This window comes from Crinia signifera, chromosome 6 (assembly GCF_055691185.1).
Source record: "Crinia signifera chromosome 6, ASM5569118v1, whole genome shotgun sequence".
Classification (NCBI taxonomy): domain Eukaryota; kingdom Metazoa; phylum Chordata; class Amphibia; order Anura; family Myobatrachidae; genus Crinia; species Crinia signifera.
In genome coordinates, this window is record NC_139222.1 from 252,883,442 (window position 1) to 252,988,860 (window position 105,419).

At 46.0% G+C, this 105,419-nt stretch overlaps 1 protein-coding gene across 3 annotated transcripts; it reads right to left on the reverse strand.

The window, feature by feature from the left end:
• Window positions 1-2,362: 2,362 nt before the first annotated feature.
• On the reverse strand, window positions 2,363-89,349 carry IDE (insulin degrading enzyme). 3 transcript variants are annotated; one of them, XM_083149339.1, is made up of 25 exons: window positions 89,192-89,349; window positions 72,876-73,060; window positions 70,733-70,940; window positions 69,386-69,555; window positions 66,829-66,951; window positions 64,345-64,457; window positions 61,044-61,206; window positions 58,981-59,073; window positions 54,766-54,857; window positions 53,485-53,565; window positions 53,175-53,278; window positions 34,804-34,906; window positions 33,842-33,964; window positions 33,641-33,723; window positions 26,687-26,831; window positions 23,645-23,755; window positions 22,486-22,606; window positions 17,297-17,388; window positions 16,936-17,047; window positions 16,683-16,850; window positions 14,055-14,327; window positions 12,430-12,491; window positions 9,443-9,515; window positions 8,621-8,688; window positions 2,363-6,014 (listed from the first exon to the last, which is right to left on the reverse strand). In XM_083149339.1, the coding sequence occupies exons 2-25, from the start codon at window positions 73,033-73,035 to the stop codon at window positions 5,919-5,921; spliced, it is 2,937 nt and encodes a 978-aa protein (XP_083005465.1). In that variant the 5' UTR covers window positions 73,036-73,060; window positions 89,192-89,349; the 3' UTR covers window positions 2,363-5,918. The 3 variants fall into 3 exon arrangements, with proteins under 3 accessions (XP_083005465.1, XP_083005464.1, XP_083005463.1); XM_083149338.1 differs by lacking the exons at window positions 26,687-26,831; window positions 89,192-89,349 and adding exons at window positions 26,177-26,321; window positions 88,839-89,079; XM_083149337.1 differs by lacking the exon at window positions 89,192-89,349 and adding an exon at window positions 88,839-89,068.
• Window positions 89,350-105,419: the final 16,070 nt, after the last annotated feature.

The window sequence follows — 105,419 nt, forward strand, 5'->3', positions numbered from 1 at the left end:
CATGCTGGGAGGTATGGATAATGTATGATTGCCAGCACCTGTGGGGAGCTAGTTAACTGATAAGAAAGGTGTCACCACAGGTGCTGGCAATCCTACATTACCAGGGAAGTCCAGGAACAGAGCATTTTGTCCCTAATGGAGAGGGTCAGGTAGGCAAGTATGCTATGCACATATATGAACTTGACTGGTATTATAAAGTTTTCTCTTAGCAGCTGGGAAATCAGGCTGACCGTTCTAATAGGGTACACCTTGTATATAAAATGTTTCCGTCTTTCACCAGATGTAGGAACTGGCTACATTCGGCTTAATAACCCGAATTATAAGATGGATGTAGAAAAGCTAAATAGTCTCTGTGAAATCCACTATGTTTAATTCCGACAAAGGAAGGTGCACATAATGAATCAATGCTGAAGAAAGTGCAGAAGGCACATCTTTGTTGTAATTACCATTGTAACAATGTAATACATAATGTTGCCAGACTGTTCCTGCTGATTAAAATAAGGTTACTCCAATTGCTAGGGGATGATAATTGAATGGGTTATTTGAGCTATTTGCATGAAATGGCTGCGGTGCCCTTTCCAAGGCTGCAGATGTTACTGACTTAATTATGCATTGGGAGCTTTCAAATACTGACCATTCATTTTCTAATGGTTACGGTATAGATGATAGGCAGTGCTAATACCAATCATGGTCGACAGTGACTAGGTAGACACCTAAAAAGGGTAGGCATACCTTTGGTCGGCACTGCCAAAAGGTCGACACGCGCTTATAGTCGACATAGGCAGTTTTTCGGTGTCTATGTAATCGTACATCGGCATGGACACCGTAAATATATATCAGTGATGGCTAACCTTGACACTCCAGCTGTTGTTGAACTACACCTCCCAGCATGCCCTGCATCAGTTTTGGCATGGCCAAATAGCAGAACTGTAGCAGGGCATGCTGGGAGGTGTAGTCCAACAGCAGCTGGAGTGTCAAGGTTAACCATCACTGGTACTGTATATACGTTCCGCTTTGCTCGCCATGCTTCGGGCGCAGTGCCTCGCTGCGCTTGGCACACTATTATATTCCCACTCTATGCCCACTTGGATAGTAAAGTATGAAAAACCACATTTAAAAAAAAAAAAAAATCATAAAAACTCATGTCGATCTTGAGCTTGTGTCTACCTTTGGTATGCGGACACTTTTTGGGTGTCGACCATTAGTGGTCAACCTAGAAATTGTCTATCCAATGACTGCATACCTTTCAGACACGAAGAGTTCCACCTGCAGAATGGAACACACTTCATTCTAGTCATTTAACCATGTATTCCATTTACACATACAGAAACGTAAGAGAACGTGACCACTCTTTATAATTCATATCTCAATACATTGTTATAGTAAAACAAAAATAATTCCTAGTTACATGACCAATAGTAACTGCTGCCTGAAAAGGTATACAGTATTATAATGAATAGGAAAGGGGAGAAGTCTTCCCGGCGGGTTTAAAATTATAGAATGGGTGATTTTTTCCGCCCCCCCCCCCAAAAAAAAATAAATAATCAGATTTGACAGCAGTTTGGATGGTTCAGCAATGATGTACCTTAATCTAAAACGCATACAGTATATGGTAAACGTCCTTCATTTTTGGTGTAGGGCCTCGCACCTCAGTGTTACAGACCAATGTCAAGTAGAATTAGGCCCACTTCTGGCACCAGGGATAAATTACATTTTTTGTTTTATAAAATAAATACACATATACACAAATAAAGAAGTGAACAAATATTAACATTGGCCTGGGCCCTTCCTAGAGAACCTTGACCGATGCCAAGTAGCATGGTCCATTCAGTAAGTGGAAAGAATTTCCTCTCACAGCCCATAAAGATAAAGCCCCTATGTACTAGACAACTAGGAGCACCATCGATATATCGAACTATATCAGCGGTGCAGCTGCGTACACGCTATATTTGTTAGGGACCCCTAAGACGCTCATGACGACATTCTAACATTTCATCTCTATCTACACAACCAATCAGAAAATGTTTTTATTTTGTATCATAAACATCAGCATGGATAATGTAATGCTTCACATTATTGCCTAAACACTGAGGTCATGGGTTCAATTCCCATCATGACCCTAACGGTGTGGAGTTTGTATATTCTCCCCATGCTTGTGTGTGTTTCCTCCCACAATTCTGGGTGGTTAATACTTCCCAACAAAAACAAACCCTAGTGTGTAAGGGTACGCATGTACATGGGCAGACTAGATGCACCAGTCCTCATTTCTTAAATCGTTCTAAAAAACGTTGATAGTTTTTGAGATTTCATTTCATACATGCATAAACCCTCGATCTTTCCCAGAAATCACACAGGAAGTACCGGCATTACGTACCAATTTATTTATTGTAAACAGCGGTCACTCAAATGACGTACAATGCAAGACTTGTGTACAATGCAATCAATTCAGAAGACAAAAAATGCATGAAGATCTAATAGGCGACGGTAAAACCAGCGGCAGTGCTGTATGTACACTAGGTAGTCTGGTATTGCTTTTGGAACACTGCAGCTACGGAGGATTTTATCCACAAAATCCATTCATTTGTCTGAGATATCTCCGTGTTAAAAATGGTAAATAAAGTGACGCAAAATACAGAAAAAAATTGCATATAATCTAGAGTCAAAACCCTAAAACGATACAAATAAAGTACATTTCCAGCATAAGGCCATATTAATTGCATTCAGAAGAAACGTTACTAATTCTAGCACCCCTTGTTTTTGTATTGTTAAGTAATAACTTGCTTTAGAAAGCCGTCAATGATCCATATGAGACCTCTCATTAGTAGTGGTCTCTGTATCAAAGCAGCTGTCAGATAGTCCACAAGTGTAGAGAACGCTAGCCTGTCCGTGAGTAATAACCACTACAAGTCCCAGCATGCCCTGTCGAGTTTGTGGCCAGCAGATCAAACAGGGACAGGCATTTTATACAGAAAGCCACAGGTCAGATATTTTAAAAATACAGTATATAGAGATGTTATCTGCTCACCAACTGACATTTAAGTATATGCTATCCCCCTCCCAATGTAACTTTTCTAAAGCAGAAAGGTTTCTAAATCAAAAATGAATTGTAGCATTCTTGGTTGGTCTCTGATCATGCTACAACGGCTTCTAAATAAATATTGGTTACAAGGAATAATATTTATCATGGGAAATAATACAAATTGCATATACATGTGGAAGTAAGACCTTTTAAAATCTTCATTATTTAAAGGAAAGTACTTCCAGTATTGTGGGTGCGATTTAAGATCAACACCACACAAAACACACACAAACAACACTGAGTAGACAGCACAATCCCAACTACATGGGCTGCAGCTGCCACATGAGGCTAAATGTGTCATATATTAAGGCAAATATCAATATACTGTTTTTGTTTTTTTTTAATGACATTTATCTTGGTTCCTCCACACCTTGCAGATCAATTACCAAAAAGTCACCAATTAGTTTTAGGATGCTAAGTTTACATAGAACTTTGCCAGTCTCATTTAGCAGCCAGATGAATACGGTAAATATATATTTTTATCGACTTTCCACAAAAAAATTATCAATGCTGTATCAAAACCCATTAAGGCTTCTTTCATAGCCTTCATCAAATTAAGTCCGTGTGGAACATAGTGTTCATTCTAGCACCCTGCATCTTTGAGATCCCAGGTCTGGTCTGCATATCAGTGCTGAAACACAGCCCATACTGCGCTAGGAACACTACAGCACAGAGCTCAGACAGGGAAGAGGAACTCTGCGGGTGGTGAAAGATGCAGGGTGCTACAATGAACACTAGAACAGTGTGTCGCATTCCGAGCTTTATGGGAATTTCATGTGAAGAACGTGTGAGGCAGTAGTACAGATTTTACCAGGAAAACTTCAGTTATAAGAACACTATAATATTGAGGTATCTGAGGTAATGGGACATATACGGTTGGCGACTGTAACAGTGAGTGTTTCTATGGAAACCTTTATAACCAGGATGTTGCAGATATGTGGTGTCGGCGTATATGAAAACATATACAGTAATAAAAGAAGTGGATTAGAGGAAGCCATTCTGTCTACAGTTCTTGGCACCTCTAGTATGGTGCATGGGAGTCTCCAACATGCACTTACAAGCTTTGATAATTACCAGGATGAACTACAAAAGGATACTCGTACAAAATGTAAGAGGGGGGCAGATTTTATGACGTCAACAAATATTTACTATAACTGGAACACTGTTTAAGTCCACAAAATGGCTGTTTCCATTGATGGTAGGTGGACCATTTGGATCAATCACTTATACACAGCCATTCTGTAGTGAATGTGAAGAATAATAAAGCCTAGACAAGCAGCACATAAATATATTGGTTCAAGCTACAAAATGGCTGCCTTTATTCACACAGTCTTGGTGATGCATCCATTATACGGCGACATTGCTAGAACCAAAAGTGGAGGTTCTACTCAACTTATATCAATGTGATGTGGTTAGAAGACTGTAGATATCACAAAAGAAAGAAAACTGGGTAAAAAAAAAATATAAACAAAATATATTTTTGAAATAAGACCGTTTTATTTATAAAGTCTAAAGGGGCAAGAAATCAGAGGAACCCTGAGATGCGAGATCAAAAGTCAGAAATAATAAATACAACATCTGTTTGGTAGATATTCTCAGCATGTCACCGGTTGGCTTATAAAACCTCCCTCTGGTCGTAAAAACATGGGACGATTCCGAAGGTATCCGCAGGCAATGAGCGCTACGAAACCTACGCCACTTATATGCTGACAACCTAGTAATGGTAACCCCCAAAACAAATAAAAAATAAATTAAACCATTTCCTTCACAATATAAATATTGGAAGCTATTTTACAGGGACGTGTTTATTAGGTGCAATTATTTATTGTTCTATAAAATTGTAACATTTTAAGACAGGAATTACATTACAATAAATTAGGCTATTTTTAAAGTCCTTAATTAACATGACTCTAAAATATGGGCTTACCCATAAGCAAAGCAAATCGTTCCTTTCACTGTCAATTTTATACTGCACGGTAAAAAGGACAGTGTGAGTGGTTGCTATGCACCACCTTCTTTAGCTTATCAGTCCCCCGCTGACACGGACGCACAGGGCATGGCGTTGTAACCCGTAGCAACCCTCCGATATGTTGCTATAAATTACAGCCTAGGCAGTGTTCGTTATGCAGCATAATAAATGTCAAACCATTGTGTATTACAATAAATATAGTTTAGGCGATTAAAAAAGGTGTGGAGGCTTTAATGTCCCAGCTATGATATGTGTATTATTCCGATGGATGTGCGATTATCGGACAGACGGGCACCTAACTTGCCACACGAGCTGTTCAAACAGCATAAAACGTCCTTTTTGATGGAAAAATCTACAAAGTAATCCTGCTGTATCGTAATAAGGCTAAAACATACACAACTTAAGGGGCGTTAAGATGCTGTCACACTGTTTAACATGTTAAACTGATAGTGGAAACGATGCGGCATATTTATCAAAGCATAGAGAGATAAACTACCAACCAATCAGCTTCTGTCAATTTTCCAACACATCCTATAAACAGACAGTTAGGAGCTAATTGGTCGGTACTTATTCTTTGATAAATCTGCCCCCACGTGTTATTTCTCTACTATTCAGCATCTCTTAATGCGTCTAGTCGCACCGCCCTAAAGCAGGGAGTCTTAGGGTAATACTAATCCTTACAGCATTCTGCCTTAGGCACAGCTACAATGAAACACACACCTATCAACCCCCTTTTTAGCTAGATTCATTTTTTTTATCCTACTGAAGGTCAATTCACAAAATACTACTATTGTTCTTGTGATTTTCACTCATTCCCAAACCAGAACTTCTATTTCCTGACGAGATCGCTTTGTGTTCCTGTTGCTTGGATCATAGTTTCGCCGCCATGAAATTGACATGTGGCTTGGCGAGAGGAAAGAGAGGTAGACGTCTCTTAAACTCAGTCATGTCCGTAATGACATCAGGCTGTGTGAATAAGAAAGGACAGTAATTAGCATTTCTACCAGCCACCCCCACCCATTGTAGTAGAATGTAGAATTTTGTAAGCCTAGAAGATGGGAAAGCATACGAAAAACCTGCGGTTGGCATTCAGTAAACTGGCGCCGACATCCCTGTGAAGTTATCAGACTCACTGTAAGACTGTAATTATTATATTTTATTAGGTGTAGTGATTAATGTACTTTTTAGTCCGTCTGTACCCTCTTGTTCTATTCCCCAAATCTGTGTGTATTTCCAGAACCATAGTATTAGACTATTGCCCAAATATGGTCGGACAGGAAATACCCAGGAAAGAGCAGTGTATGATTTCACCAAAATGTTATGTCTAATTACCATACTATTGTTCCTGCTATTTACAGGAGAGTGATAGCTGAGGGACAATCTTCACAGGGGGTGATCAGCACATAACACAATCAGCTGGTTATTGTTCCTTGTATTGACACTCCCTTGCATATCTCTTGTCACTAGCAGACTTACTGGAACCGGACCCAGCAGGGGGGGGGGCAGCAGCAGATGGACAGCTGTAGATTACCTGGGGGGGGATATACCTGACTCTTAAATCCACCGATCGAGAACCAGTGCAAGCCCACTTTTGGTATGTGCACCGTGGGAATTTAGAAGGTTTTAAAATGACTTGTACACATGCCGGCTCCTCATGTTAGTCGCAATCCTGGCTCAGGGGTCATACCCTCCACTGGATCTTGTGGAACACATCGTTTGCCCGGGGTGGGCATCCTACTACGCTATTGTGTGGAACATCTGCTATCACGGCTGTGTGGAGAGTGATAGCTTTGTGATTTGGAACTGTGATGCTACAAGGACTTGAACTGCTACCTGGATGTTTCTATGCTACATTTTGCCTCTTGTTCCTGTCTTTATCTACTTGTGTGTGCTGTGAAAAAATAAACCGTATTTTGGTTTGATCTGCTCGGAGTCTGAGTGATTCTCGATCCCGTATCCTCACAGTCCCAAAGGAGGGAATCCCCACAGGAGTCAGGTAAGTATACTAAACCTCCCTGGAGCCTTACCCTCACTGCTAGCATCTACTTGTAACCCTCAGACTTCACCACCTAAACCTAACCTCCCTGCCACATGGCTTAACCGTAATCCCAGACAAATAAAAACATAAAAATCGGGTGCAGACAATGAAAATTATGTCAAGAATTTTTAAGTCGATATTAGTCACAATCATAATAGTAAATATATTTGTAGTGAATATTCATGCCAAATTTTCTATGTACTGATATGCTGAGTTAGAGAGTTAATTAACACACCTGTTAGATTATACATACAGCAGCTCCCATTTAGTTTACTGGAACACTATACATAAAACAATATATCAAACAGAGAGCACTTGGAGTATAAAATGTACAAATAATGTTATTTCACATAAAAAGCAAACAAACAATCTAAACAGCAGCTATTCAATCTGTCTATTTAATATCAATATATTAATTCAGTCTAATGACCTGATTCACTCATTTATTAAGTGTTCAATCCTCGGCTCTGATGAGTGCGCAATTAAAATCTATAGCGCACTGACCGCCGGGATCCATTATACTGCCAGAGAGTCTCCACTGGGTTGCCACACTCGGACTGGCTGCTGCGGCGCTGTGCAAACGGCACAGCCACAGTGACATTATAAGGTGGCCATACATCAGAAAGATATTGTACCCAATCATACAATCTCAATTGATTGTATGCAGATTGTGTGCACATCTTATGTACACAATCATACAATCCATCAGCAGATGGATTGTATGACTAATTGTATGATGGATTGTATACAGATTGTGTGCACATCTTGTGTACACAATCATGCAGCAGATGGATTGTATGACTGATTGTATGATGGATTGTGAGTAGATTGGACCAAGGACTGCCGGGGATTTCAAGGGAAATTGTACACAATCATGAGCGCAATCGATCTTAAGATCGATCTTTCTGATGTATGGCCAGCTTTGACACAACAGAGTGAGCACAGGTGCCATACGATTCTCTTGAGGATACAATGAGCTGTGCTAAATGCGGGTGAGATTACACAACATTTACTTACCTTGGAGCATATCAATATCATTGGGTGTTTGTCTCCAGTACCGACACACTCATTTGGATACACTATACCTTTAATGAGAAGGAGTCCCATACCAAATGGATCTAACTCTATTTGAGGATTGAACTTAAGAACACTTAATGAGTGAGTGAATCAGGTCAATAGACTGTATTAATATATTAATATTATATAGACAGATTGAATAGCTGCTTTTTAGATTGTTTTCTTTTTATGTGAATAACATTATTTCTACATTTTATACTCCAAGTGCTCTCTTTGTTTGATATATTGTTTTATTTAACCATAAGCCCCCCACTCCGGTACACTAACAGTTGGCATCCCGGTCACATGGCTGTAGCCAGGATGCTGGCATCAGTAACGTGAACTCCGGCATTGCCGCTGATGGGATGCTGAACGCATCCCAGAAGATACAGTGACAGCACACAACAGGAGGAAGTCTACAGGGATCTCTAAGCAGAACACTGATGGCGGATAGAAGCTTGTCTATACCATATCATACCTGAGGAAGAGCTGGTGCTGGAGCGAGATCAACATCATTCTGACTAGGAAACTCCCCCACGGCAGGAGCTAAGTATAAGAAATGGAAAATAAAACATGTTAGACAAAAGCTATTTATTTTTGCAAAGAGTAAAAATCAGACCAGTTTTACTAATACTGGAAACACTGAGTTAATAGGCAAATATTGTAGAGGATAAAGAAGACCAATAAGAACGATCCTTTCATTCTTGAGGACTATTGTCCTCCTCTTCCAGGATATAAAGGGAACAATAAATGAGGAGTCCAAAAATATATTCCACAAGAACCAATCATTGTCTGTGCATCAGATCTCTATAAGTGGTCATAGAAGAGTCCAGTCCCGTCCTCAGAGTCCAGCCCCGTCCTCAGAGTCCAGCCCCCTCCTCAGAGTCCAGCCCCGTCCTCAGAGTCCAGCCCCGTCCTCAGAGTCCTACCTCTTCTCTTGGTGTAGATTAACGGGATCAACAATATTATGGTTCAAAGTCAATAGGTCAACACCAAATGGTCTTCATAAATCAGGTCAACAGGTACAAAATGTTGACAGATGAATGGTCAACGCAAGTTTCATGCTAGGTGACCCACTATCAGTACAAATGTGTATCTTCACTCACTACAGGTTACTATTCCGAATACATGTCCACGTGGAAAGTTAATAAAGTATTAGGGAAAACCTTAAACCCCCCCCCAGTGTATTTTTTACCAGTCAACCAATACAATGTGTACATACCCCGGTACTTCTGACCAATGCAGCACATGAAGTACATGACAGAACGTTTCCCTACATAGAACAATACAAAGTACTCACACAGCTCCATCTCTCTAGACAGTACGTGCACAGACACTTTGTGCCTTCTCGGAGCTTCCACTGCCAGCAGATCCTGAGATAGAAATAGTGATTAGTGTTCTCACATGTCCATAATCAACAAGTAATCTATCAAATCAAACAAAAAAACTTTATACCCGAGGACAGTGGCTCCCAAACTGGGTGCTGGAGCACTTGCGGGGGTGCTCTGGGTTGGTGGTCCAGGACATATTCAAATTATTTATGGTCAATGTAATAGGCAAAACCAGTGCTTGTGGCTGGCAATCCTAAAATGTGGATAAACAGAAATATAACCCTGCCACTCACCACATATACTGGGATGGACTGTGGATGATGTGCAGCCCTGGGATGTCCATGTGCACGACAAGAGGAGGGGGTTGGAAGGCAGCCAGGGCTCAAGAGGGCTTGCCACAATGGAGGGGTGTCAGGCCTTGTGGCATGCCCTAATTTACCCCTATGCCGGCCATGGACAAAGAGAAGGGTAGGCCAGAGTGGCCCAACAGGCCATCATCCCTTTTGGCATTTGCCAGAAGTGCCAGATGGACAGCTGGGTCCTACACACGACTGAATTTAAGGATGACATGTAAAACACATGTCCCGGGGTTTGCACATGTGAATAAACGCGCCCCCTTCTGATCGGGTCTGAATTAGGCCCTTTGGCCCATGCTGATACTCTAGGGCAGGTTTGGCCAACCTGTGGCTCTCCAGATGTTGTCAAACTACAAATCCCATCATGCCTTGCCACAGTTTTGCTATAAGGGAGTGTTAAAACTGTGGTAAGGCATGCTGGGATTTGTAGTTTGACAACATCTGGAGAGCCACAGGTTGGCCTGTCCTGCTCTAGAGTTCCGTGATTAGATACAGTTTGGGAACCACTGAGCTAGCAGACGTCTGGAAAGTTTAGGTAAACCTGTTGAATTTGGTTACTTCTTCAGCCTTGAAAAGATTTTTGCAAGACAAGGACGCATTTTGCTGGTAGCGGAGATTAGTCGTAACAATAAATACACATGCACATCAGGTTTCCGGAAAGACAGCCATTATCAGAACCTGGATAACCAGTGTATAAAATAACATTCACCAAATGTGGTGATACGTATTTGCCATCATTGACCGTCTAGGAAAAGGATTTAATCGAAACATAAAAATCAATATATAACTAGTCCAGCTGTTGGGTGCCGGATGACTATCCCGACTGTCAGTATACCGACATAGGAATCCCGACAGTTGCAATTCCAACCAATAGGGGGTATTCTCCCTCGTCGGGGCCCATGACCCCCACAGAGGGAGAATAGAATATGTGACATGCTAAGCAAGCCACCGAGCCCGCAAGGGGTTATTTTTGTGCTCACCCCCACTGTCAAAATACCAGTGCCCAGGATTCTCATCCTGGGCTCATCGTTATAGTGACCAATGGGATCCAGAACGTCGAGGAGTCATACCACACCTTAGCTAGCACGGGCAAAGTTTTTTTTTGTTTTTCCTCACCACACTTAATTTGCAAAGGTCCTTCCACAAGGAGGAAGTAGTAGTAGTCCTGGAAAAATGTGGTATATTTGGTCAGATGATTGAGAATGGCGAGCAATGCTTGAGCTATGGAGATTGAGTGGGAGATTTTTTTGTTTTAGGCGACTGATCCAAGAACTAAAAGGAGTGTGAGGGCGTGGCCATGAATTTTCCGATTTATCATCGAAACTCAAAAACTTGAGTATTCCAAGCTAATCAAAGCAAACCTCACCAAAAACAGGTCTTAATACAAACCTTCCCCTTCCGTGTTTTTCGGGCAGTGTGAGAATCTCCTGCGCAGTGAGTGGCGAGGCTCATGGCCTCTTGCTTTACCACTTGTGCAGGATGTGCCAGCTGTGGATCTCTGAGAAGATTGGCGCGGTGCAACGCCTGATCCCGTGAGAGGAGCTGACAAACTCCACTATCAATGGGTGGGCAGAACATGCAGAACCAATAGTACACTACTATATGTGTTGTCGGCATGTGTATAGAAGAGAATAAAGAAATTGCTTGCTAAGACGCAAGCCAAAAAAGCAAATGTGCTTTTTGGGCGCACTCTTTGATAAATTTATTTTTTAATGAGGTGAAATGATGATTATTTTAAAACGTAACTTTTATTAGACTTATAATATTAAAAGGAAAATGACTCTCTCACTTTATTGGTGTATTTCTTAAATAGAAAATAGTATGTAAGAGAGAAAAAAATATATAAAGATGTCCGCACGTGCAAGTTTAGCTCTGCTATAATTTAGTCGGAGTACATACAGGTCAGACATGCGGTAATTTTTTTTAAAAACTTGGCATAGATCAGTATCGTCACTCCCTCTGATTATTTTTCAGGGCAAGTGAAAAATTACAGTCTTCAATTCTATTTCTTATTTATGCAGGACATTCGTCCTTCCCTTACTGTTATTGTGACTGTCAAATTTGCCCCTTATGCTCACATACACTTGTATCTGATGTTTTCCATTTATCGGATAATACCTGTTATCAAATCGGCTGTGCACTTTATTATTTATTGAAACCGATGGAGTATTCGCATATAAATTTAATCAAAGATTGACAGACAAAGATGGAATAACTCCCACAGTAGGTTGCTCCTCGGCGTCTACCATTAGTTGGACCAACCCGACGTGTGCCATACCAGATATTCACCTGGGATCATCTCTCAGGTTACTGGTCTGGCCCCCTATCAATCTTTGGGGTTGGATCCTCAGTGGGGTATACAGGTACACTCAATGTTGGTATCCAAATCTATGGCTGCCTGGTTAACTGTTTTGGGAGAAAGAACACTTCTGCTGTCGGGTCGGGCGCGTGACAGCCCCTGATGCATATAGCAGTGCAGGGGTAATGTCACAGGGTCCAGCCGGATGAGAGAGTGTTCGAAAAGTATAGATAGTTGGAAGGATATCTATTGATTCCAGATTTCTCTGCTGGAATCAATAGAGTGTGCAGGCTGAGATTACCTTGAAGAACTTTAGTATATCGTCCTTGACCAGAGTTTTCAGATACGCCACCTCCACATTGTCTGCAAGGAAACAAAAGCAAAACAACATCTAAGCCCATTCACAGCATGTAACACGCATACAAAAAATAAATGTGGATAAATAAAATATTGTTATTCAATTATTCTTTATTTCACAAAAATGGTCAAGGCTGCGATTTATTCCTGATAAAGCCCATTCTGTACCAGAAGATTCTAACTGCACATTATAACTGTACAACTTAAAATAACATTTATATATGGTATACGGTTGTTAGGTCGACATAGGCCTAGGTTGACACCTGAAAAGGTTGACAGGGTCATTAAGCTGACACAAGCATTAGGTCGACATCGGGACGGTTGACAGGTATTTTTGCTTTCTTTTTGTGCCGACAGGCGGTATTTCATGCCCTACCATCCACTATTGTGGAGGGAGAAGAGAATAGTGTGCCGAGCGTAGTGAGGCACCGCGCCTGGAGCATGGTGAGCGCAGCGGTGCAACGATACAGTGTCCATGTTGACATTCAGGACCAAAAAAAACTGTGAAAAACCCATGTCGACCTTTTCACTATAGACCTTCGCCATGTCGACCTAATGTCCCTGTCAACCTAAGCCCATGTCGACCTGGGCCCATACAACCTTCAGTGGTCAACCAAATGTATGTCGACCCAATAACCCATACACTTTATGTGTCACCTTTTAAGCAAACAGTTGCGAACCATTGTGGGGCCACAGAGAACACAGCCAACATGGAGTATATCTGAAGTGTAAATGACAGAGGGTAGGGAGGGTCCTGCTCGTGAGCGCTTACAGGCTACAGGAAGAGAGCAATGGGGAGATTATAGGAAAGCTAGTACGCAGTAGCAAGAGAGGAAGATCAATATCAATGCAACATATTAGGGGGATTGTACGTAGGGGGATTGTACAGCTGCCTGGCTTTATTGTAGTTTTGCATCTTTGAGCACCCCTGTAACAATTCGTTATTTCCAGATTCTAAAGGTGCCCACACACTAGAAAGATCTGCGATCATAAGATGTGCGCATAAATTAGCTTTCAAATCTTGTGCGTTCCTATGGATCTTTTGTTAAATCTTCTGATCTTTCAAGCAGCATGTAAAGGCCCCCATACATCGAGGCGATTTGGTCCGATTGCGACCAATCGGCCCGGTAAATCGGACCAAATCGCCTCTCCCTGACATGCCGTCAGGTCCGATGCGCGTCGGGTCCGACCAGGTGGTCGGACCAGCAGGCCTTCCAACCACCCGTTCCTCCTGGTGACGAGGCAGGGACGCATGCGATCCATCACAATGGATCGCATGCGTCCCTGCGGCTCGCAGGCTATCGGGTGTCCGTAGACTGCTGCGAGACGTCGTAGGCAGTGTATGGGCACCTTAAGATCAGAAGATTTAGCAAAAGATCCACGGGAGCCCGCATCGGACCGAAATCGGCCGATTTCCGACCGATTATCGGTAAACATTGGACGATATATCGGCCGAATTATCGGAAATCGGCCAAAAAAATCGTTCTAGTGTGTGAGCACCTTTAGGAAGGGGCAGATCACATAGGTCTGTGCACACCAGCAGTCGCATGCCCAGAGCTCTGCTCTTACCTCTGTCATAGTGGTACTGCTGCGAGATGATTTCCCCCCAGTATTTAGCGCACTCCGCAGATAGCTTCTTCGGCTTGTCCAAGCGTCGGAGCGCCAGTGCCTGGATGTGCTTCTGAAAGGCCTCGTCCGACATTTCTTCCAGCGACTTCTCTGTAGTCTTCAGGAAAGCTTCCACGCGGCTCTCCAAGTAATGCGGAGGCTTCTCTGACTGGATGATGAAGCGAAGGCCTTGGATCCCGTTCGCCCTGCGGGGGCCACTGAACACAATGTAACCTTCAAAAGATAAAGCAGTAAGCTCACTGTGTGAAATCTCTCTCCCAGCCGGAGCCAGACTCACCTGTGGAGACTTAGCACAACACCATTTATATGACCACGAAATCTACAGGGAGATTTTAGTACATAGTGTTGAGAGTTTATCAAGCAAATCTCTGCTTAAGTATTAGACAATAAAACTGCCAGTACTTGTAGCAAGCTGCCTGTCCCTCCACTGTTACTAAAGAAACAGGGAACAATGAGGCAGATGTATTAAGCCTGTATTAAAGTGGAAGGAGATAACGCATCAGCTGTGTCTGAAATATGACAGTTGGGAGCTGATTGGCTGGTGCGTTATCTCCTTCCACTTTAGCTCTTCTCCAGGCTTAATACATCTGCTCCAATGGATCTTGTAGTTTTACTGGTTTCCTAAAATTGATTCTGGCCATGATATATATCCCAATTGTATATTATTAAGCAGTACACTGTTGAGCCTATAGGGGAATATTTAATTATCCGCTTAAAAATCTTTGGGATGGAAAAAAATAAAATCTGACATCACAATTTTTTTCCCCAGTGGTCATTATTGGACAAGTCAAGTGTAGTCTTTTTTTTCTGTTTGAAAAATGCCGAAAACATAGGACCTGGGATAAGTTCCCGGAGCCAAGAGTATATGTGGCCGCATTCACGAAAAATGGGTCCAATGCATTTGTATAAAATCCACTATATTTGCAACGTTAGGGGGCTAATTGATAAATTACCGGGGCTAATTACCGCCCTTAAAGTTAAAGCGGTGTTTGACTGAACAATCTTTATAAAGCTACACTCGGGGGGTTATTCTGGTTCACTCGCAAATGGAAATTCCTTCTCAAATGGACAAATCCAAGTGCACTGCAGGTGGGGCAGATGTAACATGTGTAGAGAGAATTAGATTTGGGTGAGTTATTTTGTTTCTGTGCAGGGTAAATACTGGCTGCTTTATTTTTACACTTCAATATAGATCTCACTTTGAAGTAAAACCCCACCCAAATCTAATTCTCTCTGCACAAGTTACATCTGCCCCACCTGCAGTGCACATGGTTTTGTCCATTTGAGAAGGAATTTGCCTTTGCGAGTGAACTAAAATAAGGGCCTCAGTGCATGCAATATGGTACAATACATGTCTAATGATCAGAGTCCCAAATTCTGAACACAAAACGGTGATGTCCCTGCTAGACATCTAAATGTTGTATAATCAGGGAGATCTCATTTCCACAGAATCAAAAGCTTCACATGAATATTATCCGTGTGTAATTCTAGCATTCTATAAATGGTGTATATGTTGCAATACTACATTAGTGACTTCCTGGTGATTTTATCATGTCCCCGTAGGTAAAGCAGATTACAAATAACTTTCAAAACGTACCTTAGCTTCTGTAACAAAGGTGCATTATCAATCCTCAATAGGTCACATAATGGTGGGATGGTTTCTTTATACTAGGGTCTAATACTATAATCTCTCAGCATTCTTTCTAGCTGGAGCAAATGAACCTCCTCATCTCCTCCCGTTCCCTAGAGCCAGCAACTCTGCATAATAGTCTAATGCCTGCTGTAGAACTTCATGTTAGGACTAATGTTCTGCCATTCAGAGCACTCATTTCCTAGGTAGGGGGAACCAGCCTAATTAAGCACTAGCCAGGTCTTTGCTTAGGTAACATGGCAAGGTTCACTTTAAATGTCCCGAACTGTGGCCATCCCAATGCGACATACAGTATGTGAGGTTATGCAGACAGGAGAAGTCATGTCCTCCCACCTTCCTCCTAACAGTCTTACAATCCAACACGTGCAATCAGGACAGTAACCAGTGCACCATCGGTGCTACCTGCCGAGGGGTGGCGCCGCTGTAATTGGTTTGCATACACTACAATGATTGTGAATGATTTCATGAGATTCCAACAATTTGGGCCGATTTATTGTTTGTAAAGTGAAAAACAAATGTGCTATCCATGAAACGCTGTCCCGTGAGTGTTGGTTTCAAGCCCCTAGATAACTAGGGCTGCACTATTGATTTATCGGAAACGCATGGAAATCACATGATAGTTTGTCTGGCATTTCCAGCCCATCAGATATATCTATGGTACAATTGTACACCATAAGATACATCGCATTCATGGCGACTTCAGGGTCAGACAAATGGTTGCAGTGTATGGGGCCCTTTAGACAGTAGCCAGCAGCCTAGAGTCCCTTCAGTGGCTCAGATTCCTTTTCCCAGCACTCTCTTCCATGACATCATGAAGTCAAATGCGGGAGGGCAGCTGGCCATGCCAGGATGTACTAGTGTTCTACCACAGCACTACAGGCGGTGTACTCATTACGTTAGCATCGGCCGCTGCTCACCTAGCTGTTCCTTGGTGCGCAGAGTGTTGAAGCAGGGCTCCGCAATGATCTGGCATAACAGCTCCAGGAGCATGTTCTCCGATGTGTTCTGCATGTCCGTCTGATAATAGATCTCGATGCCGCAGTTATTGTGCACCTCATTGCGCTGCTGATACACAAACCAGCCTTCTGTAGAGCACAAGAAAAGCAATGCGTCACATACAGAACAAACTAGTGGCTGCTCAGCATGGCGTAGGGAAGCGTTGGATCTTACTGTCAGGCAGCTGCACTTCTCTGTATCTGACCAGCTGACTCGGGAGAAGCGGTTTGGTATGAGCGTGCTCAATAAGTGTATCCTCCACCATCTGCATGACACCCATTGCAGCCTGCAATATAAGAGGCGATTGTCAATGAATAGGTACCCAGTGGGTCACAAGTACATGATGCATGCCGTACCACTGGAAGCAGGGAATAGCTTAAAGAAGAGCCTGAGGAGTCTCAGTGATGGGATCACCAACAATAAATAATATTTGTATCATCACCCAGCAGTTACCATAACGTATTGGGAGACGCACCTCCTCATCGTACGCAGTAAGGAAGCCCAACAAGTACTACAAGTTCTCTGCAGTAAATACCTGTCTTGTTATGTTGCCATGGAGAAGGGCCTCGACGTGCAACCGGGACAGCAGCTGAGGAATGAAGGCTTTCAGGCGGGGAAGAGTAACATCTGGAACAGACAGGGAGATCCACTGAATGGTCGTCATCACTAATCTCCGTTATGGAGTGAAAACATTTACTGTGATGATAATCTCAGGTTTTATAATAAAGGATCACTCGGGAATAAAGCTATGGAGTGTTAACACTATTATAAATAGCCGACGGCCACTGTAATAATCACCAGCAATAATGCACAAAGCGATACGTGATTCTGCATCTAAAGCATCAGAATTATGGAACATTAGAAAGATATAAATCCAGCTAATAGCCAAGATACTAAAACACATGACATTTTGTCGGCAGGTCAATATTCCATTTAAAGCAGGTTTTCCCAGAGATATAGAATCTGTACTTGTTTCCTAGCACGGCGCCCGCTACGCCATTTGCGTAGTGGGCTATTCAGGGTATTGAAATCGCATCACATCGCATGCCATTATTGTATGGCATGCGATGCATTTTTTTTTTTTAACATCCTATCTTTTTAATGGGCTAAGTTAATACATGGAAAAGATAGGATGCGATAAAAAAATCTCAACGCATGCCATTAGGATGCAATAAAAAAACTGTATGCCATACATTATTGTATGGCATGCAATGCGATCAGATGCGGGTTTTTTATCGCATCCTATCTTTTTCATTTATTCACTGACTTTGACCATATAGTAGGGCGAGCGCAGCGTGCCACGAGCCCGAACCGTGGCGAGCGCGAGGGGACGCGGTATCCATGTAAAGTAATCCACGTCCGCTTGCCACGCTTCGGGCTCGGTGGCTCGCTACACTATATAAAGTCAACTCCACGCCGACGTGGATAGTGGGGTAATGAAAAAGTCAGAGGACGCGTACCGCTGCGCTCGCCACGCTTCTGGTTGGCGTGGATAGTGTGGGGGGGGGTGCATTAAACCTATTTTTGGGACATACAATCATATTATTGTATACCTTATGTCATGGCATCGCACACCCTATAAAATCGCATGCGATTTTGCGGGACATGATGCGATGCCATGCGATATACTGAGGTACAATGGTTAAAGAAAAAAAAAAAGACACTAAAAAAAAAAATATAAATCGCATGCGATGAGATTTCCTTCCGGTGCCGTACGCAGAAAATCTGGGCGCCGTGCTAGGAAACAAGTACCGTCGAATCCTTTAATAACATTATGCAAATAGAATGCGTACGCTGTAACTGGGTGTTAGCTTTTATTAGTCTGACTGCGAACGTTTGACAGCCGATCCGTTGCTATTGGTTAGCACAGACCATGTCTTCCTGTACCACTACATTAAGGGGATTATTCTGGTTGATTGCATTCACCCGGCGAATTCGCAGCCTTGCGAGTCTACCAAACCCCAGCCGACGAGTGCCGGGTCGCCGCCCCCCCCCCCCCCCCTACAGCGTGTGTTCCCACGCACAGTCAGCGACCATTGAATGATGTGGAAGACCCACACATATTTACATACATTTACAAACCTTACATATGCGTGTACCCTCGGGAGGAAATGGACGGGCAGTCGACATCTGGGTATGTCAGCTGCCTGCCCCCTCTAGGGGCATGAAATGCTGGGCATTCCCATATGGTAATGGGGCTGCCCACCACCCCATGCCCTTCACCATCCCCTGCCTGCTGTCCTGGGTGCATGCACCCAGCGATCCCACTAATCACAGTGGGTGCATGCACAATAAATCCAATGAAGGAATGTATTAATCCATCAGCCTGTATTTGAGGCGCAGGCTGGTATTAAATAAAATTGCTGTTTGTGATCACAAGGAGATTCCGAGAGACACATTCTGTCGTCTTAATGAAATATAGATGAAGGGCCTGATTCTGCATTTGCAGATGCGATATCACATGATATATGCTTGGACGTCCGTTGCCGGTATCTCACTCTCCACATTTACATAAAAAAGCGGGATCATAGGACACACCCTACGCCGTCTCAGACAGGACTGCTCTCCTTAGATGCCGAGGGCTCCCCAGCAGCAGCAGCGTCTGACTTTGGAACGCCCTGAAAACTTTCCCAGCACGCCTGTTTTTCCAGCCATCCTCCGTTTCAGGCCTACAAATGCTGACTACCCGTCACTCACTTTGGGAATAAATCTTCTGCATGTGTGCGCCAAGTCAATCATTCAATGCAAACGTTAACACACACACATATATATATATATTTTTTTTTTATAACTCGCTCCACCCTGCCCTATGAAACCACCCAATGCAGAAGTCATAGACATAGCTGTAGGGTAAGAAGGCCGCCGCCACCGCCACCAGTGCAACAGTTGTCCGTAACCTGACCATGGCTGTAGAGCACAGGAAGACTGAACCAACAAAGTAAATGAAAGAGTGTGATGTTCCCATTTTGCATTGATTGACAGCAGCAGAGTCTCTGCTTATAATCCACTCGCTGCCTGACCCAGATTCTCCGTTTGTGCTTTGCAATCTTCCAGCACATGTGTTCACGCTCCAGAGCAAATCGCTCTGCTTGTTCAGGTGGTATATGGAGATAAAGCTGTGCTTTCTGCAGAGCACAGAACATGATTTATAGGGGAGCGGGGAAGGCAAATGAAGTATTATAGAACTGGAAAACGGTCTATTAGACCAGCGGCGAATATCACCCCTGGCATAAACAAAGGTTTCCAAGCAGAGGAAATACATAAAGATAGAAATGCGATGTTCTAGGGAAAGTAATAACTAGTGTGAACGTGCTCCTGTCTGCAGAGAAAGTCTATACACATCCGCAAACAGGAGCGCCGGGGGTCCGGCTAACAAATACATAGCGACAGTATGGGATTGTCTCCAACACAATAGATGAAAACTATTCATCTGTAGACACAGTAGTCTGTAGCCCAAACGATGGGGAATGGGATGGAGAAGCAGACGTCATGCAAAGTCCAACTTCATCTATTCATTTGTCTGGCTCTAAACTGTAGAACACTAGACAACCTCAAACCCATAATGCATCTGTGCTCTCGGGTTATTTGGCAGCTCTTCCTATGGAACATTCTGTACCTAGGGGCAACAATTCTAGCATGAATCTCAGGTGCTGCCATTATATTGCAGCTTCTAGTGGACCTAGCATATCTGTACAATCTAGTCTAAATCAATTGAGTACAGGCGCAGTATGATTCGATTCGGGATTGAATTGAGAGTACATTGCACCGTGTGTACACCCCTTATATGTTAAAGGTGTAGGCTCAATGTAATCGCAAAAGGGAGATAGACACCAACTAGAGCAGGCCTGGCGAATATGGTACTCCCCAGTTGTTGTGCAACTACAAGTTCCAGCATGCTTTTACCAGCTGCTCAGAGGGAGCTATGCTGGAACTGGAGAGCCACAGGTTGAAAAAAATCATTAAAATTTCATTTTAGGTTTTTTAATTTGGTACTTGTGTATTATCACGGCGCCTAAGTTTCTTACGTAAGGCACCGTAGGAAAAATCGCATCGCATGGGCCATTGTAACGGCCGTGCGATGTGATGTAATTTATTCACTGCTCTCTTAGCCCCGGGGGATCGCATGGCACCTCCCGCATATATACGGTGTATGATGGCATTACATTACCTATACAATTATATCATTGTATGCCGAAGCGTGGCGAGCGCAGCGAGTTCCGCGAGGGGCGGCAGAACGCGTCCTCCGACCTTTTCATACCCCTACTATCTACGTCGGCGTGGAGTTGATTTTATATAGCGTGGTGAGCGCAGCGAGCCCCGCGAGGGGACACGGATTACTTTACATGTATTCCACATCCGCTCGTCACGCTTCGGGCTCACTACGCTATATAAAATCAACTCCACACCGACGTGGATAGTGGGGGGTATGAAAAGGTCGGAGGACGCGTTCCGCTGCGCTCACCACTCTTGGGTGGCATGTATAGTGGTGGGTGCCTAAAACCTCATTGTATGTCATTATTGTATACCTAATGTCATTGTACACCCTTATACAATATAAATAAAAGAGCACTGAATACATTACATAGGAAAATCGGATCGCATCACACTTACAATGGCCCATGCGATGCTATGTGTTTCCCTACGCAGAGTACTCCATTAAGCAAATAGCTTAGTGGGCGCCGTGATAATACACAAGTACCTTTAATTTTTTTTATTCATTCCTTGGCACATTCCCATGCTCTCTAGAATACAGATGAGGGAATCCCGACGGGTCAGGTAAGCATGCTAACCCTCCATGTGCCCACCCTAACCTTCCCGTGGACCAGTGGTGGACAAACCGGTCCTCGAGATCTATCAACGGCCCGTGTTTTCTAAATCCCCTAGCTGGTGTCACATTTTAAAACCTGCTGCATTCATTCCTGCTATAGATCCACAGGTTGCCTGATGTACAGGAGAGGTTTGGCCACCCCTGCCATAGACTAACCCCAAGTCCTCTCCCCCCCCCCCAATCCCTGGCCACCCGCACCCTGCATACTCACCGATAGGGATATCGGCTGTCAGCATCCTGACCTGTGCAATGTTCTAGGGCCAGTCTTCTGAAGGCAGACAGGATGCCGGGAATTGGTATACTGAAGGCATCCCCCATGTTTTATATATGGAATTGTCCAGTGAAAGTGTGTGAAAGAGGATGGTGTATGCAGAAAATAAAAACGATGAGCTATGTACGAAAACTATTACTTTGTCTACTTGAAAAAAAAATGTTTGCTTTAAAAATCGAATAAGAAAGATGCAGAATTGACCAGTGATGGAATACGCAGAGCCAGCAAATGCAGACACATAGGTCCAGTGATTGGACAATGTCACATACTTAAATACTTTCAGAAAACATGATGATACGCTTGATTGGCTGAGAAGTGTAAAGGGCGTTTTAATGTATTAAATCAGGTTACCACCTAGTGCGGACGTGCTGCTCATTAGAATATCCTACAGACACCCGCAGAAGACAAAGCTTCAGTGACGCCCAGCAGGAGCACCCCATGATGCTTCAAGTTAGGAGTGGACCCCCCTTCTGAGGCATGTTCTAGCTGGAGAAGATGGAGTTTACGTGGACAGAACTTTCAGCCAGAAACATTTGCATATTAAATAAATTCAACGAACCTCTGGTGGCTTAGCGAATGATGTATAGAGGACGGCTGTAACCGCTGTCATCTCTGTATAACTTACCTTCTAGTGCATCTCGCAGTTCATCTTTCGTCCAGGCCACTTCTGTCATCAGCAATCTCAGGTAATACATTGCGTGCTTGTGAGGCTGTTCGGCCCGGAAGTTGTTTAGAGACCTCATGTACTAAGAAAGAAAATTTCAACCACAAAATTGACATTAGCGTTTCAATCAACCGCGTGCTATAGGCACTCTAAGGGCTATTTCACACGCTCCGGTTCCTGCTGGGCGGCGAAACCCCGCACGGCCAAAAGCTGTGCCGCACACAGTAGTTGTTAATGGACACTATTGTGTCCATTCACACGGGACGGCCACGGCCCGGCCGCAGCCGGATCCCACACTGGAAGGGACAGCTACCGGGCTGTAGCTACTGGGCTGTAGCCATCCCTACCATTGTAAACTACTGCATGCGGCACGGCTTCCTGGCCGTGCAGAGTTTCACCGCCCGGCAGGAGCATGTAAAATAGCCCTAACTGTTCTGAGGCTGTTGCTAAAAGTGCAGTGTCTGGTACCAATGCTCTAAACTCTGACACTCCAGCTGTTAAACTACACAACCCAGCATGCCTTGCATCATTTTTAGCATGGCCAAATAGCAAAACTGTAGCAGGGCATTCTGGGATGTGTAGTTCAACAACATATGGAGTGTCAAGGTTAGCCAGCACTGCTCTAGCTCCTGTACTTGTTATACACAATGGGAGCAGCCTTTTCAGCAATTCTCCAAGAACATAACAGCTAAAGGCTTAGTAAAATGATATAAGCTTAGCGTTCCTTCTAGCACCCTGAACCTTTCAAAACCTGTGCAGTTCCTCTTTCCTGCCTGGGGTGTCGCTCTCTGCTATGGTTCTACAAGCACAGTCTGGTCTGTATCTCAGTGCTGAAATACTAACCAGACTGTGCTCGAAGAACCAAAGCAGAGAGCGACACCCCAGGCAGGAAAGAGGAACTGCACAGGTTTTGAAAGATGCCGCATTGTAGTATGAACACTAGATGCTTCCCAATTACAGCAAATCTAAAACCACACTTCTTTCACCGAGCCCAGTGACCAGAGGACCCCATCAGTTACTGGGCGGCTCTAGACTGTTGGTCTCGCCAATAAAGCTGTAGACTCGTCCCTGCAGTCACGTTCTAGATTTACATAAACAATATGGCTGGGAGGAAACTTACCGCTTCCTTATTTATCTCAAATCGCTTCTCATCTATTTCAAATGTGGTCATTTTCTCAATGATCTTCTTGAGCAGGATATGCTGCTTGTCATTGTAGCCTTTCACGGAGAGCTGAAAAACAATCCACTGGTGTCAGTGCGTCACCCACAGAGGACTCCGTATTACTAGGTAACAGACAATCACTTCACCCGCCACCGCTGTAGTAATGAGCAGTAAAGAGTCATTCTGTTACGAACCTTCTAAAAAGACGTAGGTGGAGGTTCTACCCTTAACAGCCAATCAGATTTCAGATATCATTTATCCAGTACAGTTTATAAAATGATAGCTAGCATCTGATTGGCTGCAATAGGCAACACCTCCACTGGTCCTCTTTAGAAGGTTTGATAGGACACTTTATGGTCTGGACCAATAATTGGCCAACAAATCCGATGGGAACAGTTGACATAATGAGGCACATGTACGCCATGCCTCAGTGATGTCATTTGTTCCTAGTTACCTGAAAAGGGCGGCATTATAACGAATATTGCGTTGTTGCCCGCATTTAGGTAACGGGTACAAGGAGGGTCCCACATTCCGAAGATCACACATGCAACAGATAAAGCGACATTAGTCTAGTAACTGGTGTTAAGAGTAAGTGCACACAATCCCTAGACGAGAATGTGACTAAAAAGCGCACCCCTGTATAAAACACAACTAAATGCTGCTACAGTAAAAGCAGAAGATATAATCTACAGTAATTCTACTAGAGGATATATAGGTGTGCTTATGCCAAAAAGCCCAATGTATTTTGCATTCAAAACTTGCAAACGGCACTGTAGTTCCTAATATACTATTATGTCTGCCACCTAAAACCGAGGACGGACGAGAAGATTAAAATTCCTTCCTAGAGGAACGACCAAAATGTATTTTCTGCCAAAACTTTGTATGATTATTGCTTACAGGTGTAATCCCTAAAAACAAAAAAAGTATAATAATGAAAATTAAATGATATAGTGCCGCTATCTGATTCTAGGTCTGGTCTGCATATCAGTGCTGAAATACAGACTGCAATGTGCTAGAAGCACAAAAACAAAGAGTAACACCCCAGGCGGGAAAGAGGAACTGCATGGGTTTCGAAAGATGCCGGTGTCTAGAACGAACGATAAGATTAACTACTCTGCTTCAGGTGTACTTCTACTGCTGTCACTTTTTATTAGGAGAATAAATCATTTTATTTCAAACCCTCTCAGTGTAAATTACCTTGCTCACTGAGGGCCGGATGTATCAAGCTTCAAAAAGTGATACAATGGAGAGTAATAAACAACCAGCCAATCCGCTTCTACCTGTAATTTTTCAAACCCAGCCTGTAACATGACAAGTAGGAGCTGATTGGCTGGTCTCCATTTTATCATTTTATTTTTGAAGCTTGGTACATCTGACCCTGACACTGTACATGAGCATGCAGGTCATAGCAAGTATAAGGGCATATGAGCAGTGACCAGCAGGGGTTGTCTACACTACCAAGTCTCCCGTGGGCCAGGTGACGTGGGAGAATCAGCAGCAGTGAGGCAGACTATTGCGCCCCCCAGAGGTAGCCATGTAATTAGTACTCACACAGCGCAGGATGTGGTTAGTTCGGACAGAAGAACAGCAGAGTTCCTAGCAGAGTACCTAGTGGGGTTGGTTAATGAAGTGATGCTGTAAGCAGGAATGTGCTGAACCCACGGCAACCAACACAATTATTTTCATTTCTAAAGGGAAGGAGTGCCGGGTTTCCCAGCTCCAGTCCCCAGGGATCCCTAACAGTGCAAGTTTTCCAGATCTCCTCATTAACACGTTATTCTAGTTTAAGAATTTACTTGGTATCTTTCAAAAAGTGCGTCAACCTGTACTGAATACACCTTTGCATTAACAACGGTATCTGGAAAACATGCACGGTTAGGGGTCCTTGAGGACTGCGGCTGGGAAACACTAGTGAAATGGGATATGGTCATTAGGTCTACAGCAATATGGTTGACAAGCATTGGGTTGACAGTCAAAAGGTTGACATAGGGTTGGTCACTGTTTTTTGAGCCGACAGGCAGTATTTCATGCCCTACCATCCACTAGAGCGTGGTGGGAGAATAAAATAGTGAACCGAGCGCAGCGAGCCATGTGAGGGGACGCGGTGCTCTTTAACCTGCATCCATGTCTACGGTGTTGACATTCGGCTAAAAAAAAAAAAGAAGTGAAAAACCCTATGTCGACCTAAACCCATGTTGACCTAATTGTGTCAACCTTCTTGCTGTAGACCCAACGATCCATACCCTGTGAAATGACGGAGTATCTCATTGGTTGCTTTTGGTTACAGCACATTTGTGGCTAATGCGCCATATGTGTCAAATACACAAGTACAAAATAAGCAAACGAGGAAAACAATAACAAAAAAACAAAAAGCCTGGTTGCCCAGCTGGGTACGTGTGCAGAGAAAAGCCCAATAAGCACCCCACTCGGTTCCATACGCCTTCTCATGCCACAACAGGAAGTCTCCGCTTCCTTTCAAGGTCTACTTACAAGAATTGCATTCATTGCTGATGCAATGCCATAGGTGACACCTGCGAGGCGCGCTGCATATGTATACTCTTTTAAATCATCCTTCAGTAACCTTAGAAATAGGTAAGTCATGTTGCAATGGAGGGGGTCAGCATAAAGGTAGCGACTAACAAGGACAAAAAAAAATAATAATAAAATGATATAGAAAAGAAAAAAAGATAAAACTAAAACTCTATACCACAAAGCAGTGACATGAACATGGATGGAGGACCGTGACAAAAAGAGTATGAATATGCAGCTTCACAATCACATGGTCTTGTGACGGGGTTAGTCTGAATGAGGTCGGACACAATTGGGTTTTCCAAATTTCCCCATATATATCAGATGTGATCCAAATTCAGCGGAGCACTGAGCGGCCTGGCAAATACTAGAATGATGAACCAGTATAGAGATGGGGGGAAATCAAAGGCCCCCCCGTTGCCAAACAGGAAGCAGCTTTCAGAGGGAGTACATGGTCTTGTATCTACTTACATACATCCCATAGATGGTATTTTGGAGGTCATAGTTCAGGTCGGCTAGTTCTGCTGCATATGCATACTCGTTGAGAGAATCTTTAAGCAGTTCAAGGTACAAATAGGCCATGTTACAATGCAAAGGATCCACATAAGCAAATGGGCTGAAAGAGAATATTGAAATTAAAGTCTCGCTGAATTGTTTTCTTGTTCCAACAGTTTATCCTTTCTTACACCAGAAGAGGGCGACCTCTGGCTCCACAGAAAGTACGGAACTATGGTTGTGCTGGCTTATCTGTAAGTGCGCCGTACAGCCTCAGGGCGCCGGACATCCGGGCAAACATAGAACAAGGTAATACAAAATAAATGCCGACATAAATACAAGGACAAGACATAACTTGATAGCTCAAGTAAAATACGACCAGCTGTAAAAAGCAGGACAGTAACATGTATACTCTGGTTATATGCAGTAGGTATTTAGTAGACAGGTCATTTGATAGGAGTAGTTATGGTTATTGCTGAACTACACAATTCAGCCAGACTGCAGTCAGTGTTATAGTAGCCAATCAGATTCCTGGACAATGATTGGATGGCCACTACCTTGTATGGATACTGCCTGTTCTCGGACAACGGAGGTGACACCCGCTGGTGCCATACTTCAACGTACATCCCAGACCAAGAGATAATTCTAGACAAGATTTACTACTGAGAGATGAGGGCAAGCTACGGCATGTTCCAACTTTGTAAGTCTCCTCTCCAGGAGAATCCCGGAGAGAAGACACTGCAGGTCACTTCGGGGAGTGGTGCTAAATGGTCTCATTGTTAGGCCCTGCCTGCAACATAGGGAAGCGCCCAGAGGGCGGAGCAATATGACAATCTGGTCATTTAGCCCCACCTCTTTCCCTGCAGCTCCCGCCATTGCAGGTGAGTTAAACTGGGTACACCTCTAAAGATTAATCTACCCAATCTGTGTGGTAATCTGGCAATGTATTGGAGACAATAACAATCCCAAACACTGGAAAACAGACAATGGTCGTTCAGACAAGTTGGTTAAATCCATTTGATCTAACAGATTTGTCCCAATGATAATATTTCCTGTCCATTATCCAGAGTTTAGGAGCAAATTATTTATTGTTTGGATAGATAAATGTATAGGTGTATACCCAGTTTAACATACAATTCTGCCCGCTTCAGTGGGAAGCTAGCAGGATGCGGAGAGTGGTCTCTCCCAAATTTCTGGAGCCATCGGCAGCTTTAAGTTTGTTCCAATCTGGACCTCTTTCCTTATAAACCACTCTTATTCTTTTGAGGGTTGTAGTACAAGATCTGCAGTGAGTACTACAATGGTAATGTGCACCTGCCCAGCAGCCCATCTACTCAGAGTCTAAAGCCCCCCATACACGGTCCGTTTAACGGATCCGTTCTGTGCTGAAACAGCACACATCGTATCGGATCGCATCCCTAGTGCATGCACTGCGATCCGGTACGATACGATGTTTTCCTAGTACAAAAAGTATGTGCGGCACGTACTTTTTGTACCGTACTATGTGATGCGCGGGAGCGCGCATCGCATAGTACAAAACGGAGCCGCAGAAAACGGAGCGTGTATGGGCTCCTTAAGGGGGATATGTAATCTTCCGCCGCATTGAATCCCGCCTGCCAATTTGCTGTTGGGCAAACCGCAAATGGGCCAGGATCACGGCTATCGGGAGGGACAGACAGTCGTGATCTGGGATTGCATACCCCGTCACCAGCTTTGTGCTTCCTATAAGTCAGCTCTACCCTAGTGTAAAGTATAGCATCGTTTCAGCAGTATCCCACGATCCAAATCACTTCTCAAATACCAGACAACAGTGTCCCAGTTCTGACAGGATGCATACTATTTTTCACATGGAGTGATTGTATTGCAAAAAAAAAAAAAAAAGACCAATTTTTTTTTTTGATACTTGTGCAGCTACCCTCCCAGAGACTTCCAAATCAGGATTAGAGACCAATTAAAAATATGGAGTGGTATGGGACTAGGTTGCAGTTGGTAGATTCCCTATAATACTCAATGAGAAGGCTCTTAGGGGCACTGCGGCCCCCTCGTATTCTGTGATCCTACTATTCCGGTTAGTCGGAAACTCTTATTGGCTGGATCAAATATTGGTTTACTTATAAATGAAAACAGTCAAATAACAGCTATGCTGCCTAGAGGAAGATAATGTGTAGGCTGTCTGTGAGGACACTGCAATGACTGCAGCCTGTACATGCAATACGGGCACCACTGCACTATACAAGAAAGCCAGCAGAGATGGCAGTGCTAAAAATCACCAAGTAAACACCATATATACATATTATGGGGGAATTCAAATGCCTGCTGCAATTTACTGCTTGTTAATTGATCCCCGCAGCTATACAATTTGCTCAGCAGGAAGACCAATGTCGGCAATTATCTGGGTTTTCTTTCGGGACCCTCTAAGGCCCCCCTAAAAATACCCAATACACGCCCTGTTTGCAGGTACAAAAACACAACGTTTGTGAACATATAGGTCTGCAAACTTTGTGGTAAACGTTTTATTACGACCCTGCAGGATGCTTAAAATAAATAGAACAAGTTTCTGGGGGGAAAGTTTCTGGGGAGAGAAGCTACAAGTATTAGGCAGGGTGCAAACTAGGAGATAAAGTTGCGATTTGGATAAACGTTCGGATCGGACAAAGTGATTATCGGATCGGTGTGCACCCGTACACACTCCGGTCCTTTAAATTTTAAAATGACTAGTGCTGATGACTCTTCCAGGGAGAAATGCATTGATATCTATGGGCTAAATCACAGATTTCATACCAACCCCAAATGGCGGCACTCCCCATATTGTATTAAAATACATTTGGGCTGATCACCACCAAAAGAAGAAAAGGGAAGGGGGACCACACCACACAATAAAAAGATTATAGCCATGATTAAATGCTCAATACGAGTCACAGGATTTGGGCTTTTTATCCTGTAAATATAAAACTGCCATCATTTCAAAAGGCACCAAGATCCTTGTATTGCCTTTGAAGTGATTGTCCGTTTGAATCTACTTCCTGTATCACCGGAACGGCACAGGTTCCGCTAACTTACAGGCCATTACATATGGGCACTGGTGCAGCAACATAATTACCTTTGCCATGTTACACATTTTGGTACTCTTTACCTAGAAGGGCGGCTATCGTGGGCATCGCATGTACCAAAAAAATCGCATGCGATGCGACCGACGAGATTACCCATAGGGAACAATGTTAAATGTCCCAATTGACCCGATTTTCCATAGGGAACAATGTTAAAAGGCCCACAGAGGCCAAATAGCCACCCTGAAGTGTGAAATGCCCCCCCCCCCCCCAATTGTTAATGCCACCCCACGATCAACGTCAACCCGAAGCGTGGCGAGCGCAGCGAGCCCACGAGGGGCGGCGTTACGCGTCCTACAACCTTTTCATACCCCCACTATCCACGTCGGCGTGGAGTTGAGAATAGAAAGTGGCGCCCGAAGCGAGCCCCGCGGACACCTGTGAAGCCCGCAAGGGGACGCGTATACCTGTGAAGGTGACCGCGTCTCCTCGCCACGCTTCGGGCTCGGTGGCTCGCTGCGCTCGCCACAATTTCTATTCTCAACTCCAGCCGACGTGGATAGTGGGGGTATGAAAAGGTCGTAGGATGCGTACCGCTGCGCTCGCCACGCTTCGGGTTGACGTTGATCAAGGGGTGGCTTTAACAATTGGGGGGGGGCCATTTCACACTTCAGGGTGCCTATTTGCCCTCTGTGGGCCATTTAACATTGTTCCCTATGGGAAATCGCAGTAATCGCGTCGGTCGCATCGCATGCGATTTATTGGTCGCATGCGATGCGACCGACGTGATTTTTTTACCTTACGATGCCCAAGATCAAAATCGTGGGCACCCTTCTAGGTAAAGAGTACCCACATTTTTAAAGGGACCATAACACCACTAGTGCCATAGTCAGTGTTAGCAAAGTTAAGACTGATAAAGGGTGGGGGCGTGGCTTGGTCGGACGCGTGAGTGGTGGGGTGAGTGAGCTCAGCAAAAATATGGACTATCTATCCTGTTTTCAGGGGCTCAAGCACCCCCTGCCCTAACATTACTCACCCCATATCTCCTCGTGCAGTCAGTGCGCGATTCGGTGTCGCGAGGGAGAACTGCTGTGTCGGTGGGGGGACTCCTGGCCCGCTCCAGCTCCGACGGCCTGCTGCCCGGGCGCCATCTTGGAGTGTGCTGCTTGGTGGCGCACTTCTCCAGCTGTACCCGCTACAGTATATCTCCTGCCCTGCCTCAGCAGCTGACGGCCTGCTGCTGGGACACTGAGTGAGCGCTTCGGCGGATCGTGTCCGGGTACCCTGTGGCGCATTTCTTCGGCAGCTGTCCGGCTGCAACCTCCGTCGTCTCCAATTGTGATGAGACCTCTGGCTGGCTCCTGCTAATACTAGTGAGTGCCTAGACGCCTCGGCTGTGAGCGATTTTTTTGTGGGGACTGTTCTGTTGTGCCCCCTGGTCATATCCTGCTGGTTGGGTGGCCTCCCTGGGAATAGAGGTGCTGGTCTGCCTATATCTTTCTATCCTGGAGATAGTGCGCTCTGAGTCCAGTGCTGCTGCTCTGTGAGGCTTGGATCCTCTCCCCTGCGGACATTTCCCCTGCTCCACGGCTCTGCCCAGCTGCTTGCTGCTGACCCTGGTCCCCGCTGTCTGTGGGAGCTGGGGGCCAGTTTTCCACCCCGTGATAACACTTTGGTGCCTCTTCCTGAATATTTGCTGCATGTTACTTCGTCTCCTGCAGCCCCCATTGCTCTTTTCTAGTGGATTACCTGCAGCCACCTGTCTGTGCTGCTCCCTTTTACATAGGGCTACATAGTCTACATTAGTGGCTGACTACAATGCTAATGGCTTGCTCCATACAGCAAATAATTCAAGCTATTACTGCCTCCACAGAGAGACTCCTCATTAAATTGGATACCGTAATACCGGCTTCTAAAAGCGATTTGGATCTTACAAATGTGCTACCATTAGACCAATCCAGAATACAGAATGGGTATTTTCCTGAACTAGAAACTCTTTTTTCGCCTACGAGGTCTGCTCCTGTTCCTATATCCACTAGGTGCGTGGTGGGAATTGCAACTACTACCCCTCTCTGCTCTGCTATGGCAACTTCTTTATCTCCTGAAACTCAGCAGCTGGATACATGTTTCCCCTTTTATAGCCCTGGGGTGTATGCAGTGGGAGCGAAGTACGTTATGCATCTTTATTATGATCCTGACTTTACTACAGATCCTACTGCCATATGCACTGTCATAGCTCCCAAATTGACTCCATCTATGTGGGTCTCAGCTGTTTTGAGGTTCCGACTCTTGCTGTATATGGCTGCTGGTTGTCCTTACACACATTCTGGACTGCTATGGAGGAGGCTCGCCACCCTGCTTCTATACTCTCGGGATATGGAACCTTGGCCGGACTAATGTTTTTTTTTATGTTCATAGATACACTCCACTCACTATATCCTGTCAGTTATTGTAATACTATATCTGCAATGGTTGCTAACGTATATGTTTGTTTGTTTTTGTGGGAGAGCTGGATTGAGCTAATTGTATATTGCTCTTGTCCACTCACGTGTACTAGTATCCTTTTGGTTGCCCCTATCAGTCCATACTGTTATCCTTCAATTGGGTGGGTGGGATGGCAGGATTTAGATAGTTTGGTGCAGTTTTTTCTTAAATTTCTCCTCTTTGGGACGCAGGGTGGAGGTATAACTGACTTGTTTAAATTACTCTTCTGCAATAAACTGCTCATTATATTATGTTACTATACTGTCCATTGCCCCAGGCTGTCCATGTGGCTGATATCCTATATTTGGGTGGGAGGGTGTGTGTGTGTGTGTGTGTGTGTGTGTGTGTGTGTGTGTGTGTGTGTGTGGGGGGGGGGGGTAGGAGAGGTAAATCAGATTTTTTTGGTAAGGCTAGCTAAAACACTGATGTTAATATCCGATGGTTGGGGCGGTTTTGGATTAGTTTTAGCTAGAAACCACTAATTTACTGCATCCTAAAGTTTACTGGGAAGGTGAGGGTAATTAGAATCTTAGTGTAGTTAGTGGGATAGGGTTAGTTGTTCCAGGGGCTCCAGGTATGCCTAAGTTGGGGGTAGGTTATACAGGGTGGGGGGGTTTTGAGGTAGATTTGTTTTGGGTTTAGTTTTATGTTTGACACGTTGGTACTTGTGTAGTTTCATGGCGCCAGTATGGCGCCGTGCGTCTGAGTCCCCTTGCAGGGCTCGCTTCGCTCGCCCAGGCTGCGGGCTCGGTGGCTCGCTACGCTATTTAAAATCAACTCCATGCCAACATGGATAGTGCGGGTATGAACTATCCATGTTGGCTTGGAGTTAAGTGACTTTTTTTGACTAATTTTGAGGCGAGCGTAGAACACGGAAATCAATAAAAACGACTCAATAAAAAAAAAAAAAAAAAAGACTGATAAAGGATTATGTCACACATGAGACATCGGAAAAACTGCAAACATATTAAATAAATAGCAAAAAACACCATCCTTATAAATCGGCTTATGATAAACAATTCAATTCATATTTGACGTTTCAAGCTATTTTTCCCTGCGATAATACAATAAACTGTGACCCATCCGATCACACAAATTGAGCAATTGCAGCAATAACTACCAGGATTTTGCTACATGGAGAAATTTACCATTAGCAATAAATACAACACGGCATCATGGCTAGACAAAGGACAGTTTTATAGTATGGCTCAGGCAATGAAAAAATAAATAAAAGTAAAAAATAATGAAGATAAAAGGGTTTCGTGTCAGCACAACAATTTCATTGTTTATAGTTCGTTCCTGCATAAACATTAACGAGAGATTATGATGTGCGCTGGGAGATTCGCTAACAATTATGTGGGCATTAATAGGACAGAACCCGCAGTGGCTGCGCACTAACCTGAAGAACTCAAAGTTGAGACAGGCTTTGGGCAGGAAGAATTTATCATCTTGCTTAAACCATAGTTTGCTCATTGCCGTGTCCTATGAAACAAGATAATGAACAATGCATTACAGTGGGTGACAGAATGCAGGACATTGATGCTTACAAGAGCTTCACTGGCTGAAAATGATCTGTGTAATGCAATCTGTAATTTCTTACCTTTATTAGAGCAGGATAGGGTGTTGCATCCTTTTCCAAAGGAACAATCTCAAAATTCGTGGGGATAAATTCGTTTTTCATTGGGAGACGGAATTTCCCATTTAAATCTGCATTTTGCCATTTCTATATAAAATAAAATGATAACAGAAATAGGACGGGGGACAATAATAATATTTTTTTTTAAATGTAAATAATGATTGTTATTGCATTCATAATATTTCTGGACATTTATATTCAATGTCAGTAAGTGTCATATTCCTAATAGCAGGGGTTCTCAAACTCGGTCCACCCCACACAGTTCGCGTTTTCCAGGTCACCCAGCAGGTGCGCAGGTGCACTCATTCTTCATTGACACATTTTAAAAGATCCACACGTGGAGCTAATTATCTCACTTGTGATTCTGTGAGGAGACCTGCAAAACATGCACTGTGTGGGGTCCTGGGGACCGAGTTTGAGAACCTGTGCTTGATATGCCTTCCCTGCTGTCTGTTGTATGGTCACTCATCACTGCAGAGTATCTGATGATACAGAATACAAGAGGCAACAGAAGACAAATATTGGTGAAACCTGCAGCAATCTCTTACCTATTGGCCAATATGACCTGCATAGTGTATGTGCATGTTTGATGTATAAAAATGATCAAATCAAAACTCTGAATTACTATTTGAGCAAGCCAGCTGGGAGATGACCACAGGTCAATCCATAGCTGTGATCATCTTTCAACCACTCTAACGAGGTTCAAGTGACAAGAGCGTAAAAGCAATATTTGTGCAATTTTGCCTACTATGTGTGGATATTTCATAAGATGACAACAGACATGCTTTCTATCTGGACCAACTCCCTGCCCATCTGCTCTACAGGACTTTAATTAGAAGACCCACCCCCTACATTCCACTGCAGCTCCCCTACTTATCCCGGTGATCAGTCCATGGTGCTGACTGACATTGGTGTCCTCTACTGACCGCAATAACATCAGCTGGGATGTCCTCTTCCTTGTACAGAGTTCCGTACCACTCTTCTTTCTGGTCTGTTTCTCCCTCAAAAGACTTGGAAACGATAGCCACCCTGACAGAAACATCGATTACACCGAAAATTAATTTAAGATCCAAAAAGCATTAGCGATTGTACGCTTCACATAAACTAGACTTTTCCTTAGTACATTGCACTCACAGCCCAGAAGTCCACTCCATGTACTGATGAAGCACCAGGGTGGTGGCAGAGTATATTACCCAGCATCTACTGTATCTGGTCAACGTCGTCTAGATCCACAATCACATGGTTGACCACTATTGGTCAAAATGTGTATAGTTAAGATGCCTAAAGAGTCAACAGCGTCTAGATTGACAGTAACCAAAGTTTAGACGCAAACGGTAAAATCAACGGAAACAAAGTTAATGCAAGTTTTTTTTTTTTTTTTTTTTGCTTTGGACCGACTTGATTCATACATTACCATCCAAGTTGGCATGGAGTTAAGGTGCCCATACACTAGTAAGATTTATCTTCAGATCTGGCTGGCTGGAACAAAAACATAGTTATGGATGAGTGACACTTTGGCAGTTTTCCAGCATATCCAAACAAATGGTCAACTGTCATTTGCGCTCATCCATAATCATGTTTTTGTTCCAACCAGCCAGATCTGAAGATAAATCTGCGTGTGTATGGCCACCTTTAGATTATAATAGTGTGCCTAAAGCATGGAGAGTGTAGCGAGCCATGTGAGGGGACAAGCTGCACTTATTTGGTGCCCATGTTGACCTATGTCGACAGACACCATAAAAAAAACGTGAAAACCGTGAAAAACTTGCATCAAGCTTGTGTCTAACTTTCGTTGCGGTCGAGTATCTTTAGGCATCTAACTAGATGCAGTCGAACAAGAATGGTCGACCGCGTGATTGTTGATCCGCATCTATACGAGTTCAGTAACAGCGGGCACAGATGGTAAGCAAACCCCAACACAATTGTAACAGTAGAAGCTGACCAGATAGACAAAGAGCCCGGATTGTCACGGGTATTTGGGTTCTAAACATAAAACACTACAACTGCAGGATATTTCTGAAAATATATTTACACTAAAAAAAAAAGTAATACACAAGGTCATTAAAAATCATCTCCTGTATTTATTGCTCATCCCTCCCCCTCCCCAATGTTGCTCTCTTTCCTCCCTCAAAGCCGTTACACATAAAACTGGAATATGAGCGAGCCATAAAGCCGGCTGCTGATAATGAGAAGCCTAACGCGGTATTACGATCTAGAAAGGTCACGCCATTAATTTTAACAAACTTCACAATTCACACGGGCATTTTTATAGCAAAATAGTCATTAACGCAAAATGTCAGAACTCGCGGAAAGTAATAAAAACTAAAATGGAAAAAAAAAAGAAATGGCTAGCCTCCACATTGTCATTCTTCACCTAAAGCGCAATGCTCACATCCACGGTGGCTGGAGGGGATACAGAATGACATTCATGTATACACGAACACTACATGTCCACCTAAACATCACACCTAGATGTGCTTGATGAAAACAATGGGGCAGATTTATCAAAGATCGGAGAGCGAGAGAGAGGTGGGGGATAGAGAGGGATAGGAGAGGGAGACTAACTAATCAGCTCCTGTCATTTTTTCAAACACAGCCTACTTGATTGGTTGGTACTTTATCTAGATCCTGACGTCTTTGATAAATACCTCCCGTACCCCAAAACCATATGCAATACATATAGAAATGCTCCCTCCTTTTCTACTAGAACAGCTCCCTCTCTTCTGAAGGTATCTGACTGATCTACAGTAAAAAGATATACAGTCCATAGGTCAGCACAAACAAAGACAAAGTTCAAAAAAGTTTGGAAAAACTTTGTGTTGACCATTATCATTTAAAATCAAGGTTGACCACAAATCAGGAATAGTAATATGTACCAAGCATATCAGTAACCGTGCCACCGTGCTGGAAGCGTAGTGAGAGAAGAGAGCCTGCTGGTTTCCACTCATTTGGCTCAGATCTGTTGAAACATATAAAATGACCCTAGGGGTCTCCCTGCGCTTACTAAGCTGCGGGCAGTGGTTCGCCACAGGTTCTACTCTCCCTCTATGGGGGACCCCCATGAGGGAGAAAAGCCCCTGGCAGTTGAGATCAGAATCCCGACTGTTCAACTGCCTGACAGTCGGGATTCTGATGTTGGTATACTGACCAACTGGATCATGACTGTCGGGCATTCTTTCGGCACCCCAAAATGACATATCATGTTTGTGGAGACCTTTAGACCTGGTCGACCTTTACATTGTGCCGTTTTGTGGACTTGTGCGGCCCAACGATGTCTATGTCCACCATAAACTTGTGTCAACATTTTGTTAATGTCAACCTTTAGTATGTTGACCATTTCAAGGTGTCGACTTAGTCACTGTCGACCATTAGTGGTTGACCTAGACCAGGAGTAGCCAACTCCAGTCCTCGAGAGTTACCAACAGTTCACGTTTGCAGGCTCACCTCGCAGGTACACAGGTGCACTCATTACTCACTGACACATTTTAATAGATTCACAGGTGGAGCTAAATACTTCACTTGATATTCTGTAAGGAGACATGGAAAACGTGCACTGTTGGTAGCTCTCGAGGACTGGAGTTGGCTACCCCTGACCTAGACATTGTCTTTTAGCCAATTAATTTCTTTATTCCATGATGCCAGCTGGCTATCACCGTGACAGTATGGAGTCACCGGAATATGTGCCTGGCAGGATCAATCCTCTGTTATCGAGAGATGTTCTCAAGATCAAAAATACAATAAAAATGCACTACATAGAGACAGGGGAATGATTTCATCCTGTGGCCTACACACGGGGAGCTTTTGCTGAGCGATCTGAGCCATGTAGATCGCTCAGCACACAGCGCTGCACAGCAATGTGTGCTGAGCGATCTGTCAAGGCCACTGTTCTCCGGTGAGAACATTGGCCCTGACTGGCAATTAGAGTGGCAAATCCCGGGATTCATGGATTTGGCCTCAAAATGTCCAGGATTCCAATCCCGCGATTTCGGGATTGTGCAGTCTATTGCCGGGCAGAATCTAAGGAACCCGCTCAGATGCTGCCTGGCTGTTCCCGACCTGACGTGTGGCCGGGAGAGTTCGAGCAACGAGCGGGTTCTGGCCTCATTGGGCGGCAAGCGGGTTCCGGCCTCTGTGACTACCGTGACTGCACCTCCGGTGCCGGAACCCTGCTCGCGGCACCCAACCTATCCCAGCCGCACACAGCAATCACCTCCATCCGGTGTCACAGCCACCGCCTGCCTATATTCTGCTGCCGCCTGCCCTGCTAAACCACAGTGAGGCTCCACTAAAATAAGGGGCACAAGGGCGGTTTTCCTTTAGGGATGCCAAAAAAAATGCCCCGGGATTGGCATCCTTACTGGCAATGTAACAAAATGTATCCAGCATGCTGGATATTAATCGCTGGGCATTGGTGACGCGCATCACTATGGCCCCTGCACATGGAGCAATGTAGTGGCATTTTCTACGCAATCTAGTGCCCTGAAATTGCCCCATGTGTAGGTCCCATTACTTACAGTACATTCATTAGTCCTGTCCTTGACGTACGAAATAAACCTGTACCTAGATATACAAGTAACCTGCTGCACGCTTGACTTGTGTGCACAATCATTTGAACTTTTACAAACAATATAAAGCCTTCATGTGGTCTCCGGTCTAGTGACAGGTGTACAAGGCTGTAGCGTTTTGAAAATCCTAGCTCCTCCTAATATTGATCACATCAATGTGTCATCTGCAGCAAAACAGAGTGACTACACCAAGTTTATTTATCATCCCGACATGTGTCCTCTGATTCTGCGCTGTCAGGAAAGTGCTGCAAACACTGATGCCTCATCAGCACAAAGCTCAGATGCTACATGTCAGTCCATCAAACCGCAAAGAGCAGCGAAGTTAAGGATGCCGGAGAAGACGGGAAATAGAAAGCACGCAAGGAGACAATCTGCAGTGCGTCTCATCAGCATGCAGGCTGTGCCAGTACAGATGGCAAGGAGCGCCCAATCCAAAATGACTTCACAGATAATCGTGCGTCTTCTGTCTCTGGGGCTGCTTTTCTGCAATGGTAAACAAGCTTCGGCTTGCACATAAAACTCTATTTTATGGTACAGGCTGGAAATAATACAGCATATGGGCACTTAGTGCTGTCTTTCCAGCCGGTGCTCACTGCTTACTAAACACAAATCGGCAGAAAGTTGTGCAGTGCCGGAAGAGCACACATTCAAAGCTAATCTCCATGCATGCCTTCTGTTTGATGGGGGTAAAAAATTAGAACAGAAGAAAAAAGTAGTCGTTCTCTACTAACTTCTAAAAGGCGATGGGAACAAGTGGCAGAATATAAAAAAACTGCCACTGGAAAGAAACTAAATAAATGCGGGGTAATGTAAAGTGAAATAAACTTGGACTGAGTCCATAATAAAGTGAGCGGCTGACGGAGTAGCAGTCAGTGGTGGAGCAGGACAGAACTGCGTTCCATAAGGAACATCCCCACTATCTCTGGCTGTCTGCACAAACACACCGAGCCGGTCTATTTGTGTTGGTGGGACTACTGTGATAGACACAGAGAGGTGGATATTCTGCAGGTTTGTCATCTGTTTATGCTCCCAGGTTTGCCACTCTCACGTGGTGGTAATAGCACATTACACAAGCACATTTTCCAGGAAAACCACAATTATACAATATGTGCAGATGATCCCAAGTCATGGGGGAAGGGATGATTCCCTAACATCAACTGATGTGAATTGTCAATATTATAATATTGGGGCAGATGTATTAAGGCTGGTGAAGAGATAAAGTAGAAATAAAATGGAAGGAGATAAAGCACCAGCCAATCAGCTGTGTTTGAAAAAAAAAAACCCAGAGATTTCGTACTTACACTGGAGTTACAGTGGGAAATAGAAGGGCGACTACAGGGACCATGGGCACTTTAAAGTTAAAGAAGTGTGGCCACTTCTACTTCCCCCTCCCAGTCAAAGATTGTGCCCGGAGGGAGCTGGAAGAGAAAAACACACTTCCAAAGAGGAGGTTAAACAAAAAACACCTATAACAATCATGCTAATACAGATTGGAAAGTGAAGAATCAGTGAGAAACTCCTCTGTGAAAGCAAGGGCTTCTACATCCCGCTGTGATTCTGCATCTGCCTGCCACTGGCGGAGCCACAAGGCCTTGCGTGCAGATATAGAGCAGTGCCGAAATATGGGCCGCTATGATACAAATATCAGAGGAGGCCTCCACCAAATATGCTGAGGCTTCACGTATGTGTTCCGCCAACAGAGAAAGGGTTTCAGCATCAGAATTTTCCTGTAAATCCTGTGCAATCTGGCCAGCCAAGACCCCCATGAATCAGATATAACATAGTGGCCCTGTTAACCCAGCATCCTACCTGATCAGGGCGCTGTAAAACCCCAGCAGCCGTATATATGGACTTAAGGGTAAGTTAAATTTTCCGGTCTGAGGAGTCCTGAAGAGTGGAGGATCTCGGGAATCTCCTTTTTGACAGACGCGAGACCGATGGGGTCAACCACAGGAGGAATTTCAACCTTTTTCCTACCTTCAGCAGGTAAAGGGTAAGTAGCCAAAAACCTACAAGGCTTGGAATTTCTTATCTGGGTGAAGCCAAGCCTGCAATAAATGATCGTCCAATTCCTCAGACGGAAGAATGGAGGATGTCCGTTTTGTTTTTACCAAAAAGTGAAGTACGAGCAGGAGGACTTGTATTCCGCCTGTCAAGTATCTGTCGAGCAAAACGAAAACAGGCCGGGATTCCGACTGTTGGGACGTTCTGACAGTCAGAATCCTGGATTGAATACCGCCCCTAATCGGCTAATAATGTGCTAAGGGCCTAATTCATTATGGATAGCTAGTTAGAGAAAAAGCCGTTGCCTGCAATCAGTCGCAGCCAAACAGAAAGAAAAAACACAATGTGCAAAATTGCGAAGAAAAATCTGCCGATAGCTGAAAAAGATCTGTAGTGTATGAGCGAGTCAGATGGATTGGTAAAACCATTTGTGATTGCTGATGTATGGGGACCTTCGGTCATAAGGTCTGTGGAGAACCGAATTGTACTATTTGGAGCGATTTGAGGATATTTGTATGTAGAGACATCTGAATGTCACCTTGGGGCCAAATTCAGTCCTGCTTGCTAGGCTGCATGTGTTTGGAGCCTAGCAAACAGGTTAACGCCCCCTTCCGTGTGAGCCCCTGTGCAGGGCTGTGAACGGACGTGTAGGAGTACACACCCATTTGCTAGCGCCTGCACAGTGAATAAATCATTTGATGCTTACTTACCAACGCGCATGCGCTGATCCAAACAGCAACAGATTGTACGAATTCTGCTTCTACCCCCTTGTGTAGCACCGTATGCAGCCCTACAGAAACTGTTCCTTTCATATATTGGTTACATTTTATCAATCTAATGCTGGGTACACCTTACGTGATGTGTATTAACCTGATCTGTTGGATCCTGGGTACACTTCAGAACAATCTAACGAGGGATGGCAAGATCACAGTTCCATCCTTCATTAGCATACACCAGGTTGGCAGTGCAGCATGGTCAACCGCATATTGGGCATACACACTAAGCGATATTATGACTACATGCTTATATAAAATCGACTTTTGAAAAGCAGCAAATAACCAGAACAGTAAGGGAAAGGAACAGCTGGCAAAGATGTGAATGTTCAATAAAGGAACAAATTCCAAGCTTATCAAGTAGCAGCAGCGGATCAAAGATCCACGTACACAGCAGCCGGGCCCCCACCACAGCTGTACAGCATCCCTTATTTGTATATAAAAGGAAATAAGATCAATGACAAAGGCACAAAATGCAGAGATGCCTTTATCTCCCCCTCACACGTCTTATGCACCAGCTGGTGGGGCACGGAACACGCACACACACTGCATGAGCACTCAGCCAAAGCGGCTGCAGGAGCTATTGCCAGGGGAGGCTGGAGGCTAGAACTTCTCCTTCTCTCTATGCATTTTTTATCAGCATATGTCCCAAACTGCGGTCTCTCTCCTTTTGTCCTTAGCCTATATTTAATGGAAGCTAATTTAATGAATTATGGGGAAGATGTACTAAGCCTTTGAGAATAATATAATGGAGAGTGATAAATGGCCAACCAACAAGCTCCTTTTATTTTTCAAAGTCATCCTCTAACATGGCAGTGAGGAGCCGCAAAAACCCCCTGTAGGAATGTGCGGACATCCCACAAAAGTGCTAATCTTCGGCGAAACAAGATGGACAAAGCCGAGACTTGAACCTTCAAGGTAGATAAGCGCAATCCAGTCTCCAGGCCCTTCTGTAAGAAAGATAAAATCTGAGCCAGGCGGTAAGACTTAGGATTGAAGTGGCGAGTCCTACACCAAATAAAGTAGGCCCTCTGACCCTGAGAGAGAAGGTCCGGGCGCAATGGCAGACGAATCGAGGGGGCCACCGACAGAGCCTGAAGATCTGAGAACCAGACTCGTCTGGGCCAATGCGGGGCCACCAGGATCAATGTGTCCCCCTCTGCCTTCAGCTTGCGAATCAGTCGCAATAGAAGGGAGAATGGTGGGAAGGCGTACATCAGCCTGAACGGCCACGGAGCGGACAGGGCGGCCGGGTCGAGAGCCCTGGATCCGTAAAGGGGAACCTTGTGGTTGTGTTGAGAGGCCATCAGGTCCACTTCGGGTAAGCCCCACCGACGTACCAGCATCTGGAACACCTCCTGATGGAGGGACCATTCGCCGGTATTCAGTGTTTGACGGCTTAGGAAGTCTGCTTCCCAATTCTGGACTCCTGGGATAAAGACCGCTGATAGAGCAGGAATCTTCTTCTCCGCCCACTGAAAGATGCGGGATGTTTCCACCATTGCTGCTCGGCTGCGGGTGCCACCCTGGTGGTTGATATAAGCCACCGTGGTCGCATTGTCCGACTGGACCTGCACCGGAAGACCCCTCAGCCAGGGTTCTGCCAGGCAAAGAGCTCGGAAGACCGCCCTCAGTTCGAGGACATTGATTTGAAGCTTGGCCTCCGATGTAGACCAAAGGCCTTGGAATGACCTCTGGCAAGTGACCGCTCCCCAACCGCGGAGACTGGCATCCGTGGTGAGAAGGGTCCATTGGTGGATCCAAAATGGCCGTCCCATCGTGAGGTTCTGGTCCAGGAGCCACCACGAGAGAGAGACGGGTTGCCGGCGATAAGGTTATCACCTGAGATCAGAGAGAAAGATAGGATCCTGACCACTTGGAGAGGATCTCCTTCTGAAGTGTGCGGGAGTGGAACTGGGCATATTCCGCCATGTCGAAGGCCGACACCATTGAACCCAGTACCTTCATGCAAGCATAGAGGGGATAGAGGAGCCAACGAATTCGGGACTGCAGAGTCCGCCGACGGTCCTCCGGCAGGTAGATCCTCTGATGGATGGTGTCCAACCTGGCCCCCAGGTGAACCATCGACTGTGCCGGAATCAGTGAGGACTTGTCCCAATTGATGATCCAGCCGTGTCGTTCCAGGAGCTGTATCACCACAGTAAGGTGGTCCCGGAGAAGGTCTGCAGAAGGTGCGAGAATCAACAGGTCGTCCAGATATGGGAGTATCCGGATACCCTGGCTGCGCAGACTGCTGCCCATCACTGCCATCACCTTTGTGAACACACGGGGGGCAGTGGATAGACCAAATGGTAGTGCCCTGAACTGGAAATGTTGGTCCAGTATGGCAAAGCGCAGGAACCGCTGATGTTCCGGACGGATGGGGATGTGTAAGTACGCATCCTGTATGTCCAAGGATGCCATGAAGTCCCCTGGCTGAAGGGTCAGGACAATGGAGCGCAGAGTCTCCATCCTGAACTTTGGAACATGTACAAACTTGTTCAGCTTCTTTAAGTTGAGTATGGGCCTGTAGGAACCGTTTGGTTTCCTGACCAGGAAGAGGCTGGCGTAAAACCCCGAACCCCTTTGGGCCCAGGGGACGGGTATGATGACTCCTGCTTGAAGCAAACGTTGAACTGCTTGTTCTAACGCTTTGCGCTTTTCCAGGTCTGATGGAAGACTCGTGGAAAAGAACGATGTCGGTGGGCGATGCCTAAAAGTTAAGGAGTAGCCCCAAGAGACCACCTCCTGAACCCACGTGTCTGTGGTGGATTCCAACCAGATGGGAGAAAACAGACGACCGCCCACCTTGGGATCCCCCAGGTGGGGGCCCACCCCGTCATGCGGCGGGCTTGTCCGCAGGCTTGGGGTCAGGGTGTCTGGTGGCCCAGGGACGCTTGCCTCTAGGGCGGGAGGATCTGCCCCCCTGGGAAGATCTGGAGGAGAAGGCCTGTCCCCTACCACGACCCTGGAACCGAAAAGACTGAAAGGCCGGCCGGGGCCGTGTAGTCAGGGTGGATGGTAGAAAAGCAGTTTTTGAAGCTGCCACCGTAGCGACCATCCTATCCAGCTCGGGACCGAATAAGAGGGAACCGTCGAATGGAAGAGCTTCCAAGGCCTTCTTAGAGTCCGTGTCAGCCTTCCAGGAACGCAGCCAAAGTGATCTGCGAGCGGCCACTGCTGAAGCTGACACCCTGGAGGAGAGCGTAGCGGAATCAAGAGCTGCCTCGCCTAAGTAGAGGGCAGCCTGATGTATCAACTCTATAGTCGGTAGTAGAGTTTCTGCTGGGGCCCCCTCAGACACCCCTGCTGTGAGGACAGTAGTCCATTTAGTTAGGGCCATAGCCACCTAGGCTGACGCCAAGGCAGGCCTTCCGGCTGCTCCAGCCGTGGTGTAGATAAGCTTCAGGAAGTTTTCCAACTTCCTATCCGCCTAAAACTTAAGAGACGCTGTAGGGATTGGCAACAGAGAGGCTTTCACCAGTTTTGCCACATGAGCATCTACCCTGGGGGCTGTCTCCCAGGGGGTCCTGTCCTCCTGGGGGAGAGGATAGAGGGAGGAGAAACGTTTGTGAATGACAAACCTCCTATTAGGGACCTCCCAAGCTTCCTTAATGACCATGTCAAGATTATCCGACTTGGGAAATAGACTTAAGGAGCGTTTAGGGCGCTTAAATATAGGGCCCGACTCCGCAGGCGGATCAGCGTGGTCGTCTATTAGAAGGACCTTCTTAACCGCTGTAATCAGGCCTGGTACATCAAGGCGAGACGGGGGATCCTCTCTATGAAACGGGGGGTCCTCTCTAACACAGGCATCCCCTATGTCAGCGGCGACGTCAATGGCGTCATCGACGGCCTCCTCCACATAGTCATCATCATCATCATCATCTTGCTCATCATCATCATCTGAATCATGCATGAGGAGGGTCCGGAGTGCCGCCGGTCTTTTAACTAAAGACCTGCGTCTATCTGCGGGCAATGAACCCTCCCCCTGGGCATCCAATGCTGGGGGGGGGGGGGTTGCACCCGCCGCCGATGAGGACGGCACAGGCCGCTGGGACAGCGCAGATGAGACTTTATCAACTAGCTGCGCCATCATCTGCACAAGGGATGAGGCCCAAGCAGGCTCCTGAGAAGAGGCCGTAGGCGTGGGCAGCGCCTGCGCATTGTAGCAGCTTGCGCATAGGCCGTCCTGTACATAGTCCAGGGGAGATAGGCCCGCAGTGCTGGGGCGTCCCCCTTCTTGGACTTGCCCTTGTTGGGCATAACTACTGTAAGTACAGGAGGGCTAAGTACAAAATGACACCAAATACACTGCAGCAGCTATTGGGTTAATATGTACACATATACAGCAAGCATACATAGGCATACAATGCAAATAGAAGGCAAATGGCACTAGGCTCTTGCAGCAGCTATGGCTGACTTGAGCACTCCGTAACTGTGACCTGTGTCCCGCAGGAGAGGTACAGAGGGGACTTTCCCAAGCCTCCTGGCAGTGAGAGTGTGGAACTGGAGCTTCTCCGTGTCCCTCCTCACGTGCAGCCAGGCAGACAGGAAGGGATGTCAGTGGCGGGAACTCTCTGTGCGCCAAGCACAGTTCCCTGCCTACTGTCCCCGGGGGAGGGGCTGATGTGGGGGGAGCCACCTCCCCCTGCTAGCAAATGACCCCAGGGAAGGTGTCCTCATGCAGCGCTGGTAAAATGGTGGGGATCCGGAGCGCGCCGGGTGGCCCCGCATACCAGCGCTGCTGGCCACAAACTAATCTCCCTGGTGGTCCAGCGGGACGGGCGGCGAGCCGGCCGACCGCTTGCTTGCACAGCCGGCGGTCACCCCTCGCCGGCTGTAGCAGCCACTCAGTGCGCCTCGCTGCGCTATCGCACACGCTCCCGGCGGGGAGAGTGTATTACTCACAGTGCGTCCCGGTTCTTCTGAAGGGGGCGCCTGTGGTTCCCGGCGTCCGGCTGCAGGCTTCCCAGTGCCCGGGGGCCGCTGCAGGTCCCTACCCGCGGGTGGCAATGCAGCGCCGGACCCAGGTGTTGGAGCCAGCAGTGCAGGGGTCTATTCAGACCCCCAGCGCTGCTGCTCTGACACTTATAGTGTAAAAAAAAAAAAAAAAAAATTTAAAAAGTTATGGCTGGGACTTCCGGTTCCGGCGGGCATGTAGAGAACCGCAAGTCGCAGCAGCTCCGTGGACGGTGATCGGGGCGGCACCCCAGGATCACCGCTGAGCGGTCGCACACGAGGGGCAACGTCCCTACACCCTCCGGAACAGTCCCCGCTGCATGGAGAAGTATTTATCTCCAATGCCAGGACGCCAGCAACAACGCAGCACGAATCACCCAAAAATCAAGATGGCGGCCGCAGCATCTAAGACGCCCAGAGCGACACGCGCTGATCCATCCAGCCCTCAGATGCCTGCACTTCACTCACAGCAGCCTGATCCCCGCAGCAGCAGCCCTCTCACCCCCACACCAACCCAGGATAGCGTGGAAGGCACAGGACAGCAGTCTGCAGCCTCATACCAGGAGATGGTAAGAGCAATAAGAGACACTATCACTCCCATGTTTAAGCAGCAGGCAGACACATTTAAGACCTCTATAGAGGAACTAAAAGGGCACCTATCCCAGCTCACTCACCGTGTCTCCCACAATGAATCACAAATAGGGGCTGTATTCCACGAAGTGCAAGAATTAAAAGCACATAATGAAGCATTACAAAAATCCTGTCATATAATGACTAATAAATTGGACGACCTCGAAAACAGGTCAAGGAGGAACAATTTAAGGCTGGTGGGGCTCCCAGAGTCAGTTAGGGGACAGGCACTGCAACACTTTATAAGGAACACTTTGCCTGATTTGCTAGATGTGGCCACTGACTGCAGTGACATGGTTATAGAGAGAGCACATCGCTTGGGCCCAGAGAAGGAAGGAGCTGGTAATAGACCCAGAGTGGTAATCTTCAGGACACTGAATTATTTACACAAGGAATTGCTGTGGGCAGCTTCCCGCAAGGTGAAAGGCCTGATGTGGGAAACACATAAGTTGCACCTATTTCAGGACTACTCAGCTGAGGTCACCAGAGCCAGGTGGGAGTTCTCGGTGATCTGTACCCAGTTGATACGAGACAACAGGAAATTTGCGCTAATGTACCCGGCCAGATTACGGCTGTTGAGGACGGCAACTTTAAAGACTTTTCAACACCGATGCACAAGCGTACTTAAGAGCGGGAGAGAGATGCAGCCCAACAAGAGAGTAAACAGAGCTATTGGTAGAAGTAATGGGACTATGTATAACCACTGAGTAGTGGAGGACTGGCAATTTGGGTCAAGAAACACAAATAATTGAAGTGACTTATGCAGCAGGAACAATCTTCAAGATATGTGAAAAGACAGATGCTGCACTTTTGCTTTGCGAGACCCACATAACCAAACCTAAAGGAGGGATTCATAGTCTCAGGTGTAGAGATTTATCTTCATCTTTTGATTGAATATTGGGGTGCCGGCCCTTGTCGTTTGTCCGGGACGTTTACAGCAGAACTAATGTGCTCCGAAAGGAGCCCTCTTTCCCGGAAGTCCGAAGACAGGCAAGATATTGCCGAGGAGAAAAGTCTTCTCCTAATTTTCAAGTTTTGTTATGACCCTAGATATAGGGTTGGGGTTACCAGTTTATGTTTTACTGTGTTTTGTAGGGGTTGGGGACGTTTGGGGAGGGAGGGAAGGGCGGGCAGAAGGGAGGGGAAGCAGGTCTTGGGGCAATTTTGCAGAGATATACTAGAAATAGGATAAGATGACAGCTATGAGAGTGTGCTCATGGAATGTCGGTGGGGTGAACTCTCCTATAAAGCGTAAAAAGATACTGTTGTATCTCAAAAAACAGAAGGCAGATGTCGCCTTACTGCAGGAGACTCACCTCACTGACATGGAACACGCAAAATTGGGATCAATGGGCTATGTTGTGGCAGCTTCTGCCTCCTACGGATCTAAAGCCAGAGGAGTTGTTATATTAATCAAAGCCACATTAAATGCACAGATTTCTACGGTTTTCGTGGACCCAGAGGGCAGGGTAATCATAGTGAAAATGCAAGTAAATAAGGACCACTATGTCATTTGCAACATATGCGCCCCCAATTCCTCCTCAAAGCAGTTCTACCGCAAACTTATGTCTAAACTTTATACACACTCTGATTCGAGACTGATTCTGGGAGGCGACTTTAACATGGTGGCTAACCCATTTATAGATAGGTCGTCCTGCCCGAGAAGGCCCCCTTCACAACCAACAATAAATATCAAATTCATTACAGAACAATTACATTTAATGGATTGCTGGAGATTACTATACCCTACAGATAGAGATTATACGTGTCTCTCAGCTGCACACGGTACATTATCACGTATAGACTACTTGTTGGCCTCCTCTTCCATGATGTCGGACATTCTGGATGCTGGTATAGAATCAATATGTCTGTCAGACCACTCTTTGATCTGGTGTGACATAGCCACATCGGTTGATACAGGGACACACCGCCAATGGCGTTTCCCAGCGTACCTATCCTCATCCATCAAGTTCCGCAACATGTTAGAGGCAAAATGGGAGGAATATATACATAACAATGCAAATCAGGATTCAGACCCATTGATATTATGGCAGACTGCAAAAGCAATTTTAAGGGGGGAGATTATGTCCTTTGTTGGCAAATATCGTAGAGACAGAACAACTCTCATTCAAAAAGCACAGGAGGAACTAACTATGACCTTCGCACAATACAAAACACAGGCCTCTGAGGAACATAAACAGAACTATGTTAGGGCTAAATCTCATTATGACTCACTATTAGCAGTGGAGGCCACGAAGTGCATGTCTAACTCCACTTTCCAGTTCTACACGCATGGTAACAAAACAGGGAGATACCGGTCTAACTTATTTAGGGGAACTAGAACCTCGGCTGCTGTGGCCTCTTTTAAGACCCCTGAGGGACGCACAACACATAAGGGAACAGAAATTTTGGATGTCTTTAACAAGTTTTATACCCAATTATATAGTCAAGATCAAATAGATCAGGCCAAAAAGGAAGAGTTCTGGGAAAAGGTAAAGCTACCTGGGATCTCGGACTTGCAAAAGGAGAACATAATTGCCCCTATCACTGACGAAGAGGTCAAACAAGCCATAGGCATGTTGAAGCCTTTAAAAGCCCCAGGGCCGGATGGCTTCTCGGGTGAATTTTATAAGATCCTGGCCCCAAGAATTGGGGAAACATTGAGGAATGTATTTAACACAATAGTGAAGGGTACGCAGGTGCCATTATATTTCAATTCTGCTATTGTCAAGGTGATACCTAAACCGGGAAAAGATAGGGAAGATCCGGGAGCCTACAGACCGATCTCCCTATTAAATGTTGACTACAAGTTATTAACTAAAATTATAGCGGAAATTCATCCTGCCACGGGTAGTAGACCCGGACCAAACAGGATTCATCTGTGGCAGGCACTCAGTAGTAAACGTTCGTAAAGTGTTAGCGGTGATTCAACATGTGAGAGGGGTAGGAAGCCCAGGTGGCCAGGCAATTGTGTCTATGGATGCGGAGAAGGCTTTTGACCTGGTCACCTGGGATCACTTATTTGAATGCTTAGCTAGATATGGATTTCCGGCTCCTTTTGTAGACCTGATTAGGGGTTTGTACTGGCACCCGCGGACCCAAGTAGCCTGTAACGGGTATGTCTCTGAACCATTTGAGATACAGAGGGGCACCAGACAGGGATGCCCCCTGTCCCCCCTACTGTTTGCTCTGGCCCTGGAGCCACTGGCGGTTGCATTGTGTGACAGTCAGGGTTACAGGGGAATAGACGTGGGAACCACGACAATGAAGATATGTCTTTTTGCCAACGACATGCTTTTGTTTGCCTCAGACCTGAGAAATTCGTTGCCAGCCATTTTGGATTTGATCACAGCGTTTAGCTCGTTTGCGGGCTATAGGGTCAATGTGAGCAAGTCCGAGATCCTGAGAGTGGGGGGACTAGACGAGATGTGGGAGGGAACCCCGACGGTAGATAGATTCAAAGTCACAAGGGACTCAATTAAATATTTGGGCATTAACATACCAGGAGACCTAACTAAATTATACCAACTGAACTTCACCCCTACAGTAGACAAGGTTGTCGCCATGCTGGAGAACTGGAATAATTTACCACTATCTATGATGGGGAGGGCAGCGGCCTTACAATCTATAATATTCCCGAAGCTGTCATACTGCATCCAAATGTTACCCATAAAACTAACAAAAAAAGATATAGCTAAATTAAATACAAGTTTTTTCAAGTTTCTATGGCAGGGAAAGAAACCAAGAATGGCTAGACATAAAACATTCATAAAAAAGGCAGAGGGAGGGTTGGGAGTCCCAAATATTGTGGCATTTACTCAGGCGGTATTCTTAAGATATGCTCTAGACTGGCTACACAACGGTCAATCTTATACACATAAGGCTTCAGAGGAGGAATTGGTAGAGCCGTATACGTTGGCGGCACTGCTGCACTTACAGCGAAAGGATATCCCTACGGCGGTTCTGCAAAATATATTATTTACCGACACATTCTGGATGTGGGTCCATGTAAATAAAAAACTGGGTAGAAGGCATACTGTTACCAAGTTTATACCATTAATGGGCAATCCAGCATTCCCCGCGGGAATGACCACGGCAGGATATCGCAGATGGAAGGAAAAGGGAATATTGACTATAAAAGATGTGTTTGATCCGGGAGGCAGAGTAATGTCATTTCAGGATATTAAGGATAAATATTCAATTCCAAATAGGGATATGGTCTTATATTTTCAGGTTAGGCACTACATACAATCGCTGCCACCCCCCATGGTAAACCCTGAACAACCAGATGCTTTGAAATCGATATTTGTACTAAGTTTAACTGGGCCTTTCAGACTCAGATATATATATACAGACCTTCTCCCGGTACAACCGGAGAAGATCTGGACTGACGCCATTGTGCCCTGGCAACGAGACATACCAGGGGTGACGGAGACTGAGATCTTTCTAAAACCTATGGAAAAAACGTTGAAATTACTCCGATCAGCCCAGATGCAAGAAGTCCATATTAAGACTTTACACAGGGCATATATATCTCAAGCCCAGAGGAGGCATTATGCCCCCGGGGAATCGGGGAGATGCCTGAAATGCAAGGGCTCAGGAGCTGATTTTTACCACTGTATGTGGGATTGTGGCCGCATAAGAAAATTCTGGGACAAAGTGATGGGATTCATAAATGAAATATGCCACTTAAAATTGACCAAAGACCCCATGGCCATGTTATGCGTAAACTTTGCTAACTGGAATCTACAAGGCCGCAAAACGGCCATTGTTCCTTTTCTAACAATAGTAGTGACAGTGGCTAGGAAGACCATACTAAGGAGTTGGACTGTGTCTTCTCCCCCATTCCTTCACTCGGTCAAAACGTCCCTACTACACCTTTTACATTTAGATAGACGAGCCACAGTCCCACATGTGGAACAAGGGGTCAAGAAGTTCATGCACAAATGGGGAGTGTACATAGACTCACTGGATTGTGAATCCCAACAGCGCATTTACTCTCTGTATGAAGGTACCACTTGGTACCTCACCAGATCGTTAAGCAACACATAGTTTGCACCCAAGGCCTGCCTGGAGGGGGAAGGGGGGGAGGGTTAGTGGGGGGTAGAGTTGGGTTTATGGTTTGTTGTATATGTAATGATAATGCAAGAAAGGAAACAATAATACTTCAAGTTATTTAAGGCATAACGCTTTATTGACATGTTTAGATAGAGGTGGCATGGTGTGTGAAAGTATGCTATACACACAAATTTCTTGTTGTTACTTGATTATTGTTGGAAAATAAAGAAAAAATGTTTTTGAAAAAAAAAAAAAAAGTTATGGCTGCTATATAGCAGGCCCTTTTTTGGGTGCATCTGGCTCCTGCCAGCACCCTAGAAAAAAGCGGAGGTCCTTGGCCTGGAGGCGGGGTATAGGAGGGGAGGAGCCTGGCTGCCTGGGAGGCAGTTAAAGTTATCCTCTAGGGTGCTGGAGCTCTCTCCCACTCCTATTACCCACTGTAAAGCTGTGGCCCCTGATGTCTCCTGAAGGAGAAAATTCTGGGGAACTCTCAGAAGCACATACTAAAAGCGGCCATTTTGGGATAGACCGATACAACTGGTGTCACAGATTCCTAGTGAATGGATAGGTTGTATGCTCATGTTAGTACAGCTGACAAATGGCTGCCTCATGGTGGAGGGCATACTTCGGTACTTATGTAGTATCTGGGCTGCCGATTTCTAAATCGGGTACATCGCATCGCATGCGACCATCGGATTACCCGATTTTTCCATAGGAATCAATGTTAACATGGAATTCAATGGGAAAAAGGGGTCCTTTTCAAACCCCTACTATCCAAGTGGGCATGGAGTTGGATATAAACCTGTGGCGAGCGTAGCGAGCCACCGAGCCCGAAGCGTGGCGAGCGAAGCGAGCCCCGCGAGGGGACACAGAATACCTTCCTCTCGCGGGGCTCGTTCGCTCTCCACGCTTCGGGCTCGGTGGCTCGCTACAGGTTTATATCCAACTCCATGCCCACTTGGATAGTAGGGGTTTGAAAAGGACCCCTTTTTCCCATTGAATTCCATGTTAAAATGGACTCAGTCCATTTTAACATTGATTCCTATGGAAAAATCGGGTCATCGCATCCGATGGTCGCATGCGATGCGATGCGATATCGCATCGCATCTGATTGTATGCCTTAACTTAAGGCATACAATCAAAAAATCGGCAGCCCAGATACTACATAAGTACCCATACTTCTATCTAGTCCTTACAAAACCTTGTACAGCAACCACAGATTGTGATTTATCAGCTGGTAGTAAATATAAACAAGAAGGAGCCGATGATAACAGCAGCCGCTCGACACCTCAGATAGGTACTTACCGCACATTCTCTGGTCGGAGTTTATCCAGCACCATTTGTATCAAGTCTGGCCTGAATTCCTCTAGTAAGTACTCGGCCGACAGGACTTCTTCCAGGGGGTAATACTGAAAAACAACATGTTTCCATTTAAAGGAATTACAAAGTTCAAAATGATTTATGTATACACTACATTGCCAAACACCCCTATGTGCTGGTTAAGCAGCTCATCCCAAAACAATAATCACTAATACAGACTTGTCTTTAAGTGGAACATACAACTGCGTAACAACTAAACATATGTGGGCTTAGTTGGATATTTTTGAACACTTACATGTAACAATCCAGCAACTTTTGAGGTGTACCCGCGTGGGTGCTCTTTGTCTTTAAATCGGAAGGAAACTGCATTCAAGTCCTAAAATAAGAAGGAGGTGGCAAGCATTAGCACAAGAATTCTGGAATCCCATCACTCATGAGTGAGATAAAACTAAAGACTCCACAGTGTTCTAACAAACACAAGATTTCAAATGAGTAGAATTCCATACAAAGTAATAATTGAGACGTTTGCCTGCACTTTGGTGCGGAACTACCTAGATCCTGCGGTTTGTATGAAGGCTTCAAGGAAAGGTTCAATTTTTCTCTCTGTTCTTCCCATTCATTTTAGCTGAAAGACATCCTGGTCTATGAATGTCTCATTCCTATGAATTGGATGTTTGTGGCATCAAAGACGTGGTGCGATTGGTAAAACCCTGCACCCTGCCTGAAAGGGCAAAATGTGCTGTGCCCCTTAAACACAGGGGCCTGCTAAACCAGCCTACACTCCCCCTGCCAGATGTCATTGCGAACAGATGCCATGCACGTGGCATTGATTTGCATTAAAATGTAAACTTGGGGGAGGTGTGCTGGGCATGCCCCATTACTGTCACCAATGGCTAAGGCATGTCCCAGTAGTGACGCCGATGTCTGGGGCACACACCAGCAGTGACAGAGGGACACCACATCAGGGCCCCGCCCCCTTACCTCTGCATAATGCAGTGCCCCTGCCTGCTGTGCATACGAGTGCAAACACTATCTACGTGTGAAGGAGTCAGACACGGTCTATGTGCTGTGATGCTTCATCTGCGTCTTTCTACACATAGAAGCTGAAGGTCAACATGGGTAAGATCAACATGGGTTAGGTCGATAGGGACATTAGGTCGACACAAGCATTAGGTTGACATGGGGAAGTCGACAGTCAAAAGGTCAACATGGGTTTTTTAACTTTTTTTTAGCTGACAGGTGGTATTTCATGCCCTACCATCCAATAGGGCTTGGTGGAAGAGTAAAATAGCGCGCCGAGCGCAGCAAGGTGAGCCATGCGAGGGGATACGGTGCACTTTTTTAGTGTCCATGTCAACTGTGTCGACATTTGGGACAAAACAAGTGAAAAACCCCATAGAAATGATCATCTGGTCCGGGATCTATATAATGGTGAGTAAATGAGCATATTAACAAACAAGGCGTGGCCAATGTGGTATACTGGAACTACAAATTAATAATGATCACCATAACTTTGTGGAAGATGCACTCCACGAGATGCACTAGCTAACAGATTACACTGGAGATCTGCGCGTACCTTGCACTCCTGGAACACCCACTCCTGAGGACCCTCACTTCTGAGCTTCTGGATGTACTGAAACATGTGGAAAATGATGTCATCCACGTGCACTACAAGAGACAGGAGCACAGATTACACAACAGGAGGAGAGGAGGAAACATTACCCACACAATGACATACAGAAATGGCTGCTCTGTTCCTTCATATAAAGCAGTGGTTCCCAACCCTGGTCCTCAAGTACCCCCAACAGTGAACATTTTCCAGGTCACCCAACAGGTGCACTCATTATTTAAACACATTTTAAAAGATCCACAGGTGGAGCTAATTATGTCACTTGTGATTCTGTGTGGAGACCTGGAAAACGTGCACTGTTGGGGGAACTTGAGGACCAGGGTTGGAAACCACTGATATAAAGAAAGGGGGTATTCCACTATGGAGTCCTCTGATCAGATAACAAGAAGAGTCCAAAGGTTAGCATGCTTTTCTATGGGCATGGATATCAGTGGGTGCCGTAAGGGCCATATACACTGGGTGATTTTGCCCAGCGTGTACGGACAACGGTTATGGAGTAAAATGCTCAGGACATAGCGATTTTCTCGGAAGTGGATGACTAACCATAGCCGGAGATGAGCGGCTGTGGCCGGCAATGAGGCGTAAGTGCACATCAGAGCTCACTGCTGCCCCATACACACTGGGAGGCTTTTGGGTACTCTTTACCTAGCACGGCGCCCATGATTTTGATCGTGGGCATCGCAGGTAAAAAAAATCACGGGCATCGCAGGCATTGAATGCACTAAAAATCGGGTGCGACGCGACCGACGCGATGCCCGCGATTTCCCATAGGGATCAATGTTAAATTTCTCAATTGACCCGATTTTTCTGGCCCACATAGGCCAAATAGCCACCCTGAAGTGTGAAATGGCCCCCACAATTGTTAACGCCACCCCACGATCAACGTGAACCCGAAGCGTGGCGAGCGCAGCGAGCCCACGAGGGGCGGCGGTACGCGTCCTACGACCTTTTCATACCCCCACTATCCACGTCGGCGTGGAGTTGAGAATAGAATAGTGTGGCGAGCGCAGCGAGCCACAAGCGTGTCGAGCCCCGCGAGGGGACGCGGATACCTTCACAGGTATCCGCGTCCCCACGCGGGGCTCGCTGCGCTCGCCACACTATTCTATTCTCAACTCCACGCCGACGTGGATAGTGGGGGTATGAAAAGGTCGTAGGACGCGTACCGCCGCCCCTCGCGGGCTCGCTGCGCTCGCCACGCTTCGGGTTCACGTTGATCGTGGGGTGGCGTTGGGGCCATTTCACACTTCAGGGTGGCTATTTGGCCTATGTGGGCCATTTAACATTGTTTCCTATGGAAAAATCGGGTCAATTGAGGCATTGAACAGAAAAATCGGGTCAATTGAGAAATTTAACATTGTTCCCTATGGGAAATCGTGGGCATCGCGTCGCACCCGATTTTTTAGTGCACTCAATGCCCGCGATGGCCGCCATGCTAGGTAAAGAGTACCAGCTTTTGAGCTGAAAGCGGCTCATACGAGTAAACTGAGCGGCTTTCAGCTCAAAGTCGCCCAGTGTGTATGGGCCTTTATACATACCAATAGTTCTCATACTGTCATCACTGTCCAGTGCTCACAGAAATTCAGGTTTGTGCACAAGTAGTATAATCAAACTGAGATACTAATTAAATCACCTGTGCACAAGCACAAATGTATTTTATACCGAGACTGTTGAGGTATCTTGCAAACAGAGTTTGAGAACCACTGAATTATTACATAATACAGTATATACCAAATAGCCACACTTTAGCTTAAAATAGGTTTTTATTGAAATCCCCAATTAAGTAACATTGTATTAATAGTTCATTCTATAACATATGAGAACATAAAACTGTTACTTTACAAATTCTGAAGGTGCCCATTCACTACAATTTGGACACTTTTTCACCCGATTGGGATGGATCGGCAGATGAATCAGGATCTGTCGGATCGGAACTGGAGATCGCAAGGGTTGCAATAGGATTTCTCTGACCCTGCAGCTCTTGCTAGGATCGCATGCGATGCATGCAAATAGACTGCATATGATGTATGCAGGGCCGGTGCAAGGCACCAGAGCGCCCCAGGCAAGTCAGGGTGGGGGTGCCCCGGTGTCTGCCGCCCGGGTACCTGTCCTGCGGCGCTGTAAAGCTGGCGGCAGCGGGGGGTCCCTGCAGTCAATAAGAAATAACGAGCGCTATCCGCCGGGCTATGCGGAAGCGCTTCTGTTTTGGAAACACTGGCCGCACGGCGCACGCCGATTGGCTGAATCTCAGCCAATCAGCGTGCGGCCAGTGTTTCCAAAACAGAAGCGCTTCCGCATAGCCCGGCGGATAGCGCTCGTTATTTCTTATTGACTGCAGGGACCCCCCGCTGCCGCCGCCGCCAGCTTTTACGCACATATACGCCGCAGGACAGGTACCCGGGCGGCAAGGGGGGCGAAATACCGCCCTCCAGTGGCCGGCGCCCTAGGCAAATGCCTAGATTTGCCTAGTGGTGGCGCCAGCCCTGGATGTATGGTATGCGATCCTGCAGCCCAGCAGCTCCCTGATGGGCAGTAGCCAAGGTATCATTGCCTGCAAGGCTGCATGGGATGCCTCTGGTTAGTGTATGGGGGGCCTACAAAAAACAGGCAGCACGGACAGTGTAATGGTTAGCATTACTGCTTCAAAGCACTGAGGTGGATTCCCACCATCCCCCTAACGGTGTGGAGTGTGTACGTTCTCCCAGTGCCCGCAGGTTTTTCTCTGGGCACTCCGGTTTCCTGCCACATTCCAAAATTATACTGGTAGGTAAACAGTGTCCCAACAAATTAATCCTAGCATGAATGTGTGTGTGCCTGTACATGTGGTAGATAATATAGATTGTAAGCTCCACTGGAGCAGGGGTTGATGTGAAAGTTCAAATATTCTCTCTGTAAAGCGCTGAGGAGAGGACAGGAAGTGGGGGAAATTATTTTGGGCCTATATAAAAGCATGTGGTCTACAATATTGTCCTTTTAGATGTCCACAGATCTCCCTAGTGACTTCTAACACCCATGTAGTTTACTGTAAGGAACCCATTATCCTATGTGTAACAGTCAGCTACTGTAAGGAACCCATTATCCTATGTGTAACAGTCAGCTACTGTAAGGAACCCATTATCCTATGTGCAACAGTCAGCTACTGTAAGGAACCCAATATCCTATGTGTAACAGTCAGCTACTGTAAGGAACCCATTATCCTATGTGTAACAGTCAGCTACTGTAAGGAACCCATTATCCTATGTGTAACAGTCAGCTACTGTAAGGAACCCATTATCCTATGTGTAACAGTCAGCTACTGTAAGGAACCCATTATCCTATGTGTAACAGTCAGCTACTGTAAGGAACCCATTATCCTATGTGTAAGTCAGCTACTGTAAGGAACCCATTATCCTATGTGTAACAGTCAGCTACTGTAAGGAACCCATTATCCTATGTGTAACAGTCAGCTACTGTAAGGAACCCATTATCCTATGTGTAAGTCAGCTACTGTAAGGAACCCATTATCCTATGTGTAACAGTCAGCTACTGTAAGGAACCCATTATCCTATGTGTAACAGTCAGCTACTGTAAGGAACCCATTATCCTATGTGTAAGTCAGCTACTGTAAGGAACCCATTATCCTATGTGTAACAGTCAGCTACTGTAAGGAACCCATTATCCTATGTGTAACAGTCAGCTACTGTAAGGAACCCATTATCCTATGTGTAACAGTCAGCTACTGTAAGGAACCCATTATCCTATGTGTAACAGTCAGCTCCTTGTGTCATTTATATTATCAAAGGCAGGACACACATCCCTGACTGGGACATTTTGAACAGGCAATATAGCCTTAGGATTTATTTCTGCATAATAGAGTTTATTACACACTACTGTAATATTATGAAATCAGGGTGTTAGGACCATGTGGTGGTCTTTCATGGCAGTCACAGCATTGTACCAAAGCTACCATTTTGTAGAGTGCCTCAGTGATGTCATTAGTTCATGCGCCCATGTAAGGCCTTCAGAGGCAATGGATACGCTAACACAACACTGCGGAATCCCGGGAAGGCTGTCAATCCCCTGGGACAGATCCTCACATTCCCTCAGCCCAAGTACTCCTATGAAATGCATGAGTCTCATGACACAGGGACACATCATACCACAATGTACGACAATACTTACACAGACCGTCTTCAGTCAGATCCACGTTAATAATGAAGAACATGAATCCTTTTGCTCCCTCTTTTTGACCTCCAACCAGAGTATTTACCCAACCTGTAAGAACACAGAAGACAATCTGTAACCGGAGAGCTGGATGAGTGGTTTTACGCCCAGCTAGAACAGGTAGCAAAAGGGACTTCTGATGTGAAAATCTATGCTAAGAAAATGGACTGCATTGTATGGTAGATGCATTACAACAGCTTTTGTAAGTACTTTATTTCCAGCTAAAGGCACATTCTGTGTCGGGAGTAAAACAACAACAACAACATAACTTTGCACCTGGGTAAACCAGGTTACAGATAACGGGTGTAAATAAATTATTTTGCATGCAGGGTAAATACTGGACTGCTTTATTTTAACACAGCAGTTTAATTTTGACCCCACATGACTGATACCTGAAATAATGTCGATTTTCAACTTTGATGCTTTCACAGTGACGTATCCTATGAATGTGCGCATCAAATTACTAGGAACCGCCACATTATCCATATAAATCAGGCATTACTAGCAAGTGCCTCCATAATATTACCGAGAGGCTGCACACTTAGCATAGCCCACAAACCTGATGTTTAACTGTGTTAAGAGGTCTTCCACTTTAACACTTTGGGGGTGTATTCAATGCTTTTTGAGAGCTGTGACAGCAAGCAGTGCTGACTGCTCACTGTCACAGCTCGCAGGGTCAGTATTCAACTGACCCCCTGGACACGCCGTCTCCCCCTCAATATGTTTCTGTAGCGAAAGGGGAACTGCGTGTGCGGCCGTTAAAACAGCGAGGCTCGCGGATTAATGCAGCGGGCTCCCAGCATTAGCCGCGAGCCTCGCTGTTTGGGGAAATCCTTGCCGTCCTGTGATGGCGAGGATTCCCCCGGAACGTAGAATAGGACGAGTGGCCAGCATGGAGGTGAAACGAGGATCGCTTGTTTTCAGTGATCCTCGCCATTTAACCCCCCTTCACCTGCCGCATTGAATAAGGCCCTCTGAGGGCAGTATTCAATGAGAAAGTTCTCCGTGCATGGAGAGCGTTTTATTTCGCTCTCCGTGTTTTAGCGGAGATTCTCCCTGTTCCGGAGCCTCCTGCTCCCACTATTCAATGTATTTAAGACTCGCCGCCACTCGCGGCGAGTCTTAACCCCTGCAGCGGACGAGCGTCCGCGGCAGGGAGCTTTCAGGGAGCCGGGGGACGGAAGCAGCCAGAGAGATTAAAGTCTCCCTGGCTGCTCCAGAGGAATGTGGAGGGTAGGGGGGCTCCCCTGGAACCAGGCAGCACAGGCTGCCCCCCCCCCTATAGCCAGCGGGGGACCCAGTATTCACTGCACCCGATCGTGCATATTAACGATCGGGTGCAGTGAATATATGAATATCTAATGAGCGGCTCGAGCGCTCCGGCCCCCTGCTGACTGCACTGTGTAAAAAAAAATAAAAAAAAAAAAATTAAAAAAAATATTTGTTTTTAAAATTAAATATATATTCATGTGCTATAAGCACATGAATAAAAATAACATGCCCCTTCACAGAAAAAAACAACCTGATTTTTTGACACCAAAATTAAAAAAAAAAAACATTTTAGTTTAAAAGTTCACATTCCAGATCTCCATCAAAAGATGGAGAATTTCTACACGGAGAGAGACGGAGAAAATCACTTAGAAAGACGGAGAATATTTCACATTGAATAGGGTTGCTCGCTTTTGGAGAGCAAAATGCTCCGTCCAAGGCGAACAAAGCACAAGTTCTCCATGAAACACGGAGAATTTTTCTCATTGAATACTGCCCTGAGTGGTAACATCTCTGTGAGAGATGTTCAAGATATCCGCTAAAAATGCCAGCGTCGCTCACATTTGTTAAATGAAAATAAAAAGTGTAAAAAATATATATATATATTTTCTACATAAAAGGTAAACAATACAAGTCATTATGATGAATAAAAATGTAGGATTGGCAATTTCCAAACAGATTTCCACAAATTTACTTGGCACTCAACAAAGTAGAAGCATTGACAACAATTGTCAGGGAGACGTCTGTGTTACCTTTAGCTTTAAGTTCAGAAAGTAGACTTCCGGGGCCTTCATGACCAATGAGGTGTCCAAGGTAATGACCTGGGTTAGACTTATAATATTTCTGGAGGTCAGGAATTGGGAAGGTGACGTACAGATTTCGGATGTCCTTAACAGGCACAATCTTGTACATTTTCTGCAAAGACAACAAAGCCACAAGTCTGTTTCAGATTTGCTCCAACTTCAAATGAATCAACGCTTATTGGTCAAGAAGATTAGGGACTCCTGATGAACAGCCCCAGCTATGCACTAACTTTGTGTAATGCGATTAGACTTGCCTAGTAAGCGTACTTGATTCCCTCAGCTTGTGCAGTCTCTTCCTGCTCACCCCAGTCACTTGCAGTGTAAGAGCAGTGGAGAGCTTCTTACTAGGTACATGCCTAGGGGTGGCACAGCAGGCCACCCACCCACTGTACTGATAAAAATGAAGGTGGCAATTTGCATGGAAGAGGTTGGGGATATGGGTCTATTTGCTGTCTGCTGGGAAGCTACAGTGTCGAGACCAGGGTGCAGAGCCAGAGTCATTATAGGGTTACCTAAAAGTGACACTATAATGATAACTATACAGACTCTGCAGCTATGCTAAACAATGCATTTGTTAAGGAGGGGCGTCCAATAATATTTTGCCTAAAAAAAAAAAAAAAAAAAAAAAAATGACCTGTCTAATTCAGTAGTTCCCAACCTGGGGCAGGTGTACCCCTGCAGGGTTCGCTGCAAACCGGTTGGGGTACTTGAAAATAATATTGTTAATGGCTGAAGAAGAGGGAGAAGTCTCCTAATAGTGGAAGAAGTCTCCTGTGGCCGTGGAGATGAACCACGTTGTGTCACTTCCGGATCCGTCTGCAGCGTCACCAGCGTCTCCTCATGCTTTTGTCCAACCAGCAATCCATTGGGAGCTACCCGCACTGCACTCAGACATTATCATTAATTTGCCTTGCGCTGACATGGGTGGAGGAAGCAGCAGCATTAACCCTACAGGCGCTAGCAGGAACCCCAGAGACAGTACACATCCAGTGGCGAAAAACACAGATGGGCCTGATTCCTGACCACACACTACTCCTCCGCTACTTAATATAAGAACATGCATACCACTTACTTCCACTCCACTCGTAAACACTGTGGATTAAAATTGAGAGGAGAGGGTACTCCTAAATGAAAAGCCTCATCAAGGGGTACAGAAGAGAAAAAAAAGTTGGGAACCGCTGGTCTAGTTGAACACCAACCTATGGCTCCTAGTGAGTTAACAGACTGTGTAGAACTTTACCGTTTTCTTTATATTTACTCTAAAAAAATGTTGTCATGCGTATCCCAAATGGGTTTGGTATAATAGATATAGAGTGTCTAGTTAGGGGAAAAAATCCTTCGAGGCCATATGTAAAAATGTCTCTTACAAACTGTCCTGCTGCAGCCATCCCACGCTCCGGCGGCTGCCGCTGAATAGGAATGACAGTCGCCGGCTGCTGTTAATTAAGAGGAATCTCGCGAGAACTACCGACCTCTCTTGAGAATTCCCCTGTACTTGACTCCCGGCAAAGCCGCCCGGTGGGTGGGTGGGCAACTCAGAATGGCTATGGGGGCCGCATACGGCCCTCGGGCCTGAGGTTCCCCACCCCTGCCCTAAATGTTAGCAATTTATAGCATTTATTTACTGGGCCTTTTATTACTACAGGTTGAGTATCCCTCAAATGCTCAGGACCAGAAGTAATTTGGATAATGGATTAATCCGCATTTTGGAATATTTTTATATTTAGATGAGGTATCTTGAGGACGGAACAGAGGTGTGAACACAAAACGCATTTATGTTGTGCAAACACATGAACTACACACATATAGATTTGCACATGAAACAAAGTTTGTGTACTATCTCAGGCAATGAATTTGAATGCAAAGCCATCATTGTCTTGCACATATTTAGTGCCAGTCACATAGCACGTCCCCAGTAGTGCCAGTCACATAGCACGTCCCCAGTAGTGCCAGTCACATAGCACGTCCCCAGTAGTGCCAGTCACATATCATGTCTCTTTGTGAATCCAGAGAATGCCCCAGTATGTGGCGGTAGTCACCTATCAATACTATGCAATTACCCCATTTAGTGTGTGATGTGTTCATTGGCTGAGTCTCCATTCTTTACTGAATGCTACTTTCACCTGGTCCTTATACTATTACGACTATTCTTTTGTCCTGCTGGTGCTCCTGAACCGCTGTACAGCAGCTGGACACTCATCATTTATACACAGTACTGCAGTCTTTGGGAGATGTTTTCAATCTTTGGAAAGATAAAGTAGTGAAGATGTCAAAAGCCACCAATCAGCTGCTAACTAAGGTAACTAGCACAGGTGATTGGTTGCTTCGTTAGGAATTTAGTGAAGACTGGAAAGTACGTAGAGTGCACTGTGGTCATAATCAGGGTCAGCCTAGTAATGTGCATTGACCTGGCTGGCTCAAAGGCAGTCCCTGCGGAGGGGACACATGGGGCCACCACCCCATAAAGGTGACCAATGACTGTTAGGATTGGTGGCAAACACCAACCACTGGCAGCACTGCATCTTCTGCAGCCAGTGATAACTTCTGGCCCGGGCAGTTCAGTATTCGGCGAGGTGGTACAGTTAAAATGATTTCATAAAAAAAAAAAAAAGAGAAGGTAGCACACATAAGAAAAAATAAAAACAAGTGCTTAGCTGTCTATAGAGTATTCAGGTGCTGTGGTACATTATCAATGCTTTTCGCCTGTCAAAGATGTTTTAACATATCACTTTTTAAGAGCAGCCACTAACCCTCTGCTCTGGAGACACCGAAAAAAAACTTGTAGGTGGTGATAAGTGTACGTAACGTATGGGAAAGGTTGGGTACCCCGGACCTGTTTGCGGTCTGCTGGGAGGCTACAGCTTTGGGGCCAGAGAGCAGAGCCTGAGCCAAAAGTAACACTATAATAATATCTATAGAGCTGGCTTTGCAGCTATGCTTAACAGTCGTCACTGCTGAAGCCAAAGGCATTTGTTAAGGTACCGCGTCCAATAATATTTTGCTATGGGCCTAAAGTCACCTCTGGGCAGGATACCGCTTCGGTGATCAGCGAGACAACTGAACAGCGGATGCAGGTTCCATGTACGCATTAAGTGAATGGCCGATTTAGTGTGGTCATTTGCAGGCGACCAGCAGTTAAAGTCTTGTAACCAAGAGCAAAAATGAAGGGGGTCTTTCAATGATTTTAATCTGGCTAACCAAGGTCACTTGCGTTTGGCAGCTGTGTGCGTCACATCCGCATCGGTCTCACCTGGAGATAAGGCTTCTCAAAGGGATTGTCAGGAAATTCTGGCAGTGTGACATTTTTATGTTCTACTTCTGCAAACAGCTTCACCAGCAGCTCCGTCAGTTCATCCAGGGTTTCTGCATAAAATAGAAAAAGAGTGGTCACGGCCTTTTGTGTATTATACGGTGATTTACTAACGGACACTGCAGCTGTTAGAGAACCCAGTCTCTAAATTACTTTAATGTGATCTTGGTCTGCTAAACTACAGAATAACGGAGGATGGTGTCAGACAACTATATTGAACATTCCCTGCAATCGATCACTGTGGTGTTGATGGGTCAAAAACCAACGGGAATGTTGGCGTAGAGTCCTAATCCTTTTAAAATCTATTTCAGATATTCCGCTTCCCTTAGATCCATGTTTGTTTCTTCTTGCTGGTCCATTTCCAGATTTAGACTTCTCTATAAATAAATTGCGGTCCCATATTTTAGTTGCAGCCAAATCTCTAATTGCTAGGAACTGGAAGTCACCTAATCCTCCCTCAGAATCGGCTTTAGTTAATTATTTTTTGGTTTATTGCTAATATGGGAAAAATCCTTATTACCTCCATGACTGCCCCCAGAAATGTGATATTACTGGGAGCCCTTGGCTCCTCCATATGGCACAAGTTTGCTCCTTATCCATCTGTGTGAGCAAATATTTTGGGGCGATCTCTGGCTCTGGTATTTTTCCAATTTCAGACCATCCCCTTAAGAATCCACCTCCCAGCTGAGGTAAGAGTATCCTATTTTGACTCTGTTATTTAATTATTACTGTACTCTCTGTATCATGATGTATTTATACCCGTTTTTGTTGCTTTTTCCCTCCCCCTTATTGTTTTCCATTGCCCTTTTTTGCTTTTGGCTTTAATATCTTTAAAACTGAAAAATCTGAGAAATGCATGTACTGTATTGCCTGTCAAATGCGATTCAAATTTCTACTGTTTCTCTGTCTAAATTAGAGATGTGCAGGCTCGGATTTACCCAGATCTCAAAACGGGATCTTATTAGCTATATGCGGTCACATGTTTTTGCTCCAAAACATGTGACACCTGGATAGGCAATAAGCGTAGCTCTAGCCTGCATATCTCTAGTCTAAATAGTAAAAAAACAAAAACAAAGGGAAAACAATCACCCCTACACAAATAAAAATAAAAAAAATCAACATTTGAAGCGCACTTGTGACACCAACCTAAGGGCTTGCCTCTATACAACAAACAGCTCTGTGAGATTCCTATTTGTATAAATGGAAACTCTCAGTGGGAAGGACAACAACAATATTGTGGTTTTAAACAGGGCAGAATTTTCTTCACAGTACCTCCAGACCAAAAGATTCTTATGGAGAAAAATATTAAATGAAACAAATTGTAGTTATACGTCCTAGGCTCAGTTATGTAGTGAGGCACAGGATTCACTTCTCTTTGTACACGTTATGAATGGAAGCCACAAGCATTAGTTGTGACTATTACATTGACCATACATAATTAGAACCGGTCCTGGACCACCACCCAACCACCCCTGCAAGTGCGCCGTGGCACCGTGTACACAGTTTTGGAACAAATGTCCTTGTCTAAAAATTAAATGTTGCAATTGAGCACACTTACTCTTAAGGCCCCCCATACACTACTGCATCTTCTCCAAGGGGAGAAGTTACAGCCGATCCCCCTTGAACAGCCCAGGAGCTCCCTGGCGGCTGCAATCCTGGCCAATCAGACATATCTTATGCGCAGCACCTCTGATCTTCGAATCCGATGCAAGGAATCAGAGACAAAACACATGTGGTTTACATTCTTTTCATCTGATTTCTCAGCCAGAACAATCGGAAGAAAAGTGGCAAAATCGCACTATTGTATGGCCAGCTTTAGGAGCATACAATAGCACTGTTAAATAACCGGGCATGAAAAAAAAAAAAAAAAAAGGTGGGTAGCCTCAAGCATTAATGCCCAGGGATATTCAATTAGAGACGCTTTTTCTCAACTGATTAATCCATAGAATTCAGAAAAAAGTTCTCCGACATTTTACAGAGATTTAACCTGATCACAGTGCCCAAAAACAGATTATTTGTTTTCAGGTCAACTAAGATCCACCAAAAATCCCCATGAAGGGTACCCTGCGAGCTGCCTTCAGGGCTATCAGGATAGCCCCAGGGGTCATATAGCCTGTGGTAAATGACTGCGGCTAATTGAATTCCCCCTTTATCATACTTTTTGCAACTTAGCCCATATATCTGTACTTCCAATGCCGGGCGGATAAGAAAAAGCTGACATCATCGGAAATTCTTTATTCACCATTTCCTACTAGAAAATGATTGGTCAGTTTTCTGACGATTATATCGGCATCGTACATGTTTGGCCAGCAATATGTAACGCACTCCTGGTAGGTTGCCAACACTGTATAATATAGACCAGTGTCCGAACGAACCACACTCCGATCAGACACGCATCATCAGTATAGTCAAAATCTACTTTACCTCTCCCAAGTACAGAGATACACATGAGGTTAGAGGAATAGTATGTAGAATGGAATTTAAGCAACTCTTGCCGAACATCTATTCCATCTTGTGTCGGCCTGGTTTCAAGTGTAAGCTTATTGCCTAAAAACAGATACAAAGAAATAGAATTAAGCACTTTCCTACTATAAACCTGAAGCCTTTCACCTGCACAACCCCAGAGCAGCAGGAGGGGGAAGTGTGATATTGGGGAGACTAAATAGCTTTAATTAGGACATGTGCAACCTACCTTCCATTTGTACAGACCGACCCCCCGTCACACAGTGCATCTCCCATCAGTTCCTGCCCCATTGTAGCTCAGCGTCTAAATTCCTACTACCCCCACCCATTGGGACTGGAGAGGACTAAACTCCAGCCTCGGTTTATAGGACCCCAGAGCATATTGGGAGCAGAGGCTAGCCACATGTGCTTTTATTTAGATAGGCAGGCTCTGCATGCACTATGGCAGTTACGGAATTTGTGAGTGGTGGTGGGCCCAGGAGCAAAATATAGTATGGACCCCCCTCCTCCACACCAACCTAGGTTCATAATATTTAACACAACAGAGGCTGACAGGGAGAGGCAGAGGCATGGCAGGGAGAGGCAGAGGCATGGCAGGGAGAGGCAGAGGCATGGCAGGGAGAGGCAGAGGCATGGCAGGGAGAGGCAGAGGCATGGCAGGGAGAGGCAGAGGCATGGCAGAGGCATGGCAGGGAGAGGCAGAGGCATGGCAGAGGCAGAGGCATGGCAGGGAGAGGCAGAGGCATGGCAGGGAGAGGCAGAGGCATGGCAGGGAGAGGCAGAGGCATGGCAGGGAGAGGCAGAGGCATGGCAGGGAGAGGCAGAGGCATGGCAGGGAGAGGCAGAGGCATGGCAGGGAGAGGCAGAGGCATGGCAGGGAGAGGCAGAGGCATGGCAGGGAGAGGCATGGCAGGGAGAGGCAGAGGCATGGCAGGGAGAGGCAGAGGCATGGCAGGGAGAGGCAGAGGCATGGCAGGGAGAGGCATGGCAGGGAGAGGCAGAGGCATGGCAGGGAGAGGCAGAGGCATGGCAGGGAGAGGCAGAGGGATGGCAGGGAGAGGCAGAGGGATGGCAGGGAGAGGCAGAGGGATGGCAGGGAGAGGCAGAGGGATGGCAGGGAGAGGCAGAGGGATGGCAGGGAGAGGCAGAGGGATGGCAGGGAGAGGCAGGGGAAAACAGTGAGTGACAGAGGCAGCAGTGGGCCCCTTAGTCCTCACTGGCCCCATTGCAATGCGCCTTTTTACCAATGGCAGTTCTGCCTCTGCACTTTGGTACCGATTACAATAAAATGTTGACTAAAGAGAATACCACCTGTATTTTAGATACATTTGATTAGGTCTAGCCAGAATTTAGTGTCTAGTGCAGTGGTAGCCAACCCTAGCCCTCGAGAGCTACCAACAGTGCACATTTTCCAGACAACCTGCTGCTGCACAGCTGCACTCATTAATCACTGACACATTTTAAAAGATCCACAGATGGAGCTAATTAGCTCACTTGTGATTCTGTGAGGAGACCTGCAAAACATGCACTGTTGGTAGCTCTCGAGGACTAGGGTTGGCTACCCCAGGTCTAGTGGATGTTTACATATAAAGTGCCAAAAACAAAGGACTAAATGTTACTACCATTATAGCAAACAAGATATTCCTCATGCAAAACACATAGCTGTACTTGCAGGAATCTTAAGCATATTCTGGGCACATCCCATAACAGAAGGACCATTCCTCGCCCATATAGTAATCTAGGCCTGCACTGCATACCCCTATCCATACACAAACACCATATGTAAAAAAAAAATACTGGTGGGACAGGACTCCTACACTGTAGTCCATATATTCTCCTTTTCCAAACCTAGGTTCAAGCTAAAACTCTATATATAGTCCCACTTGCTAAATGGATTGATCAAGAATTCCACAGTGGCATCCCATATGATAGTGGGTATAACAATCTGTCTATTCGTAGTGAGCTATCCGTCCCATTGTAAAAGCATTAAACAAGCAATGGAATGGCGGGTTTTACTCTAAAACAGAGGCACTTTCCACTGCTGTCTGTGTCAGACACTTAGAAGTTGATGAACAATTGTTGACAAAATGGTTAAGTTTTAAAGAATATAAATTTGGTCCGTCCACATGTTGAAATGTGTCTGGTTTACAGCAAGTCAAGTACAGGTCTACCTGTGGTTACCTGCAATAATTTCTCCCCCTCGGAGATCCCCGGTCATAGAACCATATGGACACAATAGCTGGGGGAAGGTAGGCTTTATATTTTAGCGGTTATTCTTCAATACAAACTTGGGATCCTGAAGACAAATTCATATTGAACTACACCTCACTCAACACTGCTAACCCCTAGTAAAGTTGGCCTTTTTGTAAGATGCATTTAGTGAAGATGTACCATTGCTGCAGAAATGCCTGCAAGACCGCCTGTCCTCTGGTCAACTGATAATTGGATTGGAGAACTAGAATTGGATCAGGGGCATAATAACATACCCGCAACTGCTCTTAAGAAGGAGATTACTCACCTGTTCCAAATTTATGGAACGGATGCTTGGGGTTTCCCGTAGCTTTCTCCAGCTGGAAGAGTCGCCAGGCATCGTTCATCAAGTTCTTCTCATGCTCAGAATCCACCGCGTTCACCTCCCTGTCCTTACAGCTCTCATCAAACAGAGGGCCAAGGAAAAACTGGGCAAACCTGAAGTACCGGGAGATAAACGGAACACGGTCTGTGATTAATACAATAGAAGAACCTGAAAATCTGAGTAAGATAATATTTGTGTCACACATCATAGATTTTACCTTTCTTACTATAAAGTTTCCCACAGTTGGAACCAACAGTCGGATATTTGTCAGATAGATTGAGTAGGTAAATGTAAATTTGACCTGTTCTTGTCAAAAAGTGATGATATTTCCGACTGTCGGAAATATCGTCCCACAATGAATACCCTCCTTCGTTTCGGGAAACATTTGTATACTTAAACTTACAAATGTGTCTTCATACACCAATGGGCACATTTATTAAAAGTATCTAGAAATTAAAGAGGTGATGTTGCCTAGCAACCAATCAGAATCTGCCTATTTCTCTATTGCATCCTAGAAAAGGATAGACCAAATCTGATTGGTTGCTATGGGCAATATCAGCTCTTTTCATTTTTCAAAGCTTTCGTAACTTTACCCTCTAGAGTCCGTACGCCATATGGTATGACTGAGCCCTTCCGAGAGTTGTAGCGTAGTCTTTGTCTTTGAGGTGCTCCGTTTACAAATTCAAATTTGCACGCCAATATACCAATGTCGCAAATCAAAGCAGTTTTCCCGCTTCTAGATGTTTTATTTATGTATTGTACTGTAAGTTGCACATTGTGAGTGAGAAAGCTCTACAGTGCGGTCGTTTCGGTGTGGGGTAGATGTAATATACTGGCACAGATTATACCAGTTTAGCACTTCCTGCTTTGCCTCTATACCGAGGTGAAGCAGGAAGCACTAAAGGTGAGTGCGTCCTGCTTTGACTTGGTGATACCTGCTGCGACCTTGCAGTGCAAGAGGCTAGTGCTAATGCGCTGCACAGAACTCCACAGAGCCATGCAGCCTAGAGCCTGGTAGATGCAAAAGTCAATGGGCAATGATCTCGGAACAGTCAGTACCACTGACTGCTCATACATGGCTCAGCACATATTGCCCCCGTTATGTAGCACACAATGCTACATCAATACATGGGAGGGAGGAATCTGTATCAGTGCACATAACATGCCACGTCTCCCTCCATGATGGCAGATGGCACAACTACCCCTTCATGAGGACACATTTGTACGTTGTCTCCAGCTCGCTTAACAAGAAAAGGAACGGAAATGCCAGTGCTTCTGCCTCAGCTGTACCTGTCCAGTGCTCCTTCCAGGTGCTCATGAGACACATCGAAGTAATAGTTGGTGTGTTCCCCACTGGTGAAGGCGTTGGAGCTCCCAGCGTGTTCGCTTAGGAACTGTCTGTATTCGTTCTCATGGGGGTATTTCTTTGTGCCCAAGAACAACATGTGCTCACAGAAGTGAGCTAGCCCAGGAAGGTTGTCTGGGTCAGAGAGGGATCCTGTCAGGAAATACAGCACATTACAAATACTGCTGGAATATAGCAGAATATACAGCCATTGGCAACCAGCCCACTTGATTACAGCTCTCGTGAGGTAGCCAAAAAGAGGTGATGTCTTATGCGTGCTCACCACATACACACAATGTAGCCATATACAGTTGTGCTCATAAGTTTACATACCCTAGCAGAATTTGTGATTTTCTAGCCATTTGTCAGAGAATATGAATGATAACTCACACACTTTTCTTTCACTCATGGTTAGTGGTTGGGTGAAGCCATTTACAGAACGGTGTTTATTCTTTTTAAATCATAATGACAACAGAAACTACCCAAATGACCCTGATCAAAAGTTTACATACCCTGGAGATTTTGGCCTGATAACATGCACACAAGTTGACACAAACGGGTTTGAATGGCTACTAAAGGTAACCATCCTCACCTGTGATCTGCTTGCTTGTAATCAGTGTGTGCGTATCAAAGGTCAGTGAGTTTCTGGTCTCCTGAAAGACCCTTGCCAGAAAAATCACAAATACTGCTAGGGTAATGTAAACTTATGAGCACAACTGTAAATCGTGTGCACATTCATAGTAATCCAGTGCAACAGGCCTTGTGCCTCAGCAAGGTCACAAATTCTTAGCAAAATCGGTGAGTATTCAGGGCACAAATAGCAACAGGTGAATGGTAAGGTAGTTATTATGGGATTACTGATCATTGGTACGGCAATGTACAAAGATCTGCTTCTTAATTTAATTTTGTGTAGTCCTCACTGTGTGTGTGTGTGTGTGTGTGTGTGTGTATCCTACAAATCATTCATAACAGGAGAAATGGTAAAACACAAATGGATAGTGAATTAAACAGCATAGGTTTCCATTATATGAAGTCTGATACTTGTAGTATTAAGGTGTGGTTTGGTATTCTATTACTCATATGCTTCAGTACAACACCCTGACACCTAACATAGCGCCAGCAGGACACAGCATAGGCGCTACAGTGCTATGTCAAACATATGAAACCATGCACTTCTATAGGGGGAATACAGCTCATAGCATTGTGTTACCGGGCAACACATATATATCCAGCTGTATGTGTTCCTATCTTCACAGGAGCAGCAATGAAGAGATGTATTTGTCCGCAGCAGTCAGACATAACATGTAAACCTCTTCAAACTCCCAATGACACTGGGCTGAGCAGGCTTTGCGGGGCCGGTATAAATTCAAAACCATTGTACTGCCAATTGCACCCCTTAGGTTTCCTATACGGAGATGCTTCCAGATGCTCAGCCCAAGTCAAAGGAAGCAGACCTAGGTCATATCTGGTGACACGAGTGCCTCCATATCGGACATATCTGGTATTTTTGTACTCTGCATAAACCTTCTGATCACCCAACAGCTGGAATCTTAATACGCTTCTAATCAATCTATTACTTGTCAGTATATCCAAGTTAATATTAATGCAACACTCATTTTGACCTTCCTTTTCCAATCATGCAAAGAAGAAAGAATGGTGTAAGCAACCTTACTGCTATAGCCAAGCGCCTGAACCAGATGCATGTACGTCCCCTTTGGAGCTATATCCCCCAACGGCAATATCTCACAGAATACATTGGTGCATTTCAGTCATATGCATCACACGGCTGACCATGAACTACACCTACACACTTCACTTGTTCTGAGGGCTTCTAGAGATGGGCAATGTAGATTATAGAAGGGCATCGCAATGGAGGAGGGATACAAAGATACCACCACATCCCCCCCAGCCATATTTAGCTCATGCAATATATTATGGGAATTCAGAGGTAAAGGTATAGAATTCACCCAGACGTCCAATGTCTCTGTTCTTTTGCCCAGATTAATATTTGTTCTTTTGCCCAGATTAATATTTGACTTTTATTGGCCAGCTACATATAAAGACTTAAGGCTGAAAAGAGCATTTTACCAATGTAGACATCCAGGGCAGATGAAGACTTGTCAGTTGTGGGGTCACTGATGAGGACGGCTTTTATCCCATTGACAAACTCAATTCCCCGATATTCTCTCTTGTCTTCAGGAGACTTGACAATGTCGTTTACAACTCGTTTGATCACGAGGGAGTTCATCTTGCTGCAGGCTGTAGTCTGAAATCTGATAAGTAGGACAGAACAGAAACTAGTACATCAGGTGATAAAACACACACATACTGTACATATATCTACCATCAGTGTTCTTCCCAGGGTGATGCACCCTTCACTTTTCTCATACTGCTTGGCATCCTGGGCCAGCAGGAGGATGCCAGCCACCCCTTGCGCTGGATGTGGGCACTGCAGACTTACAATCTCCCCTCTTCTGTTCAGTACCCTGAAGCGAGATAGAGGGTGGCAGGGTGCACAATGGGACTGCGGTATGGATCAGTCACCAATTCTCCTTAAAAACCTTTCCGGGGAGAAAACGGGCCATTTGCACAAATAAAGTGAATATAGATTTATGCATAATGACATCTGTGTAGCCTATGGTCTGACTATCTGATACAGTGATGTGGAACAACCTCACATTAAGGTGTGTACACAGCTTGGTTGCTCAGATATTCAGATATTTTGGCTTAACCCCTTCAGTGGCGATCCAGAGAATTTTCCGGGCTGTGCCTCAGTGCCCAGTCTGGCAAGCCCGGAAAATTCTCAGGATTGCCACTGTTGACACTCACTGATCTCAGGCAGCTTTGGCACTGCCCGGCTCCCTCCCCTCTGCGGTGCCTTCTCCTCCCTCCTCCTCCCCCCTCCCCACCGGCTTTTGCATTGTCCTGTCCGGCACCGGCTTATGACAAGCCGGCTGCCGGGAGCAGGGACGGGGCGGCAGGGAGCTGATTCACAGTTCAGCGGCGCTGCCCGGACCCAGGGAGAGTATGATGGGGGTTTTTTAGGGAGCGCTCCCCATAAAAAAAACTCGCCCAGTGGGGAGCGCTCCTTAAAAAAAAAAAAACCACCACTAAAGGGGTTTATATCCCTCAGCAATATATTGCTCAGCGACCATATTGCTGTATCCAGTTTTCATCAGCGACCAGAGATTTTGGCTGAAAATTGCAAGAAATCCTGTCTTTCAATATATATATTTTTTAACCTATTCCATATGATCTAATTTGGGCTAGAAATCATTGGTCACTGGCGAACCAGCGATTTTTACCCATAATCAAAGCAGCATGCTCATGCGACCATTAAGGACTGGCTGCGGGAGCGCACTCCTTGTGATCTATTGCCCACAAAACACAAAAAACACGGGCGATATGGTCGCTCAGCGACATTTTAGCATGAGATACTGGCTAATATCACCCCGTGTGTACAGGGCTCAAGAATACTGGAGGAAAGAGGTGGTTTATTTATTATCAGGTTCTAATACAGCGCAAAAAGTTTAGTTGCGCTTTACAATAGGAAATAGGGATAAAACCAACTGGGTAGTTACAGACAATCAAACTGGTAGGAGGGACCTGCTTACAATCTATAGGGAAATAGGCACTGATACACACGTATAGAGGTTATCTATTGATAATGGTGACCCAGCAATGTTGGCCTAGGGTCAGGAAGATGGGAAAGTGAGAGGTAATAAGTGAGCATGTTTGTGCTGTACAGAGGGGATGTCATTGGATAGGAAAGGTTTATGAAGGTTAATGTGGCGGTTATGGGCAGCCCACAGTGTAATGTTTTAGTATTACTGACTCTCAGCACTGAGGTTATGGGTTACATTCCCACCATGGCCCTAAAAGGGGCCTACACACACAGAGATATGCTGAACGTTCTGAGCAATGCTAGATTGCTCAGCACACAGCAATATCTCAGCGCTGTGTGCTGAGCGATCTGTCGAGGCCAGTGTTCTCTATGAGAACACAAGCCCTCACTGTCGATTAACTAGATTTATCCAACATGCTGGATACTAATCGCCGGGTGGTATGGACATGTGGCCATCACATTGTGTCAGTAAGCGAGTGTTACGCAGGGCAGGCTCCTATAGTTACACACCTTGTGTCAGTAATCCAGTGTTACGCAGGGCAGGCTCCTATAGTTACCCACCTTGTGTCAGTAAGCCAGTGTTACACAGGGTCCTATAGTTACACACCTTGTGTCAGTAAGCCAGTGTTACGCAGGGCAGGCTCCTATAGTTACACACATTGTGTCAGTAAGCCAGTGTTACACAGGGTAGGCTCCTATAGTTACACACATTGGGCCTTATTCTAGTTCACACTCTCTGACAAAATCCTTTTTAGATGGACAAAACCATGTGCACTGCAGGTGAGGCAGATGTAAAATGTGCAGAGAGAATTAGATTTGGGTGAGTTATTTTGTTTCTGTGCAGGGTAAATGCTGACTGCTTTATTTTTACACTGCAATTTAGATCTCACTTTGAAGTAAAACCCCACCTAAATCTAACTCTCTCTGCACAAGTAACATCTGCCCCCCTGCAGTGCACATGGTTTTGTCCATCTAAGAAGGATTTTGTCAGAAAGAGTGAACTAGAATAAGAACCATTGTGTCAGTAAGCCAGTGTTACACAGGGTAGGCTCCTATAGTTACACAGATTGTGTCAGTAAGCCAGTGTTACACAGATTGTGTCAGTAAGCCAGTGTTACACAGATTGTGTCAGTAAGCCAGTGTTACACAGATTGTGTCAGTAAGCCAGTGTTACACAGATTGTGTCAGTAAGCCAGTGTTACACAGGGTAGGCTTCTATAGTTACACACCTTGTGTCAGTAAGCCAGTGTTACACAGGGTAGGCTCCTATAGTTACACACATTGTGTCAGTAAGCCAGTGTTACACAGGGTCCTATAGTTACACACATTGTGTCAGTAAACCAGTGTTACACAGGGTAGGCTCCTATAGTTACACACCTTGTGTCAGTAAGCCAGTGTTACACAGGGTAGGCTCCTATAGTTACACACCTTGTGTCAGTAAGCCAGTGTTACACAGATTGTGTCAGTAAGCCAGTGTTACACAGATTGTGTCAGTAAGCCAGTGTTACACAGATTGTGTCAGTAAGCCAGTGTTACACAGATTGTGTCAGTAAGCCAGTGTTACACAGGGTCCTATAGTTACACACATTGTGTCAGTAAGCCAGTGTTACACAGGGTAAGCGGTTATAGTTACACACATTGTGTCAGTAAGCCAGTGTTACGCAGGGTAAGCGGTTATAGTTACACACATTGTGTCAGTAAGCCAGTGTTACGCAGGGTAAGCAGTTAAAGTTACACACATTGTGTCAGTAAGCCAGTGTTACGCAGGGTAAGCGGTTATAGTTACACACATTGTGTTTCTGCTTACCACTAAACACAGTCTGATAGATAAAGCCAAACGTACTAATGGGCCCCATACATCAGCAATCACAATTTATGGATTTCCAGATACAGGGATATTTTGGCCAGATAAATGGATTTTACAATCTATCTGACTTTGCCCACACATTAAAGATTTATTTCAGTGATTTTTCCATCTAAAGATTGCATCTTCATATCTGGAAATTGCCCAATAGATTGTCATTTCAGCTGTTCATAATGTAAATAGATGAAGACGAATTGGGAATGCCCACACATATAAAAAAGATCTGCAGATAATACCAGATTATTAAACATGTTTAAAAACCTGATTAAGCAATCGATTGGCGATTTTGATTGGGATTGCCAAAAGGGGGAGCCCACACATCTAAAATTAATTGTGGCAATCATCTCCATATCTGAAAATTGTCACAATTAATTGCTGATGTATGGGGCCCATAACTGTCACTTTACCATCTGTTTGAGAAATGACAGTTGGGGGTCGGTTATGTCTCAACTTTATTGCTTTCCTAGGTTTAATTAATCTGGCCCTTATTGTCACACACAAATATTTGCCTGTATGGCTTATGCTAATGTCTGGGGGATGAAATCATACTGGTCCTATGATGTCGCAATCCCAGCCAGGGCACTGGTAGCCGATGGCAACACACTAGGGGTCACTCTGTTGCCTGGGCTCTACTTGTGCAGTCAGTGTTCATTTGAGCTTGTGATATTTGGTATTGAATTTACATTTCTTAATATAGTAATAGGAGGAGAAAGGAGGAAGGCGTGAGGAAGGAGGAGTCACCAGGCCGCAGCCATGAGCTGCTTCCCGTTTAGCATGTGCTGGCCATTCTTTAGCAGCCAGGAAAGCGCGTTGTTATTTCTATTTGTGCTTTGCTGTTTGCACAATTAGGAGTTTTCATGGATTTTGTAAGGGGTGGGGCTAACCTGAAAGTAGGCGTGTCAGACGTAGAAAGTGGATTTGTCCCAAGTTAGTAAGGCTAAATGTCAGGCGGTGTCTGCCCAAATCTGATTAAGCCAAGTTATTCATTACTTATAGTACGGTCAGTGATTTTGGGCACTAATATTTTGCCCGCATTGCACTGCAAATGCGGTTGTTGATAAACGGCATTTAATAAAGTCCATTACTTTAGCTTAATCCGATAAAAGTAATGGCACAATGTGCAGTCCCGTTTCGGCGCCCGTACGGGTCACATTTTGCACATGTCAGCTCACCACCTCATGGGGTAGCGAGCTGAAATGCCAGCACCAGGAACTGGTCACAACCAAAAGGGAAAATACTTCAATAGCTCCATTGGGCACCATCTATGGGCTGCCGGCGCCAAAAACAACTGGATTCCACCTATTAGGACTAGAAGGGATATTGGTGTATAGCTTAATTATCATTTATCATTTCTATTTTATATCTATTTACTTAAGGTGATGCAGAGCCATGTCTCCCTACTGCTGCTAGATATTGAGCAATTAACACTGCCCCCAGTGATTATAATGGCCCCACTACCCTCGGCGAAGCTAGCTGAGCAAGAACCCCGGGAGAGGCAGATGCCCCCGGCACCCCAGGAAAGGAAGGCACCACCAGCACCCCGGGAGAGGCAAATGCCCCCCGGCACCCCGGGAGAGGAAGGCACCACCAGCGCCCCGGGAGAGGCAGGCACCACCAGCGCCCCGGGAGAGACAGGCACCACCAGCGAAGAAGGCACCACCAGCGCCTCAAGAGAGGAAGGTACCACCGCCTACCCGTGTGAGGCAACCACCACCGCCTCCCCGTGTGAGGAAAGCACCACCACTTCCCCGTGTGAGGAAAGCACCACCACTTCCCCGTGTGAGGAAAACCCCCTCGCCATAGAGGAATTCGCCCCCAATCACCACCTCTGGAGTGGCATGCGCCCCCAATCACCACCTCTGGAGAGGTGCTTGCCGACACAATGTGTTTTATACATATACAACTTGTGTAATAAATTGAGTGTTGTATAATGATACAGTTTCTCTTTCTTTTTTTAATGTCCCCTATTGGAGGGTCTCTATGCTGAATGCATGCTTGGGAACTGCAGTGTCATCATTTGCACAATTAAACAGAGTTTACTCTTTTTAATATCAGCTCTGTAACCCATAAATTTCAGGTCTACATACATAGAGGTTTTTTTGGTCTGGTCCACACAACAAGACAGGGAGGGTTATTAAACTGCGCCCGAATCACATCTGCACTGAGATGAGCACAATAAAAAAAAAAGATAAAAAGATGCAACAGGACATTCGCTTGCAAATATATAGCTCTGTTGCCAAGGTACAAGGATATTAAGTATGCAAATTCAAAATGGCAGCTGTCAATCAGTCAGTCTACCAAATCCCGTATAAAGTCTAAAGGCCGCATGTGTGGGCACCTTAAACAAGCTGGAAAGGACATGAAAATTCTACTCGGATATATTTACCACTGTAGTGGCTCACAAGCATGGAAACAAGGTTAGCCATCAAGGATCTAGGACAGTGGTAGCCAACCCTAGCCCTCGAGAGCTACCACCAGTTCACATTTTCCAGACAACCTAGCTGCTGCACAGCTGCACTCATTAATCACTGACACATTTTAAAAGATACACAGATGGAGCTAATTAGCTCACTTGTGATTCTGTGAGGAGACCTGCAAAACATGCACTGTTGGTAGCTCTCAAGGACTAGGGTTGGCTACCCCAGATCTAGGACAAACCATGCTGCTATAAAGGGGAAGCAAATACATTTATATTGTTTCTGTGCAGGGTAAATACTGCCTGCTTCTGCATGTAGCCCACAGATGTTAGACAGCTTTAAATTTCAGTTTGAACACACCCTCACCCAAATGTAAAGCTTGTGGTTTGGGATCTTTTTTCACCAAAACAATATGGGGGCCTTCACTCTCTCTGCACATGTTACATCTGCCCCACCTGCATTGTTTTACCCATTTGCATGCTTTTTTGCATTGCTAACAGAGCTGAACCAGGCCCAGAGTTTGGAAAACCCTGTACTAAAGGAATAAGGGCTGCAAAAGGATTTTATTATTAACCTGAATAAAGTGTGACCATTATTTAGTAATAGTTTCTTATATGGCACAGACATATTCTGCAGCGTTTCAGAGACATTCACACATTCCATGCACCCGTGGGACTTACAATCTATCTATGGGCCTGGTTAATACAGCAGCTGCACACTATGATGAGGTTAGAGCAGTTGAGCAATTAATCTGATGCACTTCACAGGTGCCACTGGATTTTACCTGTGGGCGCTTCAGTCCTGCAGCCCATAAGTAAAAGCGGTCTCTGAATGGGGCATACACACGGTTCAATATGAACTACCGATATACACTATATAGTTGATATCGGGAGTAAACATAGTACATATCACTCCGTGTATACAGCTTGCTATCCCGATGCGCGGCACCGCGGGCCGTTATCGCAAGAAAAGAATAAGACTGTGCAGGCAGCACAATTTTGACTAGAAAGTGTACAACCTACAGTATAGCGAAAATTGTACATAGCGAAAATAGCACCATGTATTTGCACCTTAAGAAACGCATCATTTTCTAGTACAGATTGTACGATGAAAACGTAGAGTCCTGTTCTCTGTGGTTTCAGAAAGGTGGAATAATGCAGAGGCAATTATCACACAAAGTACTTCTTAGTGCTGACTATTAGAGGAAATAAATAATAAAACACATGCATTTGCTTTTCTGATCTTGTCATTTCAATTTACAAAATAAAACAGAAAAATAAGTCTAAGAAGATTTTCTACGTCATGAGGAATAAGCAAATTATACCCCTTTCACATCGCAACTAGTAACCGGGTACAAGCTGGTTACCGGTTCATTGCCGTGTTGCTGTGCAGTGTGAATGGGTTAAACGGGTTGAGCAACCGTTTACACTATGGAGGCGGCAGCGCCAGCTCTAAGTACTGCCTCCTCCCCCGATGACGCGCCTACACGCTCCCAACATGACGTCAGGGAACCGGCAATATTCCCTGTTCGCAGAGGCGGTCTTAACAGACCATACATGCAGGGTCGCACCGGGACTGATCCGTTTCAAAGTGCGACCCTGCATTTGCGCTCTGAAAGTGTTTTTAGTGATACAAGGATTACAAAAATAACAAGGTATACTTTGTATGCATGGACAAATTACAGAGATTAATGTTGGAATCAGATCAGCTCAGAAAGACAAAATAAGCTCAACACAGGTGTGAGAAGAGACTCCGTGTTCAATGGGTTAAATCCCCAACGACTCAGATAAAACCTAACCGTTCATGTGATACCTGGGTAAAGAGAAAACTAAAATACAATTAAATGACTGATCACAAGTCAATACTTTTGAAAGCAAGGTGCATACAAAGCAAATACATATTATATCTAATATTTGCCATATAATGCAAGTAAATCTAAAAGGTAATAACATAATTATACACAACTAAAGGCCCATGCACACTTAACGATTTTCAGCTGAAAATCGGTCAAAACGGGTGTTTTGACCGAGTTTCAGTTGAAAATCGCCTAGTGTGTATGGGCCAGAGATCCCACACTAGCGATGATGCGCGCTCCCGCATCATCGCTAGGAAAACCAGCATGCCTGACGATAATGGTTTATTTTGGAACCATCAACGCTCAGTGTGTATGTAGCGAGCGATGATGGTCCAAACATTAGATGCTGCTGGCCCAGCCTCTCTCCCCCTGCTCCCTCCCCCTGTCCCCTGTCCTGCTATCCGATTCCCATCCACGTTACTTAAACGGCGCCGTGCCACCCTGTCCATGTCCAGCTTAAGATCAGCGGCACTGGTCCCCTAGTCCCCTGGTCTCTCTCCCCCTGTCCCCGTCCAGCTTCATCTCAGTGCAACTTGTTTCCTCCCCCCACCCCGCTCCCTCCCCCAGTCCCACGCTCTTACCCGCCCGTCTGCTGCTGCTGCTGCTGCTCCGTCCGGTCCGCCCTGCTGCTGCTCCGTCCGGTCCGCCCTGCTGCTGCTCCGTCCGGTCCGCCCTGCTCCTTCCGCCGCTTGTTAAATTATGAAGGCGCCGCTGTGGAGGAGAAGAAGCAGCAGCTTCTACATCACATATCTACTGTGCTGTGCTGCTGTCCCTGTGCCATAAGTGAGTCCACTGCCACCAATGAATGTGCGACTAGGCACATATTAACAACACTGCCCACCAATGTTTTAGATATTATGCTGGTAGTTACCAGCAAACCACTGACTACCAATGTTAAACAATGAGCTGCTAATGTATACATCACTGGCACAGGCCAGCGATGTATATGTTAGTGGCTCCACTGCCCACCAGTGTAAAAAAATGAGCTGGTAAAGTATACATCGCTGGCGCAGGGCAGCGATATATACGTTACCAGCGCCACTGCCCACCAAAGTCAAAAAATTAGCTGTCAACGTATACATCGCTGCCCTGCGCGATGTATACCAGCACCACTGCCCACCAATGTAAAAAACCGGAGCAGGCAACGTATACATCGCTGGCACAGGGCAGCGATGTATACGTTATCAGCGCCACTGCCCACCAATTTTAAAAAATGCACAGCTGTAAATGAAATCGCAGCCGTGTAGATGGGCGGGTTGTATGGCGTTTACTTGATCGCTGGGCTCTGAATATACACCCAGCGATCAGTTCTGAATCAGGCCCCCAAGAACAGGAATGCACTGTATAGTATGTACCCTGCTCCGATGCTTGGAATCTAAACCCCGCCCATTATGTAAATAGCCTTATAATGAAAGATTTTCTGCAAAGTCTTTCTCCTCCTGAAAATCTCTTGCTCTTTGAGGAAAATATCTCAGTGTGTACGCACTACTTTGGTGACAGATATATCTATCAAAGATTTTGACAAAGTCTTTTGAAATGAAAATCTTCTAGTGTGTATGACCTTTAATCAATTATACCGCTTTCACACAGAAAAGCCGGGTAGGACCCAGGATCTTGACCCCAGGTCCAACCCTTTACACTAAACTTGGGTTGCCGATTATACACAGGGCGACCTGGATTTAACCCTTCTTATACCCCCTTTCAGATCGCAAAGCTGGGTCGGATACAGGTCCGGCACATTCATGTTAAACCAGAGTTGACCATTATACAGAGGGTGACCCGGGTTTAACTCTTTTTATAACCCAGGTTGAAATGCCAGATTGGTCAACCCATCACCAACCCGGCAATAACCTGTATTATAATTGCATTGTGTAATAGGTGGTGGGACAAGATCACAAATCATACGGCAAAAATAGCGTTAATTTGGGTACACACTAGGGCATATTTGGAAACAATATACACAATAATATTGTTAATGGTAATGTCAAGCATATTGTCTAGTGCAGTGGTCTCCAACCTTTTTTGGGTCGGGAGCTACTCGCGACAAAATAAACCGCCCGAAGAGCTACTAAAGTAAAAAATGATAAAAAATCTGCATAATATAAAAAAAAACACACTGCAATGCCCCAGACATAATATGGCACACACTGCAATGTCCAATATGTCACAAACATACCTCCCAACACTGTAGGTAGAGGAGAAGAGACATCTGCGCGTGCCGAAGGCACGCGCCAAAAATTAGAGGGTTCAGCTACTACCGTGGAACTCCTGCGAGGCTACATCCCCCATTTTTTCCACTATGGGGGCATGGTCAGCTCTCTAAGAGCTGTAGCCACATGGGGTGCGGCCATGGAAAATGGGGGTGTGATACACATATGACCTCAATAGTGCAGTGCCAGATACACATGACCCCAATAGTGCAGTCCGTGATAACCATTATAAATATGCCCCGCACCGTGATGCACCATTATACATATGCCACACACCGTGATGCTCATTATACATATGCCACAATGTGATTCTCCATTATGCATATGCCCCACAGCGTGATGCTCCATTATACATATGCCACACACACAATGCCCATTATACATATGCCCAACAACGTGATACTCCGTTATACAAATGCCCCACACCGTGATGCACCATTATACATATGCCACACCGTGATGCTCCATTAATCATATGCCACACACCGTGATGCTCCATTATACATATGCCCCACACCGTGATGCTCCATTATACATATGCCACACCGTGATGCTCCATTAATCATATGCCACACACCGTGATGCTCCATTATACATATGCCACACCATGATGCTCCATTATACATATGCCGCACACCGTGATGCTCCATTAATCATATGCCACACACCGTGATGCTCCATTATACATACGCCGCACACCGTGATGCCATTATACATACGCCACACACCGTGGTGCTCCATTATACATATGCCACACCGTGATGCTCCATTAATCATATGCCACACCGTGATGCTCAATTAATCATATGCCACACACCGTGATGCTCCATTATACATATGCCACACCGTGATGCTCTATTAATCATATGCCCCACACCGTGATGCTCCATTATACATATGCCACACACCGTGATGCTCCATTATACATATGCCACACCGTGATGCTCCATTATACATACGCCACACACCGTGATGCTCCATTATACATACGCCACACACCGTGATGCTCCATTATACATATGCCACACCGTGATGCTCCATTATACATATGCCCCACACCGTGATGCTCCATTATACATATGCCCCACACCGTGATGCTCCATTATACATATGCCGCACACCGTGATGCTCCATTAATCATATGCCACACACCGTGATGCTCCATTATACATACGCCGCACACCGTGATGCCATTATACATACGCCACACACCGTGGTGCTCCATTATACATATGCCACACCGTGATGCTCCATTAATCATATGCCACACCGTGATGCTCAATTAATCATATGCCACACACCGTGATGCTCCATTATACATATGCCACACCGTGATGCTCTATTAATCATATGCCCCACACCGTGATGCTCCATTATACATATGCCACACACCGTGATGCTCCATTATACATATGCCACACCGTGATGCTCCATTATACATACGCCACACACCGTGATGCTCCATTATACATACGCCACACACCGTGATGCTCCATTATACATATGCCACACCGTGATGCTCCATTATACATATGCCCCACACCGTGATGCTCCATTATACATATGCCACACCGTGATGCTCCATTAATCATATGCCACACACCGTGATGCTCCATTATACATATGCCACACCATGATGCTCCATTATACATATGCCGCACACCGTGATGCTCCATTAATCATATGCCACACACCGTGATGCTCCATTATACATACGCCGCACACCGTGATGCCATTATACATACGCCACACACCGTGGTGCTCCATTATACATATGCCACACCGTGATGCTCCATTAATCATATGCCACACCGTGATGCTCAATTAATCATATGCCACACACCGTGATGCTCCATTATACATATGCCACACCGTGATGCTCTATTAATCATATGCCCCACACCGTGATGCTCCATTATACATATGCCACACACCGTGATGCTCCATTATACATATGCCACACCGTGATGCTCCATTATACATATGCCACACACCGTGATGTCCATTATACATATGCCACACACCGTGATGCTCCATTATACATATGCCACACCGTGATGCTCCATTATACATATGCCACACCGTGATGCTCCATTATACATATGCCACACCGTGATGCTCTATTAATCATATGCCCCACACCGTGATGCTCCATTATACATATGCCACACACCATGATGCTCCATTATACATACGCCACACACCGTGATGCTCCATTATACATATGCCACACCGTGATGCTCCATTATACATATGCCACACCGTGATGCTCCATTATACATATGCCACACCGTGATGCTCTATTAATCATATGCCACACACCATGATGCTCCATTATACATATGCCACACACCATGATGCTCCATTATACATATGCCACACCGTGATGCTCCATTATACATATGCCACACACCGTGATGCTCTATTAATCATATGCCCCACACCGTGATGCTCCATTATACATATGCCACACACCGTGATGCTCCATTATACATACGCCACACACCGTGATGCTCCATTATACATACGCCACACACCGTGATGCTCCATTATACATATGCCCCACACCATGATGCTCCATTATACATACGCCACACACCGTGATGCTCCATTATACATATGCCACACCGTGATGCTCCATTAATCATATGCCACACACCGTGATGCACCATAATACATATGCCACACCGTGATGCTCCATTAATCATATGCCACACACCGTGATGCACCATTATACATATGCCACACCGTGATGCACCATTATACATATGCCTCACCGTGATGCTCCATTAATCATATGCCACACCGTGATGCTCATTCAACATATGCCACACAAATGATGCCCATTACACATATGCCCCACACCTTGATGCTCATTAATTAATAATCATCAAGGTATCTGGGGCATATGCCACACACATGATGCCCATTATACAAATGCCCCACAGCGTGAAGCTCATTATTAATGAGCATCAAGTGTGTGGCATCATGTGTGTGGCATATGCCCCACACACCTTGATGATTATTAATGAATGAGTATCAAGATGTGGGGCATATGTTTAATGGGCATTGTGTGGCATATGTTTAATGACTCATTAAACATATGCCATACACATGATGCTCATTATACCTGCCAGGGCCTGACTGAGGGAACATGTCAGAGACATCACGCTCTACCTACTTGTAGAACTCAAACACGACCCCCTCGGTCACGTAGCGACAGCCAGGCCTGACACCGATCCCCGCCGCCGCCCAGTGGGAGACGTGACCGCGGGTAACCCGGGGACAAACAGTGCGCGGTGACGGGCGGGAACTCACACTCAGGTCCGTGCGGCTGCGCTGCTGGGGAAACCTCTCCCTTCGCTCCCGTTCACGGGCTGCTGCTGCGCCCGTGCCGCTTGATGGCACTTTAGAGGCGGTCGCGCTCACCCTGCCCAGTCGCCGCCATTACACGAGCGGCAGCGGGGAGTCCCCGAGCTACTCTAAAACACCCGGCGAGCTACCCGTCGCTCGCGAGCGACGGGTTGGCGAACACTGGTCTAGTGTGTACCCACTATATCAGGCATGTCCAAACTGTGGCCCTCCAGCTGTTGTGAAACTACACGTCCCAGTATGCCTCGCCATAATTTTAGCATTCCCTTCCCTAACAGCAAAACTGTGGCAAGGCATGATGGGACTTGTAGTTTCGCAACAGCTGGAGGGCCATAGTTTGGACATGCCTGCACTATATCTTTAACGACCCTCCTGTTGTCTGAACATGCCGTCAAATCTGCCTAGATCATCAATGACTGCATGTTCAGTGTTTAAGCGCTAGATTGTTCTATATCACATAGTGTGTACCTAGATGAACGTTGCTTGGTAGAGGGGAGATTCTCTGTAGGACCATCTCCCATCATATCCATGTATATGGTATCTGATGTTACATTAAACGTGTGACCTGCCAGTGGTATAAGCCCAGAGAGCCACTCTGCGGCATGCCAGTCCTTCTGGGAGTATACTTTATAAAAGGAGTAAGATATTTTAAAAAAAGGATAAATAGTCATTACTAAAATACATATATTTACAAATGGGTTCTAGCCACTAGGCTGCTTGTGACATGTTTTTTTTTACCTCAATTTGCTACATGTTCCATTGTTTCCAATGGTAGCAATAATAACACAAAATGTTACTACACAGCTTCTTGAGGCTGGAACAGAGCATCTCAAGACCCATACACACCAGGCGATGGGAGCCCTGTGCTGAGCGATGTGCTTAAGCACAGATCACCGAGCACACATTGCTGACACACATGTGATGCACCAGCAATGTGTGCTGAGTGATCTGTGCGGACCAGCATTCTCTGCTGTCGCTGGGGGCTATACACAGGGAAAGACCCGCGCTCAATTTCTAAGCGATCTGGTCAGATCACTTAGAAATAGCCCTGGAATCGCCCGGTGTGTATGAGCATTTAGAGCTGCTTTGTGACACTACCTGTAGTTATAACTTGGTGCACACTATGCACCCTCATACATAGTAACAACAATAATAAGCACTTTCCTCCCAATAATAAAATTTTCACACTTCTTAAACGTTTTAAAAAACGGTATTTTGAAACTGTATTTAAAAGGGGTCTGAGCCTTCACATTGCAGTAGATTACCGTTTTAAATACCGTTTAAATACCATTCACATCAGTCAACCCGTTTAATCCCCTGAACATATTTCAAGGCAGAATGCAGGGGACAGTCTATCACAGGTCTCTAATCTGTTGTTTTTACTAAATACCGTTTCAATGAGGACTTGCTACACAATATGGGCCATGTACTGTGTAGGAACTAACAATACAAATCAGGATGAAATAGCATGTCACAGTGTTGTGCATTATATATATTTATTAGACCACTGAGAATGTGTGAGTAATGGCGCGGCTACATATGAGTATAAGATGGCGCACACTGTGGCCATGTATGTAACACAGACAGAGCAGGGCGGCACTTGGTAGGTGTGTGTGTATATATCAGTGTAATGAGGAAGGGGCACTACTACTATTATTATTATTATTATTATTAAAAGGCAGGCAGGTGCATGAGTTCAGCTACATTTGGGTAGAAGTTTTGGCATACTATGGTCATGTATGTAACACAGGTAGCACTGGGTATACACCAGATCACTGTAACGTGGAATGGGCACTCACTATTAGTATTAGCAGGTGTGTGTGTGACAAGCATAGTATAGTGGCACTTGGAATATAATCAGTGTAATGAGGAAGGGGTATTAGTATTATTAGCAGGCAGGTGTGTGAGTGCAGCTACATGTGGGTATGTTTGGGAACACTATGGTCATGTATGTAACACAGGGATAGCAGGGAGCACTGGATATACAGATCACTGTAATGGGGAAGGGGCACTGGTAGTATGAACAGGCAGGTGAGGGAGACGTGGAGCAGCTACATGTGGGTATAAGTTGGTGCACACTATGGGGCATGTATGTAGCACACAGGCTGGCATAGCAGGGCGGCACTAGGTATATAATGTAATGGGGAAGGGGCACTGGTAGTATTATCGGGGAGGTGTGGGAGACGTGGAGCAGCTACATGTGGGTATAAGTTGGTGCATACTATGGGGCATGTATGTAGTACACAGGCTGGCATAGCAGGGCAGCACTGGGTATATAATGTAATGGGGAAGGGGCACTGGTAGTATTACCAGGCAGGTGTGGAAGACGTGGAGCAGCTACATGTGGGTATAAGTTGGTGCACACTATGGGGCATGTATTTAGCACAAAGGCTGGCATAGCAGGGCGGCACTGGGTATATAATGTAATGGGGAAGGGGCACTGGTAGTATTATCAGGGAGGTGTGGGAGACGTGGAGCAGCTACATGTGGGTATAAGTTGGTGCACACTATGGGGCATGTATGTAGCACACAGGCTGGCATAGCAGGGCGGCACTGGGTATATAATGTAATGGGGAAGGGGCACTGGTAGTATTAGCAGGCTGCTGCTGAGTCACGCCGGGTGCCGAGGGCTCAGCATTGGGCACATATTGGGACAATGGCGGAGATGGCGCAGGCGGAGGGACGCCCGCTCTCTCCCACCCTCTTACCCTGCTAGCACTGGTCGGTGCCCCCCTGGACAGCTGGCGAGGCGGCGGTGGGAACCCTGCAGAACGGTCCGGCACCGCAAGATGGAGTGGAGAAGGGGGCGGCCCATGATGGCCGCCTGGGGAAGGCAGGGCCCACCTCTCGTGCCTGACCTATGGAGCCGCCACCCCGCCTCCTGCGCACACCACGGGACGGGAGGAGTGCGCCCCTCCGGCGGCGTTTGTGTGTGCAAGTTCCTGGCGTGTCCTCCTGAGCCCTGACCGTTATCTTGTGGGATATGGGGAACGCACAGAAGGTTATCCCCCGGTCTGAGGCCTAGACACGGCAGCGCCTGCTCCATTGTACTCCCCCATACCTGTCCGGCAGCCAGCTGAGCCTGAGGTGGGCGGCTGCTTCTTATAGTACCGGCCGGTCCTGTACCGGCTCAGCCGTCTCTAACTGTCTGCATCACACATCACACAGCCATGTCACCCATCACACACACCTCCCTGTACTCATCACACAGCCATGTCACCCATCACACACACCTCCCTGTCCCCATCACACAGCCATGTCACCCATCACACACACCTCCCTGTCCCCATCACACAGCCATGTCACCCATCACACACACCTCCCTGTCGTCATCATCACACAGCCATGTCACCCATCACACACACATGTCACCCATCACACACACCTCCCTGTCCCCATCACACAGCCATGTTACCCATCACATACACCCAGGGGTTAAAGTGAGGGGGAACCAGGTGGAACTGAGTTCCACCACCTCTAATGGTAGGGGGAACTGAGTTCCACCTCTTCCACAGTCCTAAACAGTAATTCCAATAGAAAATTCTGTCCCATCGGCTTCTTCTTCTGGCATGGCATATGTAATGTAAAGTTAAGATGAACAACTGTGGACATTATGTGTATAAGGGGCATTACTGTGTGATATAATATGAATCAAGGGCACTACATGCGGTGTAATGTGTATACGATTGTGCTACCATGTGTTGTAGGACCATTATCCCTTTATGGGTGGTAGGGCACAAATTCCCTGGCACTGGTCTAGGCTTTGTCTAATAGGGGGGAAGGGGGGGGGGGGGGGGGGCAGTGTTAGGGGAACTGAGTTCCACCACCTCTCCAGGACCACTTTAAGCCCTGCATACACCTCCCTGTCCCCATCACACAGCTGTGCCTCCAGGTACACACATCTATCCCCATCACACAGCCGTGTCACACATCACACACACCTCCCTGTCCTCATCACACAGCCGTGTCACACATCACACACACCTCCCTGTCCTCATCACACAGCCGTGTCACACATCACACACACCTCCCTGTCCTCATCACACAGCCGTGTCACACATCACACACACCTCCCTGTCCCCATCACACAACCATGTCACCCGGTACACACATCTATCCCCATCACACAGCCGTGTCACACATCATACACACCTCCCTGTCCCCATCACACAGCCGTGTCAAACATCACACACGTCTCTGTCCTCATCACACAGCCGTGTCACCCGGTATACACATCTATCCCCATCACACACCTCCCTGTCCCCATCACACAGCCGTGTCACACATCACACACCTCCCTATCCTCATCACACAGCCATGTCACCCAGTACACACATCTATCCCCATCACACAGCCATGTCACCCATCACACACCTCCCTGTCCCCATCACACAGCCGTGTCACCCGGTACACACATCTATCCCCATCACAGAGCCATGTCACCCATCACACACCTCCCTGTCCCCATCACACAGCCATGCCACCCGGTACACACATCTCCCTGTCCCCATCACACAGCCGTGTCATCCATCACACACACCTCCCTGTCCCCATCACACAGCCGTGTCACCCGGCACACACACCTCCCTGTCCCCATCACACAGCCGTGTCACCCGGCACACACACCTCCCTGTCCTAATCACACAGCCGTGTCACCCGGCACACACACCTCCCTGTCCCCATCACACAGCCGTGTCACCCGGCACACACACCTCCCTGTCCCCATCACACAGCCGTGTCACCCGGCACACACACCTCCTGGCCCCATCACACAGCCGTGTCACCCGGCACACACACCTCCCTGTCCCCATCACACAACCGTGTCACCCGGCACACACACCTCCTGGCCCCATCACACAACCGTGTCACCCATCACACACACCTCCCTGTCCCCATCACACAGCCGTGTCACCCGGCACACACACCTCCCTGTCCCCATCACACAGCCGTGTCACCCGGCACACACACCTCCCTGTCCCCATCACACAGCCGTGTCACCCGGCACACACACCTCCCTGTCCCCATCACACAGCCGTGTCACCCGGCACACACACCTCCCTGTCCCCATCACACAGCCGTGTCACCCGGCACACACACCTCCTGGCCCCATCACACAGCCGTGTCACCCGGCACACACACCTCCTGTCCCCATCACACACCTCCCTGTCCTCATCACACAGCCGTGTCACCCGGCACACACACCTCCCTGTCCCCATCACACAGCCGTGTCACCCGGCACACACACCTCCTGGCCCCATCACACAGCCGTGTCACCCGGCACACACACCTCCTGTCCCCATCACACACCTCCCTGTCCTCATCACACAGCCGTGTCACCCGGCACACACACCTCCTGTCCCCATCACACAACCGTGTCACCCGGCACACACACCTCCTGGCCCCATCACACAGCCGTGTCACCCATCACACACACCTCCCTGTCCCCATCACACAGCCGTGTCACCCGGCACACACACCTCCTGTCCCCATCACACAGCCGTGTCACCCGGCACACACACCTCCCTGTCCCCATCACACAGCCGTGTCACCTGGCACACACACCTCCTGTCCCCATCACACAACCGTGTCACCCGGCACACACACCTCCCTGTCCCCATCACACAGCCGTGTCATCCATCTCACAGTTCAAAAAGTATGTGCTGCACATACTTTTTAAACTAGCTTCGTATGGCATTGCGCGCAAATTGAATACAATGCGATGTAGTCCAAATGCATGCAATGATCGCACCGTGTATGGGCTGTGCCGAATGCTGCCTCCCCCACTGGCTTGGCTATTTAAACCCCTCCCTGACAGGCTCCCCCTGCTTCTCCTAACTGGCTGACCGGGGTTCCATGTGTGAAAAGGGGGTCAGGCATACCTGCCTGGCCCCTGACCTTCCCGCCTTTCGGACCTCGGTCCACTACTGCCCCTCCTCCTTATGCCTCTTCGGGAGCCATCTTGGCTACGTGTGCTCTCTATAGCTCAGTGTCCAGTTTTCATCAGCGACCAGAGATGGTCGCTGATGAGCAGGAGACTCTGCCGGGAGAGCCACAGAGGGAAACAGCTGATTACAGGAGCAAGCTCCTGCGACCATTAGGAGGCTGAACTCAGGAGTGCGCACCCAGCGATTTATCGCTGCAGCACAAGCAAAGCGACCATATTGCCAGCGATATTGCACAGTGTGTACACAGCTTAAGATCGTGGTGGAGATGGGCATAGTTAATAAGTCATATATGTGTCAGTTAATTTAGCAGTGATGCTGAAGCAGCTGAGGATGCGGAAGGTCAAGATGATGACAGGAATAAGAGGGGTAGTGCGTAGGAAGGTCTTCATTTGGGATGCTGTCAAAAATGTCAGCTCCCGCTGTTAAGTATTGGGGTTAGGCCCTAGAGCAGTGGTCAACCCATGACTCTTGAGCCACATGTGGCTCTTTGTTTTTTGTGATGCAGCTCTGGCACTGACAGCCTGCCTCCTCTGACAGGTGTGCAGTTTCTTAGAGGAGGCTTTACTATCTGGGAGGAGGAGGAGGCTTTACTATCTGGGAGGAGCATGCTCAGCTGCTTGCGTAAGGTGATACCCTGCGCTCAGATCTGGGCCTGATTCAGAGTCATTAGCAATAGCTGCAATTTTTGCAGATACACAAAACCATGCTGCACTGCAGGTAGGGCAAATGTAACTTGTGTAGAGAGAGTTATGTGGGGTACACACCAGGACGATATGGCCCAAAACGAGCCAATTTAGATACAATCTCGACAGATTGTATGTAAATCGGCCGTGTTTTGGGCCATTTCACTGCCCGTTTGATGCGATCCCGATCCGATGCGCGGCCCCTAGATTTGGGTGCGGTGTGCTCAAACTGAAATCTAAATTACAGTGTAAAAATAAAGCAGCCAGTATTTACCCTGCACAGAAACAAAATAACTCACCCAAATCTAATTCTCTCTGCACATGTAATGGTGCCCATACACTAGGGCGATATTGCATACAATCCTTTGGTTTCAACCGCATTGGTGCGAGAAATCGAAGGATTGTATGCACATCGAATGTGTCCACCAGCGCAATGCGAGGGCCAGCGTGTCGAATGTGCAGCACATAATATTTAGCACATTGCATGTGCAGTCCATGTTTTTAATCACATGTGATCGCTCCAATGCAATCGGCGGGTGGCAGGAGGGGTGGCAGACGTCGGTGTTGCGGAGCAGGTGGGAGGAGGTCTGGTGGCTGGAGAATTTGAAAAAAAACATTTCAAAACACTGGGTGGCCCTCTGATTGGCTGAAAGAGAGCTCTCTCAGCCAAACAGCGGCCACCTGAATGTGAGGCCTCTGATTGGCTGAGAGCTCTCTCAGCCAATGAAAGAGCCGCCAAGTGTTTTTTTTTTTTTCAAATTCTGACGCCCTCCAGCCCTCCTGCCACTTGGTCTGCTACAGCGACGCCCACCAGCCCTCTTCCAGCACCCGATGGCATGCGACAGGTGGCATGCGACATCGGGTGCTGGAAAAAAAGCACTTAAGATGCAATCGTATGTGATGGAAAATCGCATTGTAATGACGCGTCGCATCCGATCGCACAAGTAGTGTATGGCCACCATTACATCTGCCCCACCTGCAGTGCAGCATGGTTTTGTATATCTGCAACAATTACAGCAATGTTAATACGTCTGAATCATGCCATCTGACTTCGCCAACAAGTTGGACAATGAAAGAAAGCATCTGATTGGATGATAAACATATTGCACATACATGTAAATGCCACATCAGTAAATGATCCCAGTGACTTAAGACTAATTTGCACATGAATACGGTATGTAATCCAGGGTGCGGAGTTCATATTAGATGCCATGCACTCTCCCATTTGCAACAATGGACTCATGGCATTTATTAATCCTCAGAGGGAGTACATATTTATATTGCAACACCATACAATAAGACACAGTTCCAGAATCATTTGTAGTTCTTTATTTTGGCAGCAGAAACCCAAAAAACAAAATCCAGAGGTCACGTATCACACTAACAGGAACAACAGTACAGTATGGATACAGCCAAGGACATACTCTAACACAGGGTTGCCGACTTCAAGATTCTCCTCTCCGGGAGAAGCCCGGAGAGGAGAGATTCAGCAGCAGCTCAGGGGGCGGGGCTTATGAGTGACATCACTAAGCCCCGCGCCCCATGCTGGTAAAGCAGGGAATTCACTGATCTCCGTGGAGGGGGCGGGGCTAAAATGACGCGATTGTGCCGTTTTAGCTCCGCCCCCTCCCCCTGAGACCCGAGGATTGCGGCATTTTAATGCCGCGATCCGGGGGTCAGCGGGGGTCCCCCCTGAATCCGGGAGGGTTGCCCACCCTTCCGGGGGGCCGGGAGGGGGTCCCGATTTTCGGGAGACTCCCGGAAATTCCGGGAGGGTCGGCAACCCTGCTCTAACATACTGAGCTTTAGGGGGACTTCTTCAATTGGGCCCCCGCGCGTACGCAGAGGGGGACCGATGTTTGGCTACTGCGCATGCACATAATGATTTATGCGCATGTGCAGGCTTCCTAGGTGAACAGACTCGGTGACATAGTCGCCGGACCGTTCGCACGGCCAGCGCGGGCGGTGGGTGATGGGCCCAGGGTCGCCCATGGGAACACCAGGCATTTCATGCGTCCCCATGAAAACGCTGGGTGTTCCCATGGAAATTCAGGCATGACGCGGGGTGCCGGGGACGGCCAGCTGACGTCACATGATGTCAGCCGGCCGCCCCTGCCTTCGGTGGAATGGCCGCAGATATAAGTCAGTCTCCACTGACCTATATTTGCGTGGCCTAAAGAGACCATTCATTAGTTGGCGACCATAAAATGATTCTCCGGTAGCGAGGGGTGTGGCCTATGAAAAGGGGGTGTGGCCTTACATGATGATGCATCCTAAGGCTGCGCCCCCATTTTCCGCCGCTCTGCATCGCTGAATAGACGCTGTGCGCATGTGCACAGTGTCTGTTCTCTTCAGGCTGCGGGGACTCCCAACTGCCCCCCCCCCCACCGCGGGACAACATAATAACCCAGGTAAACCAAAACAGCAATTTTATATAGCCCACACAGCGATTTACATGCGCGCCCCCGCCGTTCTGAATCTGCACAAGATTCAGAATGGCCCGGTCAGTCAATTCATAACAGTCGCTGAGATGCTCCTGCTCATCTCCCGCATGTGTGGCGCGGGGATGAGCAGGGCCATCTGAGCGACTGTCATGCCGGAGCACGCTGCCCAGATGAAGCCCCGCTGCCACCGACCTGGAAGCCCCGCTGCCGCCGCCTGGAAGCCCCGCCGCCGCCGGAGCCCAGCTGAAGAGACGCTTCCTGGACCTGCCGGGTGCCGCGCCCGCCCTCTGCAGTCAGATGGAAGCTGCAGTGAGAGGACGCGACGCTGGAAGACACCGGAGTTGGTAAGTATATTCTTTTTTTTTTTTTTTACACTGTGCCACCAACGGTTGAGGGGAGAGGGGGATGCCACACTATACCACCAACGATTAAAACTTTTTATATGGGGGACTATGATTAAAACTTATTATGGGGGACTATGATTAAAACTTTTTATGGGGGACTGTGTATGTATATATATATATACTGTGTATGTATATATATATATACTGTGTGTATATATATATATATATATATATATATATATGTGTATATATATATATATATATATATGTGTATATATATATATATATGTGTATATATATATATATATGTGTATATATGTATATATATGTGTATATATATATATATATGTATATATATATATGTATATATATTTATATATATATATATGTTTATATATATATATATGTATATATGGTACTTGTTTCCTAGAACGGCCACAATCGTGAGTGATCGTGGCTCTTAATTAAGGGACACGATCCTCACGATGTGGCCGATTTTTTACAATTTTTTCACTTTGATTGACAGAAATCGGGTCGATCGGTCGGTCGCGACCAATTAAAATCGGCCGCGATGCGACCGACCGATTGACCCGATTTTTCCATAGACTTCAATGTTAAAAAAAATTTTAACATTGAAATCGGGAGGATCGCGTCGGTCTTGTGCCATTATAATGGCACAAGATGAGATGGACTTGATTAAGTCCATCTCACATAGGGTAAAATGATAAAAAAGGTGAAATGGCCAAATATGACCCATTTCACATTTTTTATGTGCCCGCCATGACCCCACGATAGACGTCAACCCGAAGCGTGGCGAGCGCAGCGAGCCCGCGAGGGGCGGCGGTGCGCGTCCTCCGACCTTTTCATTCCCCTACTATCCACTAGGGCGTGGAGTGAGAATATAATAGTGTGGCGAGCGCAGCGAGCCACCGAGCCCGAAGCGTGGCGAGCGCAGCGAGCCCCGCGAGGGGACGCGTATACCTGTGAATTTAGACGCGTCCCCTCGCGGGGCTCGCTGCGCTCGCCACGCTTCGGGCTCGGTGGCTCGCTGCGCTCGCCACACTATTCTATTCTCACTCCACGCCCTAGTGGATAGTAGGGGAATGAAAAGGTCGGAGGACGCGCACCGCCGCCCCTCGCGGGCTCGCTGCGCTCGCCACGCTTCGGGTTCACGTCTATCGTGGGGTCTAGCCCACTTAGTAACATTTGGGGGGGCAATTTAAAAGAATCAGGTGAAAAAAAAAAAAATCGGCTGAAAAATCGGTCGATCGGATCGGTCGCATCGTATGCGACCAAATCGCATGCGATGCGATCGATCCGATTTTTTATCTTACGACCACAGCGATCTAAATCGTTGTGGCCGTTCTAGGAAACAAGTACCGTATATATATATATATATGTATATATATATATATGTGTGTGTATATATATATATATATATATATATATATACTATGTATGTATGTGTATATATATATATATATATATACTGTGTATGTATATATGTATATGTATATATATATTTAAATATATATATATATATATATATATATATATATATATATATATATAGCGCAGTCTGGGCAGGCACATCCAGAGTAGCCAACTGCAAAATGTCGTGACAGTCGTGACAGATTTGAGATCTCCCGTGCTGAATCTCCCAATTTGAATCTCTGACACAAATCTCTCTGTATGTGGCTCATTACAGACCGCTAGATCTCAAGATGGGCACACACCTACACATCTAGTTAGCTACTAGATCAGCGGTAATGTTGGTCAAATTACATAGTGCATACACACTAACCTATATTGGTTACCGATATCATTCAGTGACAACACATGTCCTCGGCTGAGCATGCAATTGCTGACAATATGGCCAGATTGAGCTGCATTTACTGTCGACAGGGGTGTGGTCTTTAACGACATTGAGCATACATACTAGTTATTTTTAAATATATCACTATTCATATCATATTTTTGTTTAGAAATCCAATTAGTTACTATCGTACATATTAAGGCTTCATTGGTCATCTATGGCGGTATTCAATTAGGTGCTCATTTTTCAATAGTTAAAATTCAACCTATTCAATTAAACTGCAGATTTTTCGACTGTCGAAAAATCTGGCATGTTTGGAAACCACGAGGTTGAGCGAATTACTAGCTGAGCCACGTTTTAGATGACACTGTGGGCATTTTTTTTACTATTTTTAAGTCATTGTTGGCCGATGCAGTTTTGATTTTTAGAAAAGCGGAACAGCGGAAAACATCTAAAAACCATCCAAAAACTGCAGGAATTGAAAACCCCCCTATGCCGTGTTGGGATCATTGGGTTGACGGTCATTAGGTCGACACTGTTGGATCGACATACTGCAAGGTCGACAGGGCACAAGATTGACAGGTGTCTAGGTCAACATGGCACAAGGTCGATAGGTGTGTAGGTCGACACATGCGTTAGGTCAACATGGGTTAGATCGACAGTCAAAAGGTCAACATGGGGTTTTTCACTGTTTTTTTTACCTGAATGGCAACACAGTCAACATGGTCACTGTTTTAAGTGCACTGCGTCCCCTCGCATGGATCGCTGCGCTCACCATACGTAGAGAATATGAAAATGCGGTAAAAATCCCAGTAACAGGGTTTTTACCTTGTTTTCGTGCCATACCATGCCAAGTCAACTGTTTGGCCTAAAGGAAATCGAATGGTTTTTGTGTCACTTTCAATCTACATTCGATTCGATGCACGCTCCCATTTTCACAAAATCGAACAGAAAAATCTACTGTGCAGCCAAGGAAATATCGAATTTGATCTAGTAAATCGAATGTGTACAATGTACCATGAATGAATATTGAATTTGATATTAAATTCGATATCTAATGCAAAAGTACAGATCTAATGCCAAATCGAATGGAAAGATCTAATGCCAGATCTAATAGAAAATCAAATCTAACATCGAATCAAAATCAAATCGATGTGTGTGTACAGGGCTTAAGTTTATTTATGTGAAAACTAAAGGTTTGTGGAAAAAAGGAGCGATCGCATTCGGGGGGTTATTCTGATTGACTAGGTAAGCAAATCTTTACTAGGTCATTACTAGGTAAGCTGGACTTTTATCAGCCCAGGAACACAAGAGAGACAATTTCTGACATAGGTTGAGACAGAGAAGGTTGGTCAGTCGCACAGGACCCTCATTAATGCTTGAGGAAAATGTAGTGGACCCCCCAGAATGTCTGTATACTAGGTAATTTCCTAGAGATAAATTCTGTGGGAGGTGTGCTACCACTGGACACAGTATGGGATATAGGAAGAAAAAAAGAAAAAAGGTGTATCTCGGTGTGGTGCACCTTTGATGACTCTTACACATAAAAATTAACTTTTATTATTGTAGTATAAAACTAGCGAAATATAAAAAACACACAAGACAAAAACAACATAAATGTGGTGTGTTTAAAAAACGGCGGCTCACTCCCTCAGCTCAATGAGAAAAATTGTAATGCACTGTTGACAGGTAATTCCCGTCGACACCTGTTTATATTACATCAAATGGATTAATATCTTATATATTGGTGTCCGATTCGGGTTCCAGTCTAGGGGTGCGTATCAACTGCGTGAGAAACCCTCACGTATGGTAGGCTTAATGTGACCTATTATTAGCTCAAATTAGTTATAACCATAGTATCGTTCTCTATATCTTATATTTATGGTAGATATGTTTGTCGACCTGTGTCGATGGTTCTGTGTAAGAGTTATTTTAGCACATATACATTCTTATAGACCAAGGCCAATTTGAGTAGGCGATATTTCACAGGTCAGCTCAATTATCTTATCACCTGTCACAGGTCGTCACACTGAGTTATGCTACAGCAGTGTGTTTTCACTACAAATTCTAGGTGCAGTGGTGTGAAGTGCGGCCACACTCGATTGGGGGTGGGAATGCGCTTAGAAGACACACAGTGCTTTTAAATGGGTTATGCTATGTAGCAATATCCTATGTAGCAGTGTTTTGTTTTACCATAAATTATCTTTAGGGTGAGTAGACCCTGTTAATAATAGGTTATATTTTATAATAGTGTCATATAGCACACTAATTGGTTAAACAAATAAGTCTATGTTGTACTTTAATAGTAAGCCTGGGAAGCCATATACTAAGTATTAGTTGAAAGTAACAACCTGTGTGTCGACCATAATGTTTTTTTTGGCCTTGAAAAAGCTAATAGCGAAGCGTACGCCGGCTAGCGGTGACGCTCACTCTTTCTCAGCTTAGAAATGTATTTTGATCTGTATCTTTTCCAACAGGTATCATAACCAGGGGGGTGCGCTATTATACTGTAAGACTACCCATCACTATTGGTCCTACATAGCCTGGGCATACCACGTTTGAATGTTTCACGCTGGACCATGTATAGACAGAGTACATACTCAATGACTCTGTCTGCTGTTACTGGTCTATAAAAACCTGTGCACACTAGGGAGTGACCACTATATGATAGGACTGCTTGGCTTCTACCTATATAGTAACATAAAGCAATTCTAGCTATTCTATACAGCCGATACAGCCCTATTAATAGAAACTGTTACTGTTTACAAGTTCTGAGATAGAAACATATTAACCAGCGCTGATCTACGCGGATAGTGTTGGTCATATGCCCTGTACTGTATCTGCAGAAACTGGTTAAGTAAAAACCCAGCACACAAGTGTTGACATTATGGTCGACACACAGGTTGTTACTTTCAACTAATACTTAGTATATGGCTTCCCGGGCTTACTATTAAAGTATAACATAGACTTATTTGTGTAACCAATTAGTGTGCTATATGACACTGTTATAAAATATAACCTATTATTAACAGGGTCTACTCACCCTAAAGATAATTTATGGTAAAACAAAACACTGCTACATAGGATATTGCTACATAGCATAACCCATTTAAAAGCACTGTGTGTCTTCTAAGCGCATTCCCACCCTCAATCGAGTGTGGCCGCACTTAGGCAACATCACACCACTGCACCTAGAATTTGTAGTGAAAACACACTGCTGTAGCATAACTCAGTGTGACGACCTGTGACAGGTGATAAGATAATTGAGCTGACCTGTGAAATATCGCCTACTCAAATTGGCCTTGGTCTATAAGAATGTATATGTGCTAAAAGAACTCTTACACGGAACCATCGACACAGGTCGACACGACATATCTACCATAAATATAAGATATAGAGAACGATACTATGGTTATAACTCATTTGAGCTAATAATAGGTCACATTAAGCCTACCATACGTGAGGGTTTCTCGCGCAGTTGATACGCACCCCTAGACTGGAACCCGAATCGGACACCAATATATAAGATATTAATCCATTTAAAGTAATATAAACAGGTGTCGACGGGAATTACCTGTCAACAGTGCATTACAATTTTTCTCATTGAGCTGAGGGAGTGAGCCGCCGTTTTTTAAACACCACATTTATGTTGTTTTTGTCTTCTGTGTTTTTATATTTCGCTAGTTTTATACTACCATAATAAAAGTTAATTTTTATGTGTAAGAGTCATTAAAGGTGCACCACACCGAGACACACCTTTTTCCTTTTTTTCTTCCAATTTCTGACATAGGGCCCCATTTATCATTGATCGCATTTACAATGTGATCTGGGTGGAATATTACCACCCGTACAATGCGATCATTTCGCCCCAATGTATCACCTGCTAGGAGCAGGGACAGGGCTCCGAAAGGAGCCCGTCCCTGCGATGCCCTGAGCCGGAAGACGGGGGGTCTGCGCATGCGCTGTGATGCCCTGAGCCGGAAGACAGGGGGTCTGCGCATGCGCTGTGATGCCCTGAGCCGGAAGACGGGGGGTCTGCGCATGCGCGGTTACGTGCTGACTGCCCTGCGACCCCGCTGACCGCACTGCCGCTCGGGCAGTGCGATGTGCTGCCATAGGCTATAATGGGCTATCGCCATATCAGAATGGCGATAGCCCAGGGCTGCGATGCCAGGCTGCCCGATGTTGATACATCGGGCAGCTTCACATCCCCCTTAGAAACCTATGGGGGATGCGGTCGGCGGCGCTGCAGGGGGGATCACAGCAGGGAACAGAGATTCCTGCTGCGGTCCCCTGTGATACATTAGGGGGATACATAATATTTGCGGTTAACCCCCGAAAACAGGTGTTTTCGGGGATTTAGCCACAAATATTACTTGATAAATGCGGTCCATAGTCTCCTTATTTAAAAGCCACACCTTGTGGTGAATATACAATATATCTAGAGACAGATCTATCGCTATAAATAAATCCTGTACAAAAATAGGTTCAAGTACCCTTGGGGTGGGCACATGTGGGCGAGGCGGTGTGTAATATAGGCGGGGCTGTGGGTAATGTGTGCAGAGCTACATCAGGTGAGGCATCAATAGTGCATAAAGTAATTGTCAGGTCGCGCGTCCGACCCAGGCCGGCAGTGTTCCATGGTGGGGGCAGTTCGGAGTCCCCCCTGTCAAGCATTGCAGTAAATAGATGCCTTGAGACCGAGGGGCTGGGGGCATGGCCAGTGGCTGTAGGAACTGCTGGCCATGCCCCACAGAGGCGAAAACATGTGCCAGTAAGCCACGCCTCCTAATTTCAGGCACGCACAGGGTCCCTCTTTACATCGTTCAGAAGTTGGGAGGTATGGTGACTGCATGTTTGGTGGGGGGCCCGGCGATATCATAGAATAATATAGTCAAGAATATAGTTCAGTGTTCACCCATGGGTCGTTTGTTTTGTGGAACCGCCAATACAGTTAACGATATCTGCAGTGTTGCATATCATATAGTGTAAATGTGACATTAGATATAAATAATATTGCCAAGGGATGGCCATTGACTATACACAATCCCTGGCATACTGCTGGCCAATAGAAGACAATGTGGGTTGGTGGAAGTGATTAGCACCCTTGTATCGGCTAATATTAGCCAGCAGGGGGCCAGGGAGGCAGTCCACCTGTAGAGAAAGACCAAGGAAGAGCTCCTGAAGATACAGGATGCCACTGAAGTCCTGGAAGAGCAGCAGCTATTCAAAAGTGCTTATAGGCTGCCGCCCGCTGGGTGAAGGGAGTAGAAGACGCAGTGGAAAGAGCTTAAGGCCACCATGCAAAGAGCCTAAAGGCTGACAAGTGAAGAACCATGCTCCGGGCTCACCACAACTTTATTAAAGGTAATCCATGGTGGCGTGGACACAGCACGTAAGTTCCGTGGTGTAAGCGGTGGCCGCAAAGATGAGGAAGTACCCATAATATTTTTTTTTCAAATGATCTTCAGGAACGGCAATTTGGAGTGTACCCCCTGGAAAAAAATAGCCCTGGATAGATCGATCTATCTCTTTTTTAGATATATCTACATAAACGTCCTGTCTCACCTGTTTTCTCTCCGGGACTCATCCAAATATGTATTTTTATTGGGTACTTATGTATTAGCAGGGCGCCCGGCTACGCTACGCTGACAACGTAGCTTGGGCTATGTTGTCAGCGTAGCCATTGCCGGGTGCCCTGCTAATATCTGACTTACTGCGGAGGGCGGCGGAGCTGCTGCGGAGGGGGGAGATCCCGGCGGGCGGAGGACATGGCAGCAATATATGTAATTCTGTGTAATGCGGCTGGGGAGCATCACATGATTTCCCTGCTCCCCCAGCGGCACTACGCTAATTGCGTACATTGCGCCCGCCGGGGAGGACTGTCATGGCAGCCGGGAGTGTGGGGAGCCGAGTGACGGTGGCGCCGGGGACATCGTTGAGGGGTAAGTATGATGCACTACACACACACACACACACAACACCTACTAACACAATCATATACCCACTACCCACGTCATACCCTCATTATCCATGTGGGCGTGGAGTTACATTTATAAAGTGTGGCGAGCCACCAAGCCCGAAGCGTGGCAAGCAGATGCATATCCACGCTTCAGGCTCGCTGCGCTCGCCACACTTTATAATGGGGATAATGGGGGTATGATGTGGATAGTGGGTATATGATCCATTATGTATTAGCACAGCTCCAGTTACGTAAATTACATAGTTTACCTAAATTACGTAATTTGCATAAATTATGTAGCCAGCATAGTGGTGTATTGGTATTCTCATTACACCACTACGCAAACTACGTAATGGGCGCCCTGCTAATACATAAGTACCTTTTATTGATTTTGGCCCATTTTCTATCCTCAGCCTCCCTGTGTATTATAAGCAGGGTCGGCGATAGGGGGGCTCAAGTGTGACGGGCCCCAGAGGTTTCATGCCCCAGGACGGCCGCCACCTGTACTAGTTGGCTTGTCAGTGACTCTTGCGGCCCAACCATCTACTGTGCACCATCTATGTGTGGCTGAGTCTGACCGACTCACTGTGTGCTACTGCCATCAACTGTGTGTGCGCCCTGCTGATTGGCACTCAGAGCCATCTACTCTATGGGCGGTATTCAATGAGCCTATTCAATGAGCCTGATTTGCCATGTTTTTATGGCGAATTTGTGCTGTTTGGCGAATTTTTAACTAAAACGGTGAATCACCCTATTCAATGACCACATGGCGAATACATTTGAAGGTTTTTTTTGCTATGATTCACCGAGTAGCAATCGCTATCTTTTTATGGAGAAGTGGAATGTGAACTTTTAAAATAAAGTGTTTTGTTTTTTACATTTGGTGTAAAAAAATCATGAATTTTATTCTGAGGAGGGGCATGCTATTTTTATTCATGTGCTGTAAGCACATGAATATATATTTAATTTAAAAAAATATATATATATATTTTTTTTACACAGCAGGGGGTGCCGGAGCCGAGCCGCTCATTACATATTCATATATTCACTGCACCCAATCGTTACGATCGGGTGTAGTGAATATATGCGGTCCCCTGCTGGCACCCCCGGGGGGCAGCCTGTGCTGCCTGGCACCCGGGGAGCCCACCTCCCCCCCACAAACGTTCTGGGGCAGGCAGAGAGACTTCCATCTCTCTGCCTGCCACCGTCCTCAGGCTCCCTGCGGCGTTCGCCGCAGGAGCTCATATTCGCCGGTCAGGGGCAGCGAGCCCCTGACACGTTGAATACCGGAGCCGGCGAGGCTCCGGAACGTGCAGCGAATCCTAAACAGGATTCGCTGCACCTCGCTGGTATTCTCATTGAATACCGCCCTATATGTGCACATGGCCTGGGGCCGCAGGCGCACAGCCATACTGCTGCTGTGGCCTCAATCTCTGGCTCCTGTACTTTTAATGCGCATGTCATCTGTTCCGCACTCTGCGATCAACCTGCTCTGTCTGCTCGTAGTGCTTGACGTTCTTATGTGAAAGTGACAGGCCAGTAGCAGCAGGGAGCCAGCAGGAAGCAGCAGCCAAGAGACAGGCCAGCAGGACTGAGAACAAGAGAAGTCTGCACCTGAAAGCAGGATCTGGAGCAGCAAAAGGTTACATGAGGCTCATGCAGAAGAGAGTTGTGTGGATTTGGAATTAGGTGGGGGGGCCCCAGAAATATAATTGTAAAGGGCCCCAAGATTTCTGTTGCCGGCCCTGATTAAGTATAATTACCGCATATGCAGCAGTATACATACAGCAGTGGTTACTACATACTGCATGGTAATATACTGTAATTCTGATACTTTTAATATCACCACATGGTGTGAATTTATTCAGCCTTCTAAAGAGGAGGACAAATGGAGGTATAACCAATATCACACTCCAGCCACAGCATCGTTTTATATAAAGTGTTTAGTAAAATGGTAGCCAGAATGTGATTGGTTGCTATGGGGCAAACCTCCATTTGTCCCCTTCAGTAGGTTTGCTATACTGTACCTCAGGAACACACCCACCAGTAACTGGCGTATGAGTGAGGAAGCTTTCTAGGAGGAGTACTACAGTAG

Excerpts from the sequence above, each read along its gene's own strand:
- IDE (XM_083149338.1), bottom strand. The coding sequence starts at position 88,945 with ATGGGCCGCCCCCTTCTCCACTCCATCTTGCGGTGCCGGACCGTTCTG. Across the intron at positions 33,965-34,803 it reads TCCCAGCTGATGTTATTGCG|AAATGGCAAAATGCAGATTT; the intron begins GTCAGTAGAGGA and ends TATTTTATATAG. Across the intron at positions 12,492-14,054 it reads GCAGTACCACTATGACAGAG|ACAATGTGGAGGTGGCGTAT; the intron begins GTAAGAGCAGAG and ends GTTTCCTTGCAG.